The 122,478-nt window shown below is 29.9% G+C and overlaps 15 protein-coding genes, 1 long non-coding RNA gene and 1 pseudogene across 16 annotated transcripts; 12 read left to right on the top strand and 5 right to left on the bottom strand.

Moving 5' to 3' along the window:
* Window positions 1-5,961: 5,961 nt before the first annotated feature.
* On the top strand, window positions 5,962-9,898 carry LOC130960534 (carotene epsilon-monooxygenase, chloroplastic). The gene is made up of 9 exons (XM_057885948.1): window positions 5,962-6,481; window positions 7,145-7,441; window positions 7,530-7,727; window positions 7,871-7,972; window positions 8,396-8,536; window positions 8,645-8,752; window positions 9,036-9,118; window positions 9,245-9,407; window positions 9,633-9,898. Exons 1-9 carry the CDS (start codon window positions 5,996-5,998, stop codon window positions 9,660-9,662), a joined length of 1,608 nt encoding a protein of 535 aa, XP_057741931.1. The 5' UTR covers window positions 5,962-5,995; the 3' UTR covers window positions 9,663-9,898.
* Window positions 9,899-10,072: 174 nt separating this feature from the next.
* LOC130963643 (short-chain dehydrogenase reductase 3b-like) lies at window positions 10,073-10,862 on the bottom strand (annotated as a pseudogene).
* A 6,424-nt stretch (window positions 10,863-17,286) lies between these two features.
* LOC130960257 (uncharacterized) lies at window positions 17,287-23,897 on the top strand. The gene is made up of 9 exons (XM_057885626.1): window positions 17,287-17,574; window positions 18,360-18,557; window positions 18,667-18,789; window positions 19,148-19,185; window positions 19,263-19,431; window positions 19,656-22,670; window positions 22,760-22,885; window positions 23,045-23,187; window positions 23,460-23,897. The coding sequence occupies exons 1-9, from the start codon at window positions 17,485-17,487 to the stop codon at window positions 23,680-23,682; spliced, it is 4,125 nt and encodes a 1,374-aa protein (XP_057741609.1). The 5' UTR covers window positions 17,287-17,484; the 3' UTR covers window positions 23,683-23,897.
* A 4,810-nt stretch (window positions 23,898-28,707) lies between these two features.
* LOC130961881 (uncharacterized) lies at window positions 28,708-29,620 on the top strand. The gene is made up of 2 exons (XR_009079647.1): window positions 28,708-28,902; window positions 28,979-29,620. It is a non-coding gene; the product is annotated as an uncharacterized LOC130961881 (long non-coding RNA).
* Window positions 29,621-34,974: 5,354 nt separating this feature from the next.
* On the top strand, window positions 34,975-39,283 carry LOC130960268 (uncharacterized). The gene is made up of 6 exons (XM_057885637.1): window positions 34,975-35,811; window positions 36,394-36,929; window positions 37,235-37,335; window positions 37,476-37,542; window positions 37,625-37,719; window positions 38,912-39,283. Exons 1-5 carry the CDS (start codon window positions 35,082-35,084, stop codon window positions 37,661-37,663), a joined length of 1,473 nt encoding a protein of 490 aa, XP_057741620.1. The 5' UTR covers window positions 34,975-35,081; the 3' UTR covers window positions 37,664-37,719; window positions 38,912-39,283.
* Window positions 39,284-48,419: 9,136 nt separating this feature from the next.
* Window positions 48,420-57,303, top strand: LOC130960908 (increased DNA methylation 1-like). Its single transcript, XM_057886433.1, has 20 exons — window positions 48,420-49,173; window positions 50,961-51,038; window positions 51,138-51,342; window positions 52,113-52,221; window positions 52,419-52,511; window positions 52,728-52,817; window positions 52,936-53,058; window positions 53,183-53,264; window positions 53,340-53,399; window positions 53,513-53,565; window positions 53,661-53,827; window positions 54,191-54,398; window positions 54,588-54,645; window positions 54,830-54,886; window positions 54,972-55,217; window positions 55,807-55,871; window positions 56,010-56,066; window positions 56,144-56,237; window positions 56,388-56,528; window positions 56,690-57,303. Exons 1-20 carry the CDS (start codon window positions 48,634-48,636, stop codon window positions 56,792-56,794), a joined length of 2,631 nt encoding a protein of 876 aa, XP_057742416.1. The 5' UTR covers window positions 48,420-48,633; the 3' UTR covers window positions 56,795-57,303.
* A 4-nt stretch (window positions 57,304-57,307) lies between these two features.
* Window positions 57,308-58,996, bottom strand: LOC130960909 (UDP-glycosyltransferase 73D1-like). The gene has a single exon (XM_057886434.1). It carries the CDS (start codon window positions 58,963-58,965, stop codon window positions 57,481-57,483), a length of 1,485 nt encoding a protein of 494 aa, XP_057742417.1. The 5' UTR covers window positions 58,966-58,996; the 3' UTR covers window positions 57,308-57,480.
* Window positions 58,997-62,418: 3,422 nt separating this feature from the next.
* LOC130963644 (UDP-glycosyltransferase 73C3-like) lies at window positions 62,419-63,966 on the bottom strand (the record flags this gene model as incomplete). Its single annotated transcript, XM_057889749.1, has 1 exon — window positions 62,419-63,966. A coding segment is annotated over one exon (1,548 nt), but the record flags the coding sequence as incomplete, so codon positions are not given.
* A 2,764-nt stretch (window positions 63,967-66,730) lies between these two features.
* Window positions 66,731-68,188, bottom strand: LOC130963645 (UDP-glycosyltransferase 73C3-like). Its single transcript, XM_057889750.1, has one exon. It carries the CDS (start codon window positions 68,186-68,188, stop codon window positions 66,731-66,733), a length of 1,458 nt encoding a protein of 485 aa, XP_057745733.1.
* Window positions 68,189-69,679: 1,491 nt separating this feature from the next.
* LOC130960258 (thaumatin-like protein 1b) lies at window positions 69,680-71,185 on the top strand. Its single transcript, XM_057885627.1, has 2 exons — window positions 69,680-69,880; window positions 70,325-71,185. The coding sequence occupies exons 1-2, from the start codon at window positions 69,823-69,825 to the stop codon at window positions 70,999-71,001; spliced, it is 735 nt and encodes a 244-aa protein (XP_057741610.1). The 5' UTR covers window positions 69,680-69,822; the 3' UTR covers window positions 71,002-71,185.
* A 2,885-nt stretch (window positions 71,186-74,070) lies between these two features.
* On the top strand, window positions 74,071-75,107 carry LOC130962211 (thaumatin-like protein 1b). The gene is made up of 2 exons (XM_057888352.1): window positions 74,071-74,131; window positions 74,414-75,107. Exons 1-2 carry the CDS (start codon window positions 74,077-74,079, stop codon window positions 75,088-75,090), a joined length of 732 nt encoding a protein of 243 aa, XP_057744335.1. The 5' UTR covers window positions 74,071-74,076; the 3' UTR covers window positions 75,091-75,107.
* A 1,551-nt stretch (window positions 75,108-76,658) lies between these two features.
* On the top strand, window positions 76,659-78,486 carry LOC130961859 (thaumatin-like protein 1b). The gene is made up of 2 exons (XM_057887895.1): window positions 76,659-76,727; window positions 77,595-78,486. The coding sequence occupies exons 1-2, from the start codon at window positions 76,676-76,678 to the stop codon at window positions 78,266-78,268; spliced, it is 726 nt and encodes a 241-aa protein (XP_057743878.1). The 5' UTR covers window positions 76,659-76,675; the 3' UTR covers window positions 78,269-78,486.
* Window positions 78,487-80,255: 1,769 nt separating this feature from the next.
* Window positions 80,256-81,584, top strand: LOC130961731 (thaumatin-like protein 1b). Its single transcript, XM_057887724.1, has 2 exons — window positions 80,256-80,357; window positions 80,715-81,584. Exons 1-2 carry the CDS (start codon window positions 80,300-80,302, stop codon window positions 81,389-81,391), a joined length of 735 nt encoding a protein of 244 aa, XP_057743707.1. The 5' UTR covers window positions 80,256-80,299; the 3' UTR covers window positions 81,392-81,584.
* Window positions 81,585-89,380: 7,796 nt separating this feature from the next.
* On the top strand, window positions 89,381-95,198 carry LOC130961261 (protein fluG). The gene is made up of 18 exons (XM_057887029.1): window positions 89,381-89,658; window positions 90,184-90,435; window positions 90,540-90,606; window positions 90,685-90,801; window positions 90,880-90,985; window positions 91,081-91,237; window positions 91,328-91,423; window positions 91,527-91,575; window positions 91,667-91,935; window positions 92,033-92,205; window positions 92,298-92,418; window positions 92,507-92,559; window positions 92,649-92,778; window positions 92,904-93,049; window positions 93,163-93,351; window positions 94,054-94,286; window positions 94,412-94,548; window positions 94,900-95,198. The coding sequence occupies exons 1-18, from the start codon at window positions 89,497-89,499 to the stop codon at window positions 94,960-94,962; spliced, it is 2,520 nt and encodes an 839-aa protein (XP_057743012.1). The 5' UTR covers window positions 89,381-89,496; the 3' UTR covers window positions 94,963-95,198.
* Window positions 95,199-105,103: 9,905 nt separating this feature from the next.
* Window positions 105,104-109,692, top strand: LOC130961056 (phosphatidylinositol 4-phosphate 5-kinase 9-like). Its single transcript, XM_057886699.1, has 9 exons — window positions 105,104-105,332; window positions 105,746-107,105; window positions 107,215-107,382; window positions 107,654-107,819; window positions 107,935-108,045; window positions 108,149-108,336; window positions 108,409-108,566; window positions 108,880-109,045; window positions 109,204-109,692. The coding sequence occupies exons 2-9, from the start codon at window positions 105,862-105,864 to the stop codon at window positions 109,481-109,483; spliced, it is 2,481 nt and encodes an 826-aa protein (XP_057742682.1). The 5' UTR covers window positions 105,104-105,332; window positions 105,746-105,861; the 3' UTR covers window positions 109,484-109,692.
* A 1,125-nt stretch (window positions 109,693-110,817) lies between these two features.
* Window positions 110,818-112,487, top strand: LOC130960169 (ras-related protein RABC2a-like). Its single transcript, XM_057885473.1, has 6 exons — window positions 110,818-111,118; window positions 111,389-111,457; window positions 111,547-111,612; window positions 111,777-111,898; window positions 112,026-112,154; window positions 112,268-112,487. Exons 1-6 carry the CDS (start codon window positions 110,974-110,976, stop codon window positions 112,379-112,381), a joined length of 645 nt encoding a protein of 214 aa, XP_057741456.1. The 5' UTR covers window positions 110,818-110,973; the 3' UTR covers window positions 112,382-112,487.
* A 91-nt stretch (window positions 112,488-112,578) lies between these two features.
* LOC130960170 (uncharacterized) lies at window positions 112,579-114,465 on the bottom strand. Its single transcript, XM_057885474.1, has 6 exons — window positions 114,230-114,465; window positions 113,486-113,577; window positions 113,307-113,385; window positions 113,121-113,215; window positions 112,883-112,978; window positions 112,579-112,797 (listed from the first exon to the last, which is right to left on the bottom strand). Exons 1-6 carry the CDS (start codon window positions 114,393-114,395, stop codon window positions 112,720-112,722), a joined length of 606 nt encoding a protein of 201 aa, XP_057741457.1. The 5' UTR covers window positions 114,396-114,465; the 3' UTR covers window positions 112,579-112,719.
* Between the last annotated feature and the right edge of the window lie 8,013 nt (window positions 114,466-122,478).

Below are 122,478 nucleotides of genomic sequence, written 5' to 3' on the forward strand. Positions count from 1 at the left end.
CTAATTTGTATTGTTGACATTTTAATTAGTTTATTATTTTAATATAAAATACTATTAAATATTTTATTTGTCTAATAGTGATTTAAAAATAAATTTTGAACCCAGAATTATGAATATATATATATATATATATATATATATATATATATATATATATTTAAATAGGTCTAAGTTTTTTAAAATGCTTTTTTAATTATCGTCTAATTATCCGATGATAATGAGGTAAATTTATTTTCGACAATATAATTTGTCAAAATAAAAACTGTTTGCATCAGAAAAATAATATTGAAATATTTTTCCGTCAAATCCTATAAATTCGACGTTAATATATTTCCATCAAGATTTTTTTTGTCAAATACGATCCGACAATAACGATATTTTTCATTGAATTTACATAAAATATCAACGATAAATTAAATCTGACACTAATTTGTGTTTCCTATAGTATAAATTTGTTTGTTTATTGATTGAAATTATCTGATTATAGTTGTTGACTCCCTGACATGATTGTTTTTTATTTTTATCATCATCATCATTATTGAGCTTAATAATTTCGTTCCATATATTATATATCATTGTAAAAAAAAAAATCCATACAAATATCAAATTAAATACTGTTTAGGTTGTTGAGTTATATAAATACACATTCATTATATTAAACTCGATTTTTATTTATTTATTTTATCATCAGGCTCGTGATGCTTGATGCCTACATGGGAACCCTATATATACAGGCCCTATTTTTTATATATACACTCGTGAAAGAACATTATTGTGATCCAACTAATTAACTAATAACTATATATATTAAATGTAAAGCATATAATATTATAATTCAATACATGCATGGTTTGTACTATTGGAGCCGCAAAATAAATAAATAAATAAAATTAGTAATTTAATATTATATCCTGCAAGTGCAAGATATCCTTCATATTCGCACTGTCAAACCGAATAATATATGGTGGCACCAAAGAAATAATAATTTGTATAGTAATTAATAAATAAAGCATAAAAATAAATATCCATTTGCTACTTTTGATCTTCCTTACAAGTATGTATGTAGTACGTACAAAGAATATACGGTTGAATTGAACAACTAATTTAATTTAAGTTTAATTATTCTTTCGTTTCTCATAATTTTATTGAATTTTTAATTAGGTCTTTATACTTTTTTTTAATTAAGTCGCTATACTATATCAAATTTTGTAAGTAAGTTTCTACCGTAATTAAAATGTTAAAATTAACGAAATATTCTGTTAAACTATACAAAATATTCTATAAAGTGTTAAGCATATTCAGTTTGTTTAACGGAATATTCTATATTAATTCCATCATTTTTGTTATAGTAGGAACTTAATTGCAAAATCTGATATGGTATAGGAACCAGGGACAGATCCAGAAATGATATTATGGAGGGCCCAAAACACATATAATATTAAAAATTATGTAAAAAAATTATATAATATAAGATTTATTACAAAAATATACCGACAGAGAATATATTTTAAAGTAAAAAAATATGTGTATACTTTTTATTAACGAAGTGGTCGAATCTTCGTATCATAAAATTCACCGATAATAGAATTTGCGACAAATTTTTCAGTAATTTTCTTTTCAATATAATTAAAAGACAATTAGCAAGAAATTCATTTTTTATTTTATTTCTAAGTTATTTTTCACAATATTCATAGTTGAAAAAGATCTCTTAATTATAGCAGTTGAAACAGAGAGAATTAATACCAAATGAATAAAAAAAGACGGCCACAAGAAGAAAAAGAATTCACTTTATGAGATTTGAAAATTTTTATTTAATTAAAAAATATTAGTAATTAATATCTTTTTCAGATCTCTTTAATATTGTTACTTACTTTTTAGATATTAAAAATTGTTAATATTTAAATTAGACTGAACTTTTATTTATACTAAACTAAATAATAAATAATTTAAAAAAATTAAATTATACATAATAACTTATTACTATTAAAAAAAGTTGGGGGCCGAGGCTGCCACTCGCCTTCCCTTATGTCCGTCCCTGATAGGAACTCAATCGAAAAGAAAAAAAAAAAGTATAATAACCTAATTAAAAATTTAGTAAAACTATAGGAACGACAAAGTAATTAAACATTTAATTTATTAGTATATTGCTCTATAAAAATTAAACACATTTATTGTTTTTTGGTTTATCAAGTGATCAAATAAATTAAACAACCCTATATATGCATAGATATGGAAATAATTTTCCATCTTAAAATAATTTAATTACTGTGTCTTTTAGTACACCAATTAAGAATAAGATAATCAATTATTATTTTGAAAATTTCCCGGATTGATGATTTGACCTTCCCCTAGAAAAATGACATTCAAAAAATGTGAACGTAAATTAATAAGATATGTACAAACTTATGATCAATTAATTAATATATAGTTGTCTTTTTTTTAAGAAAAAAACCCTAAGATAATTCACAATCTTATTCAAGTAATATCTGTCAATTCTTTTTTTATTTTTTGAAATAAAAATGGGACCAAAAGAGGAAAGCGTTAACTATATCTATATGCGTGTAAAATTAAAATACATGCAAACCCTAAATATCATAATTATATTCAATTAACTGAATTCGTCATATATGTTTAGCTTGTTTGATATCTCATCTTTTGTAAGTTTTTCAACCCTTACGTGTACTGATAAGTAATAAGTGATTTATATAATTTTATATTCTAACTAATAGTTTACAGTCTTTTTCTATTTTTTTTTGTCAAAAGTTATGACTTTCTTTTAATTTTCTAATTCCACAAAGTTTGGCATTCTAGATTGTATGCATGGCTTCACAAAGCAGTCAAATAATTCGTCCGATTTTCTTTCTTGATTTTAATGGGGCCATGCATTTTGTTGATTATTGTGTCGCAAAGTCATTAGATTTCATGCAACAACAAAATGAATAAATAGACAAATAAATAAAACCAATGAAAATAGTAATAATTATGATGATAATGGAAAAAAGCACAAAAAAAAGGTTATATATGAGTGGGAGAATAAGGTAAAAATTCAGGTGCAGTTAACTTTGTGTGAAATTAATAGTTGAGAGTCGGAGGAATCAAGTGAGAGAATATAAGATGAGAAGACATCACATCCAACTCAAAATCTTAAGGTAGCACGTTAATAGGTCTCTCATCTTATAAACTCTTCACTCTTTCTTACTTTTTTTTTATGTAAGACTAACTTCATGCCCTCCTCACACTTGCAACACTAACAATTTCCTCCTCAAGTGTGAGCCTTCACATCAAGCATCAACTCCCCTCGTCCATCACACTGCCGTAAAACATCGCGGGACACGTCGTCCGGATCATCTTTGCCGGGAAGACTTTCGATGGTTTCACCTTAAATACTCCTTAAAATCAGACCGATTAACTATTGACTCCGATACCACTTGTTGGGCCAACCGTGAAGAGCTCTCGACCACCGGAAAGATTTCGGGAAGGAATCAAGTGAGAGAACATAAGATGAAAAGATACCACATCCAACTCAAAACCTTAAGATAGTAAGTTAATGAGTCTCTCATCTTATAAACTCTTTACTCTTACTTGCTTTTTTGATATAAGACTAATTTCATGTACTTCTCATTCTTGCAACACTAACAAATTTAGTTAAACTTATTAAATTATTTAATAATTCTTAGTTATTAATTTTATGTAAAATTGACTGCACCTAAATTTTTATTGAGGAATAATAATGCTAAACTTAAAGTCGATGTATGTTGATGATTATTGTTTATTGATGAATCAATAGGCTAATGTCAAATTAGGATCTTGATCAACTTATTAATACAACGTGCTTAATTTTTTTAAATAACGTTACAATAAGTCCAATATTTTAATTAACTTTGCCCTATTCTTAAGTCTTGGTTTACTTGGTAAATCCATATTTAGTAGCCAAAAAAGTGTTGTGTGCGCATACCTTGACTTTTTGGATTGACTTTGACTCAAGAAGCCACCCATATTTAGGTCTTTGGTATCACTTGACTAAAAAGTAGTTTCTACGCCAAATATACACAAAACATGCCATGTGTTCATATTAAATATAATTGTAAATATGGATTTTATATGTAACAGTCCAATTCATCCACTTAAGAAAATTGCCAGCTTTGATATTTCAAGTCTTATAATTTTGTTATTCATGGAGGACGAAAATCATTTCATTCATTAAAAAGATATTTACAAAAGAAAAATATTTATGTCTTTTAGGTCTAAAATCAATAATATTTATTAAAAGTTACAATTATATTTTGGTTAGATTGTTTGGTGTATGTGTATATAACTTTCAGTACTTGTAGAAATTAAAGGATTATTTTAATTTGCTTCTCTTGATTTATAATATTTGATGCTGTTTTATGTATTTTTCTATAATTTAAAAATTATTAATGACATAAAAATAAAATATAAAAATATTTACAAAAATCACTTTATTTAATAATAAAATTATGATCTAAATATTTCATTGTAGATTGTGTTTAACAATGTCTTCAGAATAAAATTAAAGAAAAAAAGTTCAATTGATATTATCACATTAAACTTTGCAAAATAACAGATATATTATTTAAAGTGATATTATTTTTTCCTTTCCCAATTATTCTTTTACTATGTTTTAATGCTCAACACCTTTTGCCAATTTTTTTTTTCGTTTCGGTTGTTGTGAATTTAATTAATCCATAAATAGATAAGTCCCACCATATGCTTAAAATATAGATCAATGACACATATCCACGTAGGCTATTCTGAAAGCACCAATTTACTTTTTAGAATTTGATCATCCCTATTCAAAATATATTCATTTTTGGTTGATTAAATAAATAATGAAATACACACAGCAAAAATAAGTTAAGGTGTTAAGTTTTTATGTCAATAAATTATAATTTAAATGTCATAATTTTTCTATTTTTATTTAAAAATTTTGGATTCGAATCTTATTCCTAACTTTATAAAAAAAAAGTTGTTAAACTCTGTTTCTATGACTATTTTAACCTTTAATAACATCCATAAGAAGGATAAAGGTGAAAAATTTATTAAATATTAACATTGAAATATAAGATAACAAACATATTGGTATGAAAATTTTCTCCAAATTTTTACAAGTTTTTTTTTTGTTTGGACTTTAAATTTTCAATTGTAAATCAAAGGTAGTTTCATTTTTGTTTTTGGGTTACTGGATATGGTTTATTTTGAGAAAGGTTTTTCCTTCTTTTTTTTTTTTTTTTTTTGGACGGGAGGTTTTTCCTTCTGAAGATGTGATTTGTTTTCTGTTAATTTTTTGGGCCTTGACTTCTGAGAATACCAAATCAGAGGCCCAATCCCTAATAAATGATAACAGATCAGCCCAATATTAGGACCAAAACGAGAGAAAAATTGATAAAAGAAAAATAATGATATGACAAAAAAAAAGGAAAAAAATAATAATAATAGTTCCAAAATAGATTTTTGTTTTATCATAATTATTAGGAGATATTTTCCAATTTTCATTTCCATTTTCCCTCCCCCTCCTAAAAGTTAATTAAGTTACATTTAAAAATTTATTGTTAGTTAAAAAATAAATTATTCTATATAAAAAATAAAATTTAAACTTTACAAAATTTAGTTAACAAACTATAAATTGATTACTCGATCAGTTATAATTAATTTTTTTTTATATTTCTTGTTAAATATAATGATTAATTTTCCATTTTAATAGAATTAATTAATTTAAAAATATTAAAATCTTTTCATGTACAAATTTTCAACCATTAAATAAAGAAAAAATAGAAGATAAATGTATTGTCCTTAACCTCATTTTAGTGAATATGTTTCTTCTTCTTTTTTATATTCTTAAAGTAAAATTTATTTAACATTTTTTATAGATATAGAGTAAAAAAAAAAAATGGATAAAAATGCTTATTATCTAATAATTTCTATTCAATGGAAACATGAGAATCCAACAAAGATTTTCATCATCTTAACACAAACAATGCCTTGTTCTTCTTCTTCCTTACTTTCTCTCTCATCTTTCTCTCTCTTCCCTTCTCACACAAAACTCAACCCACCAAAACCATCACTCCCTCAGCGCTTCTCAGTCAAATCCTCCATTGACAAGAACACCACCAACACCAAAACAAGTTCATGGGTGAGTCCAGATTGGCTCACATCACTCTCAAGGTCCCTCACGAATGGGAAAGATGATGATTCTGGAATCCCCATAGCAAGTGCAAAGCTTGATGATGTTTCTGACCTTCTTGGTGGTGCATTATTCTTGCCTCTCTTCAAGTGGATGAAAGAGAATGGACCCATTTACCGTTTGGCTGCTGGGCCTAGGAACTTTGTTGTTGTTAGTGACCCTGCCATTGCCAAGCATGTGCTCAAGAACTATGGCAAATATGCTAAGGGTCTTGTTGCTGAGGTTTCTGAGTTTCTCTTTGGTTCTGGTTTTGCCATTGCTGAAGGCCCTCTCTGGACAGTAATGTTTCCTTCTTCACTGAATTTGTTATGAGCATGTTTTCAATTTTGAATTTTGAAGGTGCTTATGTGTTTGTAAGGTTAATTTGGATTGTTGAGAATAGGAATCTTTTGTGGGGTTATACCAATTTGTGTGCTTTGTTTGTGCTTTCAAGTTTAGAAACTTGTTAATTTGAAGTAATGAGATGCAATGCCTTTGTTGGCAATGGATTATGGTGAAATAGGCTTAAGTAATGGGAGTTCATAAGTTAGAATAGAAGTGCTTGATTATGTGGTCCTACGAATTCCAGTTCTTTATCACTAGTTAGATTTAAATTGGAGTTAAGCCATTAGTAACCTGGTTAATCTAATTAGGAGAGTCATTGCACTTGAATCATCAACTTGTAGCTACAGTTTCTGGCTTAGTAGTAACTAGTAAGTGCTCAATCCAACAATTTGTGTCTGAGTGAAGTTCATTGCTTTGATTCCTTGGTAGGCACAAAATGTTGGGTACAAGTGCCGGTTCACTTCAATTTTCGTAACAAGCTCAACCCGAAAACAACCACTTAGTTGTGTAAACCATGTATTCTTTTGGTTAGATTGGTACTGGTTGTGCTTGTGATGATTTTGTATACTTTCTTAGGCAACTAGCTCTTTATTACAGCTGTTTTCTGAAATGTATTAGGCCAGGCGCAGGGCTGTGGTTCCTTCTCTTCACAAGCGATACTTGTCGATTATAGTGGATAGGGTATTTTGTAGATGTGCTGAGAGATTAGTGGAGAAGCTACAACCTGATGCACTCAATGGAACTGCAGTTAACATGGAGGACAAGTTTTCGCAGTTGACTCTTGATGTTATCGGTTTATCTGTATTCAACTACAATTTCGATTCGCTGAATTCCGATAGTCCTGTTATCGAAGCTGTTTACACTGCATTGAAAGAGGCAGAGGCTCGGTCCACTGATCTTTTTCCATATTGGAAGGCAAGTTCTTTCTCATTTCGCCAATCCATGATGAGAGTTTTCTTTCTGTATTGGTTATGCCACTTTTCATTCTTCTTATTTGTTGCAGATTAACTTTCTTTGTAAGATTATCCCCAGACAAATAAAGGCTGAAAAGGCCGTTAGTATTATCAGGACGACGGTCGAAGATCTTATTAAAAAATGTAAAGAAATCGTAGAAGCTGAGGGAGAAAGAATTGATGATGAAGAATATGTGAATGACACCGATCCTAGTATTCTCCGGTTCTTGCTTGTCAGCAGAGAAGAGGTTCATTTACTTAATGCTAAATTACATAAACTGAGATATTGATTGATCATAGCTTAGCCAAGTAAATTGTATCTTAAAATTGTTTTCTGGTATGAAGAGCTTTTCTATGTTGATTATTTTTCTTGATGGTTCGTATGTTGCAGGTTTCGAGTGTGCAATTACGGGACGATCTTTTGTCACTATTAGTTGCTGGCCATGAGACCACTGGTTCAGTGTTAACCTGGACCCTTTATCTTCTAAGTAAGGTACAAATTTGCTTTTATTTGCTCCTTTTCTTCTTTCTTGAAGATAAGATTTCTGTTTTTTCGCAATCAACTATATGAATTGATTAGTAAGCCTCCCTCCAATTTCGCCTCAGCATCAATGAGTTGCTCGCTGCATATATTTTGTGTCTCTATTTATGTATTTTGACATATCATTATGGATCAACCTCCTCTAAAGCGAGGAAGTTGCTAAAGTGAGAAAGTGAAAGTCTAATCACCCTTGAATTAAGACGGTAGGACTCACACATGATAGAAGTTACAAATTCAATAGTGATTAACCTCTTACTTTATTACTTTACAATTCTCCTCGCTTTAGAGAATCTTTTTCCATATGATAACTAGCATTGAGTGAAAAGATAAGAGTTTCACCATGGTTTTTCGCCCCCCAACCCCCATTTTGCGCAGGATTCTTCCGCATTGGCAAAAGCACAAGAAGAGGTAGACAGAGTTTTACAGGGAAGACGTCCCGCCTATAAAGATATTAAAGATCTTAAGTTCTTGACACGCTGCATCATGGAGTCACTCCGTCTCTATCCACATCCTCCAGTAGGTTCCTATGCTTCTCAGAATGATTTTGCAATAACACGGGTTGATAACATTGAAAATTGATGGCTAAAATTGTGAATAAATAAATAGCTAATTTTCATCCTGAAGGTGTTGATAAGAAGAGCTCAAGTTCCTGATGAACTTCCTGGTTCTTACAAAGTCAATGCTGGTCAAGATATTATGATTTCTGTGTACAATATACATCATTCTTCTGAGGTATATTCTTTTTCTTCTTTCATTTTCACTTTGCTACATGTTAATCTTAAAGGTGAAAACTTGCATGCAACTGTCTTTATGTGAAGTTGATAACTGAGAGCCGTTAGATGATTTGACAAGTTTGACTAAATTGTCATCTAACGGCTTTCATCTATCAACTTCACATGAAAACAGTCGCCTGTGAGTTTTTACCTAAATCTTAATGCACTGTGTTGCATAATCAAGTGCTTTTGCCCACTTTCAAATTCACCATTTTGATCTATTCCACAAATGATTTTGCAAGGTTTGGGACAGGGCTGAAGAGTTTTTGCCGGAAAGATTCGACATGGATGGGCCGGTGCCGAACGAGACGAACACGGATTTCAGGTTTGCATCATATCATTGCAACAACAATAGTAACTCTTTTTATCTGTCACTGTCACTTTTTGGTACATCTGTTACTTGTTGTGCACACTAGCTTAGACTTTAATGTTGACTCGAAACATATGACAGATTCATTCCGTTCAGCGGAGGCCCTCGCAAATGCGTCGGCGACCAGTTCGCATTATTGGAAGCCATAGTTGCTCTTACAATCTTTCTACAGAACATGAACTTTGAGCTGGTTCCTGATCAGAATATCAGTATGACTACAGGAGCAACAATACATACAACAAATGTAAGGTTTTAATTACAATCTCGCTATGCATACATTCTTTAAAATAAGGTAAAGACTCACATGCAGTTGATAGTTGAAACTATTAGATGATGATTTAGTCAAACTTGTCAAATCATCTAACGGTTCTTAAATATCTACTTCTCATGAAAACAACTGCATCTGAGTTATGATCATTTTGACACTAGTATTCTTAACAATCAACATATATTCTTTTTGTTTCTGCAGGGTTTGTACATGAAACTGAGCAAACGGTAGACAAGGTTAACATTAACTATTTCTTAATTAACGAAATTGTTTAATAATAATAATAATCATCATATTATACTCCTATGATGTTTCTTTTTCCCCCTAGATGATTAGCACAAAGGTACATGCTAAATATCTAGTAAATATGTATTCAATAGAAATTCTTTTCAACAATTCAATCATTCATTATAATTTCTAAATGCTGTAAAAAAACTGAATTGAAAAGTGAAAAAGTACTCTTTTTATTTGCTTCATTTTAATTAATTTCTTAGTTATTGAAAAGGGAACCTTTTTTACATTTTCAAACGCACTAAATACATCGAAAACTTAAAAAAGTTTATTATTATACTTTTAAAATGTGCTCTTAAGACACAGGATAGTTAAACCCTTTATTTTTTGAGAGTGGCGCATGCGCCAGATTACCGGCGGGCTAAGAAACCGCCATCAACAACTAAGGTATGGCCACTAATATAAGCAGATTGATGAGAAGCCAGAAACAAAGCTGTTTGAGCAACATGAATTGGCTTCAACACAATCCCCTTCAAATTGGCACCAACAGCACCAGCACTTTCGAGTTCACTTGCCTCCATACCAAGCTCTCTACACGCCAGAGGCGTGGCCACAACATAAGGCGAAATCGAATTAACCCTAATTCCATGAGCTCCAAGCTCACCACATCCCGAACGCACAAGACCCACAAGACCATGTTTTGCTGTGGTATATCCATGACTAGCAGCATTGCTACTAACCATAGCAGCCACGCTAGCCGTGCAAATTATGGAGCCACGTGCCTTTGTTTTGACCATGACACGTGCCGCGTGTTTAATACACGCGGCCGGTCCATGAAGATGCACGGCTAGTGTGTTGTCAAAGTTGTTCAAATCCAAATCAAGAATGCTGGAAAGAGCGCCAGCAACTCCAGCGTTGCTAAATATGATGTCCAAGTTTCCGTATTTGTTAACGGCAAAAGTAACGGTTTTTTCAACTTGTTTCTCGTCTCTAACGTCGCAGTGACGGTAACTAACCTTGTCTACGCCAATGGAACTTGCTACTTGATGTCCCAGTTCATCGTTAACATCTGCTATAACTACAAATGCACCGTTTTCCAAAAATACCCTCGCTGTTTCTGCTCCTATTCCACTTGCTCCTCCGGTCACAAATCACAATTGCAACCTTGCCTTCCAACCTGAAATTCATACCAGACTCCATATATTTTATGGGAAATATAATAACAAAACTCATTACATACCACCCTTTATATGGCAACCCCCTCTATATAGCCATGAATTGCTAACTTTTTTACTATTTTCTTAATCACTAAGGTTATTAATCGAAATTAATGCTCTTGACCACCATTAATTATTAATGCTCTTGATAAGCTTTTACTTCCCGAAAATACTTTATCAAAGATGGTTTTAAAATATAACTTAAAAAAATTATAGCATCTATATTTAATAAATTATTATTATATTATTTTATAACGGGTTGTATTCTGACATTAAGTATACTGACATATTTTTCTGATAACTGTTTGTATACGTTTTTCTTTTCAATTATTTTTTAAGAAAGTATTATGTAATGAATCATACATAAATTAATATTTAATAATTATTTATATTAAAATTTTATTAATAATTTTAATATTCTAATTCATATCTTTTTAGTAATTATTATTATTATGATTCTTTTTTTTATTTTAGTGAGTCAATTATTAATAATCAATAATTCTAATTTTACAACATGTTATATTATGACGTTAAGCATATTGATATGGCATAATGGCATATTTTAGTGACAGTTTGTATATCTCTCTTTTTAGCTATTTTTTAAGAAAGTATTATTTGATCAATTATACATAAATTAATATTTGATGATTAATTATGTTGAGATTTGTTAATATTTTTAATATTTTATTTCATATTAATTATCATTATTTTTTTTATATTTTCATAAATTAATAATTCTAATATTTTATTTTATATTCTTTTAAGAATTATTACGATTCTTTCTTATATTTCTGTGAATGTTATGCATAGTATTTCGTTTTATCATTCATCAGCATAAGCTTTAGAGCCAAATATATATGTTGACATGACGCATTTTGGTAAATATGTATTAAATAATTAAACTTGTTAACATTTATTTATTAATTACGTGAGATTGGTCAATAATTATAATATTTTATATCATATCTTTTTAATAATGACATTGATTCTTTTTTATATTTATGTGAATATTATATATATCTTTTAAATAATTCTTGATTCTTTCTTATATAATTTTTGAATATAATATATTTTTATGAGGATCATCAGAATTTATTAGTTTTTGCTATCAATTAGCCATTAATGTTTAAAAGTACGAGATAAAGTATGTTGTTGGATTAAAAAAAATATATGAAGGTATTTTATTTAAGGTAAATATATTCATAAATAACTTATTATTAGAAGCATATTTCAGACATAAATATAAAAAAATAAACGTTTTTTGTGTATCACACGGGTACTTACACTAATTAAATTAAAAATGACTTTCAATAAATATAAACAATAATAATTATATTTGGTAAAATATTTTTTAAAATTCAAATAGACCAGAAATAAATACAAATATAAGAATAAAGTTAGATATTTATTAATATATGAAATTATATTAGATGTTTTTAATTTTAATAAATATAACTAATTTAATTTTTTTTAACTTTAGGTGCTTCAAAAGCATTCTTAATTTTAAACAAGTATAAACACATTTTTTTTATTTATCAATCACCAAAAATAGAGATATTTTTTCAAAAAGTTTTATCAAATCAAACTTAAATGACATTTCCTATGTCTCTATTTTAAAATATACACTTTTTTCCTCTATAAGAGTTAAATATATACACTTTAGTCTATTTGATTAAAATACTCTTCAATAATGATGATAATTATATATATATATATATATATATATATAATATATATATATATTATATATATATATATATTGTAATAAATTATATTTTTTTAATATTTTATCTTGTTACAAAAATATTAAATTTAATTTTTTATGTATTTTATGATTATAATAAAATATTATAAATAAATAAAACTTTTACATTAATAATAATACATATTTCATCTTATCATTAATATTATTGTAATAGTATTAATAATATATAAAATATATTTATCATTAACTTAATATGTTTTAGTTATTTTTAATATTTTATCATTAATCATAAAATATATAGAAAAAACAAATTAAGTATTTTTAAAACAAGTTAGAATATTTTATATCATATAATAATAGTAATTAATAATAACATGAATTATATATTTATTCTTAAAGTAACAAATTTTATTTATTTTTAATATTTTTTCATTAATCATACATAACAAATTTAAATTGAATATTTTTGTAATAAGTTAAAATATTTTGTTTTATGTTATAACATATTAAAAAAATTTCTTATGCTAATAAGAATACATATTTATTATTATTATTATTTGAAACAACTAAATAATTATTACTAATTATAGTGATTATGGAAGATTATTTTTGTCAAATGAAATAAAATATATTTTATTTAATTCTTATAAAAGAGGGATAAAAAAATATTATTTAGAATCCAATATTGAGTGCCATTTTTCCAGAATTTAAATTTCTAATATAGTCATGTATTTATTAAGATAAAATATTTAAAAATTTCTATTGATAATAATCATAATATGCATTATTAAAACACATGTTAATTAAATTTGTTTATTATACTAAGAGAATCTCCAATATTAAATTTCATTTTAATTTTAGTTTGTTTTATATTCTACAAAATATCACATTAATATTTGTACAGTTGTATATATATTATAAATAATAATTTGAGATTAAATATAAAATTTGTCATTTTAATATTTAATTTCAATTCAATTTGAAGTTTATATATAGTGATAAAATTTAATTGATTTTTTGTAATAAAAAAACCGTCTCTTTATATCATGACCGGTCATAATTTTTTATAATGTCAGATTTAAAACTTGCAAAAACAGTTTATTGGATTTGCTGTGATAAATTATGACTCAAATTGATCTGTGAATTTTATGCATGTGTGTGGTGGTGGACTTCATTGGATGTTCAAGTCCATGTTTTTTTTTTTTTTTGAAATAAAAGAGTTCAACACACAAAATGGAGCTAAAAAAAGAACGAAAAGAAAAACAGAATTCGACACTACACAAATTTATCAATTAGAACACACCATCTTATTATTTTTGATAGAGTCATCAACAACAAAAGAGATCACCACATCTTCACTCCCGATAGCTAAGACTAGATAAATAGATAATATTTTTTATTTTTTTTTTATTCTAAAATAGCCTCGTATTCTTTCAAGTCCATGTTTTATTTTTCATCAAGGAAAAATGATGGTGAACTAGAGTAGCTGGAATTACATAAAACATTTTCAATTAATAAAGTTGGGAAGTCTAAATCATAGGTAATACATATGTAATGATTAAAGAAGGATATATAGGTGCTTTTACACTATTGAGTGATTAAGGAGCAAAAATAAAAAATAAATAAATAACATCATATTTCTATTTCTATTTTTTTTCTTAATCTTTCATAAGCAAAAAAATTAGTTAAAAGTTGTAGTTCTATGAATGGCCTAGCTAGTTATCATTCGTTAAAGAAAAAAAATTTGAAAATTAATATTTTTCAGTTAATAATCATTTATTATTTTTTCTTAACCTTTCTAACTATTATTTTATTGGTTAATTATTATTAATTAAAATAAAGTTGGTTTTTAAGCAAGATCCTTCATTAAAATAATAATTTGATAGCTAACAAAAATTTCTACAACTTAAATCATTATATAATCATAAAACACTTTCTTCAATTGAAGGAAGTTATTATTAACTTATTATTAAAATATTCAATAAATTTACTACGTGTTAGATCCGAATTATAGTTTTCTTTAGGTTCAAGCATATCAACTTGTTTTGTTTTCTTTTTACTCATCATCCTTTATTTGCAAGTTGTGATGGTTTAGTCTTAATCCCTTGCCTTTGGTTTAACGTTATTTTGTGCATGTATCTCTTGTTTATTAGGAAATATTTTAATACTCATCGATAGAATTAACATTTTTTTATTCCTCCTCAAAAAAATTATTATTAAAACACTTCTAAATAGATTTATGAGTATTTGATGATGAGTTTTCAAAATAATCATGAATTATTGTACTGTAGTTTAATTTAAAGAGTTAGGAGAATCCATTTTCTCTATGGTTGACATTTGGGGAGAGTTGTTGACTGGTGGCTAGTAAACTAGTAAGTACCATGACCAAACTTTTGGACCCAATAATGTAAAATTTCACCATAAAATATTAGGAGCCACTCAGATAAAAATGATGAAAATGTCTTTTTATAAAAATATTTTTTAATAATTAAAATTTAATACATATAATTGATTAAATCGTGTTATTTTTGTCAAAATTAGGCTAGACATTGATTTGACCGAAAAATAGTGAATCAAATCTTGAACTGGTCTAAATTAAAATTATTTTTTATAGAAAATAATTAAAATACTTCTATTATATATATTAATCTTGAGAATCCTAAATTTTAGTCCTTTATTTTTCTATCGTAGGGTTAGGATTTAGAACTTTTAAAATTAATATATATATATATATATATATATATATATATATATATATATATATATATATATATATATATAAATGAGTATTTTAATCATTCTCTATAATAAGGGTATTGTATTCATTTTTTATAAAAAAAATAATATTAATTTAGATCAGTTCAAAATTTGATTCACCATTTTTTCGGTTAAATCAATTTGTCTAGCCTAATTTTGACAAAAATAACATGATTTAATCGATTATATATATTAAATTTTAATTACTGAAAAACGTCTTTAAACGTTTTTATCTGAGTAATTACCTAAAATACTACATAAATGAAGATTTTAAGAATATATATATAACAACCTTAAATAATCAAATTCTATTTAAAGCATTTTCATTTGTTTTTTTTTTCAGAAGTGAAAGGAACCCATGACTTTTAGGTGAGTATGAAAAGACTATATCATTTAAGCTATAGCTCGTTGACAAAGCATTTTCATTTGTTACTTTTTGTATTTAATTTCTTATTATTGTAAAATCATAGCCAGAAAAACGTCGTCAATGTTAAGCAATGTAATGGCAAGAAGACAAAAATTGAGTACATATATACAATGTCCAAAAATTTGAACATTCATATCCATTCTTAGGATTCAGCAGTAGAATAGTTAGTTGTTTCTGAAGAATGTTTATGTATCAAATTATTCCCAGTTTCCATAGATTTCACACTGGAAATTGCGATGAGTTCAAGGCTTGGTGTCTTTCTTCATTTAATTATACCATTTTTGTTTTATACTTTGGGCACAGGCTGTTTCATATTTGTATGTTTTCATCATCTTAGGTTAATAATTCATTTTACTAATAATATATATCTTTCCTGATTTATTACTATATTGAGGATAAAGTTTAAAAAGTTAATAATTAATGTTTTTCCTTATCGATTTCTTTGATATACTACATGTAAAATAAGATATATATATTTTAATTTATACATATGAAATGTATAAAATAAGTAATAACTAAGTTTTGTGATTTTGACATATTTACATACCCTAAGAGTCACATTGCTTAGTGCATCAACCAATATTCTTTTATTGATAAAGTCGCTTAATTAGAATGATAATGTTGTTTTTTACTTTGTTGGTTGCTGTGAGTTGCAACCTCCTGCACATGGAAAATCTTTTTCTTAATATATTGTAACCTTTTAGGTTCTAGGCCAACTACTTCATGACATGTCAGCATAACAAATCCCCTAAGTTTTTTTTTTAATTTTCAATATTTTTGATTAAAAAGCAAGAGAATAATTTTGTCATTCTCTAATTGATAATACCTTTTTTTATTGTATGTCATTTAAAAAATAACAAAAATAATTGATAATTTAAAAAACTACATAAAAAATGACATTATCAATGTTCAAAATAACAAAATCATTCCTGAAAAATGAACTCTACTCAATTTTTAGTTACACATTTTTTACTAAATAAAAAGGCAAGAAAAAAAAAAGGCAAGAAAAAGAGGAAGAAGAAAGAAGGAGGAGGAGTTTGTGTTGTGATGAAAGCTGTTTCTTTTAATTTATAACATATGTAACAACATAATGATAATAATGAAGCATTTATATATACAGTTATAGTAATACACACAAGTACAGAGAAAGAGACAAATAAAATATAACTTAAATGACATAATCTTCTTTATATTCATTTAAGAAATTGTGAATTTAAATCTTCTATTTTTAGTAAAAAAAAAACAAAAAAAATATGAAAAAAGAGAAATCAAAATTACAAAGACGAATATATAACTCATTATTCTTAATCTTAACATAATTTGACATATTTAATTAAACTAACATTTCTTAATTATTAATTTTATATGAAGATTAGTGCACGAGAGTATTGACCTCTTTCTTCGTCTTCTCTCTTTTCTTTCTCTAACGCAAATAACAAAGCGCATAGCATAGCATTTAACAATAACAATGCAATGCGTTTGGAAGTAACAATAAAATAACAACCTTGGCTACAATGACAATTCAGCTAACTAACACCAACATTCTCTCTCTCTTCAGTTGGTGGTGACTCTGGTGGTTGCAGATGCACAGAGCAATCGTAATCATCATCCATCATTACGATTAATCACATGAAACCTTACCAGTTACCAATTATGAACGTCTATGTGAGTCAGTGACTGAGTGTGATTCAGAAGAGAGACGACAGAGAAGAGAGAATGTTTCGGTTGAGTAAGAACAAGGCTTCTTCGAAATCTGCAGCTGAAGCAAGATTTGAGTTCAGATTCTCTCATTTTAAGGCTCTTCAGGTAATTTAATTTAGTGTAATTTAATTTAATTTTTATTTTCCCCTTGTTCTTCCATTTACGTTGATAAATGCTAATGCAATAGTGTGTGAAGTAGAGTTCTGTTTTTTTTTTTTTAATTTTTTTTTCACGTTAGCTTAATACGCTTCGTATGTTCGCAATTGTTGATCCGCGGTGATGAACTGATTATGCATTTGGTGCGGAATTTGCAATGCAAGCCTCGGAATCGTAGATCCTACTGTTGTAATTTAGAAACAGCGAAAACTAGTGTTTTATTTGTTGAATTTTGTCAAAGAAGATGAAATTTATTATGTGAAGAAGTTTAGTATTTTGGAAATGGATGATAATTAATTAAGGTGAGCTAAAGTGGAGTTGTTCTGTTGAGCTATAATATAGAATCCTTGAGACTTGAATGTTTTATCAAATGCAAGTAGCGGATCATGTTGTTGTTGGTTTGATATGAATAACAAGTGTTCATACATATTTTTGTTCACATTATTAATAATTTAATACTAAGTAGTGGGACAAATCATAATATTGAGTGACTACAGTGACGTGTTAAAAGTAAGCAAAGATGACTTATCTTTAAGTTCTAAAGTAGTTGTAATCAAGGGGGAAATGATTAAATCACCAAAATTATACTCTTTTTATCCAAATTTTGCTGCTAAAAAAGTTGTATGTTGATTTTAGAATTGTTTTCAGTAGTAATAATTCAGGGTGCGGGGAAATAAAGGAAATAAATAGATGGTTCTGTTAATAATAACAAATGTTGATTCTCTTGTTTGTAGGTACCCAAGGGATGGGAGAAGCTCTTTGTTTCTGTTGTTTCGGTAGAAAGTGGTAAAGCTATTGCAAAGTCAAGCAAGGTGCTGGTGCGAAATGGGAGTTGTCAGTGGTCAGATTCTTTTTCAGAATTTGTATCGTTTCCAGGAGATAATTCTTCCAAGGAGATTGATGAATGTCTCCTCAAGCTTATTGTTGCCATGGTGCTGATACTATTGCTGTTTGCTTTTCCTATTGTGTATACTCTACTTTGTAGTTAAGATGTTTCTTTATCAGTTAGAAGTTTGTTTGAATTATGATGTGGCTTAACAGGGATCATCAAGGTCTAGTATCCTTGGAGAGGCCACTGTTAATCTGGCAAGTTATGTGAGTTCAGGTGCTGAATCTCCACTTTCACTCAAGCTGAGTAAGTGCAACCATGGGACAGTTTTACATGTGAGTTATACAAATAAACTTGTCTTACTTTTATTGAGTGCAGAAACCTGGATGGTTATGTGTTACTGCGGTTGGTTACGTTGGGATTTAATTGTAGTCAAATTTGGGGGAAAAGTAACATTGGAAATCTGGAATATATTGCTGAGTATTGAATGTATCTTATTAATTACAATTACTCTTTGTTAATCGACAACTTGTTTTCTTTGGGTAATCTCTGTTCATTCAAGTGGTATTCACTGTGATTTTACTCTCTGATATAGAGGCAACCTATGGTCTCTTATAAACAAAATTGCAACAATTACAATATGTTATTCTTGTTTGAACGGAGTTGGGAATTCAGTGCTTATCTATTTTGCAGGTAACTGTGCAGTGCCTTACACCAAGAACAAAAACCAGGTTTGTACTGGAGGGGTGGTCTTTTCTTTCATTTCATCTATTGTTCTAGTAATCGTTTAGTTCCTACACCTTTTCAGGGATAGAGAGTCTAGTGAGACAGATTCCCATTCGAAGGCCCTGAATGAAAATAAGCATGATGTGGCTATTAAGTCAAATGGCTCTGATTGTTCATATGTACATAGTGTTGGATCTTCCTCTCTTGAAGATTTGGAATCTACCTTATCCCCAGGAGAAGTTGAGACTAGGGTAAATTACAATCTCTTTCCCAATTTACCAGATCTATTAAATGATAAGAGATTTCTTCCTATGCTTACATACTCATAAATAATATATTCATATGTCTATTCAAATCTGCAATCAATTATTCAAATTAGCTTTCAAGACTAGATAGCTCTCTCATTTAGCATTTTACTGTTGGTATGTATGTCTTTATTATCATGATACTATTAACATGTTGCCTTTGATTGCAGACAACAAGTTTCTCTGAATCTGTATCAAATTGCAGCTATACCTCAGCTGAGGGATCCACAGGAAGGGGGAATATATCCCCAAAAAGCAATGATGGACAGATCCAGGCTGGGAGACATGACTCAAACAGTTCCCGAAAAAGTGCCTCTAATCATGATTATCATGCTAATAACTCATCTCCATCAAATCATTCAGCATTTAGTTCCCTAAGTGTGCAAGAGTGCAGCACACCATCTTCTAAGATGACTAATTTGTCTAATAATCGTCCAGAAGGTGCAGAAGACACAAGTGAAGAGCTACGAGCTCAAGCAAAGATGTGGGAGATGAACGCCAGGAAGCTAATGAGTGATTTGGATATGTTGAGAAGAGAATTCTCAGATCAGTCCAAAAACCTGGCAGGTCTGGAAATGGACCTTTCGGCAGCAAATGTAGATCGTGACAGTTTGAAAAAAGAAGTTGAAGATTTGAAATTGTTGTTGGAGGATCCAATACTGAGACATACAGCATTGGAAGGTTCAATATCTCAAGGTGACATTCCAGACATTGAAAAAGCACTAAAAGATGAATTGAAGTTTCAGAGAGAATCCAATGCTGATTTGTCTTTGCAACTTAAGAGGAGTCAAGAAGCAAATGCTGAGCTTGTTTCTCTTCTCCAGGAGCTGGAAGAGACCCTACAGCAGCGGAAAGTTGAGACTGACAACCTTTCATCATTGCCCTCAAGATTCAGTGAAATGGAGAGATCTTTCCAATTAAGTATAGAAGAAAATAAGAGCTTAACAAACCAGCTAGAACAGTTGGAAAAATCAAAGAAAAATCTGCTGATTAAAGTGCAAGAGCTGGAACAGTCATTGGAGGACAAAATGCATGACACTGCGCATGAGAAGAGTCCAAATGACAAAACCCTTTCAGATGTTGAAATGGAATATGAAAGCAAATTATCTGCTAAAGAGGAAGAAATTCTAAGTTTGAAAGCAAAGCTGTCTGAATCTCTTCCAGAAAGCAATTATTCAGAGACTGTGTCCAGACATATCGAGGAAGCAGATCTTATGCGAGAAATCGAATTACTGAAAGAGAAAGTTCAAGAACTTGAGATGGACTGCAATGAACTGACAGAAGAGAACCTGGAGCTTTTATTCAAGCTTAAAGAAGCAAAGAAAAATACTAAAGACGGAGGTCTCAAAGATCGATCTTTTGCTAGCTTTGAGTCTGAAAACAACTTATTTCGAATCTTCCCTTCAGAAAACATGCTCCAGGGGAAACACACCAAGAATATTTGTGTTGATGATAATGTTCCGACTAAAGAGGTTGAGGCTTTGAAACTTGATCCAGAAGTCAGAATATCGGATCTGAATATGGAAGTGATCAATAAAACATCCGAAATAGCAAATCTTGAGGCTACCTTATCTTCTAAAGAAAAAGAAATTGGGGTTCTGCAGAAGCACCTGACTGAGTTAGAAGGCAAGGTCAATGATCTTGAACGAGAAAATTTTCAACTTCAGGAACAAATGGAGATCTTTACAAAAGAAAGTGATACGGACTCTAAATTCTTATATCATTTACAAAATGATTCTGCAACTCTCAACAAGAATATAGAGTCCCATGTTTCTGCCAGTGAAACACTTACAAGAAAGTCGTTGGAGTTGGAAGAAGGAAAACATAAACTGGAGCTCCACGTATCACAGATAGAACAAGAAAATGAACAGTTGTTAAGGCAAATATCTGTATTGGAAGCTCATCTTGGAGATTTGACTAATGAAAAGGAGTCTTACTTATCAGAACTAGAGAGCTCTAAGTCTCAAGCTGCGAGGCTTCGGGAGGAGATGTTAAAGATGAAGTCTGAGATGGATTATTCAAAAGAAGATTCTAAACAAAGGGAACAGTATTGTTCCCTCTTGGGAGTCAGGTTGCAGGAATCAGAACGAAGATTTGCTGATATCTGTGGAAAAGTGGTAATCTTAGAAAAGAAATTTTCTTCAATCCAGGAAGATATTGCATCAAAAGAGAAGCATCTTGCGTTAGAGTTAGATGGCTTTATTGATGAAAATAGAAAACATATGGAGCAGGGTCAAAGCTTGTTGAATCAGATGCAAACGGAGAAGATGGTAGAAATCCAGAGCCTTGAAAAGGAAATTGAGAACCTCAGCATGAAACTTGCAGCAACCTATGATGAAAAAGAATTGATAGCTTCCAAAGCTTTGCTTGAAGTATCCACTTTACGTACTGATAAAGCTAAACTGGAATCTGCTTTTGAAGAAGTTCAATCTAAACTGAGTTTGTCCAAGACCAAAGTTAATGGGATGCATACTGAATATGAACAAAAGCTGAAAGACCTAACAACTGAACTTGTTGATCTGAAAATGGAAAAGCAAATGCTGATGAATGAACATGAAAAACTGTTGAAGGTGGTGGAGGATTCCAAATCAAGAGAGCTAAAACTCAAAAGCACTATAAACGCCCTTGAGTTAAAACTTACAGTCACTCAATATGAAAGGCAAAAATTCATGGATGAGTCTGGAAATCTAAAGTTACAGTTGCAGCAGACAAGTCAATTTGAGAATGAGATCGTGGCTCTCAGGAATGAGCTCAACTCTGCCAATTCTGAGAAAAAGAGATTGGAAACCTCATTGAGCCTAGCTTCTGAAGTATGCAAAGATTTGGAGGCAGAAAAGGCGTCATTTGAAATAAAGATCTCTACCTTGGAGAAGGTTGTCTCTGAATTGGAGGACTGCAAGAGAACTAGATCATCACTTGAAGAAAGGCTTATGCAGTTGGAGAGTGACTTGAAGGTTAGAGAAGAACTGAGATGTGTTCAGGAATCTGAGCTCAGCCAAGTCAAAAGAATAAACAGGCAGCATCAACAAGCCTTACAGTTGCTAGAGCAGGAAAAAGTTGAGCTCCAGAAAAAAGTCCAAGCTATTGAAGAAGAACTGAAACTGCTTAAGGAACAAAAGAGAAACCAAGCTTCTAAGTTAAACAGGAAAGTTTTGCCTGTTCATGAAGACATGAAGACCTCAAAAGTTAGTACTTTTTTATTTATTTATTCATTCATGGCATTGTTGCATTGTGATGAGATGACTATTAATTTGTTTTCATTTTTATTTCACAGAATTCTGCGGTGAAGAATACCACTCCATACCGCAGTACCAGGAAAAAACCATCTACTTTGAAAAATGAGAGAGAAAACATGAAAGATCAACTGGACCTTCGTTATAGTAGCAAAAATCAGAGTGAGGTACGTTTTGAATACTTACTTCATTTTATTCTATATCCTAGTCCAATATTACAAAGTATAGTTCATAATTTTAATTTTGCTGCCCATATCAAGTGATTGCATTTTCACTGAAATAACGCTTTTCTGATCTTCTGTTTCATATCTCCTTTCTCTTAATAGGTGGAAGTGGAAACTGAACACGGAATTCTTGATGAAAGTATTGATGCTGTAGAAATAGATCCAGTATCAAAGATTCAGTCACTTGATAGTTCTCTGGAAGAAGCTACAGAAACGAACAACATACATGAAGGTCAACTTAACAGGTTAGAGGAACAGTTTGTGCCTTGGGCATGAAGTTTGTCAATAAATACTAGGAACCTTGAGTTGATAAGCTGTGATTAATTATCACCCTTCTATGTTGTTTCCAATAGAAAAATTGATTGGAAAATAATTTTTTTAGTGCCTTATAAGAATTGAATTTGGATAGTTTTCACATGTACTAATTTCCGGCGCCATAAGTATATTATATAACTATGGTTAACAGGTTATGACTATGTTATATATAATCTACTTCCTTCTGTTTATGAACCTGCAGATCCCAAGGCCACGCAAATGGTTCAATAAAATCAATGGGGGAAGGAGAACTCGTGACAAAAGAAAAATTTGAACGTACAAAATCAATGCTAGAGGCAGAGTTAAGTGATATTCAGGAGCGGTACTTCCACATGAGCCTTAAATATGCTGAGGTAGAAGCTGAGCGTGAAGAACTTGTGATGAAGCTCAAAGAGGTTAGAAACAAAAAAGGCTGGTTTTCATAACACACCCAATTTCTTGCCCTTTGTTTGAGGCCACCAATCTCAGGTACATTGTTTCACGAATTTGAAAGTGTCACATAGTTTTCAATATACAAAATAGGATGTATCTTCTGGAATGAACCATTGGCTTAAGAGTATATAATAAACACTATAGGAGTCATTGTAAATATCAGAAATTTTGAAGGTAGAATATCACTCAGCAAATGATATTTTGATTGTCTTGGAATTTTTCATGTACATTATATATATTTTTTATATCCATGGGTCTCTTCCATAACCTCGCATAGCTCTGCATTGTCTTAAATAATGATCCACTTTAGAAAAGTCTTATGTCAGTTTGGATAGGTCCATAAGTAATTTTTTTAACTTTTAACTTATGAAAAATTATAACATTAATATTTGGTGTAATTTTTAAAATCAAATTATAACATTCTAAAAAACTATTTAAATATCTATAAAAAAGTTAAAAAAAATGACTCTTCTTATAATAAAAACTTTTTATCATTCTTTTTTTAAAATAAACATTTTTAGAATTAAAAAAATCAAACATAAAATAACTTATTTATAAACTACTTTTAATTTAAATATTTATTGTTTAATTTTTTTTTTTCAAAAGAAGTTTAATTAAACTGTGTATCCAAACTAAACCTTATCCGATTACCATTTGAATTATTTTAAGTCAAATTGTTAGTTTTCCTATGTGGGTTTGATAGATTAGCCAGATACCCAATTAATTAATTTATTTGACTAACTAGTCAAAATCAATTACTTATTAAACTTGCATTTTTTAATTATCAAAGCTTTGTTGAAGAAATATTTTCCTTACTGCTCTATCACTGGCCATATTGGTGGCTGTATAGGCCTCCATTTCCAACATATTCTTTGTTTTCAAACAACCTTTTCCACCAAATACACCCAAATAAATAAATAAATAAATTATAAGCCAACCAATTATAAGTAGGGTCCTACTGTTTGTTAGGGATTCAACAAAAGTTATTCTCTTCTTCCTTTTGCTCTTTTTCACGAATAGAACTACTTCATTGTGGAAAATGAAAACAAATTCTTAGACCTCTGCAACATTTTCATCTAATTGGCCTCTTCAGAATATCATTTTGCTCTATTCTGTTACCATGATGAATGCAAGTAACAAATAAAGATAGACTCCCTAATGCACTATGGAAGCGATTCATTTGTGTTAAATGTTAATGATTAAACCCCACTTGTTTCTTGATTTATAAAGATTTGTCTCAAAACACTCTTTAAGGAGTAAATCCTATTACAAAAGGCAAGCATAATAGAAAAGAAAATGGATGCAAGTAGCAAAGCAAAGGCAAAGAATAATGATGTGATTATTGATGATGTTTTTGCCACTTAAGATATAATGAAATCATACCCATGCAATAAGAAAAAAAAAAGCTATATAAAAGTATGAAAGTGAGAGCTTATTATTTATCAAAAACTAGCTAGGAGGGTTATGCTAATGCGATAAGACAGTCATTAATGAACTAAACTTAGAAAGCAAATGAAAAATTTGATGTATTTCATCCATAAAAATTTTTAGTTGTGGTTGATTAATTTGAATAACATGAAATATTCGGGAGTGGATCCTCTTCAGTGGAAAATAAAATTGGATGGTATCCAGTGGAAGATCTTATCTTTTATTGCATTCTCTTTTTCATTTATTTTTGGTCCCACTTGTAGAATTAAAGATAGGAGGTTACACTTTATCCTCTCCAATGACAAAAAAAATGGAGAGAATTCATTTCCCTATATCTGGGTTCATTACAGAATTGTCTAAAACAATTATGTTATTCGAGAAGAGGCAAATTTTCATAAAAAAATATTTTGTATGTAATATTTAAACACAATTATTATACTTTAAAAGGTCATATAATTCATAAATAAGCTAGTGAATATTTAAGAATTAATTTGTTAATAATGATTTTCACTAATATAGTGACATGCATTTACAACGCCAATGTAGTGATTTCGCCGATAAAATTGAAGTGTGTTTGATAACTTCATTTTATATTAGAATGAATCTGTTTATGTCTTTACATACTATTAAATATATGGAGTATAAATCCTACTATTTAGTAATTAATAGGCCACACCAAATTCGATCATAATATAAATATGAGTCAAATAATCTTGTGTACAATATAAATAAAAAGCATCAGTATATATATAACTCATAAGTTGACTAAGATTATATAATAATGCTATCCCACTATAAACATTCTCAAATACTTTTCAATTGCAGCATATTCACTGTTTATTCTCAAACTATTATATATTAAAAATTAGTTATTAAATCAGTTATTTATATAAAAATAAAATATATACAAAGATATAAAATATATATTAAAAATAAGATAAGCATATAACATATATATTCATATATAAATATTTAATAATTAATTTAATAATTAATTTAATAATTGATTTTTTATATGCACGTAAATTTTTCTTCGTCTCTAATATGGGAACGCTCTCTTCACAACTACAAAATTATCAAACATGGATAGCTTTATGAAAAACATTTAAAAATTAAAAAATTGCATTTAGACCGTTGGGATGGGACTAATTTTTTTTGTTATGGAAGTAGAAATGGTGATATATCATAATATTGTAATTTTTGGTATTTTTTAAAACCGTGGAAAGTACACAAATTAGAGGGTTCGATTTCTATACTTCAAATTTTTTAATTTTTTTTAACACAAATCGGACGGTCCGATTTCTGTACCTCTAATAAATCGAATGGTCCGATTTCTGCTTCTCTAGTTAAACGATTCCACATTTAAGTATAACAACCAGTAATCCATATTAAAAAAAAGGTGAATTCTATAGTATAGAAATACATTTTTTTCTACACATGAGGAAACTAACGTGGTATAGGTTTAGGAGTGACACCTATCTCTTGCTATTATTGCTTTGATCAGATGTGTCAAGACAAATACATCAAAATTCAGATTTTGTCTTTTTCAATTAAACATTAATACTAATAAAACTTTAATTACAGATATATTTTTGTTGTATTAGATCAAAAAATTGGACAAAAAAAAATAATATTTTTGGACTGTAATGATTACTATTAAAGAAATATATTTTATTATATTTAATTTATCAATAAAATTTATTAGTTTTTTTTAATATTTAAGTATGCATAATAATATTAAATCTACAAACAATAAAGTCACCAAAATACAAACAATAAATATTAAAAATAAACATTCAAATTCAAAATTTAATCTCTAATTATTGTGTATAATATTAAATTTTTTTACATTTTGTATAAGAAATTAACAAGTGTTATTTTTATTTTGTGAGAGTACCTTTAAAAAAATTTTGTCAATAATACTAAATTTTTCTTACATTTTTTTAGTCCATGAATTATTTATTTTTTAAAATTAATTTATATATTTCGATTTATAATAGAATGATAATTTATTTAGAATTATAAATATAACAAAGTTAAATTAAAAAGATGAGTGATATGTTTTAATTTAGTATAAATGTAATCACAATTAAGAGAGTCTTATTTGTATTTTAAAAATTAAAAAAATAAATAAAGTTCATCAATTGGAGGGTGGATTTTTTGTATTTTAAAAATTTTTAAAAATTAAAATTCATAAATTGAAAGATTAGATTTGTGTAAGTTTACAAATCAGAAGTTCCATTTTGTGTTTTTAAATTTCAAAAAATTAAACTTTCCAATTAAAATGTTAGATTTGTGATCTCCATATAAGAAAACACACAAATTTCATAAGTTATTGAAAAATACTATTATGAATTCAATATCAAAATTAAAAGTGTTTATGAATTAGCTAAAAAATTTTTTAATCCATGAATTATTTATTTTTAAATTAATTTATAATATTTTGATTTATAGTATGAATGATAATTTATTTAAAATTACAAATGTAACAACAAAGTTAAATTTAAAAAGATGAGTGAAAAAAATTTAAAAAACAAAACTGGAGTCTGAAACATAACCCAAATTATTTGGTACGTATGAATATTTTTTAAAATGTTCAATATTTAAAATTATTTATATGCATGAATATTTACTTAGGTTCAAGTTTTGCATATAAATATTTTTTCATCTTTTTAAATTTAATTTTATTGTTATATTTGTAATTCTAAATAAATTATCATTCTTATTATAAATCAAAATATATAAATTAATTTTAAAAAATAAATAATTCATGGACTAAAGAAAAATGTAAGAAAATTTAGTATTATTGACAAATTTTTTTTAAAGGTACTCTCACAAAATAAAAATAACACTTGTTAATTTTTTATACAAAATGTAAGAAAATTTAATATTATACAATAATTTAGAGATTAAATTTTGAATTTAATGTTTATTTTTTAATATTTATTGTTTGTAGTATTTTTTGGTGACTTTATTGTTTGTAGTATTTAATATTATTTATGCATACTTAAATATTTAATAAAAACTAATGAATTTTATTGATAAAATAAATATAATAAAATATATTTCTTAATAGTAATCCATTACAGTCCAAAAATTATTTTTTTTTTGGCCCAATTTTTTTGATCCAATACAACAAAAATATATCTGTAATTAAAGTTTATTAGTATTAATGTTTAATTGAAAAAGACAAAATCTAAATTTTGATGTATTTATCTTGTCACATCTGATCAAAACAATAATAGCAAGAGATAGGTGTCACTCCTAAACCTATGCCACGTTAGTTTCCTCATGTGTAGAAAAAAATTTATTTCTACACCATAGAATTCACCTAAAAAAAATACTACTACCACTCCAATATTAAAAATAAAAAGCTCTTGGGATGGATGGCTTATTTTGTTCAAGACTATAATAAAGCACAAGGTATAGGCAAACAGAAGACACTTTATGGGAGGAGAATGGAAAAAGTGTTTATCATATGTGGAACAATATAATGGAGGTGACAAAGGCATATCCTTTCGAAGATGCTAAATTAGGAACCTCCTTTTAAATTTTTCTTTTTGAAAAAACAAAAATTGTCACACTACAACATCACAATAAGTACTTAAGGTCCTCTCACTCCTTTATTGCCATTATTGACCACAAAAACAAGCACATACACAAAGTCCTATAACATCCAATTCATAGCTACTATCCCAAACCCTCTTACACCACCATCACCAAAAACATGTAGCTAGTAACATCCAAGTCCTCCATACCCCATGATGCTCTTCTCTTCATGCAAAGTAAGTTTGTATTATTTAGGGTTTAAAGTTAAAGATAATTTTTTTTTTAAATTTTTTTTAATCGTGGTATTTATAGGGCGAAAAATATGAAATTTTGGTGGGCTTGCGCCAAGCTAAAGAGCTAAGACGAGCCGACATATTAGAAGATATTGTGGTGGTAATGGTAATGGTAATGATGGTGGTAATATTAATGGTAGTTGGTATAATAGTATACCAAATTCCATAAGTTTATATACATATATAAAATATGTATACTTTCAAATTCCAAAAGAATAATAAGTTAAAAGATCACTGCCGAGTAAGAATCTCTCCTTAATTTATTAAGGATGATTTTCTTCTCCTGAAAAGGGCAACTTCAAATCCTTTGGCATTTTTCCATCAAGTCCCTCTCTACCTCCCTTCACTCTCTTTTGTGAATTCAGGATTTCAGAGAGAAAAGCAACATCGATCCATCACTAATTCACTATATTATGTAATATGTATTGTGTGTTCTCTTTTTTTTTTTTAATGTAGTTCTTGCTTAATTTGCACTTTATGTGATTTCAATTGCAGGTTATGTCTACTATTATTATCACTATGATCAACTTTATAGTATAGTTTTACTGTATTGGTAGGTAGCAAATAATAATGTAATCTATGTTGAATAGGCTTCTATATGGCCAAAGTGTGGTGGCTTTTTTCTTTCAATTTTTTTTTTATAAAATGATTAAATATCTTATTATTATGTGTTATTCTGCTACGGTTTGGTTTAGTTCTTATTATTTACATAATGGACTATTGAGTTATAAAATGAACATCCTCTGTAATAAAGTTTCAGCTAATAAAAAAATATAACACTAATAGTTATATTTTTAATACTCCATAAACCTCCATTATACACATTATACAAATATTCTATTGAATCCTCATACTTTTTCTTTACATAATCACTCTAACAGCATCTACTTTTATTTGATTAAAAATGCATAATACTGTGTTTATCTAATATATTAGATATACTTTTAATATCTTATTCATTCTTATATAAAGTATATCTCATTAATTCTGATGTGAAGTATTATATAATGATTTGAAATAATTCTTCTTATTAATTATTCTCCTAACATTTAAAGAGGTACAAATTTAAATATATATAATTTCTTAAAAATATATAAAAAATCTAATTTTTTATTTAACAATTAAAAAATAATTAAAAGAATGAGTAATTATTTTAAATTATTTTTCATACTATGCCGTTTGAGTTATAGTTAGATTATCAAAGATAAAGATACTCGAACTCACAATCTCTTAGATAAATATAAAAAGACTATACATATATGCCATTTGAGCTATAACTCTTTGGCCAATACATAATTCTATTGAAGAAAAAGAAAAATCAATAGCCATATTGCACGTACATAGATATATTACCAGTATTTTTTCTAAAATTTTTTTAAAGAAATTTTAGAAAATTAATAGAATTTATTATTTTTTATTAATAATATTAATTATTAATTTAATTTTTTTATTTAATAATTTAATAATATATTTTTAGTTTACAGTTTAAAATATTATTAACTAATTATTAACTAAAAAAATAAAATTTTTTACTTCTCTAACATCTTCCTTTATCTTATGTATTTTCATATTATGTAGACAATATGAAATAAAATATGCATTTTCATACTTTTTAATGGACATTTGTTATTTTTAATAAAATACTAAAATTGACAATTACAAATAAATATAGATAAAATTTATATCTAAATACAATGAGAATTAAAAAGAGTTTAGTAGATAATTTTTTTCTAACCACAATATTTATCTATATTTTATTATTATTATTTGATTTTAATTTTAATATATTATTAATATAAAATAATTTTGTAGATACCTAAACAATTAAATAATTATTATATTAATAAAAATAATTATTTTTTATTAATTATATAAATAATTATAAATAATAAATATAATTAAATAATTTTATATTATTTTTTAAATTTTTTAAATTTAAATTCTATTTAAAAGTCTATGGAGTCCATAAGTTACTGAATACAATGCGAGTTTAAAATTGTTTAACGAGTGAATTGACTATTAAATTAAGCCAAGTTGGAGCTGATTAATTTTGATATGGAAAAGGGTTTGGTGATGTGCATTGAAATGGGTGTTTCACCAATTTTTCCACTACTATGGGCCAGACCACAAACGCAAGTTGCGTTTTTAATTTTTTACAATTAGTTTTTTTTTTGTTTCTGAAGCTAAGGAAAAAACGCAAGTTACGTTTTTTGCATGGAAGCACAACAAACGCATGTTGCGTTTGTCAAATTGGCATTAAAAAATTTTTTTAAATTAAAACGCATGATGCGTTTGTCAAAGTGATGGGCTCAGAATTTTTTTTGGGCAGAGTAAATCGCATGTTGCATTTTATTTGGGCCAAAAAAATTTTTTTGAAGTCCGTAAAACGCAGGTTGCGTTTTATATGTAAAATAATATTTTAATGAAGAGCCTTGCATATAAATTGCTAACTCAGCTATCTCTAACTCGTACCTGACTCCTAAATTCTTCAGTTGTGCTCCTTTTCACCTTTCATTCATTCATGCATCCCATAATTGTGAGATTTTTTGGGTATTAGAAGGGTAAAAAAAGTGAGATTATGGAAGGTATTGCAAATATACGAGTGTATTATAACGGTGTGAGGTTATACCGAACACACACGAAGGAGTGACTTTTGTTTGTGAATGTCCGTTTTCATTTGCTATTCCATATACCACGAGTTTTGTAGAGTTGCAAAATGGTCTTTGTGTCAACATACCAAGTCATATTTCGAAAAGGGTGAGCCATATTTTGTACAGGAGTCTTGTACAAGTATTTGGTGGGCTGATACAGTTTCAAATAATGGCCATCACTGACGATGCAAGCATGCAGCAGATGTTCTGTATTTATCAACAAACCCGATTTCAGGTGCCGCTAATAGAGCTGTACGTTGAGTTTGAATAGCATAACGGGGGTGGACGAGTTTGACGAGGAGGTCAACATTAACGAGTTCGGGGATATAGGCTGGGAAGAAGATAACGACGACAGTGAAGAGGAGTTCGAAGCCAACTATGAAGTCGATGACGAAAACGATGACGGAGATCTGGCAGGCAATCCGGCGGTGCCAAATGAAGCGCATGCTGTTATAAGCCAGCAGCCGTTTGGTGTTCCGTCTTTTATGCGTACTCTTGATCTCGAAGCCATGCATGCGCCAGAATTTCCTGAGTATGCGAATATGGGTATGTTATATTATGGTTATTAATTCACGTTACCACTAGTGTCCATTTTATTTGCCTTGTCTGACTGATGGTGGTGCGCTTATCGTAGGTGAAAGCAACGCTGCGGCCGAAGATGGTGAATTCAGTGTCGGAATGGAATTTGGCTCTAGAGAGTCGGTGATATCTGCAATCAAAAGTTACACTATCTCTAGAGGAGTTGATTACACTGTGTATGAGTCTGAGCCGCAGACATTCTATGCGAAATGCAAGGGTTATGGTGCCGGGTGCGATTGGCTTATCCGAGCTAGCTTGATTCGAAAGAAAGCTTGTTGGGAGATCAGGAGATACAATGGCAAACACACGTGCACCATGGGAACGATCTCGCAAGATCATGCCAAGTTGGACTCAGACACAATTGCAGATGCCATTAGGCCGTTGGTCGAAGCAGATCCGTCCATAAAGGTGAAGTCTATTATTGCAGAAGTTCAGTCAAAGTGCAAGGCTTGGTTGGCAAAGCAGAAATCTGTCGCAAAAGTTTTTGGTGGTTGGGAGGTTTCTTACCAGACTCTGCCAGTTTGGTTGAAAGCAATGACTGCAAAGATGCCAAGGTCTCGTGTTTAAATAAAGGCGCTCCCTGTTTACCGTGAGAGTGAGGAGGTTCAAGGTGTAAGAGTTCTTCATCGCGTTTTTTGGAGCTTCTATCCATGTATATCTTGTATGCCGGCGCCAATGACTCCACCTACGCACAAGTAGGATGACCTCAACAACAACAACAACAACGATGATGATGATGATGATGATGATGATGATGATGATGATGATGATAATTAATAATAATAACAGTAAAGTACAATACCGTCGCGCAAGTGGAACACCAATATCGAGAAGCTGATTGCGCGGTATAGGGGCCATGAACGGCATACGCTCCCACGTCCAAACAAAAAGCAAAATCAGTGGCCCATCCATCTCTTTACAGTTGTACCGCGATGCACGACACAACGATCTGTATAGATGTGCCAGACTAGCTGCCCCCCAACTGTATTGTGAGATCTAATGAAAATTCCGAAGTAGAGGCAAAAACTTCGAGTTCAAAGACGTGGTGGACTTATCTGGAAACACCACTGTACCAAGCACGCAAAAAATGTGAGCCCTGACATACCGCTCAATAGACTCCTGCGTGTCACACGGTTCACTGTCTCGACACCGCCGGACCCAATGGAGATTTACCTTGCCCAACACGTGATCGTCCGGACCCGGTTGCCGACCAAAACAAGCGACGCAGTTATCCACCAAAAACTGGTAACTACTATCCGATCTACCCGTGACGGGTTCTCCGTTAACCTGGAGGCCAAGTATATGTATCACGTCTTCCAGCGTCACCGTCACTTCACCAACTGGAAGGTGGAACGTATGGGTTTCTGGCCTCCATCGTTCCACCAGGGCACTTAAGAGTGCAGAATGACCTATCATTTCACCAATTCGCGAAACATGTTGAAACCCAGTTAATGCTAGTGCCTCTGCAGCTCTCTCATTAAAGGTATCCGGCGGATCAAGTTTTCTAGGCAACAAATTTCTGATCGCCTGCAAAAAAAAGATAATATTCATTGAAATTAACAACAACTAACACAATAATATTAATCCTAAACAACAACAACAACACAACAACAACAACAACAACAACAATAATAATAATAATAATAATAATAATAATCTGGTTATTACTACTACTACTACTATATTGAGGGCAATAATAATAATAATAATAATAATAATAATAATAATATAATAATAATAATAATAATAATAATAATAATAATAATAATAATAATAATAATCTGGTTATTACTACTACTACTATATTGAGGGCAATAATAATCATCATCATCATAATAATAATAATAACTACTACTATTATTATAATTATTACTACTACTACTACTACTACTAATAATAATAATAATAATAATAATAATAATAATAATAATAATACTTCTACTTCTACTTCTACACTACGGTTATAATAATAATAATAATAATAATAATAATAATAATAATAATAATAATGTTGTTACTAACTAAAGTAATAATAACAATAACACTGTTCAAATAAAAAAAATAAATTAAAAATAAATATATTTATTTATCATAAAATTAAAAGAAAAAATATTACCCATTGAGGATGATCCAAATACTCAATAATGTGTTCTTCAGGTAACGTAAAATTACGAACCATTTTTTTTTATTCATAAACTTAAACCCAGTCTATTATTTCTTCTTCTTCCTCCCACAGGCAACACTGCCATACTCCTCCACCGCAGTTTCAACTCTCTTTGTTACACTCTCCCTCTCTCCATCTGCGTTTGTAAATTTGCCTTTTTAAAGCCCTCTCTAAATCCATTCATTGGACACGCGTCAAACATGCAACAAGGGTCAGTGACAATCGCAACCTGCGATTGTGGACTGCAGCTTGACCAAATTCTTTTCCATGCATTGGTTTCACTTCTGTTCTAGAATAAAACGCAACTTGCATTTTTCAGTGTACAGCAGACACGTCCCATCCATGCATTGGCTTTATCTTTGTTCATCAATAAAACGCAACTTGCATTTTTCAGAGGCTGCTTTTGGCAGATCCACATTTCAGGATAACACACCATGTTACAATAACCTTGCATAACACCATTTTTGGTTCCATTCATAAATTATTTTCCGCCAAGTTGGTTAAATATTTTCTAATATTAGTGTATAAAAAATAAAAAATGACAATTATCATTTTTGGGAAAAGCTTATCCTCTTTTTTTTTTCACTGACGTACTTAACAAGTTGGGGTTACTAGCGAGTAAAAAGTAAAAACCAAACCCTAATTGTCTCGTTCTTCCTCAAATTTACTCGTTCTTCCCCAAATTTACTTAAACAAAGATCAAAACTTTTTTAGTATTACAAATCCAAATGGACCCCGACATTTCGCGGTGGCTTGCGGAATTCCAACTCCGGAGTTCCGCCCCCGACTCCGTCGTCGCCGACTTCCTTAAGTCCCTTAATCTCTCCAAACCCGATAACAAACTTAAGAAAACCCTCCTCCTCCGCATCCTCCAATCCGAAATCACCAATGCCTCAATCACCGAAGAGGCTCTTGAGGTACTCGAGGAAATCGAAGCCATTGACGGAAACGACGCCGTTCCGCTCCTCGATTTCATGCGCACAGCCTACTGCGCCATCGCCGTCGAATGCACAGTCAAGTACCTCTCCGCCGCCTCCAACGGCGTTCCCAGCAAGGAGTACTTAGCCGCCATGGCGCGTATCTGGTTTGGGCGAGTGCTGAAATTGGAACATAGCCAGAGCAAGCTGTTCTCTTACGAGCTTGCACAGTGGATGGAGAACATTGAGGCTGCAGTTGTTGACACCGAGATTTATCAGAGGTTGGCGAAGTTGAATACGCGATACGATGCGTTTTCCGCAGTTAGGGTTTATCTGCAGAAAGTTTGGGAAACGATGGGGCCTTGTTTTCTTGACACGTTAGCGGAAATGACATTTAAGGGCATGAATAAAGAATCTGCAAGTAAGGTTTTGTTGATGGAGCATGTGGAGTTGAATGGTGGACATGAGGGGAAGGAACAGTTGGAGGAGAGAGCTGAAGGTTCTGTTGATGGAACCCAGGAGCCTGCAAAGGGGGAAAAGGGTATGTTCTATTTGGTGGATTTTGATGTTAATGTGTTGCATGTGTTGCATACAAATTTTCTGTCTTTTGGTTATTAGTGTACAATGCACAATAGTGTTAGATGTTTTAGTGTTTCAAGTTCAAATTTTGGTGCTGGATAGTGTTAACCCTATCTAGTTTTGAGTCTCTAATAACAAGAGTTTCTAAAATGTATATGTTATTTGTTTTTTCATTGCTTGTTTAACTAAGGTTATGCATGGTTAATTAGTACTCTAGAAATAATAATTTAGCCACATGATATTTCCACTAGAAAAGAAATTTGCGGCTTATTATTGGCTGAAGTACTAAGTTACTAAATGTGAATGGGAAAAAATGCTTCCTTTACTTGGTTTATGCTTTTACCTTTTGCTCTTGCTTTCCACATACCAGAGGACTCTTTTCAAGCATGGTCAGTTTAAGTTTGAATTTTCTTTTAGCAAATGATGGGTTTGCTCATTATTGAAAACAAGTGACAACTGATACAATTTATAATTCTGCTAACGAGTTGCTATCCTACTCCTGTTCTTTGTTATTTACACGTGTACTATACTATGTCCTCATTAGCAAGCCAGAAAGGTGATCCCCAACTTCAACGCAAGCTCCCTGCATTTCTTAGATGCCATAGAGGAGTTAATAAATCTATTGCTGAGGAATTGGGAACAGAACATTCAGGGAGCAAAAATGGTACCGAGTTTAGTGCTGAAGTTAAAGTAGCTGAGGAATCTCTTCCTGAGGCATTGAATGTATCTGATGCTGTTGGATTAAAACTTGCACAGAAAGGTACAAATCAAGAAGGACCCATGGAAAACATGAGTGTGGATGTAGATGTGCCCAACAGCCCCAACTTAAATACTTCCAGGGCTATTGTTCTTTTTCAACCTAACGATGCTGATCATGAGAAGAAGTCTTCTGTTCATCATAGTAGAGTTCAAGTTCAATGTCCCAATTTAATGGAGGAGAACAATACTGCTCATGAAAGCTCCAATTTGATGGAGCAGAACAGCACTGCTCATGAAATCCCCAATTTGATGGAGCAGAACAGCACTGCTCATGAAAGCCCCAATTCGATGGAGAAGAACAGTACTACTCGTAGGTATAAGGTAATATTGTTTTTATCAACTATTTTAATCTGGGAGCATAGATCTTGAGGGTGGTATTTTTTTCAAGGTAACTTTTTTCAATGAGGGGAAAAAATGTGATGCAGTGAAAACTTTGGGTTTTGCAAATGTGGACCATTAAGGACTGGTCTTTACACAATAAGATAGTTGCTAGATTCTATTATTATTATTATTATTATTATTATTATTATTATTATTATTATTATTATTATTAATGGTCTATGCATTCACTTTGTACTTCTTTGTATCTTTGCATTGGTATATTAGTTATTTATTTATCGTTGCAGAGGGATAATTCAAAAGATAATCCCACTGGAGTGCAACTAAGAAGAAAGCAAAGAAGATGGTCTCCAATGGAAGAGGACGCACTAAGAATTGGTGTGGAAAAGTATGTGCTATTTCTAAACTAGTCAAATCAAAAGGTTTCAGGGTGAACTGTCTTGGTTGTTAGTTTTACTTGAAATTGAAAACTATTCAATTTAGTTAATGGTTTTGTGTTTCCATTATTGACCATATTTTCTTGTACAGGTTTGGCTCAGGAAACTGGAAAGCAATTCTGAGTTTTTACAGTAACATATTTCAAGATAGAAAAGCAGTATGTAATATATTCCCCAAAGTGGTTTGCCTTGTTTCTTTCTTGATGTAAGCATTTAGTACAACTCCAATGGTTTTGTCAGATTGATTTGAAGGACAAGTGGAGAAATCTGATGCGGTAATGAATAGTGAATACTGATGCAGATGAATTTTTTGAGCATGCAGATGTCTTAGGGAGGTATGTTTCTTTGCAGTTGTCCTCTAAATTGTATATCTGCAGTTCTTAAGGTTATTTCTTTTAAGGCTCACTCTTAAGTTTTTTGAACCTGAATTTTTTTGAAGAAAGAATTGGTTTTGTATGTAGCTTGGTTAAAAGATAGAACATACTGTTTGTTGTTGTATAAAATCACTCTTAATTAGTTGACATGATGAATAGACCTCTCTTCCCACAAGCTAAGCTTATCTATAATTCCCTTCTTTTCTCATGTTGCATGATTAATAGGTTTAATTGAATAATTTATAATAATTGATGTCAGTTGCTGCCATCTACTATATGATATGATAGAGTTGAGCAAGAGAGTTTCAGATCAGATATAGCTATCTCTATTTTAGAGATAAAACACTAGTCCCCATTATGGCGATAATAATTTATCACGTTGCACAATTAATTGATTAAAGTTAGGTGAAACTGTGAAACACTAAGAGGAACATTTCATCATGTGCTTGTTGAAATGAATTAGGCCTTAACATTGATCATATATAGAAGCACTGATATCTTATAAAAAAACTTCATCTAATGCTAGATATTAAATCATTATTGTGTAATGGTTTACAAGTGCTTCTAAACCAACTTTCCTGTATCCCTAAGCAAAGCACCTGCATCACCCACATCTAGCTTCATTATTAATTAATTTATTTGTTTGTAAAGTCTTTAACATGAGTGATGGAAGTCATCTTTCTTCGTAGCCATTCAATGTGCATGGCATGACCAAAGCTAATAGTGAAAAACATTACCGGCTTAATTGTACATTCCCATCTGCTTAATTGAGAATAAACATTAGCTGCTTATTTTGCATGATTGTAAGTATTAGGAACATTATATTGATTACCATTGTTCCCTTTAAAATTGGGTTCACTGCTCTGCATTTCTTGTATTCTCTAATTGTAGAAGGCATCAAATAGTTCCCACCTAGAACTTTGTTTCTAGTTTGCATTTCTAAACTTGTACCTCTGATTTCTAAACTCTTTCTTTTGTAGTTTTGAAATATTGAAGCAAAAAAAGTGGTTCACCAGTGTAATAAGCAGTCTTATAATCTGAACTATATGATAGAATTTATCTATCCATTAGTGATTCCTCTTGAATCCATTTAATATTTATTTCATTGCATTGAACTTCACCTTATCCCTTTTGTTTGCTCTTTTATTTGCAGGACATGTTCTTTTGCAGCAGCATATCCTTTGGAACCATCTCTAGTTGTCTTCACCTCTATTTTGCATTTTGTCCCACCATTCTAACATGCTTGTGTTTACATAGTTGATAACATTCAAACACCAGGTTTTATAATGTGTAAGAGAATGCAAACAACGAATTTAGTTATCAACCCAATAACATTTTGTTGATATAGATATATATAACTAACAACTATTGGAGTGTACATACAAATCCATTGCAATGTCCATATAATAGAATCAGAACTACTGATTATGCTTTCAGTATGTCTTTTATGGCCTGATTGGACCAACTTGATATTATTGTCCTATGCAATAACTTTTTTTTGTTGATTGCATATTTGTTAATTGTTATGCATTGAGACATTGGTGATCATTACTTATCCTTTTATTAATGTTGATTTTCATCTTTTTGGCTGAATTTGATAGGAATTTTCTGTGAACTTTATAGTTATTTGAGTTGTGATAAGGATCCATTCTCAAGAGAAAATAGACTTAAATGTGTGTTGAAAATAAAGATCTCATGCATGTATAAATAGGGGGTATAGTGCGAGACTTTTCACACAGCAATATCAACAACAAATATTATTTCTCTGTTTTTTTATACAATAAAGCACTTCTTTAATTTACTTTCTCTCTTCATATAATATTAATATAATATTAATATATTATCTTTATAGTAATATAATAGTATTGGTAAATATTGATAGTAGTATTTTATTTATATTTTATTTTATTATCTCTTTCTTATTTATTTTAGAAAACGTTATCAGCACGAGACTTTGATCAAATTTTTAGAAAGACTCAGGTAACAAATTTTTATTATGTCGAATTTCTCTCATCTTGAATTCAATACCTGGAAACAATTATTTATCATGGATATTAGATGCTGAAATTCATTTTGATTCAATAGATCTTGGAGATATCATTAAGGCTGAAAATAATGCATCATAGAAGGATAAAGCCAAAGTCATGATTTTTCTTCGTCGTCATCTTGACGAGAGATTGAAAAATGAATCTCTCACATTAAAAGATCCTGCAGATCTTTGGAAAGACCTTGAAGAAAGGTACAATCATAAAAAAACGGTGATATTTCCTCAAACTAGATATGAATGGACGCACTTGCGTCTACAAAATTTTAAATCTATAAATGAATATAATTCTGCAATGTTTCAAATCACCTCACGAATGAAATTATGTGGGGAAAAGATAACTGACCATGATATGTTGGAGAAAACTTTCTCAACCTTTCATGCCTCGAATATGCTCCTGCAGCAGCAGTATCGAGAAAAATGGTTTAAAAAAATATTCTGAGTTAATTTCTTACCTTCTTGTTACTGAACGCAACAATGAGTTGCTCTTGAAAAATCATGAAGCGCGTCCAACTGGTGCTGCCCCATTTCCTGAAATAAATGCGGTAAATTACCCTAGAAGAGGTAAATGACAAGATTTTAATAACAAGAAAAATTATGGAAGGAAAATGAATTATATTCAAAAGAAAGGATCTCACCAGAAGTGAGATAAAGAAAGAAATATCGGGCAGAATAAATCAACAGAGGATAAGTGTTTCCGTTGTGGTGGAAAGGGCCATTAGTCACGTACCTGTCGTACCCCAAGACACTTAGTCGATATTTACCAAGCATCTTTGAAAAAGGACGACAAGGGAAAAGAGTCGAATTTCGTTTTAAATGATGCTGAAAATTTCATCACTCATTATGATGTATCTGGTTTCTTTGAAGATCTTGAAGGAAATATTGGTCATTTGATCAATAATGGAATAGTTTAATGTGTGAGATTGTTAAGCATTCATGTAAATAAATAATATTGTTAAGTTTTATTTTCTATATATTTAAGTTTCAAATATGATGTATATAAATAATGAAATATTAATGTTTATGAACTTTGAAATCATTAAATATGTCATGTTTTAAAATAAAATTTTAGTATATGACATTATTTTTATGTTCAGTATTTCTTAGAAAAATAATTCCGATCAAGTATTCAATTTAACTGTGCATACTACTCATTTTATTATTATTTGTCTTTGAAGAGAATGGCAAGGATATGTAATGAAGATGTATGTCTTGCGGATAGTGCAAGTTCGTACATTATTCTCAAAAGATATATATTTTACCCATCTTGTGCCAAAAGAAGAATGTGTTAATACTATTATTGGCTCAGGCAATGTGATTGAATGTTCCAGAAGAGCTATAATTTTGTTTCTTAGAGGAACAAAATTCATAATAAATAATGCACTGTTGTCTACCAAGTCTCGAAGAAATTTGTTGAGTTTTAAAGATATTCACCGAAATGGATATCATATTGAGACTATGAATAAAGAAAATCATGAGTATTTATGTATCACAACTCATGATTCAAATAAGAAAGTTATATTAGAAAAATTACCCTCACTTTCATCTGGGTTATATTATACCAAGATTAGTGCAATTGAATCATATGCCATTGTAAACCAGAAGTTTACTAACCCAAATGATTTCATAACTTGGCACGACCGATTGGGTCATCTGGGACAACTATGATGAGGAGAATTATTGAAAACTCTCAAGGATATTCACTAAAGAACCAGAAGATTCTTAAAACTAGTGAATTTTGTTGTGTTGCATGTTCTCAGGAAAAGTTAATTTTAAGGCCATCACCAGTAAAGATTGGATTTGAGTCCCTGAATTTCTAGAAAGGATTCAAGGTGATATATGTGGACCTATTCATCCACCATGTGGATCTTTTAGATATTTTATGGTCCTAATAGACGCATCTTCGAGATGGTCACATGTATGCTTATTATCTTCTCGCAATCTGGCATTTGCGAAATTACTGGCTCAAATTATTCGATTAAAAGCACAATTTCCAGAAAATCCAATCAAAGCAATTCGTCTTGATAATGCTGGTGAATTTGCTTTCCAAGCTTTTGATGCTTATTGTATGGCTAATGGTATAAGTGTTGAACATCTAGTAGCTCATGTTCACACACAAAATGGGTTAGCAGAATGACTTATTAAATGCCTCCAATTAATTGCTAGACCCTTACTTATGAGAACAAATCTCCCAACATCGGTTTGGGGCATGCTATTTTACATGCTGCAGCAATTATTCGTTTGAGGCCAACGAGTTACCATCAGTTCTCTCCTATGCAATTAGCTTTTGGCCAGCAGGCAAATGTCTCCCATTTAAGAATATTTGGGTGTGCGATATATGTTCCCATTGCACCACCTAATCGCACCAAAATGGGACCCAAAAAAATTGGGGATATATGTTGGATATGATTATCCCTCTATAGTGAGGTATCTTGAAATACAAACTGGAGATGTATTTAAAGCCTGGTTTGCGGATTGTCATTTTGATGAATTAAAATTTTCAACATTAGGGGGAGAGAATAAGCTTCCTGAAAAGTAACTTAATTGGAATGCATCATCGTTGATGCATTTAGATCCTCGATCAGGGCAATGTGAACTTGAAGTTCAAAAGATTATACATTTGCAAAGAATAGCAAATGAATTGCCTGATGCATTTTCTGATACAAAGAGGATAACTAAATTTTATATACCAGCGAAAAATGCCCCAATTCGAATTGATGTCCCAGTAGGACAAGTAGCCACTGAAGTAAATTCACGCCAGAAGCGTGGCATGCCTGTCAGTTCCAAAGACAAAAATCCTCGAAAGAGAAAATAGGTAAATAATATTCCTGTTGAAAAAGACATAGTAGAGATACCTGCAGTTATCCAAAATTCTGATATAGTGTTAACGCCAGAAGACGTTCAGGTACCTGAAAATTGTGAAAATGACGATATCTCGATAAATTATGTCTTTACAGGAGAGAAATTGGACCTAAATAAGACAATTGTCAATGAAATATTTGCATATAATGTGGCATTAAAAATCATGCATGAAAGTAAGGATCTTGAGCCAAGATCAGTCGAAAAATGTCGACAAATGAATGATTGGCCAAAATGGAAAGAAGCCATGAAGGCTGAATTAGACTCACTTGCAAAACGTGAAGTCTTTGTACCTGTAATCCGTACACCTGAAGATGTAAAACCTGTTGGATACCGATGGGTATTTTTGAGAAAACGAAATGAGAAAAATGAAGTTGTGCGCTATAAAGCCCGACTTGTGGCACAAGGTTTTTCACAAAGGCTCGGTATAGATTATGAAGAAACGTATTCCCTTGTAGTGGATGCGATAACATTGCGTTATTTGGTCAGTTTATCTGCATATCATAAACTGCATATGCATTTAATGAATGTGGTAACAGCCTATTTATACGACTCATTAGATCGGGATATTTATATGAAAGTCCCTGAAGGACTAAAGATATCTAAACCATCCAATGAATATTCGCAAGGGTTATACTCAGTCAAATTGCAAAGATCTTTATATGGTCTAAAGCAATCTGGACGAATGTGGTATAATCGTCTTACTGAGTATTTGGCCAAAATGGATTCAAGAATGATGATATCTGTCCATGTGTTTTCATAAAGAAAATTGCATCTGGATTCATTATAATTGTTGTGTACGTTGATGATTTAAATATCATTGGAACTCCTGAAGAGATTCCAACAATTATAAAAACTTTAAAAGAAGAGTTTGAGATAAAAGATCTTGGAAAGACTAAATTTTTGTCTCGACCTGCAGATCGAGCATACAAAAAATAGGATCTTTATTCATCAAACAACATACACAGAAAAGATTTTGAAGAGATTTTATATGGATAAGTCACATCCCTTGAGTACCCCAATGATCGTAAGATCTTTGGATGTGGAGAAGGATCAATGCCGTCCTAAAGAAGAAAATGAAGATATCCTTGGTCTTGAAGTACCATATCTTAGTGCCATTTGAGCGCTAATATATCTTGCTAATAATACACGACCCAATATATCATTTGCTGTGAATTTACTAGCAAGATATAGTTCCTCTCCAACCAGAAGACATTGGAGTGGAATCAAACAGATCTTTCGATATTTTCATGGAACGGTTGATATGAGATTGTTTTATCCCTATGGATCCAAGTCACAATTAGTTGGGTATGCAGATGCTGGATATCTATCTGATCCACATAAAGGGAGATCTCAAACAGGATACCTATTCACATAATATAGCTCCAACTGTCATGTTTGAAGATAATACAACATGCATTGCTCAACTTAAAGGCGGATACATCAAAGGTGATAGAACAAAGCATATTTCTCCCAAATTCTTCTTCACTCATGATCTTCAAAATCAAGGAACAATTGATGTCCAATAGATCCGCTCAAGTGACAATCTGACATATTTATTCACAAAATCACTCCCAAAATCCTCCTTTGAAAGATTAGTATATGAGATTGGGATGCGCCGATTTCGAGACATTAAATGATGTCGCTAAGGGGGGAGACTGTACTCTTTTTTCCTTAGTCAGATTTTTTTTCCATTGAGTTTTTCTTGACAAGGTTTTTAATGAGGTAGTCCCATCACAAAGGATATTGTACTCTTTTTCCTTCACTAAAGTTTTTTTTCCACTTGATTTTTCTTTAGTAAGGTTTTAACGAGGCAATAATCCTAAATGAACATCCAAAGGGGAGTTTTGTGATAAGGATCAACGTGGATGCCCATTCTAAAGAGAAAATGGACTTAAATGCATGTTGAAAATAAAGACCTCATGCATACATGTATAAATAGGGGTATGGTACAAGACTTTTCACACAGCAATATCAACAACAAATATTCTCTCTTTTTTTTCTTATACAATAAAGCACTTCTTTAATTTACTTTCTCTCTTCATATAATACTAATATAATATTAATATATTATTTTTATAGTAGTATAATAATAGTATTTTATTTATATTTTATTTTATTATCTCTTCCTTATTATTTTACAACAATTTGCATGATTAATGCCAATATTCATTATGAGGGTAGTAAATTCATATAGGAGGGGCCGATGTATTATAACTATGTTTTTAAAATTGTAATATAATAATTTCAATGGCCTATTATTAAATTATGGGAAATAGATGCTATTTGTACACTAAAATCAGTTATTAATGTATTTGTGTACAAATATATGTGTATTTTAATTTATTTTCAATATTTATTTGTATTTTAGTATATATTTTATATTGGTGACTGACTTTAATGGCTAATTTTAGTGTTATCTAGTATAATCTTTAAACTATTTATATATTGCTTTTAAGAAAATATTACTAGAGGAAAGGAATATAACAAGTATGAATAATAATTAGGATTTTTTATTTTTTAAATTTTAAATGAATAAGAATTGAAATGTATATTTAATTTTTAAAAATATCAAAAATTCAAAATTCAAAATTCCTTTACTTAAAATTTTAAAAAAAATATTGATTAAAAATTTAAAACTCCAACCATTCTTCAAGAAATATTTTCCCACTTAAATGTAAATGTCACTAAGAAAAAGGGTAATATATACTAAATCATCTCTATTCCCTCTGAAGTAATAGTATTAGTAGTAATTGACTAATTGGTGTGGCTATTATTGCATTTAGGCTTTTTGAAATTCACTGACTTAGCTTGATTATTTTCATCTCCCTATTTAATTTTTGCCATTTTTTTTAACATGCTTTGGTCTCTACTGATTCACTGATTCCTTCAAGAAGGAAAATAAAATTACATCTTATCTTATTCTTATATTCTAAAATCAATAAAATTACACTTATAATCAAAAGAATTAAGTTTTAAAATAGTTTTTTCAACTCCGCTGTATTACCAACAACATTTCTGCCAATTTCTGCCAACTCTTGTTTATAATTATATTTAATAGAAGTGTCTTTGTGGATGTGTCTAATAAAAATATCTTTTCCATGACGATGTTTAATAGAAGTGTCTTTATAGATATATTTTTTGGATGTGTCTCTTTATATATGTGTTTAAAATATAATAATTAAACATTGTTGGTAAGAAGTTGGCAGATAATATATTGATACCTATACTTTTCCTAGTTTTTTACATTGGCTGCTTGTACTGAAAAAGACTTTTAAATTCCAATTATACCATAAATAGTCATAAGATAGAAAAAATTACACTATATTAATCTTTTTATACTCTTTTCATCAAGTTAATTCTTATACCATAAATGACTTGACACTTCCCTTTTAAACTAGATGAAATAACATGGTTTTAGTTTTGGTACTAAATGTTTAACTTTAATAGTCATATATTTTTATGCGTGAGTTAAGATGTTTTGTGGTTCATTAAGAGTTTAAGACTAAATAACGTTGCTTCTTCAAATTTCAAATATTTAGAACCAAAATTAAAACAATGTCGTCTAATTTAATATGAAAGGTTATGAATTTTATGAATTTTTTTAATACTAGTGGTTATTTTCAAAGAGTACTTTGCAATTTACTTAAAAATTATCAATAATGAAAATGAAAAATGTAAAGCGTAATCCAAATGTTGAGAATTTCTTGATATATATATTACTGAAGATCCCTTGAGATTGAAAAGATGATTATACTGCAATTATTATTGTTATTAGTTTAGTTCATATATTTTATATTATAATGATCTAAGTCAAATCTACTTGGATTTAAACGGTTGGTTTCAAAAAATTTCTTCTTATTGATCCAACTACTGGCGACTTTAATTTGGATCTAGTACCAATGTACCATAGATTTAGATCATCCCTAGTATTCATTCTCAAAAAACTTCTACACCCAAAAAAGAAAATTAAAAAAAATTTATTGCTTATGTTACTTGTCGATATTACCTACGATAAAATAATTATTTTTTTTAATAAATGTACTATAAAATATTGAAAACTTTAAATTTTGTTATTTTTAAATAACAAATTTTTATATTAAATATCTTAACCAATATTTTTAGAATACTTCTATTAAAACTTAAATTTGATTAAGTTATTCATCAAATAAAATTGATGAAATTAATTTTAACGGTGTGGATTTAAAATTAAGTTATTCACCAATATTTTTGTATGACCTCAAATTTAAGTTTTATTTTTTATTTAGTTATTAATGATTTTCAAATAAAATTGATGAAATTAATTTTAACTTTGTGGATTTATAGACTCAAAAGATTTTTATTTTTTTATCTTTTGGTTAAGGACTCAAAGATATTTATGCTCTTCCCCACAACCTTATATAGCGTTTTAATGTTATATATGCATTGCACCAAATAAAATAAAAGTGAGGTTTAATAGTTGAATGTGTATTTTATATCAAGTATTTGTTTGAGTACTATTTTGTTGTTAGAAAAAGATATTTTTTAATAAAAATTTAATTTTTTATTTTTTAGTATGTTTGAAAAAAATTTTGTAGTAAAAATAAAAATATTAAAAAATAAAAATAATTAAAAATTATAATTTAATTTTTTTAAAAGATTTTTTTTACTTAAAAAAAGGATGTTTTTAACATAATAAGCAAATAAAAATATTTTTATATTGTTATATTTAAATATAATTGTTAGATAAAAATATATTTTATATTCCAAATATAAGATGAATTTAATTTTGACGCACTGTTAGTGTAAAATAGTTTTTACACGTACATCTAATTATGTAATGTCACGTTTCACATTGATCGCGTAAATAGTTATCCAAAAGAACGAATATTACATGATTATTATGTAAAAACATTTTACACTAATAGTACATCAAAATTAAACTCATAAAAAATTACTTCTATTTTTTTAAATTTTTTTAATTCACTTACAAAATCTTTTCATAAAATATCATTCAATTAAGCCCTAATAATAAGTAAAAATAAATAAAACTATTTATTCACATTTTAAGAAACTTTCAAATAACCAATTCATATATTTTAAAAATTACAAAAGGTAATAAATTATAAAAACCGTTAATTTAATAATTGCAATAAATAATTTTTATGAAAATAATAATTTCTTATTAACATATTATCAATACTTTTATTAAAGAATGATTTTCTTGTACCAAATGATCTGAATCCAATTTTGATATGTATGCATACTATTATTGAATTGATGTAAATAAAATATTTATACATATATCTACTTAGATATCATATTTTATATATTAACTCAATCAAAGAAAATAATTGGTTTTTTGTCTATCTATTGTATAAATAATTATAAATAATAAAATTTGTTTCAAAAATATTATATATATATATATATTAAAAATTATTTATTATGTATTTATAATTAAATATATACATTATTTTACATATTTTAATATATATTATTTTTACTATTAATACGTATTATTTATAAATAACTGATGCTAATAATTAAATTTTTTTATACATATAATATGATTAAAATATTTTATATATATAAAAAATTAACTACTACATTAATTATTATTTTAAATATTTTAATATATATTTGATATGATAATTAACTCTTTATATTATTATATACCGGTAAAATAGTTATTATGTATTTATGTGAAAACGTACTTCAAAATTTGATTTAAATTATTTAATATTTAATTTTTAAAGCCGCATTCTCATCTCCGAAAGTAGATCCATCTTCTTTTCTTCGTCTCTGCTTCTCACTGCTCGCTTTCACTTACTTCTCTGACTCACTGAGTCAATTAACTCGTTCTTCACCCCCAAATCGAGATTCCCTGAAACCCTAAAACTCCAATTCCCACCGCATGTCACTACTTTACTTCCCAATTCCTTCCTCCTTCGTCTTCTGATTCACTTCAATCGATTCGATTTTGCGGATCCATGGAGGAATCTCCATCTCCCAAACCAGAGTTCGAATCCACGACCACAACTCTAACATGCCGCGATTCCGAACTCAGCAACAACAACAGCTGCAGCAATAGCAGCTTCTGCAGCAGCGAGGTCATGCTTCCAAAGAAGAACACTAACAACAACAACAACAACGATAGAGGTGAGGTTGTGAACGGTTACATTGTGTACTCGCGAAGGAAGACGAAGAATCTCCATGAAGAAGACGAAGAGCAAGAGAAGAAGGTAAGTTCCGAGGGCAGAAATGGAATTGTAAAGGTGGAGGAGGAAAGTAGTGAGGTGGTGGTGATTCAGAACGACGTCGTTTTGGGAAGGTTGAAGAGGAATAGGAAGCCAACGTGGAAAACGGTGGTGGATGAGTGTGAAGTTGGAGAAGAAGAGAAAGCGGTGGTTTTCAAGACGAAGTCGTCGGAGAAGGTTGTTGTCGTTAACAGAAGGCCCGTCACCGTTAAAGAGCTCTTCGACACTGGTTTGCTCGATGGAGTTCCCGTTTTTTACATGGGTTGCAAGAAGGTTAGCCTTCGTTTTTCATTCTCAATTTTATAGAGATTAATTTTGATTATGCGTTAACGATTTTTTATATTGACATGCAATTAAATTGGTTGATCACTCTCTTACTACCATTTCAAAATTCTCTAAGAGTGCTTAATTAAACGATAAGAGAGTACAAAATAAACTCTCTTTATATTGTATGAAGTTGATAGATCAAAATCGTAATAGTTTAGTCAAATAGGTGAAATTATCGGGCAGTTTTTAATTATTAATTTCATATGAAGTTTGTTATATTATGTATTCTCTATATAAAGAGAGTTGGTAGTTTGATTTGAATTATAATTATTTACTCCTTAGAAATTCTATAATTATCAATTGTAATAATTTTTATGTTTATTGTTTAATGTAAAAATAATTAATAAAAATAGGGATTCACGAGATTAAAATAATAGTAGTGATACTGAGACTGGGGGAAGTTAGGTCAACGGATTTACGTGGAATGAATCTTTTGCGAAATTTATCTGCCTAGAAATAATATAATAGTAAGAGTAGTTTGAGATTAAGCATGAATTATGAGTTTGAGTTCGAGAATGGTCTCTCCCTTTTCAGAGAGAGGAAGCTGTGTGCATCTATTTTTACCAAGTGTGAGAAGCACGCATGCAAATGAGTCACTCATTTTCTTTTCTTAACTTGTTTAGTTGATATGTCTCGGATTGGAGTTCAAGGTTTGTAAACGAAGGAATGAACGTGGGAGAGTTTGTTTATTATTCAGTGAGTTGACCCAGCTAAAATTAGAATACTCGTGGTATAGATATTTTAGGAAAAGAAATTCATAAATGTGTAACAGATAGATATAGATTTCGGTACATGCCTCCTAAGGCATGCTTTTTCTCTCTTTTGTTAAGTAACCGACTGTTACATGAATTTCGCATGTTCGTTTTTTATTTTTTTATTTTTTTATTTTTTATAGGTCTAAAGAAAAGGGTATTTTTTCTAGGTTATTATTAGACATTAATATATTGAGAACTGATATCTTTTCTGTACTTTATATGAAAATAATAGTCTGACATGACACGACCCTTTCGGCCTTTCGTCCTTTTATTTGAAAACCTGCTACTTTATATCTCTATATGTGCTTCGTTGATACTTGATACCCATTATTAATATCAGAAAAATATTTTTCTGGTTATTTTGGTTTGAGTATTATATAGAGAAAAAAACTTTGAACTTTTTTTTTTCAATTCCATTTAACAACAAAAAAATATCTTGTTCCATTGAGGGAAGTGGGTTACAAAGAACAGATGACATTATTACATACTCTTTTGACCACCTCATTCCGAGACTTTTAAATTATGAACCTACTTAAATGACCCTATTGTTGAATCATGGATTCATGGTTACTTATGCTTTGATATCGATCTCATATTCAATGAAAGGTTTAATCTTTCACCCACCGCGATTATTTTTTCATGTAATTAATTTTTGTTTATATGTAGTTGTTTAAGAAACTCTCTTTAACCGAAAATCGAAGAATGTTATTTAAGCTTTTTTTTTTTCCAAAAATATATTATTATACTTGGTGATAAAGATTACCTAAAAGGTGACTAATATACTAACACATACGTATATAATATTGTAAACGCTGTTAAATTTCGACATTAAAATCTTACCCTTTACGAGTTTATAAACAGGCTTGGCTCACTTTCCTTTCTTTTTCCTCCTTGCTGCTGGCGCCTAGTCTCTTGGATTATTTGATGTGTAGCTCTCGTAGTTTTACCCTGGTTATATGGTTCAATTGATGATTACAGGATTCAACTTCCGGATTACGGGGTATAATTCAAGATGGGGGAATATTGTGCTCATGCTGTATTTGCAATGGACGCAGGGTGAGTTATCAGTTGATTTTGAATAATGGGTAATCAATGGTTTCTTAGTGTTGAGACTTCCCTTTCATTTGTGTTTACTTGTTCCTTTTGTCTGTGTAGATTATTCCTCCATCCCAATTCGAGATTCATGCTTGCAATACATACAAGAGAGCAGCACAATATATTTGCCTTGAGAATGGGAAGAGCTTGCTTGACCTTTTGAGAGCATGCAGAGCAGTTCCCCTGCATGCTTTGGAGGTGGCAGTTCAAAATTTTCTTTGTTCCCCACCTGAAGAAAAATACTTTACCTGCAAAAGTTGCAGAGGTTAGTGCTTTGCTTTGCTGTTAACCGTTTATTGTTATTTTTATTGTTAAGGTTTGCCTCACTGATCATAGGCTCTTAAGATGAGCAAATCTATAGGACCAACCCATTTACCCCCTAAAATTAACTTATATGAGCTCTAGAAATATTGGCCTGATTAGCACTGTTTAAATTGTTCAACTTGGTTACACCCTTTTTTCCCCCATCCGTCCTTATAAAACAAGAAATATTAACTAGAAGAGGATGATATTTAAGGTGTGGAGGAAAAATATCCTTGCTGCTTATTCGAAAAAAAAAAAATGTTTGCTGCAAAAGACTAGGACAAACCAGGGACAAACAAACAAAAAAGAAACACACAAACTACAATACTTCATAGAAGCCAATCTCTCTTCTGTAAGAAAGGTACTCCTCTAAAAGGATTATGCTTCTTACACCAAGTACGAGAAAATTTGGTTTATTATGTTTTGTAATTGAACAATTTAAGTTTGCCCTAATTATTATAGGTTTTAATATTATTTTGGTTTAAATTTTTGTCGTTTGTTATTTAATGTATTAGAATTTAAAAAATTTGGAGTCCAATTTGCTTATTATATTTAAGATGTAATAGGGTTTAGGATTTTAGGCTTGGAAGAAAAGAATAACAATTTTGGCCTGCTTGAGCCGAAAAGGGGGCCTGTTTAATTGTTTGGGTAAAATTTACTGATAACATTATCGAGTTATGTTCTATTTATTCTTGATGGTATTTTATTTTATCGCCGTTGTTGTTATTATAGGGTGTTTCCCTTCTTCAAGTGTGGAAAGAGTGGGGCTATTATGCCAATCTTGTGTGGAGGAAAGGAAATCTGAAAAAAATTCTATTAAAAGAGTTGACAAAAGAGTCAGGTATTCAAAATGAAATCGATGTTCTATAGTTATTTGCTTGCAAACACTGCCACAATCTATGTTGATAAGTGTGATAATGACACAGTCCTAAATGTTCACACCACATTCAAGGTGAAATGAAATGCTTCTGGTTCCTTTTTCCACTTCTTACTCAATCTTTTCTTTCATCGTTGTATTACTGTTACACAACATTTCAGGTCTCCTAAACCAGTATTGTTTCCCAGTCCATCAAGCACTTCTGAACTCTGTAATTCCTCACAAACTAAGAGACGCTGGAAGAAAAGAGAAAAGTTGGTATTCATAATATTTCTTTTATCTTAAATATGATGCAAATTTTGTAAAGTTTCTGCACAACAATTTTGCCTTAACCAAAATCTGTGGTTATTAAGCATGATGGGTTTCACAAAAATAACTTTCTCCCGTCTAATTTTTAGGTTGTATGTTTTGCTTTCTTGTTACGGTTTGTGTTTTCTTTTGGCTTACATTATTTTAATTGCATCATTAAGGTCATCAAAACGGGATGCCAGCTCAGCTTTTTCCAAGGGTGCTTCAGATCCTATTCTATTCCACAAGAGTTTGTGGAAGAGGAAAACAAAGTTTGTATATCTGGATTTATTTCTTAAAATCATTGATCTTGTTGACATTCTTGTAAGTTCAATTGTTTACAATAAAGTCTCATTTCCCCTCTTTATTGTAATATTTTGTTATTACCAGGTCATATAAACTGACAGTAAAATTAAACACTGCTCCAGTTACTTCAACTTCGATGTTTCCAGTTACTTCAACTTCGACGTGTTTATCTTCAGAAAATAAGAGCCAGTGGAAGATCGCCAAAAAGTTAGCTCCCTCTCATCCCTAGATTTTTGTGCGTTATATATGGCTGTAGTGTTTTTTTTTTATTTCTTTTATATATTTTCGTGATGATAGTAATTCTATGTTTATCCAATATATTCTTCTCAAGGTATCAGCGACTGCATAAATTAATTTTTGAAGAAAATGGATTGCCTGATGGAGCCAAAGTAGCTTATTATGCACGTGGACAGGTTGTTTTTATGTGAGTTTCATGTTCAAGTTATTTATGTCTAATCCTATCTTAACTGTTATGTTCTTGTCAATAGAAATTGCTTGTTGGCATCAAAAGGGGCTCTGGAATTGTGTGTGGATGCTGTAACACGCTGGTATTGCTGCTTATCTTTTTCTTGTATGTGGGCACTGCTCACTGCTCAATGCTCAATGCTGAGGAATCCCTAAGTTGCAAGAATAATAGGTCCAATTTTAAAATGTTGTGCAGGTCAGCCCCTCACAATTTGAGGTACATGCAGGTTGGGCTTCTCGAAGGAAACCGTGAGTAATATTCAGAAGCTATTTGAATTGCTTGCCTTCTTGTACAGTTTTACTCGTACCTATGGTTTTCTATGTGGATGCAATATTTTTGGCAGTTATGCATACATCTACACTTCAGATGGGATGTCTCTCCATGAGTTAGCAATGTTTATACTAAAAGAACGCAAATACACTGCAAAGTATAATGATGATCTATGCGTTGTCTGTTGGGATGGGGGAAACCTGCTGCTCTGTGATGGATGCCCAAGGTCGTTTCACAAAGGTCAGATGCAAAATTTATGAAAAAGAAACAAATGAAATGCTTGCTTATTTATTGTTTTTCTTCTTTTTTTAATGTGTTTTCTCTCCTTTGCAAATTGCCTTATTAATTGCCTTATTAATTGCCTTGTTCAATACTTCTACTACATTTTATTATCTTGATGCCTTATCTGAAGTTCTTAGCATATGATGAAATTGCAGCAGTGTCATAAACAAACAAAATTTTTTTCCTCACTTCTTTTTACTATAATTGTCTGTTCATTTACTAAATTGGAAGAGGCTGTTGAGAAGAATATTTGCTTTGTTTAATAAATTAGAAGATAATTATCTTCGAACTGAACTATAATGTTGCATTGGTAATGTACAGAATGTGCCTCAGTATCAAGTGTTCCTCGTGGTAATTGGTATTGTCAAATTTGCCAAAACATGTTCCAAAGAGAAAGTTTTGTTGCGGACAATGTCCATGCTGTGGCAGCAGAAAGGGTTGAAGGAGTTGGTCCCATTGAACAGATTGCCAGATGCATTCGCATAGTAAAAGATACCGATGCTGAGATGGGTGGATGTGTTTTGTGCGGGTAATATTCTACATCTTATTGATTAGAAGTTTAGAACTATGAAGCCGAAGCCCATGTGGGCTTCACTTCTTACAACAAATTTCTTGACATCAGCATTGTTGTCTGTTTGTTACTTCTCTATTCAAGTTAATTAATCATAAACTATTCACCCAAGTTGTATATTATAAAGGGGAAATTTTGTGTTTGTAGAGGTTCTGACTTCAGCAGATCAGGATTTGGTCCACGCACAATAATATTCTGTGATCAGGTATGTGGTTTTGTCTTTTTTGTTTTGTATTTTTGATATTGCATTGAAGCCCCCCGGTAGCATGTACAAGCATGTTCCCTTGTTTGAAGAGGGCTCAATGTTTATTAATTTTGGGTCATGATTGATGCAAATATCTAACTCTAGGGATTGATTTGGTTCTGCTTAATTTTCTTGTTTGTTGTAGTGTGAAAAGGAATACCATGTTGGTTGTTTGAGGGATCATAAGATGGCATTTTTAAAGGTATTCAATATTTTGCATTATATTTATTTGCAAATTTAACCTCACTCTTGTTCTTCAGAAATAACATTTATGTCGCAAATGGCAGGAGTTGCCAGAAGGGATGTGGATTTGCTGCGATGATTGCACAAGGATACATTCTATTTTGGAGAACATCCTGGTTAGGGGGGCTGAGAGACTTCCGGAATCTCTCTTGGATGTAATAAAGGTGAAGCAAGAGGAAATACTTTTAGGACTACCTAATGAGATTGATGTAAGATGGAGACTTCTTAATGGAAAAATTGCTAGCTCTGAAACTAGGCCATTCCTTTTGCAGGCTGTGTCAATGTTTCACGTAAGTCATTGTCCGTCTGACTTGTTTCCATCTTCTTTCTTATATGCCTTGAGTGCAAGAAAGCGATGATCATATTTTGTTTTTCCAAGTTCCAACAAATGGCAAGCTGCTGCTTTTTTGTATTTTTTTTTAAACACTTGTTCATACTATGCCTTTCTGATAATTGAAGGCGTTTTTAGATAAATTAAATTTTACGGTAGTTTCAAAATATATCTATCTTCAGCATTGACATATATATTGGTAACATCTATGATTTTATGTAATTTGTTTGGTGCCAACATTTCTGACATGAGTGGATAAGCTTCTGACAGTTGTAATGGCCTTTTTGCTTGTTGGCTTCAAATGTATATCAGTATATGCCATTCTGCATGTTTTTTTTTACCGACTTTTATATATTCTGTTTGTGTGTGTGTATTTGCATGTGTAACATGTTACTTGGGTGTGTATTTGTGTAATGAATTTTAAAACACTTGTGATTTGGTTCTTCTCTCTCCGCTTTGCCCTTTGAATTTGCCAATTGCATAAGATCAATAATAGTTTAATACAAATTATTGGACTGCGGTACTTAGAGATCACTTGCATGTTTCAGGAATGTTTTGATGCTATTATTGATCCAGTTAGTGGAAGTGACCTTATTCCTGCCATGGTTTATGGGTAAGGAATTCCTTATAGAAAGAACATTTGTTCTGCTTTCCATTTTTCTCTAAAACTTCTTTGTTCTCTGTCTCATCTAACATCCCCCCCCCCCCCCCCCCCCCCCCCCCCTCTTCTCCTCCTCTCTTTTTCTTACAGAAGGAGTGTACAGACTCAGGATTTTGGAGGATTTTATTGTGCATTATTAATGGTCAAGTAAGAACTGGTATTCTCTGTTTATTATTTAACGCTTGCTCAACGGTACTGTTTACATTTCTCTAATGTCCTTGAAGTTCATGTGTGGTATCTGCGGCTATGCTTCGAGTTTTTGGGAGAGATGTTGCAGAGCTTCCTTTAGTTGCAACGTGTTATAAGAACCGTGGAAAGGTAACTTGAATGGTTTCACAAAATGGAAGCTCGTTTTGAATGTGTTCAGCAATGATAGTCTTATTGCTATTATGCTGATTTGAGTAGTGGGATTAACTAGAAAAAACTGGTGGTGGTTGTGATATGATAACATTGGTTTGTCCTAAATAGGGTTATTTCCAAACGCTGTTCTCTTGCATTGAGAGGCTGTTGGCTTTCTTGAATGTGAAGAACTTTGTTCTACCAGCTGCTGAGGAAGCAATATCTATATGGACCGATAAATTCGGGTTTAGCCTGATGAAACCTGAGCAGGTATATATATATATATACACACATACGCACATATTTCATTGTATAATTTATGAGCTAGATCAATACCTTGCCACTTGGTTTTTGTGGCTAATAATTTACCTTGAATGGAAAAACATGATTTCAGCTTTACCCTTATGAATTATGAATGAATTATGATGCAGCTTAGCAATTATAGAAAGACCTTCGGTCAGATGATGGCATTCAAAGGGACAATTATGCTTGAAAAACCAGTTCCATCGTGTCGGATCGTCAATACCCGATCCTGAAAGGTCTCAATACAACATAAGTCATTCATGAAAGAAGGGGAAACCCCCTAACTTTTGTGTTTACTATTACTCATTCTGCTGGTTCTGTACATGTATTTTAAGCCATTTTTGAACATTTGTTTAAACATTTATATTGTCGTTATCGTGTTTTAAGTTTTAGCTAAGCTACTCTATTAGTCTTGAGAATAGTGTTTTTACCCAAGTTCTTGATGCTATGCAGAATAGTACAGCATGTCTTAGATTTTTAGATAAGCTTTTTAGTTAGTATAGCATTCTAATGCATCATTAAAAAGCATGAATAAACAAAAATTGGCAAAGCATCAAACCCACCTTAAGAGGGAATAAATTTCAGTGTTTTTACCCCACAAATTTTAAGTTCTCACAACAAAAAAATCGAGGAAATTGAAAAAAGGTGTACAGGGGAAGATGAAAAATTGAAGAGATGGCACGTGAGTTTCAACTGATCAGAATCAGAACTGGAATTGCCACTGGGAACGGAATTCAAACGGCAGCTTCTTTTTTTTTTTTTTTTTTTTGCATGCGCTTGCTGCTGCCGTCAACTACGGTGCTGTTTTTCTAAGGTGCCAAACGATGTGTCGTTGATGCTTACAATTCTGTTTTTAGTACCCCTCTCTACATCATCATCACCGGTAGACTCAAATATATACAAACTTGAAGTTTTTAACTTATGCCTCCCCTTTTGATGATTGATGGTCCTTAATATCTTGAATTAAGCATGAAATGCTCAAGCCAGATGAACCACCTTCTTCTAAAGACTTTCTTGCAATCTTTCCAAGTTGTATTGCCCTATCTCTTCTCTTTCTCCCTTCTTCACCACCCTCCATACACATCTCTATAGCTTCCATAACCCTATTTTTCTTCACCAAAATCCCACATTTCTTTTCATCACCAAACCTTACAGGAACCTCAACTCCTATTCTAACTCCAACCTTCAAAATTTCCACAACAAACTTCTCATTCAAGAATTGTTCAGCAAATAACGGCCAAGTTATCAATGGTATCCCAAACGAAACACCTTCAATTGTTGAATTCCAACCACAATGAGTTAAGAAGCCTCCAATTGAAGGGTGTGATAGTATCATAATTTGTGGTGCCCAACCCTTAATCAAAAGTCCTCTCCCTTTGACCCTTCTTTCAAAACCCTCATCCTCTAACCATTTTTCTAGCTCTAATGATGAACTTTCATCAGCATTTTTTACCACCCAAATGAATGGCCTATTTGATGCTTCTAAACCTAACCCTATTTCTATCAATTGTGATGTTACAAGCCTACACAAGCTACCAAGGCATACATAGATGACTGACCTTGGCTCCATCAATGTTAGCCATTCCAAGCATTGGCTTTCTTCAATGGAAGGTTTGTTCCCTCTCTCAAACATGTCCAAACTTGCCTTGTTGATCAAGGAAACTGGTCCCATGCACCAAACCCTCTTGTTCATCACTCTTTGGTACTCCTCAATACAACCCTTTTCCAATTCCTCAAAACTATTCATCACAATACCATCGGAAGACATCTCCGCCTCGCGCATTTTGTCCCTATAATCATCCAAATCCGGAAGCGCAACAAAAGCTCCTGGAAGCTGTGCTCTTGATATCTCAATCTTCTGATGAATATGAGGAAGCCCCGGTATCACAAATCGCTCCAAGTCACTAGAGACTAAAGCATGTGAGTTGTGGAGCTTGATATTGTAGGAGCTTAGCAATGAGAAGCATGACATGCCATGGAACACAAGCCTTGGAATCTTGAACCTTGTGGCGGTGATGGAAGTCCAAGATAGGCACTTATCGGAGATAATGCAACTTGGTGCATGATCATGAGTTTTAAGGTAGTGTTCCAAAGGTTCTTGAAGCATGTCAAGTGCATTGTAGAATCTCCTAAGAAGGTTTCTTGATGGCAAGGTATCTAGATTCTCACAGGCAATTGGTAGACCAACTTGTTGGCATGGGAATGGGATTATCAAGGGATAGATTTGGAGGCCTTGTTCAAATCTTGCTCTAAAAATTGTGTCCTCAAATCTTGAGGCATTCATTGGTGTGGTAACTAAGGTTACAATCACACCTTTTTGCTTTGCCAAGATCTTTGCTATGTCAATCATGGGAATCATGTGGCCTTGTGCAAAGAGTGGAACCAACACAAAGTGCAAGGCCATGGCCAAAGGCAAAAGTGTTAGGTGTGACTAGGTTGGGTTTTTGGCGTATGCTATGGTATGCCATGGTATTTAAATATCAACCATATTGTTGGGCTTAGTCATGTCTCACACCAAGGATTGACCTTGACTTTCAAATTTGAATAATTCAAATATGTGATATCACTCGTATTAATTAGTGTTTTCACATGTATACATTAATTAATTCAATTATGGTGTCCTTTTTCTTTATACTCCCTCTAATAACAATTTTTTATTTGTAATTAAAATCATGAAATGCCATGGTAATATTATTAGGAAACCACTTTAATACAGACATTAAAAATATTTTTTTTAAAAAACGTTTACATGTGTCATGTTATTATTGGATATCTTTATTAAATTGGTTAATAATTTATTTTTTAATAAAACAGAACAAAATCGGTTTATTATAGCAACAATAATAAATTCAATTGTCTACATTATAATTATTAGACCCGATTTGATTCGATCGAATTACACAATCTAAATCGAATATCTTTAAATTTTTTGATAAAAAGTCAAATATATCCCGAATTTTTTATTTTGTGGACATTTAAATTCTTAAAAATTTAAAAATATAATTAAATTTCTAAAAAAATAGATTTATTGTTATTGTTATAAAAAAAATCAGTTTTATTCTAATTTGTTAAGAAATTAAAAAATAACCAATTCATTAATACGTTCAATAATAATGCGATACATAAGCATTTTTATAAAAAGACATTTTCGCGTCTTTTAAGTAGCCTTCCTTATTATGCATATATATCAAATTAAATTCTTCAAGAATAGGGTATATGTGCTTCATGGAGCGTTTTATAGATTATAACAAATGAGAGTCAAACTCAAATCATAACAATGTATGAGATGAAGACGTTTATAAGTAAAATGGATCAACTCCTTAATTAGCGTTTTTCATAAGAGTTAAGTCACCATATGATATGGTGCCATATTAACCATTATTTTATAGCTCTTTAACCGTAATTCTTAACCCAACAAATTAAAAATTAGTTTATCGTTAATCTAAATCCCATTTAAAAAATTTGATACAAATCAATAAATTATTATATATAAAATAAAATTTAAATCTTAATAGAAAAAGTGAATTTATTACTCATTTGACATATAAATTGATTGTCTCATAGTGGAATCCGCGTTGATTTGGTCACAAGTTGCGTGACAAACGAGCAAATGTACATTTCTTTCTCAATTCTCATGTGATATGCAGCGCCCACAATTATTTATGTCGGTTTTGTTAGATGGACAATGAATTTTGTATATAATATAAATAATAAGTTTTAAAATTAATTTAATAAAATAAAAAAATACATTATTTTTAAATTATTTTATAAATTTTAATATTAAAATAATTATTTATATATTGAATAAATTGAATCTTTAATTATTATTAATTGTATATAAATAAATTGAATAAAAAAATAACTATCTTATTAAAAATAATAAATATAATCATTTACATACTTATTAAATTAAACATATGATATATTCAATATTTATATTATTTAGTATTTTTATTATTTATCTATATTTTTTATTTATAAACTACTAGTTACTACCACCGAATTATCACCATAATATTTATTTTATTATTATATTTCTTTATGTAGTAGTTGGCATTGTTTCCTGTTTTGTTTGTGACTTTTGAACTTATCTAGATCTTAAATTATTGATATGTATCTTCTTCATGAAGCAGATAACATTGTACTATTAATAATATAATATTATTATTATTATTATTGTTAGTAAAATATTTGGTCGGAAAAAGAATATTAAAGATAAAATTGAAGAAGTTGCTTATCAAAAGCAAAATTACGGAGTATTTTTAAGAATATGTAAAAATGCCTAGAAATTTCATGCCTAATACGCAAAAATATTATTAATTTTAGTAGATGATGACAAATATCATTTACACCAAAGTATCGAATTTCAAATTAAGTTGACTTTATAGGTGTCTGTTTTTTAGGAGATAACATGTCACACAGACTTTACCTTCCTTTTTGCTTTTCTAAAAGCTTTATGAAAGATGAAAAGTGTCACATGATTACACCAACTATACTTATCAAAATAGTGTGCTATACAAAATTGTAAAAAATTATATATGAAAGTGCTTATTTAATTAAGCTATTGTCCAGAGAATCAACCCCCTGTTTTCGTTTGCATGTAAAATTGAAGTTATCTTTATCAATATGAACACAGGTACAATATTATACTAAGAGAAATTAATTAAATTTCTTTCTTATTAATATAATATATTAAAAAGTAGTTAAACACTTTAAAATTTTCATCAAAACTACGTATATTTTTTGTTCATCATCAAGTGTATTTAACCACCATAGTATTGTTGGAATTTAGAAGCTAAGTCATCTTCCTTGAAACTTGAAAGGAGTGTTTGTTGGAAAATTGTAAGTAGTGTTCATTCATATATATGCGTATATCAATGAATTATAGTTTAAATGACATAATTTCCACATATTTATTTAAGAAATTGCGAATTAGAGTTTTTATATCTTTGGGAAAAAAAAATAACATATCCAGCCATATGATGCCAAATATGAACTGAAATAACAAAAAAATCAAAATATATTCTACAAATTAAAATTAAACAAATAAAGTCACACACAAAAAAAAAAACAATTTTAAAAGGTGGACTATAATAGACAAATTGATCATTTCTCTGGAAGTTTCATTACATACATGAGATGATAAGACATTATGACTAATTCTTCAATCTTCATATACATTATTAATACGTCATTATCAATAATGTAGATACTTGTGACATTAATGACGGCTACATGTGCCTTCAACGAATCATTTCTGTATCTTGCGTCAATGTCTCACAATCATAAATATATATTGTTGACGGATTTGACATAAATCACAAAATTTTTAAATATTTTAAAAAAATATTCATTCAATTAGGTGTTTTTTTATTGTTATAAAATGTTAGTACTAAACAGTTTACACATATTTATTAAAATTTACACAGAAAATTTGTGTCCTTTGTTTTTTTTTTTTTCTAAAAAATTTGTGTGTCCTATGAAGACTACCTAGTAAAAAATAAGGTAATGAATATAAAAACTTTTAACTTTTTTTTCACTCGAACTCAAGATTAAAGAATTTTTGGGAGGAAAAAAAAAACCTATAATACTACTCCATTATATATAGGATAGGATAATGCAATCTTTATGAGAAACACAACCACAACATACATATACATTCCTCTCTATTTCCAATAAGATTTCAACCTTAATTTGTTTAGAAAGGTACATAAACTGAGTACCAAATACTTTATTAATATTAGAGCTTCAAACTTGAAAAGAAAAGAAAAGGAAACACAAATAAACAAGGAAAAAATAACATTCAATGCTTCCAATGCAACATCACTTGATGGTATCTTCATAAGGTTTTAATTAATTAATTAATTAAAACCTTTGACACATGATTGAGGATGTCTTCAATTAGAAGAGACAAGTTGTTGTAAGAAGATCCACTTTCTTCAATTGCATTATTTGCCAAATCAGCATACTCCTTAACCCTTTCTCTTCTCTTCTCTTTCTCTTCACCTTCTCCCATCACATTCTCAATAGCATCCACAACCTTTTTCCTTGTAACTTGAACACCATCACCAAATTCATCTTCATCACCAAAATGCACAGCATTTTCAACACCAATCCTCACCCCAATCTCAATAACTTGCACCACAAGCTTCTCATTGTAGAATTGATCAGCAAACATTGGAAATGTGATCAAAGGAACACCACTAGAAATCCCTTCTAATGTTGAGTTCCAACCACAATGTGTCAAAAATGCACCTATTGAACTATGTGACAAGATCAAGATTTGTGGGGCCCAACCCTTAATCAAAATCCCTCTCTCTTTGACCCTTTCTTCAAACCCATTTTCACTTAGCCATTTCTCCATCTCATCCTTCCTATATGCTCCTCTTAACACCCAAATGAAGGGCCTTTTTGTCATTTCCAATCCCAAACCAATCTCAATCAATTGCTTTGGTGAAACCCTATTAAGGCTACCTAAACAAGCATAAATCACAGACCCTTTTGGCCATGAATCAAGAAACTTCACATATTTGTTCTCAATTTCATTACTAAACTCCTTGTTTCCTCTTTGAGCCTTATCCAAATCATCCTTATTTGTCAATGAAACAGGACCAAGACACCAAACTTTAGTACAACCTATGACCCTTTGATACTCTCTCACATATTCTAATTCCAATTCTTCAAAACTATTCACTACAACCCCATAAGCTCCTTTTTCACTTTCCCTAATTTTCTCTCTTACCTTAATCAAATTTTGGTTTGTGCCAGGGTTGAACAATGTTGGAAGCTGTGATTTTCTCATCTCAATCCTATGTGGCAATCCAGGAACAACAGTAACTTGATCATCATCATCAGAAAATTGGTCACATACCTTAGAAGCATACAAATTGTGGTTGCACAAAAGATTGAAGCAATTAGTCCCATCAAATATTATTCTAGGGACATTAAACTTTGTTGCAATTTCAGCTACACATGGAATATTCTTGTCATAGATTAAGCAACTTGGAAAAGGGTCAAGACTTTTTTCAATAAGATCTTCAATTGGCATTTGCATTAGGCTCAATGCTAAGAAGAAATTCTCCTTAAGATCCATTGAAGGTAATGTGTCTAAGCTTTCACAACCTTGAGGGATTCCAGCTTCAGAATTTGGAAATTTCACAACAAGTATTTGGATTTTTGAAGTATTTTGATGAACCTCTCTATCCAAGCTAGCTTTGAATTGAAGTGCATTAAGGGGTGTGGTTATTATGGTTACCTTAACATTGCGCCTAGCCAATAATTTGGCCATGTCCACCATTGGTAAAATGTGACCTGGTGCCATTAAAGGGATGAACACAAAATGGAGGTTATTGCATAGTTGTGGTGTTGATGAAACCATTGTTGCAATTTTCTGTGACAATAGCAAAAGATTGAAGAGAGTTTATTTACTTGGTTAGATAAGTTTAATAAGCAAATTAAAGTAGCAAATTTTGTTTGAAAGAGGATGCTTAATTTTGTGCATATATTCAGTTATTAATTAAAAAAGTTATAATTTAAATTAATTTTAATACAACAACTTAAAATTATAATTTCAATCTTATCACGTGTATGGTACGGATTATTATACTTATATATCGTAAATTCTACATCTGATAATAAGTACTATTATCATCTTTTTTGAATATTTAGAGGTATTTTTGTTGTTAGTATAAATTATTGGTATTTTTAACAACAGCTAAATAATTTAAGTACAGTTTTTATAATTACTCTCTTGAAATATGTATTTTTTAAATAAAAATTTTTAAATTATATATATATAAATTAATTATTGTATTTGGAATTAGATCATCTAAAAAAAGTTGAGAAATTGACAACCTTTTGAATTTATAATTTTCTTTTTTGAAAATATTAGCTAGTGAAAAAGGAAAGAAATTTGATAATGATAAATTTTGTAATTATTAATGAAAACATACAACAAAAATGTAAGAACACATCACACAAATCAAACAATTTTCTTAACCTTTCATGCTTAAAAGGGATTAATTTCTTTGCTTCATCATAAGGGGGCTTGGATAATTAGTAAACAAATAAAAAATAAAAAAAATTGAAATGAATAAAATCACCTTAGTTATATCCTTACACTAAAGTTTCACTATAAAAGTGATTGAAATTCTTATAATTTTATTCAACAAGCTAATAATTAAGGAGGCATAGAAGAATGGACAGGAAAATTTCCAATGAAGAGAAAATCATGAAATTTTTTGTTCTGTGAGAAACTCCCAAACAATAAAGAAAAATAAACCTGAAATTTAGAACTGTCATACTTACATGGTGATCTTACTCTTACTTGAATGATGGATTATAACTCTTTGGCTCTCTCTAATCAATTTTCCCAATTGCTTTCAATCTATACTCATAGTAGTATTTGGGATATATTCATAAATTAAATTGTAACATTTTTTTTCAAATGATAAATCAAACTGTTTTATACCCACTAATATGATGTTAATTAAAATGGTCTGTTTTATAATAATTAATTGTATTGAATTCGAGTCTTATAGATTAAATTCTTTTTAAAAAAAAGGAAAAATATTAAATGAACAAATTATTTTTAAAATTAAATATAACTAAATATTTTTTTTATATATTTTCTCTTTCTTCTCCAATTGATTTTTATTATGTCAATAAATTATTAGATTAACGTAGTTAAATTTAATTATCAAATTAATTTAATCATGTAACATCATTGAAAAAGAAAACTTTAATATGAATATACAATGAATTCGTTCACCTAAAAAAATGCAATGAATTCATCATTTCTTCTTATCTTTCCTTTTATGAGAATATCTAGGAGAATTTAAGTTAAGGAAATAAAGCAGATTTTTGTTTCCTTTGAAAACAATGCTTTTAATTGCATTATTATTTAAGAGGTAAAATCGATAGAAAAATCTGACACAAAAATATTAGTTACCTTTTTTATATTTTCATTAATACATTGTTATATATTAGATTGCATTTATTTATAATTACAAAAGACTAAGATATTATAAAGAGATAAAATTATATTTGACAAATAAGATATTAATAGAAAAATTATATCTTAAAATATCAACTTATTTTATTTGTACTTTTCCTGTCATATAGAAATATTAGACAAAGACACATACTCATTTTTTTATTATCACCATCAAACTTTTATAATTATATTTTTTATTATTTTATTTTTCTTTTTAAATTTTGTGCGAAAAAAATAAAGATAAATTAAATTATTTATTATTTATTTTAGTTTATATTATATTTAATTTATCATTAAATAAAATATAAAAATATAATTTTTATATCTTTATTATTTGTGTGTTATCATTAGTATCTTATTTTGTACATAGAATCAATTTTTTTTTTTGTCCACGGTATCCCCCAACCCGATAGATCAAGGACTAATCTGTCGCGGATCTGAGTTCTATTTAAGGATTTGTCGCTGGCCAATAAATTACTGCACGCACAAGGTAAGATAAATGCTTGTTACAGTCACATGCGGTAAATAAACAAATTACGGGCTAAAATGTAGATGTTAAATCTATCTATCCAAGTAATTAATATTAATTAAAATATTTTAATTAATATTAAATAAAATAATAAAAATAATAAGAGAAGAGACTGTAAGTGAAAAGTCTCTTTCTCCCAGTCATTTAAGTCTGGGGGGTTTTTATTTTTGGTCTAAGGGTGTTAAATGCAATTTTTGTGTTTTGCTTTGTAATTCTTTCTTTTTTTTGTCATTGTCTGTGATTATTTTTGTTATATCCGTGTAACCTATTTTGGTCCTAAAAGTGCTGTGTATCTTAGTCAGAGTATTGGGCCTCAGTCCCTTTTTAAAAAATCAACATGCTAATATAAACGGGAAAAAAAAAGAAAATATAAATATCAATGAACATCTTAAATTATCTAAAAAAAAAAGTTAAATATTGAAATAACCACCCCACTAAAATTCCAAATTTATAAAATTGGATAGTAACACGAAAAACAAGATGATAAAAATATTACAAAAACTTCCTTAGTTCCTTACACAAAAATGTGTGACAATATATAATCACACTCCTTATTAGACAACAAAACATTAAGAAGTGAACTACAAATTCTTATTAAGAGTCATAAAAATTACATGGAAAAAGTAGGAACTAATAATGTTGTATTCATTGTGTTGATGATTTACCAAAGGTTAGTGTTTCCATGTCATCAAGTAGCATCTTCATGTTAAGATAAGAAGATCCTCCAACTTCCATAGATTTCTTTGCCAACTCAGCAAGCTTTCTAACACTTTCTCTTCTCTCTTCCTTCTTGGCTCCATCTCCAACCACTTTCTCTATTGCCTCCACAATTTTCTCCCTCCTAATACTAGCACCATAATTTTCTTGCTTACCCAAAGGGATAGCAATTTCATTCCCTAATTCTTCACCAATACACAATATTTGCACAATCAATTTCTCATTGAAAAATTGGTCAGCAAACATAGGCCAAGTTATCATTGGAAGACCAGCACAAATTGCTTCTAGGGTTGAGTTCCAACCACAATGTGTTAAAAACACACCAATAGCATTGTGTGATAATAGTAACACTTGTGGGGCCCAACCATGAATTATGAGTCCTCTTTCCTTTGTCCTTTCTTCAAATTCACTATCTAATAAATCATCTTCTTTCATCACCCAAATGAATGGAAAATTGCATGATTCCAATGCCAAAGCAAGTTCTTGAAATTGTGCAAGTGCTAGGTTGTTGAGTGATCCAAGACAAACATAAACAACTGATTTTGGTGGCCATGAATCAAGAAATTTAAGACAAGAATCTAGGTCAACTTTAGATTTGTTACCTCTTTGACCAACATTGTTATTGTAGGATAATGAAACAGGACCAATGCACCAAACTTTGTTACCTTTAACCTTCTTGTATTCTTTGACATAGTCTAGTTCCAATTCCTCAAAGCTATTGATCACATACCCATATGCTGATTCTTGTGAAGTTCTAATCTTTTCATCAAGATCTCTGAGATCCTTTGCTTCAGGATTCAATTCCAATGGAAGTTGTGATTTTGTTAACTCAATTCTGTGTGGCAAATTAGGCACCACAATAGGCTTTGATTCTTGGACATTCTCATACACCTTGGACTTGAACAAATTGTGCAACAATAGAAGATTCATGCAACTTGTGCCATCAAATATAAGCCTTGGGATTTGGAACTTCATAGCAACATTTTCCATCCAATAGTTGAATTTGTCAACTAGAATGCAACTTATTGGGGTTGCCTCAATCAACTCTTCTATTGGTGTTTGCAACTTGCTAAGAGCAAACATGAAGCTTCTTATTAAGGCGCGTGAAGGAACTAGCTCCAAGCTTTCACACCCTTCTGGCAATCCAAATTCGAGAACTGGAATCTCGAATTGGATAAGCCGAATTCGTAATTTTGATGCATTGACAGTGTCAATCAGTGGCTTGATACGTTTCACGTTAAGGGGCGTGGTGACGAATGTTACAAAAGCTCCATGGTTTACTAGTAGCCTTGCTATGTCAACCATGGGAATAAGGTGACCAGGACACAAATATGGTACTAAAAGAAAATGGAGTTGATGCTTCATATTGTGGGATTCTAAAGCCATTTTTGATGTGTTGAGACTTGAGAAAGAGAATGACAAAGCTATAATTTGTTACAAAGCTAGTTAGATTTACTTGCTATGTACTATGTGGTTGGTACCTTAGGAAACTTTACCTAACCCTAAGTTGGGTTATTTATTCTCCTTTATGTAATAAACTAACCTACAATAATTACAGGCCACACATTGGTCCATTTTGTCTTTTTCCAATTATCTAGTTGTATATTTAATTATTTATATACCATAGGAATCTCATCAAAAAAAAAATAATTTTGGTGTCTTAGGAATCTCACAATTTAAATCAATATCCTTTTTTTTTTAGTTTTCCCAGAAACTGGTTTTATAAATGATATTTGTAAGTGAATATAATCATATTTTATACAAGGCTTCTTGTCTGAAAGTGACTTAGCAATCCTATGCCGAATGGAAACAATAACAAAAAACAATTAAATATGAAAATTAAAAATGAAATATATAGCCAATGAAGGAAGGCAAATTCTTTGATGTCTATAAGTTTGGTGTCGAATTTGCCGAAATTACCTTTTATGGTAAGTTTTAAATATTTAAAAATGATTTATTTTTATATTTGTTAAATTAAATATTAATATTTATTTTTTTTTAGTAAATTAGGCAACTTTCTATAGACACAGTAACAAACACCATGAAAAAAATGCAACATAAATATAAACATGGTCATTATAATATTTTTAAATTTTAAAAATTATTTTATCAAATATATTTATTCTTTTGTGGGCTTCTATTATTATATGGCCATTTAAAATTAAATTTTTTTATAATTAATTTAAATTATTCGAATGATTAATTCTTTCGTTTGTTTAAGTAATTATTTGAATTTTTTTTTATGTATAAACTATAAAGCAATTTCTTAGCTAATTGCAAGATCTCAAATAGAAATACTTCCACAGATTATTTATTGTCCAACCAGATTGGGGGTTATTACGGAGAATCAAATATTTTTGTGTTTTTTTTTTAGTATTATTTTGGTTGGTTTCAATTTGGAGGCCAAGAGGCCCAAAATAAAAAGACTAACCAGAAGCGTGAGGAGGCCCATCCCATTTGTTTAAGTATCCAATATCGACTATCAAGGCCCAATTAGAAGTGACAAAAAAGCCCAATTTAAAGCCTTAATTGGAATTAAATTTGGTCAAGAACGCGTAAGAAGCATTTTATTCCAACCTAAACAACAGAAACCATATCTAATATAATTATCTATCTGTTTTATGAATCGTGATAGATAAGTTAACCTTGGTCTACACAAATAAAACCATAACACCTCATTGAGATGACAAAAAGAATAGTCTTCGTGAAAAGAATGTTGATCTTGAAAATTTGACAAAATAACAAAAAAAATTGACACCGCCATGGGAATGATGAAACGTATAATTAATAGGACGATTCCACACACAAAACGGTCAATAGCAGCCATTGGACTTACTCAAAATCATAGCATTCATGCAACAAAATTGCACCACGTACCATACATGCATAGTTGAAGATTCAAGCCTCAATTTCTATATATACACTAATGCACATTAATTGTTACCATGTACTTCACTAGCTAGCTACCATAGCAACATTATTTAGAAAGAAACAAAAATCATTCACTAATTTCACCAACAATGGCGAGTATTCGTGTTGTTACTCTCTGCCTAATTAGCTTTCAATTCCTTGTTTGTGGTACGTTTTAAAGTTTCAATCACATTTTGCATTTTTTTTTCTTCCTTCTATATGTCTCATTTCTACATGCCTATAATGTTAGATATATGTCTATGTTAATATGTCTTTTTTGTCAAATTTTGTATGAAATAAATTATATATGGTGGAAAAAAGTTTAATATTATCAACATTATTGGTCTATTTATTTAATGATATATAGTAAAAGGAAGCCATATAAACCATATACTAAAATTAAGAAATTTAATTTTAGTGCATAAAATTTTACATATTCATTCAATAACATTTATTTTCTTTATATGAAAACTTATGTAATAAATATTATAATAAATAGTTATTTTGTTGATGTAATACTAATTCTTATTAATTATATTATGTTATTATATATGTATGTTATTAATAACAAATGTATTAATATCAAGCTCTTGATTTTTGTTTTGTATGCAGTGATTGAAGGGATTCCAATTACTATCACAAACAATTGTCCATACACTGTATGGCCAGGATCCCAAGCTAACCAAGGTAGTCCACAGCTACCAAAAACTGGTTTTGAATTGTTATCCCAAAAATCCGAGTCAGTCGACGTCCCGGCCAAATGGTCTGGGAAGTTTTGGGCCAGGACACGATGCTCCAACAATAACGGAGTATTCTCCTGCGCCACTGCAGATTGTGGCAACCACGTTGAATGCAGTGGTGCTGGAGAAGCTACGCCAGCATCTTTGATGGAATTTACAGTAGATACCAATGGTGATCACGATACTTACGATGTTAGTAATGTTGATGGATTCAACATTCCTTCTTCAATTACCCCACAAGGTGGCACTGGAACTTGCAAAGTTGCAAGTTGTCCGGCCAACATCAATGCTGCTTGTCCGAACGACTTGCAATTTAAAAGTTCTGATGGAAGTGTTGTCGGTTGTAAGAGCGCTTGTGTGGCTTATGGTAAGCCGGAGTATTGTTGCTCCGGGCCTCAACATAACACATCACAAACTTGCCCTCCATCAAATTACTCCCAATTCTTCAGCAAACAATGCCCTAATGCTTATAGCTATGCTTATGATGACAATAAGGGTACTTTCACTTGTTCAAAGCCTACTGCTTATGCTATCAAATTATGTCCATAAATTTGTAATAGTACTATATAGTAATAGTATGGTTATGCCTTATTTTTTCATCACTTGGTGAAAAATAAGTGCATATATTATATAGAGATATACCATACTAGCGTGTATGGTGATGAATAAAACACAATCACACTTGTTGATTGTAATGGTGATTTGTCTCATCCAATAAAGTTTAATTCTCTTCTTTTCTTTTTCTTGTTACTTTCTTTCCTTTGACTAACACTTTCTAACTCATTCCATTTATAATAATCATTCAGTCTATTCATTCTCTCTAAACACTTTTTATTCATTTCTTTAATAAATATATGACCATTATCAATGAATTTCATATATAAAGAATTACCAATAATTGAAGTAAATACCAATAATTGATATTCAACTTTTATTTCTAAAATACCATCATAAAAAGTTAATTAAAAAATATATTTATTCTTTTTAGTTACTTTGGATAATAACTTTTTTCTATTTAAAAATTTCATATAATAAACGACTAAAAATTCTGATTAATAGACATTGACTAAATCCCTATTTTGGTCCCTGAGATTCACGCGATTACTCATTTTGGTCCCCGAAATTCAAAATTATCTATACTGGTCCTCCAGATTCAGGTTTTGACACCAATATGGTTTCTCGACTCTTTCCGGTGATGATTAGGCAAATGGAGTGCTGAGATGACACCCTTCCTGTCACGTTGGACGCTATAACGGCTAGTTAATGTGGCGAGGGTTGTATTTGTATCCAATTTAGTCCCTCTTATTAAAACTTTGTCATTATAACTCAGATAAATAATAAGATAATTAGGGTTTCATGGACTAAATTGGATACAAATACAACCCTCGCCACATTAACTAGCCGTTACAGCGTCCAACGTGACAGGAAGGATGTCATCTCAGCACTCCATTTGTCTAATCGTCACCGAAAAGAGTCGAGGGACCATATTGGTGCCAAAACTTGAATCTGGAGGACCAGTATAGGTCATTTTAAATTTCGGGGACCAAAATGAATAATCGCGTGAATATTAGGAATCAAAATGGGGACTTAGTCAATAGACATGTATATGTATTATTATTATCCACTGGTATAAATATAAATAATACAAGGAAAAGTCTAGGGGGCCAGCAGTTTTATTGAATTTTGGCCAGCATATAACCAGTAGGGGAAGGTGAGTCATTGGATGAAATCTCATACCAATCTTACACCATCAAATTATCATTGATGGCTAGTTGATGGCTAACAATCACAAAAATTGCTGGCCCCTAGCATTGCTCATAATACAATTACAGGAATTCTGAATCTTATTATTTAGGTGAATTTTATAGTGTAAAATTTGTTTAAGTTCTTTATGTGTAGAATTGACGTAGATCTCTCTTTATAAAGACATGTGTTCATCTGAAAGATATAATTTTTGTCTGATAATAATAGAGTGAGCAGATAATGATCATTTTTACAAATTTTTTAAAACTCATTATAGTAGGTTAATTATACTTTGAGATAATTACTGTATAAAATTACGTTGATGTACATATTCTTTTTTAAAAAAATATATATATATATATAAAATAATATTAACCTTTTTAAAATGAAAAGATTAAAAAATTTCAAGAACAGCACAGAGGGTAAGTAGATCTAAATTTTAAATATCCAACACACATTTTATTGGATTCATTCACATTTTAACAACACAACATCAATGAATTAAAATTGAATAACCAGAGAAAAAACGCCACAGAAAAAGTTGCCAAACATTTTGCAGAGGGTAGTCCACCATCTACTTATTTAGCATACGTGGCTTTCAACGTATGAACATAAGACATGAATTAATCAACAAGAACCGAATCAAAGGCATATTCCAGTTGAACAAACTGGATTTGGATTCTCTAAAGTTTGAATTTTACTTTAGAGAATAAAGTGTGATCTTCAACACTTGAATAGTTTCTCTTTTATATTTATTCTTGGTCCCACTTATGAAATCAATAGTGAGAGATCACACTTTACTCTCTAAAATAAAATTTAAACTTTAGAGGATCCAAATCCGAACAAACTTATATTATATATATTGGGCACGTATGAAATTGTAAAGTTGAATTTATTGGCAAGATCTACTAGCTATTTCGCTAGAACTTAATTTTTTTTCCTTAAGAAAAGAATTTGCCTATCCCCAAATTTCAAAATTCCACGTTAGCTAGGTTTATCCAAAACGAACATTTATGTTGATATTTCTATGGATCGAATTGGATCGGATGATTTATTTATGGGCATATTAATCTTATGTTTTGAATAAATATAAGTTATATCATTTATTAGTTTGCATAAAGTAACGATGATGTTAGGACGACAAAAAAATAATCAATTTAAACAGTTAAAATTTATTTTATTTAATATTTATTTATTGTTTATTGTATTAAATAAAATTAAAAGTAGTAAAATTTGACAGCTTTTAATTAACTTTTTTCATCAAATATTTTCATAAGGCGAATGTTTTTCATGATACAATTATTGGGTAAAGACCATATCTAAATCATATCATCAATGTTGATGAGGTTACTATATATATTCATTATAATTAAGGCAAGGTGATGAAAAACATCGATCTCAATAAGATAAACTTGAATTAATAAACAAAAGCTACATAAATAATTATATTTTTAATACTTTCAATCTTATACCACTAATAATTATTATGCAATTTATCAATGCATATATAGTTGAAGGTTAATCTTTAAAAAAATACAAAAATATTTGGTAATCAAATTAGATTAACTAAAAATAGTTAAAAATTTATCTTATTTAATATTTATTAATTAGTATAGCAATTAATAAATGTTAAATAAGATAAATTTTAATTTTTTTTTTGTTTTTCTAATATTACTGTAAAAAAAATTGTTTAAATTTTTTATTTAATATTTATTAATTATAACAACAATTACTTGTAACAACAATTCATAAATATTAAATAAGGTAAATTTAAATTATTTTAACTGATTTTATTTTTATGTTCTAAACATTATTATTGTATGTATATATATGCCTCAAAGCATAGCAATGCACAAATATAATCCAATTTCATTATTAACAATGTCAACTATTCGTGTTTCTCTCTCTCTATTTAGCTTTGCATTCCTCCTTTGTGGTATATTTATGTTTTCAAGTTTCAACAACATTTTCCATCCTACTTCTCTTTTAAATTAAACTTCCTTGTGTCTCCTTTATCACATGATGTTCTTTGGATCCAATATTATTTAAGAATCTTTACACATATGTCTCAAATTATATTCATATATACAAGATAAAAAGATAATAGTGTAGTTATCAAAAGTAACGTTCATATATATAATAATATCATATTATGGATACAAATATCATAATATATTATTTAATATTTTAATTTCTTTGTGTTTCTCTTTGCATGTAGTGGGTCAAGGAGCACAAATTACATTCACAAACAATTGTCCATACACTGTATGGCCAGGAACACAAGCTGGTGCAACTAGTCCTCAACTATCATCAACTGGTTTCGAATTACCATTCGGAGCATCTAACACGCTGGATCTTCCGGCCGGATGGTCCGGAAAGTTTTGGGCTAGAACAGAATGTTTCAATAATAACGGAGTATTCTCCTGCACCACCGCAGACTGTGGTAACCACGTTGAATGCGGTGGTGCTGGAGAAGCCACACCAGCATCTTTAATAGAAATTACTACAGGAAATAATAATGGTGCACAGGATTTTTACGATGTTAGTAATGTGGATGGATTTAATGTTCCCTCTTCAATGAGTCCACAAGGTGGCTCCGGTGCTTGTGGCACCGCGAGTTGTCCTGCTAACATTAATGCTATTTGTCCGGCTGAATTGCAATTTAAAGGATCTGATGGAAGTGTTGTCGGTTGTAAGAGTGCTTGTGTGACTTTTAATACACCTGAATATTGTTGCAATGGTGATCATAACACACCACAAACTTGCCCTCCAACAAACTACTCTCAATTCTTCAGCCAACAGTGCCCTAATGCTTATAGCTATGCTTATGATGATAAGAGGGGAACTTTTACTTGCTCAGGAAACCCTAGTTATGTTCTCAAGTTCTGTCCTTGATTTTATGTACATTAGTTTGGGAGGAACGTAACATGGATATATAATTGTGTTGTGACTAATTAAGTTTTTTACTTTTGTTAGAAATAAGAGAAAAGAAAATAGAAAGAAAGAAAAGAAAAAAAATAAAAAATATATAAAGAGAAATCTATGTTTTTTTTTCGTATAAAATATAATAAATAGAAATTTAACATTTCTTTAATTATATCATAAAGTGTACTATTTTTTCTTTAATAAAAGATGTTAGTTTAAGGATGAATTTGAATTATGTCAGAATTAGAATCAATTCAGTTCATGATAAAGAAACAATAGGATAAATAAGATCAGAATTAAAATTAATAAAAAATAAATAAATTATAATTGAAATAGAAACAAAAGATAGATTGAAATTGAGTATAAAGAGAATCACTTTATTTTTGATCCAATTTCTTGATGCAACAAGAGAGGGACTCATCAACCTAACTTGTCAATGCCATAGTTTGGGAATTGAATCGAATGGACTCCTCAACCTTCTATTTAATCCTCCGATGCAACAAAAAAAGGACTCCTCAACCTCAATTGTCGACACCATGGTTTTATCACGAAACCAAAAAGGAGTTTTGAAACTTTTAAATCATTCTATGCTACGACTATAATAGCTAAAGAGATATTTATAACCTCTTATTAGGTTAAAACAAAGAAAACCCTAAAATCCATACAGATAAGGCCCAATTTAGTAATTAAATAAATAAAATTAAAATATATTAAATTAAAACATCATAAAAATATAAACTAATATCTTTTAAATAACACTTTAACTTTTCATATCACGAACATTTGAATTCTTAACTCTAATTTGACTCTAATTTGGCAACAAAATTATTAAGACTTTTATTTTTTATTTTTGGGCATTCTATCATGTGCGGATTAAATATTGGAGTTATTAGGCACATATGGGTGGAAATTTTGAAATTGATGAGTTTATTGAAAATATTTGTTATTTGTGTGAAATTTCGCGGTGGATTTTTCACCTCAGGTTTAGTAGCTAGATAGCCTAGAATAAAACATTTACGTGTAACAACGGCAAGTTGAAGAAAAATAATCCATTTATTAAGTTATTATTATGCACCATTTTATACGTAGAAAGACTTGGTCAACGCATCATAATATATAAATACAGAAGGTGGTTGCTATATAGTGAAATAAGTAATAACTATTTTATCTCGAAATTAACATGATAAGCTTTTTATAAGATAAAAATAAAGAAGTAATAAATCAACGAATGAATGTAGATGAAGCAATTTAGATATTTAGAAGATTAACATATCCAATTTCATAATGTTCTTTAATTTGTCTGATTCAGAAAATTATGTTAGAAAACAAGAAAAATCTGCACCGTATATCACGGCATAAGGACATTTCTACATATATATAGCAGCCCCATATGGACCAATTCATTAGAGCCACGGTGTATTAATTACAATCCAATGAAATTGCACCACGTAACCATGAATATAGTTGAAGAATCAAACCTCAAAGCTTATAAATAGTAATAAGCATTGTATGGCACATTCATAATATTTTCTTGATCACTAAGCTAACAACAATAATGGCGATTACTCGTGTTGTTCTCTCCCTAAGCTTTGCATTCTTCCTTTGTGGTATATTTTCATCAAATTCTAACCACCTTAATAACTTCCATATGTTATATATCTCCTTTTATTTAATTTATTTTTTCTATTTTTTCTTACCGTCATACTAGGAAAACAAAAAGCAATAAGTTCAAACAATTCATATTTACTTTATTTAGTATTTATTTATTACATGATACTTTAAATAAAATTAAAAATAATAAATTTTGGCAGTTTTTTTACCAAACATTTCCATTTTTCTTATAATTTCTCTAGTTAGTGTCTTATAAGTTATCCCACCTTCATTTTTATATATAGAATAGTATTTTTATATCCATGATGTTAATGATGGATAGTAGTATATATATGTATATTGTCGCAGACTAGTTAAATAATTTATTTATTTATTTATTTTAACTTGACAGTAGATTACTTATTGAATCTTAGTATGACATACAAAATTTATTATATATTTAAGTTCATCTGACTTTTTCAGAAAAATAATTCATTGGACAGTCACTTAATTTCATCTAATAATAATTTCGAATATATATCTTTATGAATATATATATAACATTATTTCTCATTAATAAGCATGCATATTTAATTTAAAAGTTATGCTACGTGTATATCAAAATCAGTCACTAAAGTCAACCATCAGTATAAAATATATGCTAGAATACAAATACACATTGAAAATAAATTAAACCACATATGTATTTATACACAAATATATATTGGTGGCTGATTTTAGTAGTTGATTTTAGTGCACAAATAATATTTTTGTTAAATTAAAAAGGTATTATTATTATTATTATTAATATTATTATTATTGACATTAAATCTCCTATAATATTATTTATATGAATATTAACATGACATAATTTCTTTTTTCAGTTGCTCATGGAGCTCAAATAACTCTTACAAACAAGTGTTCATACACAGTGTGGCCAGGATCACAAGCCAACGCCAATAGTGCTCAACTATCAACAACTGGTTTTGAATTGGCAAGTGGCCAATCCAACACAGTTGATGTCCCAGCACCATGGTCCGGAAAATTTTGGGCTAGAACAGGATGTTCCAACAATAACGGAGTATTCTCTTGTGCTACTGCCGACTGTGGCAACCACCTTGAATGCAGTGGGGCCGGCGAAGCCACACCAGCATCTCTAATGGAATTCACCATTGCATCCAATGGTGGACAAGACTTCTATGATGTTAGCAACGTTGACGGATTCAACGTTCCCTCTTCAATTACCCCACAGGGTGGATCTGGTACCTGCAACGTCGCGAGTTGTCCAGCTAACATCAATGCTGCTTGTCCGGCCGCATTGCAATTTAAAGGATCTGATGGAAGCGTTATTGGTTGCAAGAGTGCTTGCGTGCAATTTGGCACCCCTGAGTATTGTTGCACCGGCGATCACAACAAACCGGAGACTTGTCCGGCGACAAACTACTCCGAATTCTTTAGCAACCAGTGCCCTAATGCTTATAGCTATGCTTATGATGACAAAAGAGGAACTTTCACTTGTTCAGGAAGCCCTAATTATGTTATCACCTTCTGTCCATGAACTTAAATTAATGCATACATTATATATACATGGCATTAATATTAATTAATCAATAATTTTGCTATGAAAAAATAAGTGCATATATCAATGCATAAATAGATTCATAGCACAAGCACCATTTGGGAATAAATGTAATGATGATGTACATGCTATATGGCATTTTGTTATATTGTTTGTCATCAAATGTAATAAAAGATATATAATTTTTCTTCAGCAAAGTTTCCCATATAGCACATAATTTTGTTCTTTTTATTAATACTCACATAACCACCTATTGCAAATTTACTTATCTCGTCCATATACTACTTTTATTTTTTTTTTTAATTAATAATTACCGGCAAATCCAAGATTGAGGGGGTTTATACTTTATAGTTTAATTAGCAGTGTCTCAATTCATAGTTGATTCCAAAAATAAACGACAAGTCGTTCGTGCAGAGTAACCTATATCAATTATTTTAAATTACTTGGACTATAACATGCATGGTTTAGATATTTGTTCGGGTTTTATTTATTTACAATTGAATTTCTAAAATTTTAATAATATCATGATAGATGTATACTAAACCAGTCATTAGTCACCAAAAAAAATCGGTCATTAAAATAAAATACATATTAAAATATTTATAAATATATTTATATACAAATATATAATAATTAATTTTTAATGATATTTTTATTTTTTAATAATCTAATACGTTGTATATTTTGTGTTCTTATTATTAGTAATATGCGAATTCTTCCAATTTTTTGGTTTCTCAAAATAAGACCATTTCAATAAAGACATTAAAAATATTTTTTTTAAAGACGTTTATATGTGTCATGATATTATTAAACATTTTTATTAAATCAGTTAATAATTTATTTTTTAATAAATCAGAACAAAATCAGTTTATTATAGTAACAATAATAAACTCAATTATTCGCATTATAATTATTAGATTCGATTTAATTCGATTGATTTATGCAATCTAAATCGAATTATGTTTAAATTTTTTGATAAAAAAAAAACAAAAAAATCATAATCCAGCAAATTATATTAGTCGGTTCGACCAGATATAATAATAATTGAGTTTATTATTATTAGTATAAAAAATTGATTTTATTTTAATTTGTTAAAAAATTCAAAAATAACAAATTTATTAATACGTCTAATAATAATACGATACATAAATATATTTATAAAAAGACGTTTTAGATGTGTCTTTACATGAGCATCCTCCTTCTCAAAAATATAATACGCGGAAACTCCTATCTTCACTAGTCTTTATCTCCTTTTGTTGTTGTTTTTTTTTTTTAATAGTTCTTGATCTACTCTTGTGAACGTAGTCACGTTTTCTCCAGATTTTTTAACTAGATTTACGGAAAAAAGTGGTAACGTGTATGTGAAATCTCTTTTAATTTGCTCTTATTTTTCTGAAAATATTTAATAACAAAAAAATTAGTAAAAACTAATCACAACTTAATTATCTTATTTAATATTTATTAATTATTTAATAAATAATAAATAAAATAAATTCTAACTATTTAATATTCATTACTTTGTTTTTATCTAGTCATTCTTTAATTTAAAGATTAAAAGTTACAACGAACAAATCGGACTTTTAGTTTTATTTATGAGTTCATTGAAAGAAAAAAAAAAACTCACTTATACATGTGAAACCAAAACTATTATTGGAGAAAAACCTAACAACAGAAACTTGAGATGAGAGATAGAAAAAAAAAAGATTTACAACACGTCATAAAAGATTAACACGAAGATTTCTTCTTCCAGAAAACCATGTTGAAAATAAGAAAATATGGCATTATATTAATTAATTTCTATACATATATATATATATATATATTTGCGGTCAGCAGCAGCCATGGACTAACTCATAGTCATCAATATGGCATTATATTAATTAATTTCTCAAAATTGAAAATTCAACCTTCAATTACTATAAATAGCAAGGCATGTTAATTGTTATTAGCACATACTTCACACACCATAGCAACATAACAAGAAGAAATCAATCACCAATTTCACCAACAATGGCGATCATCACCCGTGTTATTGCTCTCTTCCTTGGTTTTGCATTCCTTGCTTGTGGTATGTTTAATTTTCATGTATTTTTTTCATCACATTTTCTTTTGGACTACTAGTGACTCTTAATTATCACATGATCAAGCATTAATAAGATTATCAGAAATATTTGAAAAATAATAAAAATTAGCTTAAATCAACTTAAAATTGTCTTATTTTATATTTGTATAAATACATAGTATTAGATGTAATAAATATATAACTTTAGATATTATATACATAAAATTATAGATATTAAATTAAATAAGATAATTTTATATTATTGTCTTCCTAATATTACTGTAAGATTATAGATATGTACATGATTAAATAATGTGAATTAACCATGACTCTTAATTTTATTATTATTATTTTTTTTTGAAGTGGCACAAGGAGCTAGGGTTACCTTCAAGAACAAATGTCAATATACTGTATGGCCAGGAACCCTAACTGGTTCTCAAAAGACGCAATTGTCACAAACTGGTTTTACATTGGCACCAGGAGCAACCAATTCCTTGAACCTTCCATCTCCATGGTCTGGTAGGTTTTGGGGTAGAACTGGTTGCTCCAACAACGGCGGAAGGTTCACCTGCGCCACTGGCGACTGTGGCACTGGCCAAGTCGCGTGCAATGGCAATGGTGGAGCCACACCGGCAACCCTAGTAGAAATTACTGTGGCAGCTAATGGTGGACAAGACTTTTACGATGTTAGTAATGTGGACGGATTTAACCTACCTCTTTCGGTTAGCACCCAAGGCGGTAGAGGCACTTGCAAGACCTCGAGTTGCCCGGCCAATATTAACCGGGCTTGCCCGAGTGAATTGCAAGTGAAAGGCTCGAATGGAAACGTTGTCGGTTGCAAGAGTGCTTGTGTAGCTTTTGGCAAACCTGAGTATTGTTGCACTGGTAGTCACAACACTGAAAAAACTTGCCCTCCAACAAACTACTCTAAATTCTTCAAGCAACAGTGTCCTGATGCTTATAGCTATGCTTATGATGATCTTAGGAGCACTTTCACTTGCTCTGGAAGCCCTAGTTATGCCATTACATTCTGTCCTTAAATATTATAGCTTTGAGTAGCTAGAAAGGGATAGATCTTAATAACTAATTGTTGTGCCTTAGTTATACTTGACAAAAAATAAGTGCACACAATTATTATACAGGATAAAAAAATACTACTACTAATAATAATCACGTCCCTTTGTGATTATTGCATTGTATTAATAATATATATAGGGATTTTCAATAATAATAAAATCTTATTATAGTGTTATACCTTGTTTGGTTTATGTGATGATACTAACTACTTAAGTATTAGCTCTTTCAATATTGTACGACACAAATGAACATGTCCACGCTAAGCATGAGGTGTAACGTATTTATTTATGTTGTCTTTATTGGGATTTTTCGATGCTAGTCAGTAGTAATTCATTATCAAAGTTATATAGTTGATTCCAAAATCGATATGATATATAGTTAATGCAATATATATAAAATACAAATCATTTTTCTTTTTCAATCATAATGATGACATGATATACGTTTATTTTAGACTTCGGGTGCTTCTTCTTTATGGTCCTTAATTATTATTCTCTCATAAATATAATGACTGATATATATACCTCACCAAAAAAGTATATATATAACTGGAATCACCAACGGTAGGTACAAAAAACGTAAAAAGTAAATATTTTAGTGTATGAAAATAAATTCTCATGAATTATACCACAACAATACAATAAAGTCTTATCTCATTAAATAAGATTGACTACATATAAATCAAATAATATTATTATATTTTATTAGGATCATCAAAATAAATCAAATTTGTCAAACCAATTTATTTATCCATTAAAACGGACGGACTTTTATCTCTAAAATTATATTTATTTAAATTTTGGATTAAACGACTGAACCCAATTAACTTGAACAATGACGAATTAAATGGACGATTTGTTTTTTTTTTTCAAAAAAATATGGCCGGACAATATTTTTCATGATCCAATTGAAAACCTAATCCATCAATAAAAAGGCAATTTGTTTAAAATTTTTATTTAAAAATAATATTTTTTTGTTAAAATATTTTTTTAAAATAAAATAAAAGAGTAAATAGGTCGATCCGTTTAATTCATTGAGTTAAAAAATTATAAACAGTAAACAAAATAAATTTAAACGGGCCAAGTTGTTTAACCCGCGAACTTGGGTGGGTCATACCTAAATAAGTTGAAAGACTAATTCATTTGACAACTTTATATTTTATTATGTATTATATCTATAGTAAAATTATAATACATATATTTTTTTTACTACCCCGTATATGGTATTTTTAGGTTATCATATAATTGATTATATATATGTCTAACATAAATATTCATATATAGTTAATTTTAAAACAAAAAGTTCTAGTAATTAGATGTATAATTTTTTATGTGCCTTCTCTTAGTATTAATTTAAATTGTTTAGAGAAGTGATATCATGATATAATATTAGAGTTTTTATGACCTAACAATCTAGAGTTTTATCATTGATGACTTTAAAAAAAAATTAACATAAGATAAATAAAAAAACTTATACAAAAAATTATACAAATTAAATCGAAGAAAAAGTTCTTGTATAAAGAAACGTGTTAAAAATATAATTATTTTTTTTTTTGTATCAGTTTAAATTTTTAGGAGATATAATATTAAATGAGATGCTATATAATAAAGAATAATGATGCATTTTTAATTTTAGATATTTTAAAGAATTACTAATAATGGAACCACAAAATGTAACCCATGGTATGTAGTTTAGCCTTGATTGAACAACCAAAGAACAAATTCCTTTTATTATTAAAAGGACGTGATTTTATTTTATTATGAAAATTGAAAAACGCCAGATGTAATTACTTGACACATATGGCAAGTTTTATCCTTTGATCTTGTCACTCGTTTGTGCTTATTATTACGACTTTTTCTCCTCACATAATGTTCTTATGTGTAGTGCGTTTAACTTTCTTTGTTGTTTGAATTTAATTTAATTAAATAAAAGAAAATAAGAAATCTCTATTGTGCTGAATTAATGGTCAGAAAAGTATTACCTAATAATGAAGGTAATTTGCGAATTGCGATGGTTAATTAAAATATGGTTAAGTTAGCTTCAACTTTAATTTATTGCCATTTAATTATTAATGTGAGACTTTTCAAGGTAATATATTATATATCATGATGGAGTTAGCTACTAATTATATTCATCCATAGTCTTTGTTAATAAACGAAATATTTGGTAACAAAAAAAAGTCAAAAATAGTTATAATTCGTCTTATTTAACATTCATTAATTGTTGCGACAATTAATAAATGTTAAATAAGGTAAGTTCTATTTTTTTTTATCTTCCTAACATTATTGTTTAATAAATTAGATTTTTTTTCATTTATTATGATAATTAATATAATACTAATATATAGACAACAAGAATTGACATAAATGAAAAAATTAGAAAAAGTATCTCTCATCACAAGAATATATGATTCCGAATCTTTTTATTCTTATCAGAACTAAAATAATCCATTTAGTAGATTTGGCACATTCTATATATAGATGTGAAATTCACCTGAGTTTTTTTTTTCTTTCAATGAAAAGTTATTATACAAAAGATTGGACTGAATCTAAGCTTCCACATATATTTCATCATTTTTGGTTTAAAAATTAAAATTTACACCAAATGATGAAAGAGAGAGTAATGAAGATCATCATTATCATTTTATTATTAGTACTTATATTAATTTGTGGAGATCATTTTTATTTTTGTTATTTAATTGAGTTTGGCATGCATGCATATATATGTAGATGGTAATTCAATGTACTATAACTAGCGCAATTCTCGCCATAAATTGAAGTGTCCTTGAAGTGACACATTCTTATTGATTTCATCATCATATGTTGAAAAATTATCAAACTTCTAAAATGACACGTCTTCTGATCTTTTTTCTTTTGTTTTTTTTTCCCCGAAAAGTTAAACCCATCTTCCTATATTTTTATTTTAAAATAAAATAATTTCTCTTCTCAAATTTTGTTCAAGGGAGATATACTATTTTCAGAGAAATATACGATTAAGGGAATTAATATTTATGTACTTTTATTTTTTATAGTATTCCCTAATCTTGTCGATAACTAAAAGATTATTCTATAATTTGAGCTTTATTTAAGAATTTGTTGGTTGACGAGTTACCGCATTCATAAAGCGAAATGCGAACACAGACATTTGGTTAAATAGTGAATTAGTCACTCAACCAATTTAAATTAATTAAAAAATTAATATTTAATTAGAAAAAAGGAGATTTTTTTTATTCGAAACATGTTTTTTTTTTATCAGAGTGAGAGATTAGGGATTTTGTAACATCATTTATAGATAGCACTTTCAGTATCAGAGTGTGGCTCAAGAACCCTAACCCTTATTCGAAACATGTTGAAAAAGAAGCAAAAACACTAGAAAGTAAGATCACCTTCTATTGTTATTGGGCTGTTCTATATCAACTAGTGGGCTATGAGGTTTTTTTCCAAACTCGTAGAATCGTATTTTGATTTTTTTTAACAGTTTTCTAAAGACCCAAAAAAAAAGCGATGGTTTCCTAAACCAATAAACTTAAAAAAAAACAATTAAAAAAAATTGTGTACATGCAAATGTAATAACCCCAAGACTTGGCACGATTAGTTAACAATGTTAGTGTCTTAACTAACTTAAGTTGGTCGAGTGATGAGTTCACTCGTTCGTTTAAGTAAATGTCGGATGTTCGAATTATATCTTGTGTATGCAACAACTTATTAATCAATGACAAATTTTTAAATAGAGCTCAAATTTATCGTGGATTGGCCTTTAATTTATAAGGTTGAAAAATATCACAATAAAAAAATATTGTATCTTAGGTTTGAGTAAAAAAATGTCTATAATTCTTTAAGAGAAAAAAAAATGTATGTCTATATTAGGTCAATTTTTTTATGGATTAAAATTGGTATTTTTTTTTTACCAAAATAGTCTAACTAGATAAAATATCTGTATATATGAATCTATCTCTTCTTTGCAACTTACCAAAAAAAAAAAAACATGCTAACACCTATACATAATTTGCAGATTGTAAAAATTTTAACCATTGATTAAGAAAGATTTTTTGTAGTTGACAAAAAAGTATTTTTTTTTAAAACCAATTTTACATATTGCAAAAAAACTTTTCACTGATCCTATATATGTATTTTGCAAATTGCAAAAAGTTGTTATTACTGCATACACAAATCTCACTAATAACCAGTATTAATACACTATACTAATTATCTTTTCTTATAGAAATTAATTTCGTGTTGATTATTTTAAGAGTATATATTAGTAGAAAAAATTATAAGTTCTATGAGGCATATTAATATGCCAAAAAAAAATGTGGTGTCCATCTAATTAATTTGTCGGAAGAAAGAAGAATGGAGATAGAGTATAGTAGGGACACCTTAATGTATAGGTTGCAGGTTGCAGGTTGCAATAATTGTTTTGAGTGTTCCAGATAAAACACAGATTGGCTCAGAGCAATAAGTTACTATCACAGTACATTTTCATCACGGGACATGACCAACTTTTTAATTTTAATATGGAGAGAGGATTGGTGTATATTAGAGTTATGGAAGTATATAATGTTTCACTTGAGAATTGCGTAAGATAAATCGGATTGTTCGATTGGAGGTATTGTAATCAGACGAATAGAGTACAAACGGTATAGAAAATTTTAGGATTGATTTGTATATTGATTCCACGTGACAGACGGTACAGAGAATTCTGAGTTCGATTTCAATACACAAAAAATTTTGCTTCACACAAATCGGATCATGGTCCGATTTCTTTTACTAAAACAAAAAATTGAACGCCGTCACAATCGTGTATATTCTTCTAATACTCCATAACTGAGCGTAACTCACATGTCAACCTCATATAAAAAAATTAGCCGGACATGACACCCTCTTAATAATTTACATGCATATTATAATATAAAAATATTATTTATACAATAAAATTAACTATTAATATATTTGTGTATAAATATATATAATTTAATTTATTTTTAATGTGTATTTATATTTTAATATATATTTTATATTAATAACTAATTATAATAACTGATTTAATATAGATGTAATATAATTGATTGTACTTTCATTCAAGTAATTAATTATGTGTTTAAGGTTTTGTTTTTAATTTGTTTATTAATTATTATAATCTATTTTATTTATTTTAGTTATTTATGATATTTTTTAATTTAATAAATTAAAAATTAATCCATCAGAAATTTAAATTTAATTTAAAAATTTATCATTAATTAAAATAAATTTAAATCTCTAATACTTATTTAAATAAAAAAATAACCAATTATTCCATCTTAGGTGATGAATTACAATAACACTTGTTAGTTGCTATGTCCAAGCCAAATAAAAAAAATAAGAACACTTATGGATATTCTTTAATTATTTTAAATATTTACAGATGGAATTAGAAAAGGACATATTTTTATATTATTATTTAAGTTATCATAGAAACGGTGACACGCAATGTTAATTATTTATTAGGAGAATTATTATGGATTATGGTCCACACTCCACAGGGCAGAAGAAAATATGATTGTTTGTTATCTGTTTTCTCTTGCTGTTTTGTATTGTCTCTTTTCAACCAAAATAAATCAATAAAACAAGAAAAAACAGGTTGGAAACAAAAACCATTCCAAAATAAAAGGGTCTAGAAGGTATCAATTTTATTTTTCTCCATTTTTGTCCCTTTTTTTTTATCATATATATATATATATATGTTTATTTTAATATTGTCAATATAAAACTATTTTACATGTATATTTAATTACATAATATTATATTAATAAAAATAATTTTTTTATATTAACTATATAAATAATTATTTAAAAATTATAATTATATAGCTGTATAATATATTTTATAATGTCAATGTATTAAAATTAAACTTATATATATTATAAAAAAATAAAAAATATTTGTTAATGGCGGTTAAGGTAGATGCCATGGTTGAAGTTTGACAAAATGGGAATGACCTTAAATAATGTTTAATTAGGATGTGACTTTAATTAAATTTTTGGTAATATTTAATTGGTTGAAGTTAGCAGCCACTTGTTATTTGGTTGATTTATTATTTCTTACCACAACCCAAAATTCTTTATTTATTTAAATTATTTATTTATTTTTCTATTTCATTTAACTACTATATATTGAGTTATCCACCATTATGAGCCAATTTTTTTTTTTTACAATATTCTTAGCATATTTTAGTCTCTTCTCGTTTTTTCTTGGAAACGAAAACGTTTTCAAAAGAAGAGTTGAGAAGATCTCAGTTTTATTCATATTCTATCAATCTATTGTTCCACTATGAATATTAAATTCTAAATTTGTTTGATTTTGTCATTCTTTTTTCGTAGTTATATATCTGTCCATATCATTACACGTATTCTCACGCAAATCTATTTGTTTTCTTACTCCAAAATCTAACCACCAAAAGTTTAAAGTCACTTTATTTATTTATAGCGGCTGTTTCTATAAAAATGTGTAAAATAACTTTTTTAAAAATATTTATGTGTTGTATTATTATTTGACGTATTAATGAATTGGTTATTTTTTAAATTAATTTTTATATCAATAATAATAAACTTAATTGTTATTAGATCTGATCTAATCGACTAATTTACATAATTTATTGTATTATATTTTTTTATTTTTTTTTAAATAAAAATCAAAAATATATTTATCTTTTTATCAAAAAGTTTAAACATGATTCGGTTTATATTGTAAATCGATCGGATCAAATTGGATCTAATAATTATAATATGAACAACTAAATTTATTATTGTTACTATAATAAACTAATTTTATTCTAATTTATTAAAAAATAAATTATTAACCGATTTAATAAAAATATCCAATAATATCATAACATATATAAACATTTTAAAAAATATATTTTAATATTTTTATCAAAGTAATCTCCTTTATTTATTTATTAAATTTAAAGAGTCATCTAATCACATATCAATGTATTGAATGATCATTTATATAATCATAAAAAACGTAGTTATTTTATTTATTTATTTATTTATAATTTATTTTGATCCACTTTTTCAAAGTTTAATTTTGATCAAACTTCTAACATATCAGATGGCTTATTTTGACTTCCAAAACCCATTGTGATCCAAAAATCGAATCTGAATTCTGAACTTTGAAGTAACATTTGTAGCTCACCAGTCACCGCCACGTTCTAAGCACCATCTATGTATAAAATATAAATTATTACCATACCTTATCATATATTTATTAGAATAATATTTCAAATCAATTTTTAAAAAATGTATTATATATAAAAATTAATACAAAATTTTAAAAATGTCTAAATATTTTTGTATTGTAAAATAATTTAAAAAAATTAAAATATATTACATTTGGATAATAAAATAAAATAAAAAACCAATTTGATAATTATAATTTATTAAAGACCAAATATCTCACTAGAAAGTTATTAATAAAAAATATTATATGATTAACAAATATTATTATTTTTAGTCAATATTTAATTAATAATAATTTGTATTTATATTTATAAAAAATGTTATATAAAAAAATATAATTTACATGTATATTTATCAAAATTTATACATATAAATTAATATAATTTGTATTTATATTTTTTAAAATTTGTATATATAATTTAACAATTTTGTTACGTTACGAAATAATATTTCTGTCAACATCTACTAATTCTTGTTTATGACTATGTTTAACAGAAGTATTTTTATAAATATATCTAATAAAAATATCTTTTTTATGACTGTGTCTAATAAAAATATTTTTATATATATATTTTTTGAATATATTTTTTTATACATATGTTTAAAATATAATAATTAATTATTATTAATAATAAATTGACAGATAGTATATTAGTACCCTATACTTTTCTTCTGTGTGTCTATAAAAAGAAGAAAAGAGAGGACACAGTATATATAAGCATTGCATGATACATTATTATTACAGCATATATTGAAAAGTCAGAGACAATAGAAAAAAGTGTTGACTACTCAGCATCTTATAGGAGTTGAAGAAGAAGAAGAGATCAGTGAGATTGAGAAGAAATAATAAGAATGGATTTTAGTGAGTTGAGAAGAACGGTGGAAGAGGTTGAGCTGGTTGATGCACATGCCCACAACATAGTTTCCATTGATTCTAACTTCCCCTTCATCCATGCCTTCTCTGAAGCCTATGGTGATGCTGTTTCTTTCTCACCACACTCTCTCTCCTTCAAGGTCCATATCAATATCATCATAACTATTAATTAACTCCTCTTAATGTTCATTTATTTCTTAGCTGATGATTTTTTATATGCTATGTTTGATGATTGTGTTTCTGTTTCATCTATTTATGAACCTATAAAAACTAGTAGTATAGTGTGGACCACCTAACACTTTTTTAGGTGGATTAAGTTCTGCAATTACAGCATTATTAAGCAGATAAAATGTTCATAAATTGAAGTTTAGTTTGCCTGAGTTATGCATTTCAATTTCATCATGAGTGATAGACAGGATATGAAGTTGAAGAAATGAAATTTTCCCTTTCTCTATTGATAAACAGAATTGATTCTTGAGAATTTTCTGTCAAATTGATTTATTATGTGGTGCTTAAAATGTATAATAAGCACTTGGAAGCTGAATGTATAAGGATGAAATTGTGTCTAGATACATTGATTTTTCAATATACTAATTTAGTTAAAGTGACAGTTATTTTGAACAGAATATATGATTTGTTGACAATGGATTATTATGTAATATCAGAGAAGTTTGAGAGACATTGCTGAGCTCTATGGATCCGAGTCATCTTTGGAAGCTATTGAAGAACACCGGAGAGTCTCCGGATTACAATCGATCAGCACATCGTGCTTCAAAGCCGCAAGAATCTCTACCTTACTCATTGATGATGGACTAAAATTTGACAAGAAGCATGATCTTGAATGGCATAGGAGTTTTACCCCTGTTGTTGGTAGAATCTTAAGAATCGAACGAGTCGCCGAGGAAATCCTTGATGAAGTAAGATACTTGTAGATAGTTCTAAAAGTTCTATTTCACATTTTCTGAATTCTGCTATATGTTCTTGAATTTCTATCTAATATTTGTATCTCGTGCTCTTAAAGGGTTTAACAGATGGATCTTCTTGGACATTGGATTCATTTACAAAAGCATTTGTCTCAAAGTTGAAATCATATCCTTTTATATGTTAATAAATCTCTGTATATGAACACATTAAATGTTTAGCTATGATCCTTAACAGTATGGTTACAGTTGCTGGTGAGATCTTTGGATTCAAAAGCATAGCTGCATACCGAAGTGGCCTGGAAATCAATCCAAATGTGACAGAAATAGAGGCCGAGGAGGGTCTCGGACAGGATTTAAGTGGTTAGTAGAGTATGCAGATTGGTTATAATATGTTCTGTTTTGGTATGTTCTTAATCAACAATTTTCTGTACTTTTTAGCTGGGAAGCCTGTTCGCGTAGCTAACAAAAATTTCGTCGATTATATCTTCTTGCAAAGTCTAGAAGTTGCTCAATCCTATGACTTGCCAATGCAGATACACACAGGGTAATCCATGGCTTTTAGTAATTAGTATACTTCTAAAGCTGAAAAGCTTTCAGAAAATTATTTGTTGGTACTAAATTTTTGGTCTGCTTAACTAGTTTTGGGGATAAAGATTTGGATATGCGACTGTCCAATCCTCTTCACCTACGTGCAGTCCTTGAAGACAAGAGATTCTTGAAGTCTCGGATAGTCATTTTACATGCATCCTATCCGTTCTCAAGGGAAGCGTCGTATCTCGCCTCGGTTTACTCACAGGCAAACCTTTTCTCAACTCATTGAATTATGTTAGTAAGTCTGAATATGTATTTCAGATTCAAATTTAGATATAACAATCTTGTTTTGCAGATTTACCTTGATTTCGGGTTGGCGATTCCAAAGCTTAGTGTACATGGCATGATATCTTCAGTGAAAGAGCTATTAGAGCTAGCTCCAATTAATAAGGTGACAAGAATAAGAATATTGTTATACTTCAAGATCATGATTTATTTAACTTTAGGACATGAAATTCAATGTCACAAGACCAAGTTAAGTTTTTGGATTTCAGGTTATGTTCAGCACTGATGGCTATGCATTTCCAGAAACCTTTTACTTAGGTTAGTTAACATCTATTCCTATGGCTGAATTTGAAGAGTTTATATTCTTTAGTGTAAGATTAAGTGGTTGAAATAATATTTTGCAACATAGGTGCAAAGTGGTCTCGTGAAGTTGTTTTCGCTGTTCTGCGCGACGCGTGCATTGATGGTGATCTCTCAATTCCTGAGGCTGTGGAAGCTGCTAAAGATATATTTGCACGAAATGCGATTCGATTTTACAAGATTAGTCCAACTAATAGTTTAGCTAGTTCAGAATACAATTTGGTTTCTAAGTTGAATACTAGTAGTAGTAGCTTAGAGTCTGATTCGTCACTGGTTCGTATCATATTCGTTGATGGTTCAGGGCAGCATAGATGCAGGGTGAGTTTAAGTTCCATCAAAGCAAATTTCAGTTATTCATGAATCATGACATGAGCTGCTATTAGAATTCCTGATATGGTGTCAAATTTTGTTTCAGGTTGTTCCTAAAAAGCGTTTCGATGATGCTGTTTCGAAGAATGGAGTTGGTTTAGCACGTTGTATTATGTCTATGGTTTCTTTTATGGATGCACCTGCTGAAGGGTCAGGTCTAACTGCAGTTGGTGAAATAAGATTAATGCCTGATTTGTCTACTAAATTAAGAATTCCATGGTACTTGTAATCTTTCTTAAGCTGATTTTTTTATCATCTTACATTATGGCAACTTGTGGTGCAAGTAATTCAACTCTTTTATGTGATGATAGGAGCGAGCAAGAAGAAATGGTTTTATGTGATATGCAAATCAAAGCCGGAACGGCCTGGGAATATTGCCCGAGAGAGGCCTTGAGACGAGTTTCGAAGATTCTGAAAGACGAATTTAACTTGGTATGTCGCGATTGCGAAATTCTGATATTTGAATTCATATCTTTAAACCAAAGTACATTGGTGTTCAATTTTGATTTTTGTTTTCCAGGAAATGAAAGCAGGATTTGAGAATGAGTTTTATCTCTTAAAGAGCATAACAAGGTATGTAATAATTCATATCACCAGAACAAATTTTCATGAAAATTAATTAAAATGTGAAGATGAAATAAAAAAGGTGTAATTATATTCAGGGAAGGGAAAGAAGAATGGTTACCATTTGACTCGAGTCATTACTGCTCATCGTCAGCATTCGACGCTGCTTCCCAGATATTTCGCGAAATTTCTGCTGCTATTCATTCCTTGGGGATTTCAGTAGAGCAGGTAAGAAATAATCTACAACAATGTAACATCTTCGCTTGATTTTAATCGAAAATCATCTGATTTTTCTAGAAAAGCTCTATATTCTGAGGACTAGTTTCAAGCCTTTGTGTTCTATAAAATTGTAGCTACATGCTGAAGCTGGAAATGGTCAATTTGAAATTGCTTTGGGATACACCACTTGCACTAAAGCTGCTGACAACTTAATTTACGCGCGCGAAGCTGTCCGTGCAATAGCACGAAAGCACGGCCTTCTCGCGACTTTTGCACCAAAGTAAGTCCAGTTTCATCATTCTTCTGCTTTTTTAAGACACTGCTATCTTACTTGAGTCTCAAGAAACAATTTGAAAGTGTGTATTACATGTGTTTTTCTTGTCTATATTGAAGGTATAAGCTAGATGATTTGGGTTCTGGATCCCATGTGCATCTTAGTTTATGGCAAAATGGGAAAAATGTGTTTATGGCGAAGGATGAATCGTCGAAGCACGGAATATCAACAACAGGGAAAGAATTTATGGCCGGAGTTTTGCATCATCTTCCTTCTATTCTGGCATTTGTAGCTCCAATTCCTAACAGGTTGCTCTTCCCATTTAAACCAAGTTTTGTTAATGACATCCAATCAGGTAACACATAAGCAAAAGACGCGTCGCGACTTTTGTCTATGTGACAATACCTAATTAGATGTCTGTACAGAACTATGTATATAAATTAAGAGAAAGTATAGGGAGTCAATGAAATATTTGTACAATATGTACAATGGAAGTTTAGGGATGAGTATTAGAGATATAACCATTAATGTTATTTTTTTTAAACTTTTGGGATGGGTGGTATCATGACATGTTATATCCCAAAATCAGTTTAAGTTTTTTGGATGAGTAGTTTCATGACATGGGATGTTTATTATTTCTAATATCCAGATGGTTATTCTGGATAGTATGGTTGATATTCATTTTTTAACTCATATTGGGCCAAATAAATAGCCAATTGTACATATTGTACAAATATTTCATTGGCTTCCTAGCAAGACTCGTAGAGATATAACCATTAGTGTTACTTTTTCCCATCAGTTTAAACTTTTGGGATGAGTGGTATCATGAGCTCTAGATCCAAAAGGTTAAGAGTTCGATTCTAACTCATATAGTCCATTGTACACATTGTACAAATAACAAATATTCTATTAGCTCCCTATACTTTCTTTAAACTCGAATTTTCTTAGAAATGGAAACGCCTATGCGCATGTGAGGTTTCACCTGTCTTAGATTGTTCTTGGTTTTTCAGTTATGATCGGTTACAACCGAACACGTGGAGCGGCGCATACTTGTGCTGGGGGAATGACAACAAGGAAGCTCCATTGCGAGCCGCCGCTCCGCCCGGAACTCCTGATGGCCTTGTAAGCAACTTTGAGATGAAATCATTTGATGGCTCTGCAAATCCACACTTGGGATTGGCTGCCATAATTGCCGCCGGCATAGACGGTCTTCGCAGGCATCTTCCGCTTCCTGAACCTGTTGGTAAGATCATGAATAGTACTTGTTTGTATCAACACATAAGAGTTTATATGATTTTTCAAACAGTTTGCAATTTTGTATAAAGTTCATAGGAAATAATGAAGTTGTTATTTTCATTTATGAAACAGATACAATTCCAAATCCAGAAAAGCTTCAGAGATTGCCAACATCACTCTCTGAATCCTTGGAAGCTCTTCATAAGGATGACTTGCTTAAGGAGTTTATCGGCGAAAATTTGATGGTTGCCATAAAAGCGATCCGAAAGGTATGTGTATGGGTGAAAATTCAGCTGCAGTCGACTTCACGTGAAGTTGATAGCCGATAGCCGTTAGATGAAAATTTAGTCAAATCATTTATCAACTTTACGTGAAATCGATTGCACCTAAGTTTTCACTGTGTGTATGACTTGCATAATTCTAAATTATTCGCTTTCAAAATGAATGTCGCTCTGACCAAATATATATATTGAAAAATTGAATTATTCCGATATAATTATATTCAAATAAATTGATTTTTCAATATATCAATTTGGTCGGAGCAACATTTAGTTTGGAACAGAGTAAGTAATTCGGAGCGACAAAATTTGATATTTATTTTGTGAATTTATGATATGCAGGCTGAAATTGATCATTACTCAAAGAACAAAGATGCTTACAAGAAACTCATACACATCTACTGAAGCAATGGAAACAATTTATGTTTGTTATGATTTTGATTTTGATTTTGGTTGCTTAGTCTTGTTCATAGTATTTAGTTTAAGTATATCTCGTGATTATCTAATAAGTTATCTTTAATATATAGAGCTCGTCGTTATGCTTATATATAATGTAATAATTTCATTTGTCAACTTATATTTAAGTAATCTTGATTGGAATGAACTCATATTTTTAATGAAATGTATTATTTATTTGTTCTCGTTCTTTTCTGGACAATACGATTTTCTTTTTCTTTTTCAAAAGTAGTGTAGGTCAATTTAGTGTACGAGATAAAATAAAGGTAAATATTCACGTGCAGTTATTTTTATGTAAAGTTGATAAATAAAGAATGTTAAATAATAATTTAGTCAAATATATTAAATTATTTAATAATTTTTAATTAATAATTTTACATAAAGATATCTGTTGTGAAATTTTATATTTACACACAAAATATGGTATTCTGCAATCGAGTTGGGCTTATAATATGATTTTTTTCACTTTTTTTGGATAAAGTTTTTGGTTTGTTTCTGTTTTTGGGATACCTAATTGGGCCGATTACATTTTTCTTCACATAATTCTGCTTGTTGAGCCCATACACGAGAAAAAAAATGTACTTGAACAAAGAAAAATAATCATGCCCAAAAAAAATTATAAATAAAAATAATGTAATACATGGATGCTTATTATATGCTTTGCACTTTAATTTCATCATTTCTCTCTAGATTTTGTGTGGTTAAGGTCACACATCTTGAGAATTGGAAACTCCATAAGACATCATCTGAAAACTCAAAACTATGTCTCCAACCATATTAATTTATAGGGGATAGATAAGGCTTCTCTAAAAGTGAGAAGGTGAGAGCTCAACACTTAAAAAACATTTAGTGGGTCTTAAACACACAAGTATGTATTTTATTAATATATAGGTTGACATCTACATACTCTTTTCATTTTCTATACTAGCATATTTAACTTTATTTTATAAAAAATAATGTTACTTTTTTATTTATCTATATGAACAAAACTTTAATTGAGTGTTGGGGAGATGGATGCTAATCCTTAACTTACATATTATATATTAGAATATATAAGACAATTAGACAATGTGTTAATCAAATTGCTGTGTTTTATAGTGGAAGTTTCATCAAGGGAATCTTTTGTGACGAATAATATAAAGACAAATAAAGAGATAACCACCAAAACTTCTCTCTTTATTTATATATTTAGTAGTATTATTTTTATACAAATATATATAGTTTAATTTATTTTTAATGTATATTTTATATTTCAATATAAATTATATATTAATGATTAATTTTAATAGTTAATTTTAATATACACCTAATATAATTAATAGTAATTATTTCATTTTCATTCTTTTTCCTTTCCCTAATTTTTTCTCACAAATATCTAATAGCACATCATACCAAAAATAAAATGAAATTCTTGTGCTATAGTATTCAATTGAGTGGTTAATATATAATTGTTGCCCTTTATATAAATCAACCGCATTTGAAATTTAAAAAGAAATTAAATACAAATAAGAAAATAGTTGAAATAATTTATATAAAAATAAAAATAAATTCTCTTGCATCCCCAAAAATGGTTAAGACTTAAGAGCATTTTTGAGAAACTACAAAAGTAGTTTTTGTTCCCAATTTAAAAGCTTTTTCAAAAATAAATTTATGATATATGAAGAGCTACTAGATCACAAACTATTTTGTTTAGTTTAATTTAGGTTTTTTAGATTTGGGAAAAGGCATAAATTCATTTTTTAGCATTAATATTATTTTTATTCACAACACACATCATATGTTTGTGTTTTCACTAAATTGTCCTGATTATCAAAGATAAAAAAAAAAGTTCCATACCTTTATATTTAATTTTAGGAATTTTACCAAACAAAAGTTACTTTAATTAGTTAACTAATGTCTCTTTCTCTAAACTTGGCTCCTTCTTTTAAATGTCACTATCTCTAAGCCTTGTTAAAATTAAAGTAATAATAATATTTACCGACATATCAAGGAATATAATATAATAAAATCAATAATTAGTCATCATAAGAAGATGATGAATGTGGGACTGAGCTTTCACAAAATTATAGCCATAAAAATATATATATGAATATATATGAATATGATGAGAGCCATTGGCAAAGCTAAAATTGGCCACTTCCATTTGTCTTCCTTATATTCCTACCCCCAAATTCATATATGTCCACGTGCTTAAAAAATTCAACAAATAGAGAAGTGCAGAAATTCAAACAAAAAAGGAGTTACAATTATTTTTAATGACAACTAAATGTTTTAAATTAATATTAGCTCATTTTTTAAAATTTATTGTTTATTATAGATTTTAAATTATAAGTTTTCTAGAAAATAATGATTAAAAAGTTAATTTTATGATGAAGAAATTAATTAGTATTTATTAATTAAAAATATTTTCTCTATATTTATTCTTTAATTATTTCTTAGAGAATTAATATTAAAATAAAAATTTCATTTATTAAATATTTCTTAAACATAGAAATATTGAAAATTGGACGTCAAAAAAGTTAGCACGAAATATGGCCCAAAAACATTTTATTGTCGGTGTATATATATGCATGGTAAATATTATTATAATGCAATTGCGAAGCTCGAGTATATATATGGCTGATATTTTATTGATGACTTTAGTTTTCAAAAGAGAATAACCAATAATAGTAACGTTCTTAATGTTGAAGATTAATGCATGGACACATGCTATCACTAGTCTTGACGTCAAATTTTGATAAACAAAAAATGTTGAAATACCAACGAGTGGTCCTCTAAAGCTAGAAATAAGAGTTTTAAATTATTTTACAATAATTTTAATTTATCTAGAAAAAAAAAGGTGTGTGTTTTTGTTTACCTTCTTTCTTGAGATTTTTTCTAAAATAAAAAAAATCATATTTTTTCAAACACCATTTTTAAACTTTAATTCTTTAAATACGATTTTTTTTAGAGTAAGTTCGCCACAATTCTGACGAACTCTATAAAAATTATAGAATTTGCCTTATTTCCGGCGAACTCTCTCTAACTTTTTTGAATCTCGCATTTTTAATCCATTTTAATCCATTATCATCATCTCCAAATAGTACATAAATCTACAAACAGTATACAGGAATACACAAAAATACATAGACAACAAACATGACTTCTTCAAGAATTTTTTGATTATAAATTAAAAAAATCCATATTTAATAATAGCAACTATTTTTTAAATTTTTTTCAAAATAAAATACGACTTATAATTAAAAAATTCTTGTTAAATATGACTTTTTCCGGTGTAACTGTGTATTTTTTGAGACAGTAATAATAGTTGTCATTGTTAAATATCGCTTTTTTTTAATTTATAATTAAAAATATCTTTGAAGAAGCCATGTTTGTTGTCTGTGTACTTCTATATACTATTTGTAGATCTATGTACTATTTGGAGATGATGATAATGGATTAAAATGGATTAAAAACGCGAGATTCAAAAAAAATTAAAGGGAGTTTGCGGGGTAAAGCAAACTCTATAAATTTTATAGAGTTTGCGCAGAGTGAGGTGAACTTGCTCTAAACAAAAAAAATCGTATTTAAAAAATTAAAATTAAAAATAATGTTTGAAAAAATATGATTTTTTTTTTGTTTCTGAAAAAATCCCTTCTTTCTTGGTATAAATTATTCCTCACTTCCAAAAAAAAGTTTCTAAAGATTATAAGAAAAAGCTTCCTTCAAAACTGTCTTTTAATTTAATAAAAACAAATGTTTTACTTAAAAAGAAAACAAAAATAGTTCCATACTTGAATCTATATATTTCGTATGATAGTTGAATACTTCATATATTATCGAAACTAAGTCACCTTCTATTACTTTCTATTACCCACCGGAACTCCATTTTTTATCTCCGGAAATAAATAATAAATTTTATGTTCAAACTTCAAACTAATAAAATATTATTGGACATGAGATTGGAATTAATTACTAATGAATAATGTAAATGTCAACTGAAATAAAAAAAAATGATCATATTAATTATCCAAGTTAAAGGCTCCAACAGACTATAGATTATACATATGTAAAAGAGACCTCTAATGTTTTAATTTTATTTGTTAGTAAATCTCTGTCATGCTTTGTAGATAATGTACTTTTTTTTTAATTTTGACCTTGTGTTGTACAAGAGTATTTGGAATCAATTAAATTCCTATATATTTCATAATTCAGATATTATATTTTTCTTTAAGCTACTGTATTAGTATGTATTCCAAGATTTTGAGGAACAAAATACAGAGATAAAATAAATAAAGTAACAAAATTAAGACATGGACAAAATCTTGGATTGGATTCAGTTGGCTATATTATCAAACTTTGGAAATTTAGGACCACCTGACATATGTGTGCACAAATTATCTCATGTGTGTTCATTGTATGAACATGACAATATATTTTATACTTTCATCATTACCTTAAAAATCAAACTTAAAGCTTAATATTAAGAGGTACTACACTGCAAAAGAATATTATGGAGAATATTTTTTACCCAATAGTATGAGATTGCATTAATTAAGTACTATAATTATTTTAGGACAAATTATTTAATTAAAATAATTAAAAATCAATTTTACTAAATTGTAATTTTCTGAAACTACATATTTATTTGTAACTTTTGTATAACTATAAAAAATGTTACATGCATCAACGAATTTAAACTGAACGTAATCTGCTGCTAGTAATCGCAATTTATGTTAAAATAGAGCTGGTAAAAAACTGCTGTAGCTTGTAGCGATTTCTGAAGGAGGGGCAATGTACATAAACTGCTATTGATTATAGCGATTTATGTTCAAAAGGAATAAAGTAAAAACTGTTGAAAGCAGTAGTAGTTTATGCTTAGGATCGGATTATTCTCTACATATACCCAACCAAGACAATTGAAAAGTAGTAGATATAGAATATCTACTTTACATATGAATGGTGAGGAGAGTTTCCTAATTCTAGTGCATGCTATGGCAAAATTCAAAAAAATAAAAGACACGATGTTAAATTTACGAATAGGAAACTACTAAGCGTCTTTATCTGGGCATCGAATACGTTGTCATAATTAAAAATTAGCATATTACAAAAAGAGTGGAGTGTGTGAGACAAAGTGGGTAAAAAAGTTATTTTACAATATCTCTATTACTGTTGTGTCAATCGATGTGACGTACGATACATTTGTGATAGAGTCCGATAAAGATATGCATGTCTTTTTTCATTGTAGGCGAAGTTTTCCGAAAGTTAGAATATACGAGTTGTTTGCTAAGTTGGAAGATGGTGTTGACAGCTCTGGAACATCAGCACTGAATCCTCAAACGACTATTTAGAGGGTACCTCAACTTCGATGCATGTGGTTGCATCTGTTTGTCCATTCGTTAGTCCTCCATCTATTGCAGTTGAGATGACTAGTTCAGCTCGCTTGATTCCTAATTTTATAGTTAAAGTTGGACTGGATCGAGTTAAAAATGTTGTTGGTTAGTCTGCTATCTATAATCAATAGTAGTTTATGTGTATTGCGACTTTTTCACAAACTGTTACAGTTTATAACAATTTCTACCCAACTCTATTTTAACATAAATTGTAAAACTGTAGCTACCAATAACAGATTATATTTAATTTTAAATTTGGTGGTGCCTATAACGATTTATATAATTATAAATTTTTTTTAATCAAATATGCAGTTTCAAAAAATTATAATCCGATAAATTTAATTCCAAATCATTTTAATTCAGCAACTTGCCTTTTACTTTATCATGAAAATAATACTTTTAATAATTGAAGTTTCAAGAATCATATATATATTGAGAGATTGTGAGCTTGTGAACAAAATTTATATAGTTATCTAATAATCGGATTAATGTATTTAGATTTTTTTAATAAATAAGTTTAAAAATTTAGTTAATTATTTTTACAAATATAAGAAAAATAAACTCCTATATATAACCAATTAGGGGAATAAAGAGAATCTTTTTCAAAATACATACAAAATTAAGCTTGAAATAAAATTAAATAACCATGCAAACCTAGAATAAAAATTAAAGTAAAGAAAGGGTTCAAATCCTTTAATTTTTTGTTTTTTATTCTGAGTTATATATATATATATATATATATATATAACTCAGAATAAAAAACAAAAAATTAAAGGATTTGAACCCTTTCTTTACTTTAATTTATATATATATATATATAATTTTTTTAAATTAATAATATAAAAATATTATTTATATCTTAAAATTAGTTATTATATATTTTTATATAAATATATATGTTGTATTATTTAATTTATTTTTAATATATATTTTATATTTTAATATACATCTAGTATAATAATTAATAATAATATATTTTAGTTATGGCATGAAAATGTTTAATTAGAATCAAACTCGTACAAAAGCATGCAAAAGCAGCCTCTATATATGAAGGTTCTTTGGAACTCAAATAATAAAAAAAATAACGTTAAAGGAGGTAATATTTAAAATTATTTTATATAATATAATATTTATAATTTTATACCTATAATATCTGTAATTATATATTTATTATATTTAAAATTACATAATTATTTGAATAATAATTAATAAATTTTAAATAAGACAATTTTAAATTATTTAGACTGAGTTTTTAAATTATTGTCTTTTACATATTATTATAATAAAAATGCATGCAATAATGGTTCTTTATTTAAAATACATTATCTTCATGTGTTTACCTTTCATCATGATCTATCTATCTATCAGATCATTTTAACAACTATATAAAAATATATAATATGGTACTATCTTATATAAGTTATAGTCACTCTAAGTTTTGTAGGACCCATAAACCATTACATTAAAACCATATAAACTATGTAGTAATTATAATAGTATAGTATATTAACGTGAAGGTATAGAAAAGAGTCACAATTGGAAGAAGGAGAAGAATAATAATGGACAGCTAAGATTACCCACTTTTGATGTAGTAATAAATAAATAATTTAATTGATTAATAATTATTATTTTGTCTTAGAAAGTGGATTCTGCGTAGTTATCACTGTATGTATAATCAAATCATTTGTTTATTCATTCATCATATGCCACTATTAGTTTGCAACCAAGGAAACAATTGCAATAAACACCTTTTTTGTATATATAAATATTAAAGCACACAAATATAAAGCTTTTAAAAAGTGAATATAAACACCTTTTTTCAGAAGCTTTTTTTATGGCAAAAATTATTTGTTGGCTTTACTATAGTTTAGATAACAGATAATTAAGGATGATTATTGTTTTAATAAAACAATTCATATATATATATATATATATATATATATATATATATATATATATTATAGTACTCTAATTAATTAATAGTTATAATTAATTATCTGAAACTAAGAAAAATATGTGTTTGTTTGGCTACCATTAAATCGATAAATTCTTTTTTAATAAAAACAAATTTTTTAATTTTTTAATGTATTTACTAAATTTTTAATAATAAAAATAAAAATACTAAAAAAATAAAAAAATATTTTTTGAAAAGTTAATTTATATTTAAAAAAAATTAAAAAAATATTTTTTATATAATAAATAAACAAAAAATAAATTTATCTTATTTTATCCAAACATAATTAATAAATAAAAAATTTTTTTATATGAGATATTCAAATATAAAATTACTTTTATTTTTATAAAAAATGTTTAAAAAATTATTAAAAAAATATTTTTTTTAAATGACATCCAAATAAACCGTATATATATGAAGAAATTATTAGAGAATTTAAAAGTTACATACACATGGCAAGACAGGAAGAGAATCCAGGCACATGAGTGAAATATCCGAATAAAGTTAAATTCCAAACAAAGACTTTTGTTTTATTTACTGGGAATGGAAAATGTAAAGTACCTTTCCAGGGGAAAAAGGATCGAACTAACGGTATATATAAAAGGATGAAAAAAGAAAAAAGAAATCTGACACTAGAATAATTATTGATATTGACTTGATACTACTAACCATTATTCTATAAAAATGTATAACAACATATAATGGTTAAAAAGTAAATACATTAAGATGGTAATATAAAAATGAAGAATCTCCATTTAATTCTATTTATAGTTAATAACATGTAGTTTTATATTGTTTTCTCTCTACGTATCTATTAAAAAATAAAAAGAAAGAATTTAATATTTATATATGTGGTAATAGGGTATCACTTATATATAAAAATTTAATACAAAAATGACACATAAAATTTAATTAAAAAATATTTAATATTATTGAATGTGAAGAATATATATCTAGTGAACCAAAAAGAAAAAAATGAATAACTTTTTTCAAACATATATATATAGTGCCCACTACTTGGCCCTGCCATGTCTATGGTCCCCATTATTTCATTTTCAACTCTATTTATGATTATCATATTGAAGATATTTATTAACAAGAGAAATAAATCTCTTGCTAGATTTTCCCATGCTTGATACACATAGTAGTAGTAGATGAGTTTATAAACTATTGGACAAAAAATTTAAGAAGCCCTAATTAAACTCTTTTTAACTTTATTGATACATAAATAATTTATCACCATTAAATAATTTTTTTTCTTACCACTACATTTTACTTCTCACAATAACATTGATATCTTATTGGTCCAAACCACATGATAGAATATAGATTATGTATATTTTTCTAAAAAAAAAGTGAAAAATAATTGCTCAAATCGAATAAAATTTTTATAAAAAATTAACAAGAAATATAATTTTATTATTTTTATTTTTTCATAAAATTCTTAAAAAATACTAAAAAAATAAAAAATAAAAACACAATCTAAATGCACCCTAAAAATATTTGTGTGATTATTGTATGTTCTTAATGTAAATTTATATAATTGGTGTACAAGAGCGTAACAAAGAGGGAATTTAATAGTATACATATATAGTATGTCGTATGAGGGGAAGGTAAAGTTAGGCATTGGAAGATTATTAATATTAGACTTAGAAGAAAGAATGAAAATTCAAAATTCAGAGTTAAGTAAAGGCAAACCAAAATCCAAAATTCAAAGGGTAGTCTTTGAGTTAGTTGGGGTTGGAGATCTTTTGTCTCAACATGGCTATCTAGGAATCATATTATTGCACTTATGACTTAGGTAACCTTCCATGTTTTAATGTCTATACTAATTGCATTCTGACTCAAACAACATTGGACACTATTGTCTTTTCCTTCTATGCTTATCAATATCTCACTTTTCTAAGATATTTATTATTTATCTCAGCATTTGAAGTTTGAGCACTACATTAATTAATTTCTTCTATGTAGAGTAAATATATATAGTTTGAAAACTTTATTCTAGGTGGTAACTCTTAGAAGGTTTAAACCTTCACTTTTTCCAAAGTATACTTAATCATAAGACTAGATAATTCTAACTTCATTAACCATATATAGAATCTAGATAATTCTAATCATATCTTGTTTCAATCTAGACAAAATTTTGACCTAATCATAAGACTTTTTAACATAAAATTTTACTAATTTTGGACTACAATTTAACCTAATACAAATAAGAATAAATTAGGCCGTTTGAAAAATTTAAAAAGTAATTTTTTTAGCTTTTAACTTATAAAAAATAGTAGTATTAATGTCTGGTATAATTTTTAAAATCAAGTTGCGACTTTTTAAGAAGTTATTTAGGAGTTTTTAGAAAAGTTAAAAACTGACTTTTCTTCTAATACTACTATTTTTTAACATATTTTTTATAAAATAAATATTTTTAGAATTAATATCTAAATACAAAATAACTTATTTATAAGTTACTTTTAATTTAATTATTTATTGTTTAAACTATTTTTTTAAGAGAAACTTAATTAAGTTGTTTATCAAACCGGACTATAGTGTAATTAACTTCCTTGCAAAATAAAATATTTAAACAAATTTAAATAATTAAATATATATTGTGGGGCTAAAGAAGACAAATAGAAGATAAGTTGAGTAAAGAGTTAGCTAGATCCGATCAAGGACACTGTTTGTTACTACTTCTCTCATATTATTATTATTATTATTATTATTATTATTATTATTTATTGTGTTTATTATCATTATTCTCTTTTCATTCCAAAGACACAGAAAGAGAGAAGAAGGAAGAAAAAGACTGAGTCATCCAAAACCATATACTTTGGAACCAAAGCTTAAGAGAGAGAGAATAATAAGTCTTTTTTTTAATTTATTTGTTTGTTTTATTTCCACTCCTTCTTCTTCTTCTTCTTATTCTTTGTCCGTGCCTTTCATTCATTCATCACTTTGTGTGACTTTGTTCTCATTCCTTTTCCCTTTCAACTTTCAAGGTACTCTCTCTCCTTCTCTCACTTTCTTATTCAATTGTATTTCTGTATTATTATGTAGTTAGTGATGATATTACTGATATCCTGTTCTTGATAATGTGCAATCACTAATCCTTATATAAATTCAATTATTCATTTATGAATGTATATGCTTGACTATATAGATTGGTATTCAGAGTTGTTGCTATTGATGGAAACAAAGCCATGGAACTAATCAGATAATTTTGTTATTGTTATTGTTATTGGGATTGAAGATTTGAAGTTGAGTGTGTGTTGGAAAATTCAGTTGCAATTGTAGTTTTGAATTGCAATTTTAAACCATGTTCAAGTGCTCTTCTTAAATTGAGCTTAATAGTTCATAGTTACTGTATCAAGCTTTCTGATATTGTTTCATTTTTCTGATTCCGCTTCACTAGTCAAAAGGGGAAAGAATTTCAAGGGTCAATCTCTTCTTGTAGCTGTTGAGAATTAGGGTAACTTATAATAATTTGATTGAATAAGGAAAAGTTTTTCCTTTTTCTGGTAATTATGCATGTCTGGCCCTGTGGCCACAGTTGATAATTTGGATGGAGCAGTTATCTCTGCAGAGAGAACAAAGTCTCTTGATGCCATTTCCGAGGTAGACGTGTCGTCCTTATTGAGAAACGGTGAAAGCAGTGGTCATTCATCTGAGATAGTTGGGTTTAGAGTTGGGGAAGTCTTGCTTCCTAATGGAGAGTCATATTCCGGGTCCCTTCTCGGCAACATGCCGGAGGGTAGGGGTAAGTATGTATGGTCAGATGGATGTGTATATGATGGTGAGTGGAGAAGGGGGATGAGGAATGGAAATGGAAGGTTACAATGGCCTTCTGGCACGGTTTATGAGGGTGAATTCTCCGGTGGCTATATCCATGGTACAGGAACATATATTGGTTCGGATAGTCTTACCTACAAAGGGCGGTGGCGATTGAATCTTAAGCATGGACTTGGTTATCAAGTTTATCCTAATGGAGACATCTTTGAAGGGTCTTGGATCCAAGGAACGCCAGAGGGGCCGGGGAAGTATACTTGGGCGAATGGGAATGTCTATTTAGGGAATATGAAAGGTGGGAAAATGTCAGGGAAAGGAACTTTGACATGGATCAATGGAGACTCATTTGAAGGAAGCTGGTTGGATGGTATGATGCATGGTCTTGGAGTTTATACTTGGAGTGACGGCGGCTGCTATGTTGGGACCTGGACGAGAGGTTTGAAAGACGGCAAAGGAACCTTTTATCCGAAAGGTAGCTGTCTGCCGTCGGCACAAGAGGTTTATCTGAATGCCTTGAGGAAAAGAGGACTATTGCCGGATTTGAGGAGGCAGAAACAGGCTCATATTCATCATGCTTCTTCGGTTGATATGGGAAATGTCAAGGTCAGTGGTGATAATCAGAGTTCTAGCCTTGTTTCGTCCGATAAGCTTGCCAAAGGGAGTCTATTAAACATTGAACAATCGCGCAGCAAGAATATCTCTCTCGAAAGGCGATGGAGTCTTGAGGTGTCTATTGAGAAAGTAATAGCCCATGATTCAACCGATTCTATATTGGAAGGTAGTGAAAAGATCCCCATTTTGGAGCGCGAGTATATGCAAGGTGTATTAATAAGTGAGGTAGTTTTAAATAACAGCTTTTCGAATTTGTCTAGAAGGGCAAAACGGCTGCAGAAGAAGCTCGCCAGAGAGATTAAAAGACCCGGTGAAGCCATCATTAAAGGTCACCGGAGCTATGATCTGATGCTTAGTCTGCAGCTTGGAATAAGGTACAATGCATAATCTTGACCTTTCTTCAAATTATAATAATTATTTACTCTAAAATTATCTGCAGTGGATTTCTATATGTAATGTAAAATTTGGCTTCATTATTTCTAGGTATACTGTGGGAAAGATTACCCCGATACAGAGGCGAGAAGTTCGAGCATCGGATTTCGGTCCTAGAGCAAGTTTTTGGATGAATTTTCCTAAAGAAGGTTCTCAGTTAACTCCTCCTCATCAATCTGATGACTTCAAATGGAAAGATTATTGCCCAATGGTGTTCAGGTTAGTAGTACTTTCACTACTTTGTATGATTATTTCTATTTCATCCGAATTTCAATTATATTCTTCTCCAAGGAACTGAATTTTTGGTCCACTACCATAGTGTTTCTTACTTTTTCATAATCTTCTGTTGATTATAGAAAAGAAACTTACACTCTGAATTGTATGCATATGATCTCATATATCCATGTCAAAATTACAATGCCTAGTTAAGATGGAATGATTATTCAGCATAACCTCATAATCATGTAATTATTTATCAAAATTTATGCAGAAACTTGAGGGAGTTGTTCAAGATTGATGCTGCTGACTATATGATGTCGATCTGCGGAAACGATGCTCTGAGGGAACTATCATCTCCGGGGAAAAGTGGTAGTGTCTTTTTCCTGTCTCAGGATGATCGTTTCATGATCAAGACGCTTCGAAGATCTGAAGTAAAGGTATGCTTATTTTACTTATATCTTGTTAATTACCATTTTTCCATAGGCTTACATACACAAGTTTTAGGCCTTAAAGATAATAATCATATCATCATTATCAAAATTTGGTATGTAGGTTCTTCTAAGAATGCTTCCGGACTATCATCATCACGTGAAGTCATACGATAATACCCTCATCACGAAATTCTTCGGTCTGCACCGAATTATACCTTCGAGTGGTCAAAAGGTATTGTGATCTGAATTGCCAAATGCATCAAATATTTGAACCTTTATCTACATTTCCTTTAATAGAGAGGCTAAAATTTATATATAACTGTCTGTTTCTGCAGTTTCGCTTTGTTGTGATGGGAAATATGTTTTGTACAGAGCTAAGGATCCATAGGAGATTTGATTTGAAAGGTTCATCCCTCGGACGCTCTTCGGACAAGATAGAAATCGATGAGAATACAACTTTGAAAGATTTGGATCTCAACTACTGCTTCTATTTGGAACCTTCTTGGCGCCAGTCTTTGCTAAAGTAAGGGAAAGAAGTTGCACCTATGTTCATTCATTCATTCATTTTTTTTTATCTTCTCAAAATGTTCTGCAGGCAGATTGAGATCGACAGCAAGTTCTTGGAAGCACAGCATATAATGGATTACAGCCTTCTACTCGGCGTTCATTATCGAGCTCCACAGCATCTCCGTCCTCTCACATCATACAACCGTAGCATAACTGCTGATGGATTAGCAAGTCTTGCTGAGGAAGGTTAGTATGAGATGTGATCTTGAAAGTTATGATATGTTAAAAAAGGATTAATATATCTGATTTTTGTCTTTCGGTTAATAGTCAAAATAGTTCCTTAAAGATCAAATGTCTCAAATTGAATCATATTGGTCCTTTCATAAGTTAGATAATGACACATGGCATAATCATTTTGCGACACATCATCATCTAATATTGCATGTTTCAGGGATCAATTTGAGCCGTTTGATCTTTCGAGGACTAAATTGATGAACATATTCTTCTTGTTTGTACTAAAATTGTTTATTTGAAAACATTCCAAATGTTGAATTGACAGATCCTCTAGAGGATGAAGTATCAAGCTATCCCCAAAGCCTTGTTTTGGTCCCTAGGGGATCAGATGATAACAGTGTTGTTGTAGGATCACACATCAGAGGTAGTCGACTGCGCGCTTCGGCTGCCGGCGATGAGGAGGTGGATCTGCTTCTTCCAGGCACAGCAAGGTATGGTTCCTTCTAATCTTCATAACTTCATATTATAGTTCTCCAGCTAACATCATTGCACAGCCGAATCGGCCGCAACATCACACCTATTCACATAACAGTTAGGACTATATGGTTAAACTAGAATTGTTGAAACACCACCATTGATTGTTAAGCAGACTACAAATCCAGTTAGGAGTAAACATGCCAGCAAGGGCAGAGCAAATTCCAGGAAAGGAAGAGATGCAAACATTTCATGAGGCTTATGATGTGGTGCTCTACCTGGGCATAATTGACATTTTACAGGACTACAACATGTCCAAGAAAATTGAACATGCCTACAAATCGATTCAGTTTGATTCGATTTCAATCTCGGCCGTTGATCCCGGATTCTACTCCCGTCGCTTCTTGGACTTCATTCAGAAAGTGTTCCCACCAAATGAAACTCTAGCTGGTTGATTTTCAACCAAATCATTGTTTGTTTAGTCCAAAAATTTGAACATTGTCACATATTTTGTTTTTGTGCATTTTGTCTATAAATTTTATATGGTTGGTGGCCACATAGGTATTGTATTCATAGAGATAGCTTTGTGACTCAAATTTAATGCTTTGAAGCTTGAATCATGAAATGGATAATATTGGATCATTTTTACCCTCCATGATTTTTTTTACGGTATTTTCCAACCCAACAAATCAACGACTAATTCACTGGAATTTGAGTTTTATTTAAGGGTCTATTATTGATTAATGAGTTACTGCATACACAAATGAGATTCAAATCCCAGACATCTACTTAACAGACGAATGAACTGACTATTCGATCAACTCAAGTTGTTTAAATAAATTATCACAGCCTTTTCGTTTGATTCTTTTAAAATTAGAATTATTAATGACTTAATTAAGGACAAGAACCCGGCATTAAGGAGAATATCGCAGAAAGTTAGGAACTTCAAAGTTAGAATTAATTATGTGTTACATGATGGCTATGTGCATTATTATTATTGCTCGTTTATTTTAAACACCAAGCATCTTATCTTGGGTATGGTTAGGTGTATGTTAAGAATCAAATGACCTTCAAATATACAAGGATCCATTTCCTCTATAGTTGATTTATTATAAAATCTCTATTAAAAAGTATGAAGTAAATAATTTTTTATATATTGTTTTAATTTTTGTACCTTGATTTTACAATATTAGCCAATTAACTTATTCCATGTATAATATAATTCATATATATAGTGATTATTAGACAAGTAGTTTTATGGTTTATATGATGCAAGTTATCTTTTCATATGCAATGATGCAAATAACATAATTAGAAAATAAAATATGCATTTGCTCGAATAATTTCTAAGCTGAAAAAAGAAAGAAAGTTGAGACACAGAAAAGGAGAGAAAGAAAAGAATAGAATAGAACTCAAGCAAAGTTAGCCTTTTTTTTTTTTTTTGTAATGTTTGGCTTCTGTCTCACTCAACTCTCTCATACCAAACAACAAACAACATTAAAATTCTTTGTTAAGCATTTATAAAACAACATTAAAATTCTTTGTTAAACGTTTATATATTTTATCATCTTTAAATCATGTTAGACATTTAATTGAAAAAAAAAATGTGAATGATTTTAACAAATTTATACATGTTCTCAAAACTTTCCTAGTTACACATTCTTAGTTTATATTAGAGTATGCATAAACTACAAATAAAGAACATACACAAACTTCTATTCTAATTAATATTGCTAAGAGCCTTTATGATTCATTGCTGTATGATACCTTTTCTTCTTTCTTTTTCTCTCCCTTTCTTTCTTTCTTCACTTAAATAGGTTCCTTTGGCATTGTACTTTCTATTTATTTATTTATTTATATATAGAATCATTCATTAGAGAAAGAGGAGGGAGGAGGTACTTCATTATCAGCATCATAAGATCATTCAGAGAGTTTATTTGAGAGAATGATGAGTTTATCTTCAGGTCAAATCAGTAGTAGCTATGATCTCTCATTCAAGATCTTGTTGATTGGTGATTCAGCTGTTGGAAAAAGTAGCTTACTTCTAAGCTTCATCTCTAACTCTACTGAAGAACTTGCCCCCACAATTGGTAATTCTCTCATTTGAGATATACTAAGGATGCAATTGTTTTTGTATTTTTATTTTTTATTTTGTCTGTTTTTATAATTTTATGAAAGAAACAAGAAAAATAGAAGGTGTCCTTAGACAGTGTCTTATGGTTTATTAATAACTATTTTACTATTTTGTTCCTTGTATTGCATTGCATTTGTCATTAAATTTTAGAATTGATGCTTATTCTATCATATTTCTCATATTAATTTGTATTTCATTTAATTTCCCTTGTTTTTATGTTATGAAGGTGTTGATTTTAAGATCAAACAGCTCATAGTTGGTGGGAAGAGATTGAAACTAACAATTTGGGATACCGGTAAAATTTATAATCAATTCATTTGCTTCCAAGCTCTTTTTCTTTTCTTTTTTTTTCCCCCTTTGATAGTAACATTACAACTATTGTAGCTGGACAGGAAAGGTTTAGAACACTAACAAGTTCTTACTATAGAGGAGCTCAAGGGATCATTCTTGGTATGCTAAATTAATTATGTAAATGTGATTGTTTTAATTTTGTCTCCTAGAGACATGTCTTTGCTATTTGCAAATTGCATTGAAACTTCTTTGTGGAACAAAATCCCTCATGACATTTGTTGTTACAGTTATAGAATTCTTTTGCTATATATATTTGTTTTCAGTTTATGATGTCACCAGGAGAGAAAGCTTTACAAATTTATCAGAAGTATGGTCCAAGGAAGTGGAACTCTATTCTACTAATCAGGATTGTGTGAAGTTACTAGTTGGAAATAAAGTTGACAGAGTAAGTTCTTGTGTTATAATTAATATTGTTCTTGAATATAGTGAAGACATACCATGATATTTATGTTATGTATATTGTATATTAATTTTCTTTGATGCTTTGTATAATTGTATCTCTCTATGACTAGGATTCTGAAAGGGCTGTGAGCAGAGAAGAGGGTTCAGCTCTTGCTAAAGAGTTGGGATGTTTGTTTTTTGAATGTAGTGCCAAAACTAGAGAAAATGTGGAAAGCTGTTTTGAAGAGCTTGCATTAAAGGTAGGTTGATTTTTCACTTAATTTTCTTTTTGTTTAAAGGACAAGACGTAGAAATTCAAATTGTAGATAAATTGTTACCTTATAGCTAATATAAATCATTTAACATATCATAGATAATGGATGCTCCTAGTCTTCTGGAAGAAGGATCAAGCACAGTAAAAAGAAATATTCTCAAGCAAAAACAGGAACCTCAAGCATCCCAACAAAGTGGTGGTTGTTGCTCTTGAAATGTTTGTTCTAATTGCTGCCAAATTCTTTTGGCTGCTTAATTACTTGTATCTATCACTAGTTCACTAATGAAAATTTGAAACAATAATACCTAATAGCTTGTGTATATATTTATTTCTTTGACTTATGTTTAAGGGCATTTAGCCTATGTTACAACCATTAAAGAGGTAATTATTTAGCCGTTAATCACAAGTGATTCTCTGTTAAATCATTTCTGAATGTCAATCAACAGCCATATAAAATTAGTATACAATAATCCAGATGTTTTGGCCCTAAAGCAAAATTGGCAAAAAGAAAACTGAATATTTCTACCAATCACAATACTAAGGCAATCATATTAAGCTTCCATGGGAATGGTGGTAGATTCCAACAGCCTCCTAGCATCTGTGCCTGGATCAGGTAACTCTGGCGGGCACTACCAAAGAAAACAATCCTCAGAATTTGATGAAAACTAGAAAAGGTTTATTATTATGTATTAGATTCCTTTAAAATTTACATACCTTTCCATACAAGTTTTGCTTGGTGGGGGAAGCACCATGAGACAGCAACAACCTAATTACATCAACATGCTCACCTCTTGCTGCATGATGAAGAGGCTGCAAAAAATAGTCACAATCACAAGATCATGATGATAGAAAAAGATCAGGTGAAGTTCATAAGGATAAAAATCAGAAAAATCTCAACCTATAGGTGGCTCGAGACTATGAAAATTTGAGTATGAAATCTATAAATACTCACCGTGTCACCCTCGGAATCAACTGATTCCAGCATCCTTTTTATGATCTCTGCATCACCAGCTCTGTTCAATAGCAGTTGGACTATCTGTGTATATCCTGATATGATCATCGACATGCAAAAGAAAAAAAATAATCACAAATTGTGCAACAACATTCATTTTAGCTTTGAGATGCGAGCGGAAACTACCTCCAGCACAAGCATCGTGCAAAGGAAGCGCACCGTCTTCGTCGTTGGCCTCCAAGTTCGCTCCTCTATCTAGAAGTAGCTGCAATTTGTTAAGCAAGATCAATCATCCGGTATCCATGGGAATAATCATGCTGCATAATTTGAGCATGTGAAAGTGATAATAAGCAATGGAAACAAACCTGGGCGCATTCCAAATGGCCATACAAACAGGTCAAATGTAATGCTGTATCCCCATCCTCGACCGGCTCATCAATACTACCTTGCAAGTTATCTTGAAATCATGCAGTACAAGTGTAAGAATTAAGCAGAAAGAACATCCTATGTTCTAGTGAAAAGAGTATAAAACCATAGCAGACAATGTGCAAGCTTTCAGTAAACATGCATGTCTTCATGGCCACAATATAATCACGGCGGAGAATGCAAAAACCCCCCAATTCAATCTCCAAGGAGCCATGAATATCGGTCCCATCTCCCATGGTTTTAAACTATAGTCAATAACCAAACACAATAAGGAAGCAATCATATTTGTGGCAGAATCAACCACATTTTCCCTCAATTTCATTATTCAAGCAGAAACCATAATCTAAAATAATGATGTGACCAAAATTTTGGCTTCTCTTAAAGGATCAAGGTGAAGCTTTTAGCATCTTTCATAAACTAATATATACCAGCAAACAAGTTTCTTACAATGAATTTCAGAGGTTTAGGCCAGTATCAGATTCAGATTCAGGTGCCACAAAAATTTACTTGCAGAAAATTTAACAAATACAATTACAAACAATAATTTCATACAAGTTCAGCTGAAAATAGGGTTTGAGCTTTAGCAAAGGCAGCTCAATATACATGCAGAAAAGAACAATTTGGAAAGTATAAAAGAAAACATAAAATTGAAGAGAGAGAGAGAGAGAGAGAGAGAGGAGGACCTAGGGCGATGCGGAGGGCGGAGAGGTCGCCGAGCTGGGCAGCGGCGGAGAGGTCACGGAGGTGAGGAGGAGTGTCGGATTCATGTTCGATGAGTCCTTCTTCTTCGAAAAGATTGTTATCTTCGTCATCTTCGTTTATGCCGTTGCGCCTCCCCGGAACTGCCATTGATTCCTTTCTTTCTTCTTACTTCCTCCTCCTCTTTCTTCTTCTTCCTGTCTCTTTTTGGCGGCGCCTCTATTTTCTAACAGTGAGATTTTTTTTTTGGAAATACTAACCGCTTTTGGGCCTTTAAACGGCCCATTGGCCCATCAAACTTCCTAACTTCCTCTAGTATAATATACTGTCTGAGTTTAAATTTAATTTATACATGCAGCATCTATTAATTAGCAGTAAATTTTTAAATAAAATTTAAATTTATAATAGATTAATTATTGATTTATAAAATTAAAAATATTGTAAAAAATAAAAAATATTATTTTTAATTATTTACAATATCTTTTAATCTAATAGGCCGAAAAAATATATATTTTCTTTTATTACTTGCAAATACTTTTACTAAAAAAAATTGCCTTAATTAGTGATCTCGAATAATGAGTTAGAGTTATAAAAAAAAAAAAAAAACGAAAAACCTCAATAAATTCCTACCATTTCAGTTAGTTTAGATTGAGTTAATTAGACTTCTAATAATATTCTTTGTGTTAAACACATAAGTAAAATTGTTAGGAAATTATTTAATTTCCTAACTTATTTGTGGGCAATACATATATCAATTATAATCACAAATGATGCTATTTCAAATTAAATGACTTATATAATGATGATCTCATTTATTGTTATAAATGCTAATTGAATAAGTCATTATTACTTTTGATTTGGAATTAGATGAGAATAAAACCGGATATTATCTTTTGTTCCTTAGATAATTATCTTTTTGGATTTTAGATATATTATCTTTTGGGCTTTAGATACTATTTTATTTGGGCTTAAGGATTTAATGGGTGCCATGCTCAAATATAAATAGACCTTTAGGGTTTCGGTCCCCAATATACTAAAGCCGCCTTTGTTATTCTTTCTCCATCAAAAGAGTTGCAGTACAGCCTCCTATGAATACAGAAGGCTTTGGTTGAGGAAGATCGAAAGAGCCACAAGATCCAAACTCTTCCGATCATAATTCATGTTTATGAATTCAGGTACGCTTCCGCACTATAATATTTTTGGTGATTCAATATGGATGATCTGGGTTATTGAAATTAATTTATTTCAACAAGTGGTATCAGAGCCATCCATAATTTAGTCATCAAAAATATCAGTATTTTTGTAATATTCTTTCGATCTATATATATATATATATATATATATATAGTAATTACCCAAATCAGTCCCTGAGGATTTTAGAATCGGACATTTTAGTCCCCAAGGAAAATTAATACACAGATTAATCCCCAAAGTTTTACTCCGGCAGACAAATCAGTCCCCAGTTCATTTTCGGGCAGACAAATCAGTCCCCAGTTTATTTTACAAGAAATTTAAAGTTAAAATCATTTGATATATTTGTATTTAATATAATCAAAAGATGGCGTATGTAAAAAAAATATATATGTTTGTATTAAAAAATATGTATTAAAAGAAAATATTTTAATTTGGATTAATATTAAATACATATTTTTTTAATACAAATAATTTTTTAAAATATTACATCTTTTGATTATATTAAATATAAAAATATCAAATAGTTTTAACCTTGAATTTCTTATAAAATAATCTCTAATAATTTTATTGATTAGTATTAATTAAAATCATTTGATATTTTTGTATTTAATATAATTAAAAGATATACTATTATTATTAATTACATAATAATTATTATACCATGATTTTTTGTATTTTTTAGATAAAAATAATGATTTATTCATTAGATTCTTATATATATATATATATATATATATAGTCACTCAATAATAATAATAATAATAATAAATAAAACTATTAGAGATTATTTTACAAGAAATTCAAGGTTAAAACTATTTTGATATTTTTATATTTAATATAAAAAAGATGTAATATTTAAAAAATGTTTGTATTAAAAAAATATGTATTTAATATTAATCCAAATTAAAATATTTTCTTTTAATACATATTTTTTAATACAAACATATATATATTTTTTTTACCAAGGACATCTTTTGATTATATTAAATACAAAAATATCAAATGGTTTTAACTTTAAATTTCTTGTAAAATAATCTCTACTAATTTTATTATTATTATTATTATTATTATTATTATTATTATTATTATTATTATTATTGACACTATATATATATATATAAGAATTTAATAAATAAATTTATCATTATTTTTGTCCAAAAAATACAAAAAATATAGTACAATATTATTGTGTAATTAATAATAATTATTATTTTATTTTATTTTATTTTTGGACAGGGGACTATTATGTCTAATAGAGAGAAACGTTGGGGATTGATTTGTACATTAGTTTTTCTTGGGGACTAAAATGTCCGTTTTTAAAATCTCTGGGGACTGATCTGGGTAATTACACTGCCGGAAAATGAACTGGGGACTGATTTGTCTGCCGGAGTAAAACCTTGGGGATTAATCTGTGTATTAATTTTCCTTGAAGACTAAAATGTCTGATTCTGAAATTCTCGGGGACTGATTTGGGTAATTACTCATATATATATATATATATATATATATATATATATGGTACTGAGGCACGAGCACAAGGATTATTTTTTTTTAATGCAAATATTCTGTATTGCAATTTTTTATACACATACGTTTACCATGGTTGTGCTACTGTGCATATATGTATGGCTCTATTAAGCCTTTTGGTGTGGGTTTAATATGATTGCGTGTATATATATATATTATTGCCCGCGCATATATATATTTTACTGTATCTATTTTTTTTAATTTGATATGATAATTGATTTATCCTATTAATTTAGCATACAATTGATTAATAATTCTTTTGGGATATAAAGATTATTATGTATATATCACTTATGCGAATATTGATCTATTCAAAAGAAGATCTATACTTGGCCAAGTTATATGTACATATTAATAATATTTGAATAATAAAAAAAAAAGTATTTTTATTGTTACATAAGGAAATTAGTAACAATTTGGATTATTATACCCATCTATTATAAAGATTTGGTTTTAGAATAAATTGATTGAACATTATGCTGCCAAAGTAGCCTCTTTTGTGAAAATTAGTTTATTCAAAACATTAGGAATATGGTGATATGTAATTCATGCGAATATTGGTCGGCCCAAAGAAAGGTCTATATTTGGCCGAATTACATACACATATTGACAGTAAATACATGTTTGGGTAACTAATTAAGAATAAAGTAATGTTTATTATTTATGCAAACAATAATCGGCCCAAAGGAAGTTTATTGTTTGGCCAAATAATAAGCATTGCATACTTCTGTTTATTTTCTATTAATTATGCGGTCAATAATCGGCCCAAAGGAAGGTTATTGTTTGGCCAATTAATAGAAAATATATGCGGTAATAAATAGGTTGCGAAGTTTAAGTTTCCATGTGCGCATTAAGTCGGTCCAAAGAAAGGCTTAATGTGTGACAAGAATTTTGACAATATTTGATTACTGCAATGAGAGTATCACTTACAGTTAATTTTTCTATCCAAAGATTGAAAATTAATGTTGTGCTAGATATCTCAATATGGATTTTTTACCCATTAATTAACTAATATTTACTGCATGTTTTTTTGTTCTAATTCAGAAACTATGACTTTAGCTATCAATGTTTCTGCGCAAATTAGCAGTATTCCTATGCTGAATGGTTCAAACATTAAAGTTTGGAAGGATACCGTGGAGATTGTCCTCAGTTGTATGGACCTAGATATAGCTCTTCGAGAGGAGAAACCCACTTCCACTCCGGAAAACCTCAATGAGGTTAAAATAGAGAAGTGAGAGAAATCCAATCGAATGAGCATTATGATCATGAAACGCTCAATTCCTGAGGCGTTTCGGGGCTCAATTACTGAGGATAAAGATGCCAAACAGTTCCTAAAGGATGTTGAGAAATTCTTTACTAAGAAACTCAGTGCTCACATGGCTTTATCTTCTCAGTATAAAAGAAAGCGTGATACTACTGCGGATGCGCCTTCTCAGCAGAAAAAGGCTAAGAAACAGGATCAAGTTTCAACCTGTTTCTTCTGTAAGAAGGTGGGACACATGAAGAAGGATTGTACCAAATATGCCACTTGGCATGTAAAGAAGGGTATAATTCTTACTTTCGTTTGTTCTGAGGCTAGTTTAAGTTATGCACCTGTTGATACTTGGTGGGTAGATTCTGCTGCTACTACTCATGTAAGTGTCACTATGCAGGGTTGCCTGTGGAGCCGATCGCCAAGTGATGCTGAAAGATACATCTACGTGGCAGACGGCAATATAGTTGCAGTCGAAGCTATAGGAACCTTTAGATTATGTTCCACGAGTGGATTTTACTTGGATTTATTAGAGACATTTTATGTACCGTCATTTAGACGAAATTTAGTTTCTGTTTCTCGTTTGGACAAATCAGGTTATTTTTGTTCATTCGGAGACAATAAAGTCAATCTCTTTTATAATTCGAATAATATTTGCTCTGGTCATTTGGTGGATAATCTATATAGGCTTAACTTAAATTCCTATAATAATGAGATACTGCAAACGGGTACAAAACAAAAACTTAATAAAAATTCGGCATCATTATGGCACAAACGCCTAGGCCACATCTCTAAACAGAGAATTCAGAGGCTTGTGTCGGATGGAATTCTCGGACCCCTAAATTTGGCGGACTTTGAAGTCTGCATTGAGTGCATAAAGGGGAAAAGGACAAACGAAAGAAAATTAGGTGCCGAGAGAGCTAAAGATGTCTTAGAACTGATACACACCGATATATGTGGCCCATTTCCTACTGTATCTTGGAATAGACAACGGTACTTTATTACGTTCATAGATGATTACTCTCGTTACGGGTATCTATATTTAATTCATGAAAAGTCCCAAGCCTTGGATGTTTTCAAGTCTTTCAAAGCTGAAGTTGAACTTCAACTTGGAAAGAAAATTAAAGCTGTCAAATCGGATCGTGGTGGTGAATACTACGGAAGATATGATGGTTCAGGTGAGCAACGTCCCGGACCTTTTGCTCTTTTCCTATAGGAGTGTGGTATTGTTCCGCAATACACCATGCCAGGCAAACCTAGCATGAATGGTGTTGCAGAGCGAAGGAACCGAACTCTTAAAGACATGGTGAGAAGTATGATTAGTCATTCTTCCTTGCCTGAATCACTCTGGGGAGAAGCCTTAAAGACCGCAGTGTACATCCTTAATAGGGTGCCAAGCAAAGCAGTTAACAAAACCCCATATGAAATTTGGACTGGGAAAAGGCCCAGTATAAAGCATTTGCATATTTGGGGATGTCCAGCTGAGGCGCGACCTTATAGGCCGCATGAAAGAAAATTGGACTACAGGACAATTAGTTGCTACTTTGTTGGTTACGCTGAGCGTTCACGGGGGTACAAGTTTTATAATCCTGCATCAAGGTCTATTTTTGAGACGGAAAATGCGAGATTTCTTGAGGATGTTGAGTTTGGGGGGGGAAGGAAATATTAGAAATGCTGCTTTTGATGAGGATTCTATAAGTGACAATGATCAGGACCTTGTGCCTATTATTGTTCAAGATACAGTTATAGTACAAGAGCACAATGAGAATCCTGTTGTAAATCCAGCTACAGTACAAGAGAACAATGAGAATATTATTGTTGCTCAAGATACTGTTACAGTACAGGAAAATAATGAGAATCCTCCTCAACCCCAACCCATACAGCAAGCTCAACAACCTCAAGAAGTGCCATTAAGGAGATCCATAAGAGAAAGGAGAAGTGCAATTTTGGATGAATATGTTGTCTATCTCCAAGAACATGAGGATGGCATTGGTTTGACAGAAAATGACCCAATCAATTTTCTTCAAGCCATGCAAAGTTCTAACTCTGAAAAGTGGATCGATGCCATGAAAGAAGAGATGAAGTCTATGAAATACAATGACGTTTGGGATCTCGTGGAGTTACCTGGGGGTGTGAAACCAATTGGTTGTAAATGGATATTTAAAACCAAAAGGGATTCTAAGGGTAATGTCGAGAGATATAAAGCTCGTCTAGTCGCTAAAGGCTTTACTCAAAAAGAAGGCATAGACTATAAAGAGACTTTCTCTCCAGTATCATCGAAAGACTCTTTTAGAACCATAATGGCACTAGTAGCTCATTTTGACTTGGAGCTACATCAGATGGATGTAAAGACAGCGTTTCTCAATGGTGACATTGATAAAACGATGTATATGGTACAACCAGAAAATTTTGTATCAGGTGATTCAAAATCTATGGTTTGTAAGTTAAAGAAATCTATCTATGGTCTCAAACAAGCTTTCCGTCAATGGTATCACAAGTTTCATCAAGTCATTACCTCATACGGTTTTGAGGTAATATCATAGATTATACCGCAAGTTCAGTGGGAGTATATCTTTTGGTCTATATGTTGATGACATTCTACTTGCCAGCAACGATATAGGCTTGTTGCATGAAACTAAGAAATTTCTATCGAACAAATTCGAAATGAAAGATCTTGGTGATGCCTCTTTTGTATTAGGAATCGAGATACTAAGAGATCGTTCTCAAGGTATTCTTGGATTATCACAAAAGAACTATATCGAAAAGATTTTAAGTAGATATGCCATGGAAAATTGTAGACCAATGGACACACCCGTAGCTAAAGGAGACAAGTTCAGTCTCAAACAATGCCCTAAAAATGATTTTGAGATGACAGCAATGCATGATAAGCCTTATGCATCAGCACTATGAAGTTTAATGTATGCTCAAGTCTGCACACGTCCCGATATATCATTTATAGTGGGAGTGTTGGGTAGATACTTGAGCAATCCAGGTATGGATCATTGGATAGCTGTTAAACGCGTAATGCGTTATCTAAAGAGAACAAATGATTACATGCTCACTTATCGGAGATCAGAAAATTTGGAGATCATTGGGTATTCTGATTCCGATTTTGCGGGATGCCAAGATAGTAGACGCTCTACTTCAGGCTGTATCTTCACTTTGGCTGGAGGAGCTATTGCATGGAAGTCTAACAAACAGACTCTTGTAGCTTCCTCAACAATGGAGGCAGAATATGTTGCTTGCTTTGAGGCATCCAAACATGGCATATGGTTGCGAAACTTTGTCACTGAGCTTCATATAGTAGATGACATTGAAAAGCCATTAAAGATATTCTGTGACAACAAGTCAGCAGTATTATACTCCAACAACAATAAGAGCTTGACAAAATCGAAGCATATAGACATCAAGTTCTTAGTTGTCAAGGAGAAATTCAAGAAAAACAGATTTCCATAGAACATATAGGAACATAGTATATGCTAGCGGACCCATTAACCAAGGGATTGATCCCTAAAGTCTTTCATGAGCACACTGCTCGGATGGGTGTCAATAGTTGTGATACCTTGGTTTAGTGGGAGTTTATTTTATGCTATATGTTCTATGACAGATATTGAGTTATTTTTCTGCAGAATTAAGTTGATGGTTTATTTCATGTTATATGAAATGTTCATTTTGCAATATTTGTATTGTGTTTGATCTCAATAAAGTAGGACCAGCTGGAAATAGACATGCATGAGATCACTTGGCATGTAATTTCCATATTACTCATCCAAATTTGATCTATGTCGTTAAGTATATTAGGATGGTGATTGGCGTGGTTTAGTCACGGCATTAAATGTGATAAAAGCTGCGGTAGTTCCATATCTAATGTATGAGACGGACCAGATTGTTAAAGTAATGAAAGAAATAGCATTCAGATGCGCGCATAAAGTTTATAAAATGTGATTATGTCAAGAAAGAATATATGTATAGCCCAAGTGGGAGATTGTTAGGAAATTATTTAATTTCCTAACTTATTTGTGGGCAATACATATATCAATTATAATCACAAATGATGCTATTTCAAATTAAATGACTTATATAATGATGATCTCATTTATTGTTATAAATGCTAATTGAATAAGTCATTATTATTTTTGATTTGGAATTAAATGAGAATAAAACCGGATATTATCTTTTGTTCCTTAGATAATTATCTTTTTGGATTTTAGATATATTATCTTTTGGGCTTTAGATACTATTTTATTTGGGCTTAAGGGT

This window comes from Arachis stenosperma, chromosome 2, assembly GCF_014773155.1.
Source record: "Arachis stenosperma cultivar V10309 chromosome 2, arast.V10309.gnm1.PFL2, whole genome shotgun sequence".
In the NCBI taxonomy this organism is placed as follows: Eukaryota; Viridiplantae; Streptophyta; class Magnoliopsida; order Fabales; family Fabaceae; genus Arachis; species Arachis stenosperma.

Coding starts and splice junctions, on each gene's coding strand:
- LOC130960534 (XM_057885948.1), top strand. CDS start 5,996: ATGCCTTGTTCTTCTTCTTCCTTACTTTCTCTCTCATCTTTCTCTCTC. Junction 7,728..7,870: donor TGCTTGTCAGCAGAGAAGAG/GTTCATTTACTT, acceptor CGTATGTTGCAG/GTTTCGAGTGTGCAATTACG. Junction 8,537..8,644: donor GTCTCTATCCACATCCTCCA/GTAGGTTCCTAT, acceptor TTCATCCTGAAG/GTGTTGATAAGAAGAGCTCA.
- LOC130960257 (XM_057885626.1), top strand. CDS start 17,485: ATGTTTCGGTTGAGTAAGAACAAGGCTTCTTCGAAATCTGCAGCTGAA. Junction 18,558..18,666: donor TCAAGCTTATTGTTGCCATG/GTGCTGATACTA, acceptor GTGGCTTAACAG/GGATCATCAAGGTCTAGTAT. Junction 22,671..22,759: donor AAGACATGAAGACCTCAAAA/GTTAGTACTTTT, acceptor TTTATTTCACAG/AATTCTGCGGTGAAGAATAC.
- LOC130960268 (XM_057885637.1), top strand. CDS start 35,082: ATGGACCCCGACATTTCGCGGTGGCTTGCGGAATTCCAACTCCGGAGT. Junction 36,930..37,234: donor GTACTACTCGTAGGTATAAG/GTAATATTGTTT, acceptor TTATCGTTGCAG/AGGGATAATTCAAAAGATAA. Junction 37,336..37,475: donor CTAAGAATTGGTGTGGAAAA/GTATGTGCTATT, acceptor TTTCTTGTACAG/GTTTGGCTCAGGAAACTGGA.
- LOC130960908 (XM_057886433.1), top strand. CDS start 48,634: ATGGAGGAATCTCCATCTCCCAAACCAGAGTTCGAATCCACGACCACA. Junction 52,818..52,935: donor TTGTGGAAGAGGAAAACAAA/GTTTGTATATCT, acceptor TGTTATTACCAG/GTCATATAAACTGACAGTAA. Junction 56,238..56,387: donor GTTATAAGAACCGTGGAAAG/GTAACTTGAATG, acceptor TGTCCTAAATAG/GGTTATTTCCAAACGCTGTT.
- LOC130960909 (XM_057886434.1), bottom strand. CDS start 58,965: ATGGCCTTGCACTTTGTGTTGGTTCCACTCTTTGCACAAGGCCACATG.
- LOC130963645 (XM_057889750.1), bottom strand. CDS start 68,188: ATGGCTTTAGAATCCCACAATATGAAGCATCAACTCCATTTTCTTTTA.
- LOC130960258 (XM_057885627.1), top strand. CDS start 69,823: ATGGCGAGTATTCGTGTTGTTACTCTCTGCCTAATTAGCTTTCAATTC. Junction 69,881..70,324: donor CTTTCAATTCCTTGTTTGTG/GTACGTTTTAAA, acceptor TTTTGTATGCAG/TGATTGAAGGGATTCCAATT.
- LOC130962211 (XM_057888352.1), top strand. CDS start 74,077: ATGTCAACTATTCGTGTTTCTCTCTCTCTATTTAGCTTTGCATTCCTC. Junction 74,132..74,413: donor CTTTGCATTCCTCCTTTGTG/GTATATTTATGT, acceptor CTTTGCATGTAG/TGGGTCAAGGAGCACAAATT.
- LOC130961859 (XM_057887895.1), top strand. CDS start 76,676: ATGGCGATTACTCGTGTTGTTCTCTCCCTAAGCTTTGCATTCTTCCTT. Junction 76,728..77,594: donor CTTTGCATTCTTCCTTTGTG/GTATATTTTCAT, acceptor TTCTTTTTTCAG/TTGCTCATGGAGCTCAAATA.
- LOC130961731 (XM_057887724.1), top strand. CDS start 80,300: ATGGCGATCATCACCCGTGTTATTGCTCTCTTCCTTGGTTTTGCATTC. Junction 80,358..80,714: donor TTTTGCATTCCTTGCTTGTG/GTATGTTTAATT, acceptor TTTTTTTTGAAG/TGGCACAAGGAGCTAGGGTT.
- LOC130961261 (XM_057887029.1), top strand. CDS start 89,497: ATGGATTTTAGTGAGTTGAGAAGAACGGTGGAAGAGGTTGAGCTGGTT. Junction 90,986..91,080: donor CCAATGCAGATACACACAGG/GTAATCCATGGC, acceptor CTGCTTAACTAG/TTTTGGGGATAAAGATTTGG. Junction 91,936..92,032: donor CAGGGCAGCATAGATGCAGG/GTGAGTTTAAGT, acceptor ATTTTGTTTCAG/GTTGTTCCTAAAAAGCGTTT.
- LOC130961056 (XM_057886699.1), top strand. CDS start 105,862: ATGTCTGGCCCTGTGGCCACAGTTGATAATTTGGATGGAGCAGTTATC. Junction 107,383..107,653: donor TATTGCCCAATGGTGTTCAG/GTTAGTAGTACT, acceptor AAATTTATGCAG/AAACTTGAGGGAGTTGTTCA. Junction 108,567..108,879: donor AGCAAGTCTTGCTGAGGAAG/GTTAGTATGAGA, acceptor TTGAATTGACAG/ATCCTCTAGAGGATGAAGTA.
- LOC130960169 (XM_057885473.1), top strand. CDS start 110,974: ATGATGAGTTTATCTTCAGGTCAAATCAGTAGTAGCTATGATCTCTCA. Junction 111,119..111,388: donor AGAACTTGCCCCCACAATTG/GTAATTCTCTCA, acceptor TATGTTATGAAG/GTGTTGATTTTAAGATCAAA. Junction 111,613..111,776: donor AGCTCAAGGGATCATTCTTG/GTATGCTAAATT, acceptor ATTTGTTTTCAG/TTTATGATGTCACCAGGAGA.
- LOC130960170 (XM_057885474.1), bottom strand. CDS start 114,395: ATGGCAGTTCCGGGGAGGCGCAACGGCATAAACGAAGATGACGAAGAT. Junction 113,578..114,229: donor CGCCCTCCGCATCGCCCTAG/GTCCTCCTCTCT, acceptor CATGATTTCAAG/ATAACTTGCAAGGTAGTATT. Junction 113,216..113,306: donor GCACGATGCTTGTGCTGGAG/GTAGTTTCCGCT, acceptor TGATCATATCAG/GATATACACAGATAGTCCAA.